Source organism: Chenopodium album, chromosome 8, assembly GCF_948465745.1.
Source record: "Chenopodium album chromosome 8, dcCheAlbu1.1, whole genome shotgun sequence".
Classification (NCBI taxonomy): domain Eukaryota; kingdom Viridiplantae; phylum Streptophyta; class Magnoliopsida; order Caryophyllales; family Amaranthaceae; genus Chenopodium; species Chenopodium album.
The window spans coordinates 75,886,491-76,018,359 of record NC_137841.1 but is presented as its reverse complement, the minus strand read 5'-3'; the positions used below and the strand labels follow the sequence as shown (position 1 = coordinate 76,018,359).

The following is a 131,869-nucleotide window of genomic DNA, read 5'->3' as shown; positions in this document are numbered from 1 at the left end:
CAAGTCGGGTCATTCTCGGATTCAAGTCGGGTTTGTTCAAGTCAATAATTTGCAGGTTACAATTAGGTCGGGTCATTTCCAAGTCAGGTCATATTCGAGTTCAACTAACTATAAATAGATAATTATCATTTTTATCAATCTAATTATTTCCTTTGACTATAATATATATGGCCATATACTAGGGAACTATAGTCTATAATTTAGGAAGATAATTATCTCCTTTGACCATAATACAAATATATAATATATTTAACTCTTAAATTTGAGGATGATGCTCCTTTCTTTTGCTGGCATGGACCGACTTGGCCTCCCTAAACAAAATGCTTTGATCAACAATAATAAGGTGGTCTAAATTGCATTTAAGGTGATTTAAGGTGGTCAGGAATAATTTGGGTTGAATTTAGGACAGGTCAATAACAAGCTAAGTCGTGTCGATTTCGAGTCGGGTTAGTAACAAATTGGGTAAGTAATACGTCTGGTAAAATTCGGGTCGGGTCAATAACAAGTTGGGTTTAATTTGGGTCAGGACAATAAAATGTCGGGTTGATTTCAAGTCGGGTTTGTAACAGGTTGGGTTAAATTCGGGTTGGATTTGGAACGGATCGAGTTGAATTCAGGTCAGGTTAGTTACAAGTTGGGTTAATTCGGGTTTTGACGGGTTAAAACGGGTTTGGGTTAATTTTGGTTCAAGTCGGGTTCAGTGCAAGTTAATTAAATTGGCCATTGTAAACCGGTAAATCGGTGCAAGTTGTAAACCGGTATATTGGTCGTTTAAAGGCAAATTTGATGGTTCCACCCACCCAATTGGACTAGAAGGGTATTAAGGACCAAGATAAACATTTTGGCGATTTTTATTCTGGGCGAAAATAAGTCAAAATTTTCAAAAATTGAAGGCTAATGTCCACGCTTTTTGAGAAATTTTGGAGATTTCGGGGACCGGTGTCGCAAAGTCTTGAGATTTTACGGAATACATCTGGGGGTCATAATATGTCGTTTAAAACCATATGTGATCCTTATATGTTATCATAGATGTTCGAGGTAGGCTTGAGTTAATGAAATCGGTGCAAGTTGTAAACCGGTAAATTGGTCTTTTAAAGGCAAATTGGATGGTTCCATTCATCCAATTGGACTCTCGGAGGGTGTTTGGGACCATGGTAAACATTTCAGCAATTTTTATTTCCAGGCGAAAAAAAAATTAAAAAAATTACAAAATTGAAGGCTAATATCCACGCTTTTGAGAAATTTTTTAGGTTTTGGGGCCCGGTGTCAAAAAAAACTTGAGATATTAGAGGATAAATCTTGGGGTCATATAATGCCGTTTGGAACCATATATGATCATTATATGTTGTCATAAATGTTCGTGGTAAGCTTGAGTTAATGTAATCGGTGCAAGATGTAAACCAGTAAATTGACCATTTAATGGCAACTTAGATGATTCCACTCACCCAATTGGATTCTCGGAGTTTATTAGGGACCATAGTAAACATTTCGGCAATTTTTATTTAAGGGCGAAAAAAAGTAAAAAAAAAAATCCAATATTGAAGGCTAATATCCATGTTTTTTGAAAAAGTTTGGAGGTTTCGGGGTCTGGTATCGAAAAGCCTTGATATTTTTGGGAAAATAGCTCAGTGTCCTATAATAACGTTTGAACAATATATGATCATTATATGTTGTCATAAATGGTTGTGGTAGGCTTGAGTTAATGAAATCGGTGCAAGTTGTAAACCGATAACTTTGCCATTTAAAGGCAAGTTGGATGGTTCCACCCAACCAATTGGAATCCTGAAGGGTATTAGGGACCATGATCAACATTTGGCAATTTTTATTTCCGGGTGAAAAAAGTCAAAAAAATTCTAAAATTGAAGACTAAATCACGCATTTTGCGAAATTTAGAAGGTTTAGGGCTCGGTGTCGAAAGTCTTGAAATTCTAAGAAATAAATCTCGAGGTCATATAATGCTGTTTGGAACCATATATGATAATTATATGTAGTCATAAATGATTGTGGTAGGCTTGATATATGAAATCGGTGCAAGTTCTAAATCGGTAAATTGGCCGTTTAAAGGCTAATTGGATGGATCCACTCAACCACTTGAACTGCAAGAGGGTATTAGGGGCCATAATAAACATTTTGACAATTTTTATTTCCGAGCGAAAAACAAAATCAAAAAATTCTAAAATTGAAGACTAATATACACGCATTTTACGAAATTTTGAAGGTTTCAGGGCACAGTGTCAAAAAGTCTAGAAATTCTAGGAAATACATCTCAGGGTCATATAATGCCATTTGGAACCATATATGATCATTTTATGTTGACATAAATGTTTGTGGTAGGCTTCAGTTAATGAAATCAGTGCAAGTTGTACATCGGTAAATTTGCCATTTAAAGGCAAATTGAATGGTTCCACCCACCCAATGAGACTCCCGGAGGATTTTAGGGACCATGGTCAACATTTCGACAATTTTTATTTTCAGGAGAAAAAAAAGTCAAAAAAATTCCAAAATTGAAGGCTAATATCCACACTTTTTGAGAAATTTTGAAGGTTTCGAGGCCCGTTGTTGAAAAGCCATGAGATTTTAGGGGATACATCTCAGGGTCATATAATACCGTTTGAAACCATAAATGATCATTATATATGTTGTCATAATCGTTTATGGTAGGCTTGAATTAATGAAATCGGTGAGAGTTGTAAATCGGTAAATTGGCCGTTTAAAGGCAAATTGAATGGTTCTACCGACCCAATGGGACTCCTAGAGTATATTAGGGACCATGGTCAACATTTCGGCAATTTTTATTTTCAGGCGAAAAGAAGTCAAAATATTCCAAAATTGAAGGCTAATATCCACACTTTTTGAGAAATTTTGAAGGTTTCGAGGCCCGTTGTTGAAAAGCCATGAGATTTTAGGGGATACATCTCAGGGTCATATAATACCGTTTGAAACCATAAATGATCATTATATATGTTGTCATAATCGTTTATGGTAGGCTTGAATTAATGAAATTGGTGAGAGTTGTAAATCGGTAAATTGGCCGTTTAAAGGCAAATTGAATGGTTCTACCGACCCAATGGGACTCCTGGAGTATATTAGGGACCATGGTCAACATTTCGGCAATTTTTATTTTCAGGCGAAAAGAAGTCAAAATATTCCAAAATTGAAGGCTAATATCCACACTTTTTGAGAAATTTTGAAGGTTTCGAGGCCTGTTGTTGAAAAGCCATGAGATTTTAGGGGATACATCTCAGGGTCATTTAATATTGTTTGGAACCATAAATGATCATTATATGTTGTTATAATTGTTCGTGGTAGGCTTGAATTAATGAAATTGGTGAGAGTTTTAAATCGGTGAATTGGCAGTTTAAAAGCAAATTTGATGGTTCCACCTACCCAATTGGACTCCTATAGGGTATTAGGGACCAGGGTAAACATTTCGACAATTTTTATTTCCACGCGAAAAAAAAATCAAAAAATTCAAAAATTAAAGGCTAATACCCACGCTTTTTAAGAAATTTTGGAGTGTTCGGGGCCCGGTGTGTAAAAGCCTTGAAATTCTAGGGAATACATCTCGGGGTCATATAATATTGTTTGGAACCATATATGATCATTTTTTGTTGTCATAAATGTTCGTGGTAGGCTTGAGTTAATGAAATCGGTGCAAGTTGTAAACCGGTAAATTGGTCGTTTAAAGGTTATTGGATGGTTCCACCCACCCAATTGTAATCCCGTGGGGTAATCGAGACCATGGTAAACATTTCGGCAATTTTTATTTCCATGCGAAAAAAGTCAAAAAATTCCAAAATTGAAGGCTTAATATCTATACTTTTTAAGAATTTTTGATTGTTCCGGGGCCCGGTTTCAAAAAGAAAGAGATGTTAGGGGATTCGTCTTGGGTTCATATAATTCCGTTTGGAACCATAAATGATTATTATATGTTGTCATAACTGTTCGTGGTAGGCTTGAATTAATAAAATCGGTGCAAGTTGTAAACTGCTAAATTCGTCATTTAAAGGCAAATTCGATGGTTCCACTAACCTAATTAGACTCCCGGAGGGTATTAGGGACCATGGTAAAAATTTTGGCAATTTTTATATTCGGGCGAAAAATGTCCAAAAATTTCAAAATTGAAGGCTAATATCCACGCTTTTTGAGAAATTTCGATTGATTCGGGGCCCGGTGTCAAAAAGCATTGAGATTTTAGGGTATACATCTAGGGTTCATATAATGCCGTTTGGAACCATATATGATCATTATATGTTGTCATAGATATTCGTGGTAGGCTTGAGTTAATTAAATCGGTGCAAGTAAGTTGTAAACTGGTAAATTGGTCGTTAAAAGGCAAATTGGATGGTTTCACTCACCCAATTGGACTCCCAGAGGGTACTAGGGACCATGGTAAACATTTCCACATTTTTTTTCTGGGCGAAAAAAAGTCAAAAAAATTCCAAAATTGAATGCTTATAAATCCACTCTTTTTAAGAAATTTTATGGGTTTCAAGGCCCAGTGTCGAAAAGACTTGAGATTTTAGGAGATGCATCTTAGGGTCATATAATTCCGTTTGGAATCATATTTTATCATTATTTGTTGTCATAAATGTTGTGGTAGGCTTGATGTAATGAAATCAGTGCAAGTATTAACCGGTAAATTGACCGTTTAAAAGCAAATTTGATGGTTACACCCATCCAATTAGGCTCCCGGAGGGTATTAGGGACTATGGTAAACATTTCAACAACTTTTATTTCCGGACGAATAAAAATAAAAAAAAAATCTAAAATTAAAGACTAAGATCCAAGTTTTTTCAGAAATTTTGGAGGCTTCGAGTCCCGATGTCGAAAAGCTTTGAAATATTAGGGGATACATCTCAAGGTCATATAATGCTCTTTGGAACCATATATGATCATTATATGTTGTCATAAATGTTCGTGGTAGGCTTGATTTAATGAAATCGGTGCAAGTTGTTAATCAGTAAATTGGTCGTTTAAAAGGAAATTGGATGGTTATATCCACCCAATTAGACTCCCAGAGGGTATTAGGGACCATGGTAAACATTCAGACAATTTTTATTTCCGGGCGAAATAAAAGTCTAAAAATTCCAAAATTAAAGGCTAATATCCACGCTTTTTGAGAAATTTTGGAGGTTTCAGGGCCCGGAGTCTAAAAGCCTTGAAATTTTAGGAAATACACCTCGGGGTCATATAATGCCGTTTTGAACCACATATGATCATTATATGTTGTCATAAATGTTCAAGGTAGACTTGATTTAATGAAATCACTGCAAGTTGTAAACCTGTAAATTGGCCTTTTAAAGGCAAATTGGATGGTTCCACCCACCCAATTGGACTCTCGGAGGGTATTAGAGACAATGATAAACATTTCGGCAATTTTTATTTCCAGGCGAAAAAAATAATCAAAATATTCCAAAATTAAAGGCTAGATTCATGCTATTTTAGAAATTTTGGAGATCTTGAGGTCCGGTGTCGAAAAGTCTTGAAAATTTAAGGGATTAATCTCAGGGTCATATAATGCCGTTTGGAATTTTATATAATCATTTTATGTTGTCATAAATGTTCGTGGTAGGCTTGAGTTAATGAAATCGGTGCAAGTTGTAAACCGGTAAATTGGTCGTTTAAAGGCAAATTGGATGGTTCCATCCACCCAATTGGACTCTCTGAGGGTGTTTGGGACCATGGTAAACATTTCAACCATTTTTATTTCCAGACGAAAAAAGCTAAAAAATTCCAAAATTAAAGGCTTTTTGAGAAATTTTGAGGTTTCGGGGCCCGGTGTCGAAAAGACTTGAGATATTAGAGGATAAATCTTGGGGTCATATAATGATGTTTGGAACCATATATGATCATTATATGTTGTCATAAATGTTCGTGGTAAGATTGAGTTAATGTAATCGGTGCAAGATGTAAACCGGTAAATTTGCCATTTAAAAGCAACTTAGATGTTTCCACCCAACCAATTGGACTCATGGAGGTTATTAGGAACCATAGTAAACATTTCGACAATTTTTATTTAAGGGCGAAAAAATTATAAAAAAAAAATAAATAAAAAAAAAAACCAAAATTGAAGGCTAATATCCACGTTTTTTGAAAAATTTTGGAGGTTTTGGGGCCCGGTTTCGAAAAGAAATGAGATGTTAGGGGATTAGTCTCGGGGTCATATAATTCCCTTTGGAACTATAAATGATCATTATATGTTGTTATATATGTTTGTGGTAGGCTTGAGTTAATAAAATTAGTGCAAGTTGTAAATCGCTAAATTCGCCATTTAAAGGCAAATTCGATGGTTCCACCCACCTAATTAGACTCTCAGAGGGTATTAGGGACCAAGGTAATAATTTCGGCAATTTTTATATTCGGGCAAAAAAAGTCAAAAAATTTCAAAATTGAAGGGTAATATCCACACTTTTGAGAAATTTCGATTGATTCGGGGCCCGGTGTCGAAAAGCATTGAAATTTTAGGGGATAAATCTCGGGGTCATATAATGTCGTTTGGAACCATATATGATCATTATATGTTGTCATAAATGTTCGTGGTAGGCTTGAGTTTATGAAATCAGTACAAGAATTGGTCGTTTAAAGGCAAATTGGATGGTTCCACCCAGCCAATTAGACTCCTAGAGGGTATTAGGGACCATGATAAATATTTCGGCAATTTTTTTTTTCCGGGTGAAAAAAAATCAAAAAAATTTAAAATTGAAGGCTAATAATATCCACGCTTTTTGAGAATTTTTGGAGGTTTCGGGTAGAGCTGTCAATTCGGGTAAACGGGTCGGGTTTAGGTCGGTACGAGAAGGTCGGGTCAATTCGGATTAATTCCATAACCTATGCAGGTCGGGTTTTTGTTGGGTCATGCTCTAGTCGGGTCACGTCGTGTCATACTTCTTATCGATTTTGGGTCAAGTTTAGGTCGGGTTAATAACAGGTCGGGTAACATTCGGGTTAGGTGAACAATAGGTCGGGTTTAATTCGGGTTTTGGCGGGTTAAAACGGGTTAGAGTAATTCTCAGGTTCGAGTCGGGGTCTGTTCAAGTCAATAATTTGGGGGTTAGAATCAAGTCGGGGTCATTCTCGGGTTTGGGTCGGGTTCGGTTCAAGTCAATAATTCGCAGGTTTTAATTTGCGGGTCATAAATAGATAATTATCATTTTTATCAAGCTAATTATTTCCTTTAACTATAATATATATGGCAATATACTAAGGAATTATAGTCTATAATTTAGGAAGATAATTATCTCCTTTGACCATACAACAAATATATACTATATTTAATTTTTAAATTTGAGGATGATGCTTCGTTCTTTTGCTGTCCTGGACTGACTTGGTCTCTCGAGACAAAATGCTTTGATCAACAATAATAAGGTGGTCTAAATTGCATTTAAGGTTATTTGAAATCGGGTCACGAACAATTTGGGTTGAATTTAGGTCGGGTCAATAACAAGTCATGTTGATTTCGATTCGGGTTAGTAACAGATTGGGTTGAATTTTTTGGTCAGTTTAGTAATAGTTCTGGTAAAATTGGGGTCGGGTCAATAACAAGCCGGGTTGAATTTGGATCAGGTTAATAACAAGTCAGGTTGATTTCGGGTCGGGTTTGTAACAGGTTGGGTTAAATTCGGGTCTAGTTAGGAACGGGTCAGGTTGAATTCAGGACAAGTTAGTAACAAGTCGGGTTAAATTCGGGTTTTGACAGATTAAAACGGGTTTGGGTCAATTTCGGTTCAATTCGAGTTCGGTTCAGGTCAATAATTTACGAGTTACATTCGAGTCGGGTTATCTCTAGTATCAAGTATCAAATGTAAAAGTTACTTGGACTCTAGAGATTAGATTTTGTGCGATTTAGGGTTGCTGGTGGTTTCACGGGCAAGGTTTCGGGGGTGCGGCTGGTGGTGGTTTCACGAGGGGGCTGTGGTGCGGCTGGTGGTGGTTTCAAGGGGGGCTATTGGTGGTTTCACGGGCAAGGGTTTCACGGGTACCTGCTGGTGGTGCGATTTAGGTTTTTTGGCTGATTTCGGGGGTGCGGCTGGTCATGGGAGTTGTTTCCGGCTTGGGTGGCTGGAGAAGGTGGTGTTTTAGGGTGGGGCGGCAGGAGGTGGAGGTGGTGGTTGGGCGGCAGGAGGTGGAGGTGGTGGTTTGGGTTGGCTGCCAGAATTTTTATTTTGGTTTTCTTTTTTTGTTTTGTTTTTTTTTTTAATTTTTTTGGAACCAGTCACACGCTGACACGTGTCAAATAACCTACAATAATAGGTTGTTGACTAATGTTGACCGGTTTGGGACTGCTAGAGGAAAACCGACCTAATAGTTAGGATTATTGTAGAATAATCATAAGTTGGGACTATTGTAGGTAAATCGCCCATAGTTGGGATTATTAAAGTGTATTTTTCCTTAAATATAAAGAGATTTTGTAAATTTACTTGGACACACACAGGTCCTGTATAGTTTTTTCGCGCAAAACCCCATGTCTTATGTTCAATCAATTTTTGTTACGACAATACAAAGCATGGTTTTGCAAAAACTGAAAGGTCATACGGAGTATGATGATATCATCACAACTCTTCATCCTTTCAGTATCATTATTGTAGGAATGAATCCCCCTCGCCCTTCCTATTATTACTGTGGTATTTATATACCAATATTACAGAGTATCAAGGAAGCTATACAAAGAACCTAGGGAATAAACCAAAGTCTAGGGACTAATACAATCATTGGGAATTATACAAGCCTAGTAAATGCATCATCATATTACAACGGCTAATACACCCCCGCAGTCGGAGCGGGAGGTAATCGGACGCAAAGGCTGGCTCGAAAGTCTTCAAAGAGGATTTGTGGCAGCCCCTTGGTGAAGATATCGGCAATTTGGTAACGAGATGGAATGTGGAGCACTCGGACTTGACCACGACTTACTTTTTCCCGAACAAAGTGGATATCCATTTCGATATGTTTAGTTCTTTGATGTTGAACGGGATTTCCAGCAAGATATACCGCACTAACGTTGTCACAATAGACAATTGTAGCCTTTTTAATGGGGCAACGAAGCTCTAGCAGGAGGTTCCTTAACCAACATGATTCGCCTACTACATTAGCCACACCGCGGTACTCCGCTTCGGCACTTGAACGAGACATAGTAGGCTGCCTTTTGGCAGACCAAGAGATGAGATTTTCACCCAAAAAGACGCAATATCCCGATGTTGAACGACGAGTATCCGGGCAGCCACCCCAATCGGCGTCGGTGTAGGATATTAGGCTCGAGAGAGAGGATGAGTGCAATTGGAGACCGAGCTTAAGAGTGCCTTGAATGTATCGGAGTATACGGCGAAGAGCTTGCATATGTTGTTGTCGTGGGTCATGCATAAACAAACATATTTGCTGAACCGCGTAGGAGATATCGGGCCTAGTAAATGTGAGATATTGTAATGCACCGGCAAGGCTTCGATAAAGAGTTGGGTCAGCAACTGGAGGGCCCGAATTTGCACTCAATTTCGATTTAGAATCCACCGGGGTAGCTGATGGTTTACACGCTGACATGTTGGCACGGGCAAGGATGTCTTCTGCGTATGATCTTTGGGAAAGGAAAAGGCCGTTGGCTTGGTGTGTGACAGAAATTCCGAGAAAGGAATTGAGAAGTCCGAGGTCTTTCATGGCGAACTCGGCTTGTAATTTGTCCATGATGGATTGTCGAAGAGCTTTGGTGGAGGCCGTGAGAATTATGTCGTCGACATATAGTAAAATATAGGCAACCTCTTTGCCATGGCAGTAGATAAAAAGGGAATGATCACACTTGCTATGAATAAATCCGATCGTGGAGACAAATTTGGCAAACCGATGATACCAAGCCCGGGGAGCTTGTTTGAGACCGTAGAGAGCCTTTTGAAGTCGACACACATGAGAAGGCTTTGTTTTATCACGAAGCCCGGGAGGTTGGTGCATATAGACGGTTTCATCAAGATCCCCATTTAAAAAAGCATTCTTAACATCCATTTGGTGAATGGACCAAGACTTGGAGAGAACAATGCTTAGAACGGTGCGGATGGTTGCGGGTTTGACCACCGGGCTAAATGTTTCATCACAATCGATGCCAACCTGTTGATTCCTGCCATTGACAACAAGACGGGCTTTGTGCCTCTCAAACACACCGTTAGCATTTTTCTTGTGGCGATAAAGCCACATACAAGGAATAATATTGACATTAGCGGGTCGTGGCACCAACTCCCACGTCTTATTTTTAATTAGAGCATTAAATTCGTCAAACATGGCATTCTTCCAATTCGGGTCTTTGAGGGCAGCAATGGGATTTCGAGGTAAAGGGGAAGGGGAAACCGAGGTGTGAAGATTAAATAATCTTTTCGGTTTAAAGATGCCATGTGAGCTACGGGTTGCCATTTGAGGGGAAAGAGTAGTAGCATTGGACTGATTTGTGGAGTTAGAAGTAGGATTGGGCTGAGCATGTGGTGGCGAGGATGGGCCACGAGAAGGAGAGTGCTGCTGGGCTGGAGAGAGAGGAGTAGTACTGGGCCCAGAAGATGGACCAGCAGAAGGAGGAGGGGAGGAGTGGGCCGTGGGTGAAGGTAGATGAGTTGGGGTTTGCTGCTGGGCCGAGGGCTGAGGAGTGGTGGGAATTGTGTGGGCCGTGGGCTGCTGAGGGGTGGGGGGAAGTGTTTGGGCCGTGGGCTGCTGAGTGTGAGTAGTGTTTAGGTGAGAGAGCAAAGCTGGAGATAGGCCATGGTCCAAGAATTCATACGTGAATGCAGTGGGGGTGTGAACCTTGGCAAAAGGAAATTGTGTCTCATCAAAAATAACATGCCTAGATATGAAAATCTTGTTAGTTGACATGTCATAGCACTTATATCCGCGGTGATTAGGAGGGTAACCTAGGAAGACACACGGGGTGGACCGGGCTTGGAGTTTATTGATGGAGGTGGATGAGAAGAGAGGGTAGCATAGGCAACCAAACACACGGAGATGAGAGTAAGAAGGATCTTTTTGGTATAGAATTTGAGTGGGAGAGTTGAGATTGATTATTTTGGATGGAAGAATGTTATGTAAGTAGGTTGCCATTTGTAAGGCATGATGCCAAAATGAGGGTGGCATGGATGAGTGAGCTAGAAGGGTGCGGATCATATTATTTATAGTGCGAATTTTTCTTTCCGCTTTGCCATTTTGAGAGGAGGTGTGGGGGCAAGAAAAGCGAAAAAGGATGCCATTTTGCTCACAAAATTGTTTAAAGGGGCCATTATCATATTCTTTCCCATTGTCACATTGAAAGCATTTTATTTCCCTTTCAAATTGAGTTTTGGCATAGCTACGAAATTGTAAGAAATAAGAGTGAACTTGAGATTTTTTGCATATGGGAAAAGTCCACAAGAAATTACTAAAATCATCCAAAAATAATACATAGTAAAGGTGACCCGCGGAGCTTAATTTTGGGGAGGTCCATACATCACTATGCACTATGTCAAATGGCAAGCAAGTATGAGAATTAGAGTCATAAAATGGCATTTTAACATGTTTACCAAGAGGACAAGAAGGACAAATAGAAGAGCTAACAAGTCTATTACAATTGACAAAATTATTTCTCCTAAGAGAAGCTAAGATAGTAGTGCCGGGGTGTCCAAGTCGGTCATGCCAAAGAGACGGAGAGAGGGCAGCGAAAGTGGAGTGAGGAGAGACAAGTTTGGTGGCGGTGGAGATGGGGTAGAGATCACCGGCACTATCACATCGCATAAGATGACTCCCCGTCGATAGGTCCTTCACAGAGAAACCAAACGGGTCAAATTCAATAGACACCCAATTATCACAAGTAAACTTTCTAACCGAAATCAGATTTTTAATAAGTTTGGGAGCATGTAGGACATCTGTTAGGGAAAAGGGAGGATGTGGGAAGGGAAGAGAGGTGCTACCAATACCACGAATCGGAATGCCATGTCCATTTCCAACAATAATATTTCTTTCATTGCTCAAATTAAAGTAAGACGAGAGAGTACCTGACTGAGATGTCATATGGGAGGTGGCGCCGGTGTCCATGTACCACCCGTCGTCCGGTGGATTGAGAGATAGAGTGTGCATTGCCGCATCGATTTCGGTTGGAGCATAGGCAGTTGATGGACCTTGAGCAGAGTAAGCTTGCTGTGTTTGAGGACGTGGGCCGAGTAAGCCTTGTTGGCGTGAAGGAGGAGGCCGGGCCCAAGAAGAGGTGGGATATGGGCAAGGGGGCATGGCCCATTGAGGTGGCCATTGAGCCCAAGGAGGGCAACTGGCCTGCTGCTGCCATGGACTCCACGACTGCCACGGCTGGTTGCCACGGTTGGAGTGTTGAGGCCGTTGGTGGTTGCGACCTCCGTTGTTCCGGCCCCTGCCACGGCCGCCGCCGCCACCGCGGTTCCGGCCACCGTGATTGCCGCGGTTATGTCCCCTGTTTTCGCGGTAATTTTAGCGAGCATGAGTGTCATTCGAGGAGTGATTATCGTCAGATTGGTTCCCGGAATTGTTTCCGGCAGCAAATAGAGCAGAACCGGCAGTGATGGCTTCGCTGGTGGCTTGAGACGCAAGGCGAGACTCTTCGAGGCTTAGCATTGACCTTGCCTTATAGAAGGAGGGTAGAGGATCGGATTGTTGAATGATGGCAGCCACACCATCATATGACTTGGGTAGGCCGCGAATGAGGGTAAGAACAAGGCGTTGATTGTTGACCGGAGCGTCGACATTGGCTAGTTGATCGGAGATCATTTTTACCTCTTGGCAGTAGGCATTAATATCCGGAAAATTTTTCATCTCAATGTTTGAAAATAATCCCTCCAATTGTACTGCTCTGGAGCTTTTGTTGTCTTGGAATATGTCTTGCAAACGTTCCCACGCTTGTTGGGCCGTAGAGTTAGGTTCGAGAATGGTGTTCATGAGATCATTAGAGATCGTGCTGTAGATCCATTGGAGGACAATGGCATCCAAACGAATCCAGAGAGCGGTGTCGGCTGTTTCATCTTTATCCTTGGGAGGGATGATGTGGTCGATAACATCATGAGCACGAGCATGAATTTTAAATAATTCTGCCCAAGAGGAGTATTGAACATTTTTTAATTCAAGGGTAATGGGAATTACGCTGCGAATATTATTCACAGTCATGGCAGGGTGAATTGAGGGAGATTTTGGAGGATTGTCACCCATGGTGGACGAAAAGAAGGAGAAGAAAGAGGCAGAGAGATTAAGAAGAGATAGATATGGAAGAAAACCTAACCTAGCCTGATACCATGTAGGAATGAATCCCCCTCGCCCTTCCTATTATTACTGTGGTATTTATATACCAATATTACAGAGTATCAAGGAAGCTATACAAAGAACCTAGGGAATAAACCAAAGTCTAGGGACTAATACAATCATTGGGAATTATACAAGCCTAGTAAATGCATCATCATATTACAACGGCTAATAATTATAAATAGTTACATTCGGTCATTCATCACCGCAAGAGATTACATATCACATTATAGACACAGAATAGGGATGATCTCAATCATTCTCTCGCCCATTTTTATTACACCTTTCATCAATATTGGTAAACTATGAATAACAGGATACAGAGGTATGTTACACAGTTCCACTTCCATATGTCTTCAAATTGGTGGAGCTCCACTGCACTGTAAAAGTGTTGTGTAATGGCTATAGAGGACCACCATACCATTTCCTCAGCTACCTGTTCAGGCAAGTATTTTATGATGATTCCACGGTATTACTTTACTTTTTCAATGAGCAGTCTTATGATGATGAATGTACAGAATCATTCTCGACTTTCCAGCACGCTCTTGCAGCTACGTGCTTTTGTTATTCCTGAAACCGACCAACAAAAAATTCAAAATCTACAAGAATATGAATGATAACATTTGTGTTTTATATGAAGACATTAACACTTGTTATACCAATTTATTGTATGTAGTTGCATTGTAATCCAACCATATTTAACCTGTTAAATAGATATGTCCGTTTCATTTCAAATGGAGGCAAGTATCAATTCTTAGGTTCACTGCGTTTCAAGGATCAAATTGGCAACAGGTTCTCAGTAATAGCAGGATTAAGGGCTTAAGGCAACATAGAAATAGCATCTCCAATCCCTGCAACAGGCAGAAGTGATAGGGGGTAATGTTTATGAACACTTCCATAGGGCAGGGCAGGGCAAGGAAGGTGCTTTAAACTTGAATTCTGCTCCTGATTAGAAGAGGGTAGGGGTTATCTTTATTGTTGAAGAGAGCCTTTGGTTGACTAAGGTTTATATAAATAATCAAGCATATATTCACGTGTGAAAAAAATTAGCTTGCGTAATTTTGCTTAATGCCTCATCCAGGAAGTTTTTACATATGCATCATCTTTCAAACTGATCATGCTAATATTGCTAGCTATTAGACAAGGAACCATTAGTCATAATTGGGTCTAATAAGGAAATCATCATTTCCTCAGTTTCATACTTGTATAAGTCCTAAAGCATGACCCTTTGACACTTTCTTCTGGACAGCATAATGCCAAGACTAGTCAAAAGAGCCGCGACCATGAACACCATCTCACATTGACGATTTTGTTTCAAAGTTCTCCTTTCTTATTTCCTTTTCCTTGTTCTGTTTTTTTTCTTTTCATGATGTTCTTTTGGGAGGGGTGGTGGAGAAAGAGATGAAAAGTGACTGACCAGTCTCATGTATAAAGCTCTATCAATCTAAGCACTAGCCAAAAAATCTGGTTATCTTGTTATATACTAAACCAAAGCTGTGGACTTAGCATTTGAACACAAAGTAACCAGCTCACAGACCTAGCACTTGCGCAGTTCAACTGTAACAAACAAGACAAACACATGTTGCCGAAGTTTCTGGACTCACAATTCAGCTATTGTACTTGAAAGAAATGACTCCAAAACAATCTATCTAGAGCAGATTAAAGTGAGAAAGATACCGTGCGTCTGGTTCATGTTCCACGAAGGGCACGCACACGTTCCTGAATAAGCTTCCTCTCCCAATCTGATATATCCTCAAAAGCATGCTCCGGAAGATTCTCGAATGGCTCCTTCCAAGGGTCATTTTTAGCAAGATCATAAGTAGCTCCGCGAATTGCTTTTTTGTTGGGTCCACAAGGTCGTTTTGAAGTAAGTCCATCATATGCCTCTTTAAGCTGCTCCACAAGACCACAACCATGCAACACCAACGTATAATTTAGTAAAAATCTTAGCTGGTTACTAAACTAAACAAGTCCCCCATCATCACTATCACAAACAGAAAAGTTTGAATTCTGATCTTGTTTTTCCTTTTGGGTCATGTTATAGTTCAAACATTAAACATTTTTACTAGCTAAGGCAACAAAGTTTGAAGTTGAGGACTTACATTCATGCCACAAAACCAGAACATATAGGTGATTGCAACAGCAGGAGCTCTGCCAAGTCCAGCAGTACAATGAACATATACCCTTCCTTTCCCCTCTGATATGGCCCACTCCAATGACGAAACAGCTCTGGGAAGCATGGTTCTCAGTGAATCTGGATCAAAATCTTTAGCCTAGTAATACATAAGAGAAAAGAGTCAAGAAGTCTAAAAGAGAGTATTTCGCCTCCCTTGCCAATTCACAAGATATACAGGAGAGGAGCTGAGAATAGGATATTCTTACAGGCTTTCTCATATGACAAATCCCAATCTGTTCACATTGTTTCAATATGGAATCAAAGTCAATCCCCCAATATTCAATGTCGTTGTCCTGTTGCAGGTTCAAAATGTATGCTACATTTTCATTTAGCTTCAGGTGCTCAATATCTTCTGGCTTTTGAGGCTGTGAGCCCACAATTAAGTTATCAAGTATCAGAGTGTAGTTCATTCCTAAATGACCAAACATAGATATGCAATTATGTTACCATCTCTTATAAAATTCAAGTAAACAACAGCTAGAACTTTTTTTTAGCAAGTGAAACAAGTCCATTACAAAAAATTATAGATGTACATCATAGGCCAAAGCACTAGACCAAACCATATTTATAGTCAAAAGTTATTGAATAACAAAATGCTCTTCCAAAAGCATAGATGTGGTATCATTCTCAATTTCTCATAGACAAGTCACCAAACTCAGTGGCATATTGATATCATGGTGATTATTTCTATCGAGAACAATACAGTTGGAAACAGAATTTTTTTAGCAATGTTGATGATACATGTTTCATTTTCTAATTGCTTCTAGACAAAGTCCTTCCAAGATATACCAACGAAATGACCGTGACATATGCATCAAGCATTTTACCTTAGCAGGGAAGAGATATAGTTCTTAGTCATTTTAATGATACAAAAATGCACTGATTTTCCACAAAGTTTCTCTCAGTTGGGGCGGTACTTCTAATAATTTATCTTGGGACGCGTTTTATTTGGCAGTTACTGGATGAATTCCATTGGATGGTTTACCTTTTATTTACATCGAAAGCACATCTCAATATCACATAACGGAACATAAAGTTTCACAACCTAATGAGTCTTCCACTTATTTGAGGAGATGTTATTAAATTATCTATGGTTAACCTCATATAGACAATTGCTTTTGAACCCCCCTTCCCTGTCTTTTCACCTTTAACTTGCTTTTTGTCGAAAGATTAATGAACCAATTAGTCCAATTAGTTCCATTACATCCTCAACGCTAAATGAATTTTTTATGCCAATATGATAAGCATGATCAATTAAACTAATATGATCATAAAGTAGCTTTCTTTGCCACAAAGCTCAAACATAATCAATTAAATGAAAGCATAAAAGGAAAAAGAAAGCCACGCTACATGTATCCTAACAAAATCAAATCAATGTCAATATTAACCCAGATGCCTTCAAAGAGATTGCCAACATTGATAGACGTTGGTTTCAACTGACCCTTAATCTTAAAGGCAACAAACATGCAATATGGAGTACTCCATGTCTCCATTCATTATACATACTTCGTAAAATTAGTACAAATTACACTATCAACGTGACTATTTTTACGGAGTAACTATTAAGTGCAAACAAATCCATTAATTATCTTCATAATGTCCAATGTAATTCAAAGCTACAAAGTAATTAACTTTGGTTCCATTAGAAAGTCACACCAATACATCATAAGGCAAAAGGTTCTAAGAGGTGGCAATGAGATATTATTCTAACCCCACTTAACAATATGATCATAAGACATTAATCTATTAAATCACCCCACTAATGAAGCTGAAGATAATGCTTATACTTTTCTAATCTATAATTAAAAATTCACAGTAAAATCCAATGAATCTGAATTTTCATCAACTCTTTATCAAATTTAACAAGCACCCAGATCAAATTTGGGCAAATCAAATCATATCAAACCCACAATTGATAATCTTAATAATAACATGATTATACAAAAATTAAATCAAGATATAAAATTAGAAACTGACCAAGTTCATGATGATATTCATATGGGTTCTTCATCATATTCTTCATGGCAATATTATATTCTTCCATCCTACTTTTCTTGGGAATTGTGATGGAATTACTCGAGGGTTTTTCTTCATTCTCATTACCAGATAATTTGCAGCAAATCCCAGATTTTACAGTAGCAGGAAAACTGAAATTGGTAATTAATTTTTTGCTTCTGATGCCATTTTCAAGTGAAAATTTTGTGGGTAATAAAGATAAGCAAGCTTTTCCAAGAACTTCCATTCCACTCTCACTCTTCTTTAGATCTTCTGGGCAGAAAAGTTTTCTTTTTTCTTGTTTTTTTGGTCACTTTTTCCAAACTTTACGTGATCCGAAATTGAAAACTGGACCTGGTCAATTTGTGGTTTGGTTCAGATTGGTGAATGTGGTTCAATAGATAGCCAGCCTTAGCCTTAGAAAGGAATTGGGCTTTGTTGTGCAATGTTTTCAATTGTGCCATTGTCACCCATTTGGGGGTATTTGGTAGTATTTACTTAGCAAGTTAGCATTATAGCTAGGGAGACATTGGGTACCCGGTATCGTGTCGAAAGTCCATTCTATTTTCATTATTACCTCGAAATTGATACCCAAAAAAATAAACCTATGCGGTTAGATAAGTTGGATCTAGAAGTAGTATTATTGAGACTGTTTAGACTCGAGATTCACAAGATACAACTCATACAAGTAGCAAATGGAATTGTAGTTTTAGAGTTGGGTATTTGTTCAAATCGATACAACTATTGAATAGTATTTTTTTTCAAGTACTAATCACATTGTTTTCTACTACTAAAGCGTACCTTTAACCTCATGTATATTTCCTTTCAAAAAATAAAAAATAAAAAACCTCGTATATATTTAATTCTTAAATAAGTAACCTACGAGACTACAATACTTAATTTGAGTGACAAAAACAAGATTGCTTATTCATAATCTACATAGTCACTTTACAATATAACAAAAAGTCAATAAGACAAAACTATCTAATTAAATTTTTTATTTTGGTTGAAAAGATATCTTTTTGAACCAATAAAAAGGTCTTTATTCTTCTTAAAGCTCACTTTCATTGTTTAACCACGTGACCGAAATGGGTGTGGGAAATTTGAATTTGTGATCTATCATACACAAATCCTTGGTCATAAACTCCTAGTCACTAGGCCAAGACTTCATCAATTTATTTGTTTATAGTTACTCAATACATGATGTGAGGAGTTCGAAAAAAAATTGGCATAAAAAAAAATACATTGATTTTTTGACCAACGATTAGGGAGATAATAAATTATTTTTAGTTAATGTTTAATGAAACCCAAATTTAAAAGGATGGAATTGACTAAAAGTAAGAAAAGTTTGTTTAGGTCTTGTGTTCTAGGTTTTTAGGCACCACGTGGTAGTTTAATTCATGTATATATAGAATTAAAAACAATTTTCAAAGAAGAGCATTCTTACCGGATTAATCCTAACATACCAAAAAGTGAGCTTCGTTCATGTCTATTGTCAAACATACCCTAGATTATCTTTCCATAAAGGAAGAATAGAAAATCAATCTTAGAGTAGTTAGTTCGATCGTACAAGAAGTTTTTCAGAGGACATTGACTTGCAATAATTATTATAAGATCGAGTGACTTTTCTATTTGAATAACTCCCCCAACCTATCACCATAAATTAGTGTTAAAAATGTCTTGATCCACCTAAAAATATCACAAATTAAAGTTGATAAATACCTTCCAAACAAATATAAAAAAAAAAAGAAAGCACAAAAGCATGTAGAAACAAAAGTTAAAAATCAAAGTTCCAACTAATAAATGAAGTACTTGAAATCCCAAAGCTAGCTAGATGCAAAAGTTATGTGAAGATAATAGTTGGACATAAAATGTGGGCACCAAGTCCAAGTAATCAATAATGTTGGGACAACAAGAATTGCAAAGAATATGTTCTCTCTTCCTCTCAAACTAAACGTGTCATCAAATTCTATTCTCTATAATTCAGATCAAGTTATATTACAAGTAGAATATAACTGTCCTTTTCTTTTCTTTTCATTTCCTTTATTTTTTTAATAAAAAAAATTTCTTTCTATTCGTTCTTCCTCATCTACATCAACAACAAAAGTATGAATCCAATGCAGTATACTCTAGCAAATAGATAGTAGATTTGTTGTACCTCTTTTTAAGTGATGACCATCTATCTAGCTGTCCCTTAATAGATAAAAGTTAGGCAATTTATTTATTTATATATGTATACATAACGACAATCATGTAATTTGAAGCTATAAGAAGGGGAATAAAATTCAATGTAAGAGAATAAAATTCAACGTAAGAGAATAGAGTTTGTGGCAACTGTGAGTCCTGTATATGTGACCATCAAATTTAATGAAAGTTCGATGTATACTACTATACCACTACATATATAACTTAAAAAATCATGTACATAAAGATAATTGATTTTGATAGTTATATATCATATCTATAAGATCGATATTTTAATTAATCAGTATGTGTTGTAAAACATGCATTAGTATTATCATTATCATGAACAGTGGCAGATCTTGGTCAAAACTATTAGAGGAGCTGAGATTTGAATCTTTTATCTTTCACTACAAAATAATCACTATATTATAATATTTTATATGTAAAATAAGGTTATTTATGTTTATTAGCTAATTTATTTCAACAATTTATCGGGGGCCGGGCCCCTAATAGCTCCGGTGGAAAGTCCCCCTCTGATATGATCATATGAATCTAACATTAAAAATCATTCATAAAAAAATCGTATTTGAAACGCATCTATCGATCTATACAAGTGGGAATCTGGCTAGGTACGGTTTTAGCTAGTGTTATAGTTATTCTTGCATAGTGGCAAGCAGCAAAGAATCTTCATGAAATACAACGTGTCACAGTTAAGGCTCTTCAATCAAAAGGATTATTCTTTTGATCAATAATACACTTGATTGATGATAGATTAACTAGATATTAATGAAACATAAATTAGTGTTTAGTACGATTAGCGAACTACCAAGATAGGCTACAAGTTATCCTTACGTTGTGTACCATTGTACCCAAATTCCCCAAGACAAATTAAATTAAGGGAATAATTGAAATTGAATATTTTGTGTAGGTCTTTGCATGCATATATAATTATATATGCATGGACGATTAGTTTTATTAATAATTATTTCTTTGTTTAGTTGCCATACATGTGGTTGATTTGTATAAGTTGTTTGATTATTTGAAAAATTTTAATGCTATTAGAGTATATTCCTATGCTATTTATTATTTCCTAGTCAATATATAGGTGCTTTGATTATGAAGAATTTAGGACAACAAGTTAGTGTTGTGATGTTTATTTCTTGCTTGATATTGCTTATTTTAATTTATTTTTTTGTAAAGAAAATTATAATAAGGGGAAATGATCTAAAAAAGTTGACAACTATGATATAAATTTTGCCTCAAAAAAAGTATGATATAAATTTATAATTGAGGCCGGATATTATTTTAATTATGAGTATTCAATCATGTTTTTATAGAAGCAGATTCGATAATTTAACAAGGCAAAAGCTAACGAACGTCCCGGGGGCGTTGGATAAGCTAGCTAAAAGTAGAAAGATTAAATTAAAATGAACATTAATTACACCGATCGAATCGTGATTTTGTCATGCTTTTTCAAATTAATACTATTTTAGGCAATATTTTAAATGTTTATCCAACGCCCGAGGGCGTTTGTTAGCAAGATCCATTTAACAATAGGTTTGATTTTTCAGAAGACTGTGCAAACGGATATCTGTTAGTCACTTTAACGTCAAAATGCATTTATTAATTATTATCTACAAAACATTAAATGACTTACTACAATCAATGGGAAGGAGTAAGATACTAATAAAAATCAAAGGATTTGATAGCTACCGATTAAGAGATCACAGATCGTAGCGTGGTCTTGGGCCTTAGCTTTCAAATTGAATGCGAAGGAGGGAACATTATTAGTTGTGGTAGGTGTGTAAGATTAGTTGAATTGCATAAATTGCAAGAAATTGAAGCAATAGAGGAGGTCCATTAATTAGTCCAGAAAGTTTGGATAGGATAAGAAACATGTGATTGCTGCATTATTATACTTACCACTTTTCATATCTTTATTTAATTTAATTATTAGATCATACCCAATCTACTAGCTATCGGTAATTTAAATTTCAAAACACGCATATATATTATACTGAGTATTATTTAGCTGAACGATATGAACTCATAATGTATACTCTGGATTTCATTTGAGTAAACTAATAAAATTACTTATACGGTGCGTTATCATCATCTATATTTAGGGTTTGTTCAATTCAACTTAATTTCAGTTCAGTTCAGTTTAGCTCAAATCAGTTCAATTTAGCTCAATTCAATTCAATCCAGCTCAGCTCCAAATTTTCTTCTCTCGTAAAATATTCATTTCATTTCAATTCAATTCAGCTCCAATCAGTTCAATTCAATTCAGCTCAATTCAGTAAATGTAAACAAGCCCTTAATTTGTCAAAAGCTCAAAAGTGAACTTAATTGGCTCTAGCTAACCTGATTAATATTGAAATTAACTTATGTTTACACCTAATTAATCACGATTAAAGGTTATCAATGACGATTAGTTCTAGTTAGTTATAAACTTATTTCTATAAGGCGAAGATAAATCATTAATTGTAAGCATATACTATATATATGAAGAATTTTCCTTGCCTTACAGTAAATCGAAGAAGATGAGGTCGCAAATAATTACCTTACCTTTATGCTTACTGCTTACACACGTACAACAGAAAGAAAAATAAATACATACGGCCCAAATGTGGGATTTTCCTGTCTCTCTCAATTTGTGATTGTCCATTTGAGGATTTTATGAAGAGAATGGACAAAACATTGCATGGTGCAGGTTTTTGTTTTCTACTTATTGTCAAGTACAATTATTTTGGAAGATTGTTGTATAATTGAAAGAGTCAATTGAGTCAATACTCTAATTTCATAAAAGTCAAACTAATTCATACTTTTAATTATAAAGAGATAGGAATTGAAAGAAAAATACAAATTGCAAATTATTATTCTCTAGCTTCTGATCAAGGTTGTGCATATGTTCAACGATTTGTATTACACATCCATATGCATTGTATAACCAATGAGCTTATTTTCAATTCAGTTCTTAATTTTCTTCTCTTACAAAATATTCAGTTCAATTCAGTAAATCAGAATAGACCCTTAATAATCAAACTTACATTTTTCGTTAAAGTGAGAAATTAAGTATGCATTGCATTTAAAAATGGGGAATTTGAATTTGTGACATCCTACCACAAATCCTCGGTTCATATTTTTTGTCACTAGGTGATATCCTCATTAAGACGAGACTAAATATTAATGATCTTACAATAATATTTACTCCGTATTACTTAGATGTAATTGAAGACGATGATTATGTTACTAATTGGATAGCTTTAGCTCTATAGATATCCATATATGTATTTTTATGAGACATAATTATTGTAGAGAGTAATTTGCCCCACATCTAATGATCTAAGCAATATAATTGAAATTTGAAAGCATTTAACACATCACATGTACGTTACTTATATGCGTATAAAGACCATACACTAATTAGCTTGAATGCCACCTTACCAAGTAAATGTAAGACATACATATTATTCCATTATTTTCAAGTGGGAAATTATCACAATGTAACAAGTGTAGTCGAGATATTTTTTTTTTAGAAGAACATCAACCACACTCCAAATTTGGGACACATTCAATATGGCATTTATGTCAACTTCTCTATCACAACTTCTTTAGGTTAATTAGATTTGATTTTGTGGATAATTATTACTCCGTAACAGAGTCAATATATATAACTTCAAATCACAAAATTATTAATTTTGCGAAAGGATTAATTTTTATATAAACGACGGGACATATATATTAGAGGTGACTAAACATATTACACGTTATAAAACATGTAGTGCACGACTTATTGATCGTAACCTCGTCCTTGAATTTTCCAAGCATCTAAGTACTACAAGTCTACAAGATAAGAGATAGACCCCAATTCTAACAATTGGACAAACATGTTGTCTAAGGACTGATGACTACATGAGTGTTAAGACTGCTAACAAATCAGAATTTTCTTTTCTTTTTTTTCATTTTTTGCAAAAATCAAAAATGAAATGGAATTTGTCAAATTAAAGCCTAAGAATTCCATGTATTGGTGTATAATTATTATTCCAAATATGAAGCTTTCTGAGCTTTTCCTCTTTTCCTTTCTCAAAGCAGGCCCCAACTTAAGTTGTATTTGAGACATAAATTCAGATGAGAAGAAACCTTATTCTCTTCTCTTGGAAATTCTCACTTTTTTTAGGCATCAAAAATTCAAAAGACCCTCAAAAGTACTCTCACTTGAGATGCTGTTTCCTTATCATTGTATGTATTTGAGCTTGATCATTCAAGCCCATATTCCTTTTTAATATATTAACTATTTTACGCAAACACAAAGTGATAATTCCCTTTAAGATATAAAAACACACGAGGTAATTGTAGTCGTTTGGTTAAATATAAGCTGACATCGATCTTTCACCAAGAAAAAAGAGAGTAGACCAACTTTAACACAATTATAGTACTTCTAATTTTAAGCCATATATATATAATTAGACTATTTAGTTTTTGTTGTATTTTGTCCTCTTCATTTTCTTCTGTGTTAAATATTGTCATAAACGGAAAAAACAAACATGTCTACATATTACACAATAGTCTGTTGAATCATAAAACACAATGGATAATTAAACACGCTAGAAAAGAGAATATACCGTCAAAAAGGTTTTGCACCTTATATTAGCTTTATAATAACTAAAAATATGTACATCTTTGAATCTAATTAAATCATAATCAATCCCCCTTAATTCCCCTATTCCTCCCCTTCAAAAACATTGATGTAGAAACCAACCTAATAAATGAAATAACCAAGATTAAAGGAGAAAAATTACAAAGAAAGAATTTAATTACATCCTAGGAAAAAAATTACTAGTACTATTCTAGTAAACAAGTACTACTATACTTCAAGCTCTTTAATACTCCCATCTACAATATTACCACTACCACCATGATTATTAACATTGTTATTAACACCATTAATTGCAACTCCATTTCCATTTTCACCACCATTTTTGCACTTTGGTCCCTCAATAATTCCAAATTTGCTTAGAAGCATCACACCCCAATCCCAAAGATGTAGCACAATATAAGTCCCAATTCCTCCAATTAAACCATATGCTATAGAATATGTAAAAGGGGTCAAAATCAATGTTACAAAAGCTGGAATTGCTTCCCTCATATCATCCCAATTTATATCAACCACTGATTTCATCATCAAAACACCCACCAAGATCAACGGCGGTCCGACCGCCCACGCGGGAATAGACGCTAATAACGGCGTTATAAACAGCGCTAGGAAGAAATAACTTCCCGCTGTTAACGCCGTTAAACCCGTCCTCCCGCCTTCACGTATCCCCGTAGACGACTCGATAAAAGTCGTCACGGGGGACGTACCTAGGAGTGACCCCACAACAATTGAAACAGCGTCACTCATGAACGCAAAATATTGTCCTTCAAATTCCCCGTTTTCGTCCACGAAACCTGCGAAACGTGCCATTGAGTATAGAGTTGCCGTGGTATCCAAAATATCGACGTATAAGAACGTAATTAGTGCTACCCAAAAGGGCCCTTTGGTAATTCCACTTAAACTAAGCGCACCCGCCGTATTTTTAATTGTGTGGATGTCAACTACCTTCTTAAAGTACTCGAACGCGGCGTCACCGGTTTCCGTGTGAGGAAACGCGGTGACGCTCGTGTTTCGAAACCACGAAACGGCAGTAACAAAAACAATACCGTAAATCATTGCCCCTTTAATTTTTTTTACCCAACAATATGCAATTATAACAAACCCAATTATTCCCAACCATAATGTGGGGCTCTCCATTCTATGATTCAGGCAGTAAATGTCGTCGGAGATGCTACCGCCGGGAAGTAAAACGGTGCCGTTTAACGAATTTATCACCGGAGCAACTGAAATTCGTGATGAACTTGGACAACCCCCTAGTGTTAACAGAGTTGACCCACTGTAACTGATCAATCCAATTCCTTGGCTGTTTTGTAGTCCAATGAAGGCTAAGAATAAACCGATACCGGCCGAAGACGAGATTCGGACCGGTTTCGGGACTAATTTAGCGAACCGCGCTCGTAAACCGACCGCGGATATCGCTAAAAATATTAATCCCTCTACAAAAACTGCCGTGAGGGCAGTTTTGTAAGGGATGTTCCCAGACCCGTGGAAGCCTACCACAGTGTAGGCAAAATACGCGTTGGTCCCCATCCCGGGGGCCAACGCGAGTGGTAAATTGGCAAAAATGCCCATTACAAAACACCCGATTAGGGACGATGCTACTGTGGCGACGATCAGGTCTTTCCTGATCCTCACCAAGCAAGCGTTGTACCCCGGGTTCACCGGGTCAAACTTACACGTGTCATCTGGTGTGATGACACGATTAGTAGGACCCGAACAATTAGAGACAGAGAGAGTAGGGTCGGAACATAGTGGTATACAATCAGAAACCGAGCACGTCCCGCCCGAGTCAGCTAAAATGGACGCGTTTACGGCTAAAATGTAAGCCATAGTAAGGAACGTGGCGATACCGGCACGAAGCTCGGTAGTGAAAGTGGTACGACGTTCGGTAAGCTTGAATCGCTTACCAACTCGGCTGCTCGCCACGAAGGCGTTCAGCCGAGTGATTTTTGAGGGTTTAGGGGAAGAGGAAAGGACTTGAGAGTCCATGATCATGAAAAGTGGAATGAGAAAAAAAATAAAAGGGGTGAAGAAGAAGTGAGGAGAAGAAGGCGGGTGGAGAGAGACTAATAAATGAGTAATGAGTGAGAAAGAGAATAGGGAGAAATATGGGATTCCGTTGTTTAATAAGGATCTTTTTTGATTAGGGAGAAAGTATCTCCAATTTTGTTTCATAATTTTATATCTCTTTGAAATAAAAAAAAATTAATTGATTTATTTAAAATATATATATATATATATATATATATATATATATATATATATATATATATATTGGGGGATGGGTTAATCGTTAATTAGCTAATTTAGCTTTGTGTCCTATATAAAACCACGTCTAGAATCTGTAGACTAGTTTAATTTACAAGTGGTTTAATCTCAAATGGGAATAAAAAATACTTCGTACAAGTCATTTTAATTGTGATATGAAGTAATAAACTAATAATTGTTGTTACTTAATTATGCCTACAATTATACTCCATCTTTGACTTGAAACATAAATGAAAATCACCTTGGATATTATATTGAAATATTTGTAAAATAAATTAGTACCGGTATTTGGGTTTTTTTTTTAAATGAATGATGTAAATTGACATTTTTAATAACGCATTAACGCATGCATTTGACTGACTTTTGTAATTTAGGTCAAAAGAATTTGCTTGGACAACTCTCTATTGGATTGTACCAAACGTAGTAAGCAACTATTTTCACACTAACATGGAGACATGGAGTGTATGTAAAATGACATTTAATACATCACTCAATTGACTTGTATTTAGGTCTAAAGAAATTTACTTGGACATAATATCTATCTTGGACTATATCAGGGCAGTAAGAAATTAGGTTCACACTAACGTATCACGTATGTGATTAAAGTAGGAAATACTCTATATAAATGCGAGATAAAAACACATTATAATTGTACAAAGTGTTCATTACCAAATTGATAATCATAATTCAAAACCACCTTCCCTCCTTATTTATACGTAACTGTAAAAGGTTTGGTCGCAACTCTATCTTTTATATTAGACCTATAGCCTTTTTGTATTTTTTTCCCCCTAAATTTTGCTCTTGTTTTTTTATGAAAGAATATATTTTTTTTTTTAGATTATATATATATATATATATATATATATATATATATTTCCATAACATGCATGGATTAACTTGAACACAGGCTATAATTTTGAAATCTTAACATATATGCAAGCTCCTAACAATTACATAAGATCACTACATAATTACAAAAGGTTACGAATGTATTTATATATACCCTATGATTTAATTTCTATCAATTACTTTGTATAACACTACTACTCTTTAATCCATTTAGCTAATAATAAACCGTTAAAAAGAAGAGCGCGAGATTCAGTCCTTAAAAAAAGGTAGACTAAAAATAGTAAACTAGTAAACGTTTGACTCGCTTTAAAAATAAACAGGTTTCTGAAGCTGCGAAAATAGCAAGAAAATACAGCTTTTTTCTTTTTCTTTTTTTTTTTCTTTTTTTTTTGAATGGAAGCAAGAAAATACAGTTTATAGTAAAATAAATGTGCAAGCTAGCAGTCAGCCAGTCAAGCTTGATGTGTAACTTCTTCAATATTTGAATCACGCCAAATTAAAGAAGCTTGCTAGACCTAAATTGTTAGTTAAAAATTAATAAAATTGAAGAATCATAAAAGATTTTACCTAACAATTTCAAAAAATAGACGTTATAACATGCATTTTCACTTTTGACAATAACTCAGTTGACCTTTCGGGCATTTTGCACCAAATCTTTATTCAATATTTATCTAATTTTGTAGCTTAGTGCAATATAAAAACTACTACTCCCTCCGTTTCAATTTGTTAGTCCCATAAACTATTTTGGGCGTTTCAAAAAGAACTACCCATATTGAATGTATTCCACTTTTACTTAATTTTTATTTCCTATTTTACATATAATAAATTCAGATTGGCTAGATTAATTGATTATGAATTAATGACATGACTCTAAATAAAGAAATTACTCCCTTAATTTATGCAATTATGACTAATAGTTTCCTTAAAAAATCAAAAAAATTAAATAAGACAAAACTATTTAAGAATTGTTTTTTACTTTAATGCTAGATTCCAAATATTCTTCTTTTCTTATTTTATGTGATTGATTCCATATGAGACTATCATATTGAAACGGATGGAGTACTGTATAAAATATGGTTTATTTTATCAAAGGATTGAATTTTGAAATGCAAAGCGATAGAAATAATATCGGATGGCTTACTCATCTAAGCTAGGTTACCTTATTATATATTTGTTTGTAGTTTGATTGGCATATATATTTGGAGTATTTATTTATAATGTTTCTATATAGAGACATATTTGTTTAGTAACTTATATTTTGATATATTTTATTGTCCGTCACTCTATATATTGATACATTGTGAATAGTAAACAACACATGTACGGTTTTTCAATTAGCTTTGATTTGTGGTTTATTTACTACGTTAGGAATAAATTTTTTCAAAGAAATATATATTTGAAACCAACTATGATTAAAAAACAAAACACTATTTGAACTATAAATTAAAGTATAATATATAATGAGTTAATGGCAATATCAAATTCATGTGAATTAGTTATAACAATTTGACAATTTGTACATAACAACCCGAGTTTTGATCAAAATTATTCGGTCATGCATTGTTTGTTCTTCAATATAAGACTAGTAAGTACAGATTATACTATATTAGAACATCTTAAGCTAAAAAAAATGATACTCCGTAATTATTAATTAACAAAATTTCATTGCGTGAAGAGATCCACTTCGTTAAATTAAGTACTACATAAATATAATGATGCATAAACAAAACAAACGCACATTTACAAAAGAGGAAGGGTCCACAAATATAAACAACGCCAACCTACAATATTTTGCTTTCACACTGATTATTAGCAGCCAAAGTGTATTCATGTCTAACAAAGACGTGCTCATACACAAGTAATAATGATGTGCATTACGTTGAATTAATATTTTGTAGTCAAATATAGAAGCTATATTTTATTATTTTTAGCATGCAACTTGGTATTGTCTAATTATATCTTAGCACAACCAAAATAAATGTTTTCTATAACTAAAAAATTAATTATTATGTATGTTTTAAAGGGTGCAAGTTGATTTATACTCTATTATCTTAGCTTTGAGCCTAAAGTGCTTCAAGTGCTTGTATCATCATAATGATTTATTGACACAAACTTTTGGTAAGATATGTTATTTTACATGATAAAGAGTAGTAATTATGATCTAATTTAGAAAGATTTACATGTCTCATGTTGCTTGGCATGTTAAATATAACAAAGTATGATTGTGTTAATATACAAAGAACCGGGATTTTGCCTTTAGTTTATTTGATAATATAAGTAGCTCAAAGAAAATTTGTTATTTTGCAATTTTTTGGGCCCTAGTGCGCCACTAATAAGCAAAATTAGTAAATTACTAATACATCACTAGATAATTGATTGGTTTTCAATTTCTTGTTGACCTTATTTTCACATATTTCAGAGAATAAGTTCATATTAAAATAAATTTATCCAAATAAAAGGCATATATATATAAGCCCAAAATGCATTTGAAATATGCTCTAATAAGGGTATGTTCACATTTACTGAACTGAGTTGAACTGAACTGGTTGGAACTAAACACCTGAGCTGAACTCAACTGAATTGAATAGAACTGAACTGAATTGAATAGAGCTGAAATAAATATTTTATGATGAGAAAAGAAAATTAGGAGCTGAACTGAACTATACTGATTGAAGCTAAACTGAAATGAAATTAAGCCGAAGTGAACAGACCCTAAGTTTAGATACATAAAATCAGGTAAAACAACCAGAGCTTTAGCAAGGGCAAAATAAGCGGGCAAGCATGCACAAACAAATTCATTGTACATGAGTTCAACAATGCATAAAAGCAAAGAAATTGTTATCATTCAAGTAGACAAATATGAAAAGGATTAAGAAAGGGGTGAATGATTAGTGGTAAGCGAATTAAGGTGAGTTTGAACTTTAAGGTCATATCCACTACCAATATAAACATAGATGATGCCTTTGTTCCATAATTCGATGTCTAAACTGGCCTAACACCTACCTAACCCCCCAAAAAGTTGACAACACCAATAACTACTACACATCCATCCCTATATATGCTATGAAGCATTATTATTCATTAATTCATGGTCCTTTCTTATGTCCCCGTACAATAATTACTTTTGTTGCATGATTCGATCCTCAATATTTGTTGTAACATAGTTGATATAACGCCTCATTTTTTAATGTTTCGGTGATTATCTTTATCACAATATTGCTCTTTTATAGGCCGTAACGGACCTACACTTTAACATAGATGTCCATTAATAAAAACGTAAATAAAAAAAAAAAGTCATTCCTTTTAATTTTCCTCTGCATTGAACCTCTTCATTTTGTGTTGTTATAATGACATAATGGATACAAATTTTAATTTGGGCTTAACTTGTCTATAATTGACTACTTTAGGGTAACTTTATAGTTTGATTCACAATAAGATTCATAACAATCCATCTATTGTATGAGCTCCTCTTCTATCTCCTTGGAATTGAATTTTGTTTCCTTGAACCTGAATATAATGAAATAGCTGTCAATTTAATTAACTTCTCACCAACTCACCTGCAAATTAAAACCCTAATTTAATGAAACAAACAAAAATAGAGGGTAGACTTGACTTTAGGACTTGGAGGCACATTGGCCAATTAGCCTATATTTAGGTGGTGGTGGTGGTGGTGCTCGAAAATACAATGTTAGGTGACTACTATGCCCCAATATTATTTCTCATGTCAAAATTGCATGTATTGTTTAATCTTATACAGTAAAACCTAATCACCTCACTATATCACATATATATGTACATATATACGGATGGAGTACTTAATGTAGACCTCAAGGTCTCAGGTTCAGTGTATAAGCTTTGTACCCAATCATACTTGACCATTTTCTACTTGTATGAGTTGACTTTTCACTAATTACATCATCACTTTTTTTTTTATTTTATTATTATTATTATTATTATTATTACACCCCTACTATTATAATGAATCATAATTCATAATGCAAATATAGCCAACCAATAATCGTGGGTAGCTATTCTAGATCCGATCCGAATCCGCAATTAATTAAAATTACATTAGTATATTTCCATTGTACTACTTGTGTAAGTGTGTGTTCCATAATAAGTGGGAAGCATCTTTACAAAATAAGTTTTGCATATTGATTTTGATAAACGATAATAAAAGTGCTATTAAGAGTACTAAAGTTGATAATTCTTATTTGTTATTGAGTAAAATAAGAAAAATCCCTCAAAAAAAAAAGTCCAAAAAGAAAAATGCAAAAAAAAAAAAAAAAAAAAAAAAAGGAAAAGAAAAAGGAACAAAATGATGAAAAATGTACAATTTAAATTAATGACAAAGACGTCATAATGCACGAGTTAACACAACAAAAAGGTAGTTAAAGTGAGCAAATATGAAAGAAATGACGAGATGATCATGCTTTTCTTATTTACACACTTTAGTTCGAGTCATTATATATAAATCCAATGATAGATATAGTATTGGAGACTTGTAATTATTGGTGCTATAAGCAATTCATCAATTTAGTGTTTTAAGTTTTAACCTAAGACTTAACAAAATATCTTTAACCATGATTAATTATTTGCTAGTTCATTAATTTTGAATCATTATTTAACCCAAAAAGATTTGTACTTGTAATTACTACTTACCAGTTACCACAATTGTGATGCGAATTGAAAAAAATCCCTAATTAATTGGTTAATATCTTGAGGGGTGGTGTATGACGTTATTACCTTTATAACATTCTTTCAGATAAAAAAGAAATATAACTCAAGTTGAATGAAACCGGACTAATAGAATTCAGCTAAATCCAAACTAACAACCATAATGTACCTCCATCAAAATTGATACCTCATCCCATGAAATAGACTAATTTATATACCCCCTCTAAGAAGATGAACCAAAAAAGGGGGTTCATGGTTCGTTGGAAAGCAAAGTGTTGGTATTATGCAACATGGCTCAAGCATCTAAAACTAGCTTTAATCTTGTCATCGTGTAGTCATATTAGAGGTGGGGATGAGTACATTAGATAATGGGTCCATTCCACCACTTGTAGTGTTGATGGATTGGTCTTAAACTATTTATGGTGGTGGTCAATTCAATTTAATTCATCCATTTTTTTTTTTTTTTATAATACAAAGTCCGATCAATTATACCAACAAAGCACAAAAGAATAAGAATGGGGTCACGATATTTGTGTTGTAATTTGTATACCCCTCCTTTCTATTTCATCCTTTTTCTCCTCAAACTCTTGCTCTTTTGCCCTTAGACTTTGGACTCTAGTTAAGAATTGGTGTTAACTAGCTACCATTATTGGAAAGTGATTGATAGCAATTTTTTGCAACTAATTTCTACTACTAAATTATAAGAATAGTACATGAAGCAAGACAACAAAAATAGTCTTATAATACCTTTTAAAAACTCATGAAAAACTCCCCCTTTTTTCCCTTAATATATATCAAGGGTCCCATGTTATTTCAAGGGAATGAAGAGACTAAAGATGGTCTATTTCATCAAGAAAAAGAAAGAGGCTCATGCCATGACATACAATTGAGATGAGAATTTGGAAGGACATAAACACTATGTTTCTGATCAATTAAAATGTAAGTATTGTGAAAAAAGTCTTAGAAATTGATCGATGTTGTTTGAAAAGGTCAAATTAAACACATGTTACAAATCGACCAAATTGAAATAATCATTGGTTTATATTTGTAATTTATCGTACGATATGATTGGATCAAAAGCAAGGAATTAAAAGGTAATTTATTGTAAGACTAATAAGTGAAGGGAGTAGGAAGGGTAGGGAAACATTGTACTGTTGTCTTTCTATATTTCTTGACTTCTTGGGTAATCCCAAATGAGGGCTATCACTTCTCTAGCCCTCTTTTAACCACAACTACTTCGTATTTGTTATTATATTATAATCAAAGATGTTAAATTACACAACTGATCACACAAATAATATAAGTAGTAAGATAAGATGAATTATACTTATGTAGCATTTGTATTCTCTAATGATAAGGGTGATACATCCCCACCCCTAAAATAAAAAAATATAATAATAAAAGGTAAAGTTTTGGGTGAGACGGACTCACCGTGAGTCCGCCACCAACACTCACAACACCATTCATTCACCAACTCTCACTAAAATCCAAATCCAACCATTATCACCTCGTTATCCACTTCCACCTTCTTCCTCCACCACCGTTGCTTTCCCCCGCAACAAGAAACTGCCGGCAAGCAATGATCTGATAATGAGATTCTCTCTCCTCCGCCATAACCATCACATTGTTCAACTTCCAAAGCTCTCATTCATGGCTACTCTAACCACACGCTACCGCCTTTAGGTTGTTTAAGTAAGTTGGGTGACAGATTGGCCGATTGTCACTGATTTGATTGGATTTCGTATCTGAAATTAATAAAAGCTGTAGGAAACTTAAGCTCTTCAAAAATTTCTTCCAACAAATCCCAACTCACAGTGTCGGGCTTGGGCCCATTAGAAGAAGTTGGGTCGGCCTAAATTGATAGTTGCTCCCATGGTTGATTGCTCTGAGCTTTCGTTTAGGATGCTTTGCCGCAAGTATGGAGCTCTGCTTATACTCCAATGTTTCAATCTAGAATCTTCTCTAAGACTGAGAAGTATTCTCGTTACCCACTTCCAATTTGGGGATGTAATGAGGAGAGAAAAATATTGTAGCCATGGAAGAAGGGGTCTGTAGGGAAGGAGAAAATAATGTCAGGTATTAAATGTTTATTGTTTGGTATTAAATGTTTATTGTCGGGTATTAGATTAGTATTGTCAGGATTAGATTAATATAAATATTGTTTATATTTGTCAGGAATTAGAAAATTTTAGTCAAGAATAAGATTATTTTAGTCCGGAATAAGATAATTTTAGTAAGGAATAAGATAATTTTTAACAGGAATAAGACCATTTTAGTCAGGAATTAGAATATTATTATCAGGTATAAGAATATTAGTGTCATGTATAAGAATATTATTGTCAGGTATTAGAATATTACTTTCATGTATTAGAATATTATTGTCAAATATTAAAATATTAGTGTCATGTATAAGAATATTATTGTCAGGTATTAGAATATTATTGTCATGTAATAGAATATTATTGTCAGGTATTAAAATATTAGTGTCATGTATAAGAATATTATTGTCAGGTATTAGACTATTACTGTCATGTCATGTAATTGGTGTTGCGGGCCTCGCGATAGGGTTTAGTTAGCCCACACTTTTTTGTTAGACTTTTGTTATTGAGCCCGGTCTCACGTGAGTCTGGTCTCACACAAAACCTTTTGATAATAAAAAATAAAAAATAAAAAAAATCCCTTTTTCACACTATTTTCTAGAGACAAGAGAGTGGATGGTAAACCTATACAACTAGTATATAAGTAGGGAGGACTTGAGAAGAGTTGCCTTTTATTGTGACATTATGATTGATAGCACAACAATGAAACCTTTTATTCCAATTGGTTAGTGAAACATGATTTGGATTGGAAGTACAAGTCTTACAAGTTTAGTGGTTCAAAAAATTCTTTGTTACTCTTTTAGTTAGATCAGGTGCTTCTTGCCAAAATTCTTAAAAGAAGTGATCTAGATGTTGCTCGTCAAATCACTTGACTTGCTTGCTTCTACAATTCTTAAACGCGTGCTCTAAAACATTAGTAATAATTACAAAGCAGTTTAGTAAGAATTGCTTATTTAATGATTGGGAAAGAGTATCATTTGGATTGTGTTCTTTTATGTTTAAAATTGATAAAGGGTATAATATCGGGATGTATGTATACACATATTGTAATTTAATGTAAAGAATTGCAATGATATTAGCTATGTACTCGCAAATCACTTGTAACTTAATGTGTCTAAGCTTATTATTCTTATGTGTAAGATTTAGATTTCATACGGAGTATATTTAAGAATTAAAATAGAGATCCTTTATAAAGATTAAAGGTTAAATCCAAAGAACATGGATATTACTCTGTATTTAATGAGCATATATTTTTTTATTATTATTATTATTTTCTTTTCTTTGGGTGCAAAGATTAATGATCATAATGTTAAATCACTTCACCCAAATTAATCTTGTGTTGCGGAGTATAAAAGTTTGTCTCATGTCTTTTAAAGAGTCATTCATATGTTGTATTGTGCAAGTCCATCCTTTTTTAGTTTTCTTTTTTTTTTTTTTTTTTTTTTTTTTGGTTGATTATGACCTAAATTGTATATTTTATAGATATTTTAAACTAACTATTCCTGGAAACCTTTATTGCTTAAATCAATAACTTTAAATCAATCAAATTTGTCCATTTGGCCCTCCTATTATTAGCCAAAAGAATAGTGAATTGGATAATTTGTAGAGAATAACCCAGTTCTCATCTTAAACAAATTAAAATAAAGTAGAAAAAGGTTGAAAAGTGATGTTTTACTATGCCTCAAACCCAAAGGAGGAATTAAACTTGTTTTGGAACTTAGGACAAGCACAAGTAATAGAGATATATGTAGAGCTTTTCACAAGGGAATAACTTTTAAACAATCTTGCTTTTTATCCTTCTTGCTATGCTTCTTCTACTTTTATTCAATCCATAATTCCCACCCAAAATAAAAGAAAAACTTTTCTATATTCCATTTCTCGTATCGTCTTTATCCAAATATGTCTTATTTTAGACCAAAGTGTATAACGTAGCGATGGTATTTCAAATCACATAAAATTTGTCTAATTATGTCTAGTATTAGGATATATTTTGTGAAATTCCGATCCTCAGATTGGAGTGTATTTCATTGATTCATATATATAGGGTTATAAAGGTGACTCCTAATAATAATCAACTTCGAAATCTCAAAAGATAATTATACAAAATTCATATAATATATCCTTCTATGACAGAATATCTATCCTATATTCTATCAACTTAAGAAAACTCGTCATTATGTCACTCGTTTTATAAAGAGTGTATTCTTAGTCACTAAAGTTATATAAAATTTAGATTTACCCCTTTATATATATGCGAGTAAATATATATAGTGTTTAAATTTGAACATATAATGTAATCCGGATTAATTGAAGCTTAATTTCACATTTTGATGTTAAAGTGTAGCTAAAACACGCTAACATCACAATCACACCAAACTCCACTTGTAACTCATGCCAACGTACCAAAACACTAAAGTTTCATAAATTCTTTATAATGTAGATGTTGAAATATCTTCCTTCCAAATAATGTATACTTTTCACGATTATTCCCCTACAAAATAATGATACAAAAAGAACAACTTTGACTATTATTTTAGCTCACATCAATTTCTATATTTCTAGTTTAATTAGCTGTCTAAGTGTCTATCTGATCGATTTGAAGATAAGATCCAATTTAATACTGTCATGCATTATACATATATTTCGTATATTGTAACTTATATAATCACATTTAAAACAATGAAAGATGCATTCTTAGTTCTTATTAACAGAGATATTCAATCATCAATGAAAGATTATATTACTATAAATTACTTGTTTTCTAAAATTAATGTAAAATTATTCTTTTTATCATTTTGATTTTAATTCATGGAGCTCTTTTCAGTTTGTCTAACGATTGCTTGTTTATAAGCCAGAATTAGAATAAAGGGAAATTTTATGATCCTCCTCAATTTTAGATAAGATTTTGAATTTTTATTAAAATAACTTTTATAGATAATAATGATATATATAGCCCTTATTGGAGATTGATATAAATAAGCATTTATAAGCTTTTCTAGATTGATATTTTATTAGTTTACGAATGCATGACAATACAAAACCATGTACTGATTATCGGTTTAATATTAATCTATTTATTAGTATTATTGTATGTATGTTAAAAAATCCCTTTAAAGATTATTGATGGGTAAATATGCTAACTACAAAAATAAGATAAGTTCACTAAAAACTCCATTTAGCAATTGTTGTTATATAGTATGTACGTCATGTACGTTTTGTCAAAAAAAAAAAAAATGTACGTCATGTACGTAATACGTAGTATATGTTATGCACTCTTCTTGCAATTAATTTGTAATTTGATCCACACGGGAGTTTTTTTTTTTTTTTTTTTATCTCTAAAAAGAATGACCTTATCATAAGATTCAAAACGTTCCTAGTTCGTTCCTACATATAATCAATTGTTTATGGGCTGAAAACTCCTTTAAACTTGTTGTGTGATCAAACCCTTATCCTTTCTCTATCTTTGATAGTTGTCGGCGATTATTTTAATTCTTTATTTAATTAAGTTTTTGGATTATGTTTGCAGATAACTAGTCAAAAAGAAAATGGCAAAAAAATAAAATATATAAATAAAAGAAATTAAAAGTAAAATTGGTTAATTTTGACCAATTTTGGTCAAATAATTAATACATGAGACTAAAGGGAGACAGAGACATAGGACATTGTCTAGTTCGCACATATATGTAACTAATGTAAGAAGCACAAGTTCTATTCCTCTAATGATGGTGATTATTTGGTACCACCAAAATTCAATCTACTTTTTAGGTTACTATTTACTCCGTACTAAACTAAATTAATTAGCCAAAAACATGTTAAATGTTAATTGATTATGCACTGTAAAACAATCGTAATTAATCGAAGACAGCTAGCTTATGCTTATCAGATTATCTTAGATTCAATAACTTTAGGTTAAAGATTTCCCATTAATCTTTAGTGATTGTAGGTCAATTAAGTACTTTAATTCATGTTATGGATGCCTCCTTATAATTTCCTTGTATCATTTTCTGAAGATTTTTTTGTGTTTAATTTATTCATTGTGCATAGCAGTTAACCGACCATAAATAGAAACTTATATTTTGTGTGGCCGACAATATGTCGATATTGTGAGTGGAAGGAGAAAAAAAATATACCATATGCCTTTTTATCATTTGAGAAATATAGTTAGTGTTTTTAAAAATTAATATTATAAGGATTACTTTAATTATATGTATCCAATTTATTAATCTATATTCAGATTATCTATTTTGAGACATGGACATAATAAGATTATAAGATAACTAAAAAAGGATTGTGCTCATTTACTCAATCACCTATTTCTCAAAAACCTCATAGGTGTGAAACCCAATGAGGAGAGGACATATGCCTTCGATGTTTTTTATCGAGTTAATGACTAATAGCTTAATCATCACCTTCAATACTAATGTTATGACTCCCTTGCCAATTAGGGCCTATTTTGATTTACTGAAGTAAATTGAACTAAATTGTTTATGAGAGAAGAAAATTTGAAACTAAACTGAACTGAAATTAAGCTGAAAATAACAGGTCCTTAGACTCCCTTATGAAAAGTTATAGCTTTTCCTATTAATGTTTTGATGTTGTTTAGATGCCTTGGTTAGAATTCTATTGCCATCTCAAATGAATATTTGGTCTATTAATTATGGACATATATATTGGACTAACCAATAAAAATAAGTAATGTATTTATTGTTCTATTCATATTTATGATAGAAATTTTCCAAACGTAAAGAAGTTTATGAAAGTGTGCTCTTAGTGGTATACAACCATATAAAGTAATAATATAACAACTAGCTATTGGGCCCGTACGACGTACGGGCTTATTATAAGGATATTATATTTTAGTTTTATATGTATTTGAATATTGAGCATAATATACCGTGTATTTGATAATGTTCCCTCTCAGCATACAATTGATATAGTAAAAAAGAGTGAATTTTTTTTTAGTAAGGTAGACCGGTATAGCGATATAGTAAATAAAAAGTACTTGTATGACTTATTTACAATAATCTCATACAATTGATAAAGTAAGAAAGAGTAATTTTTTTTTGCAATAAGGTAAATAATGAAATGAAATAATTAGAAAGTTAGCATCCATCATGTTGAAGTCATGATTTAGTTTTTTTTTTTAATTTTATTTCTTTTTACTTTTGTACTTGGGGCCTTCCATCTTTCAAACTGAGGCTTTTGCTTATTGAGAAACATTTGTGTCTTCATTTGGTTGGTTTTCTGCCACTGTCACACCGAACCTATATATATATATATATATATATATATATATATATATTAATAATAATAATAATATCCCAATTTAGTAATATGAATTTAAGTACTCCGTAATATACAGGTAGTATTTGCATAACTTTCATAATAAGTAGTACTTGTCAAAAAAAAAAAAAAAAAGAATAATTTTATAATAGCTAATAGTTGAATTCTTATCTAAAAAGTGATAAATTCTAAGTGGTTTGGCAAATAATCTATCAACTACCTCTAATGGGAATATTTCGGAGTACTAATATAATTATACTAAAGCATGTGATTTTTTTTTTGACGGGAAGCATGTGATTTTAGTTAGATACAGAGTATTTATTTAGATTAATTAGTAAATCAAAATTAGCAAGCCTAACATACATCCCTTTGAGATGCCAGATTCACAATATAAGATCAGTATAAGAGCTTTTTAGTTTTTACCTCTCGCAACTCGCAAGCACCATCCCATCGATCTCTCTGCAAAACACACAATAATTTCCCAAATTTAGTAATTGGGGGTTTCATATAATAACTAATTCGTCTATAAAAATTGAATAAAAATAAAAAATCACAAGGTGAGAGTTTCTCACTAAATCTGAATTTGCATGTGAATGATAATGAAGTAACTTTGTTATATAGTGTTAGAATTGCATAAATTATTTTGGAGATATACCATAATACCAATAAATTATTTTGGGGGAAAGTGTAACCGAAAACTTGAGTAAAGATATTAATTGGTAATTTAATTCGAAGTGAAGCTAGATGAAGGAGTAGGAAGGTTGAGCCGGATTAATGCTAAAATTAAAGAGAGAATTGGAGAAGTTGAAGCTATCATTACTAAAATTAAAGAGAGATATGGAAAGGCTGGAGTGAAAGATGAAGTGAGTCTGTTGGCTTTTTGTGGTTCTCTTTTATAAGAAGACACGTGGCTTTCTTGGGTTGAAATAGAAATGATGGGGAAATGTAGTAGGATGATGACACGTGGCTTCCTTGGATTTTTGTGGTTAGAGTTTTTAAATACTAAGTATAGATATTGCAACCACCTTGTTGATAACATAAAGATTTGCCAAAAGAAGAAAACGAAAAACAAAAGAGATTTTATGTTTATATTCTCATATTTGATGTTGCAGGTACATAGCACATTATTACAATGGCCCAATGATAGGTGTAAGCCTGTAATTCTGTAAAGGTTGCCAAATAATTTGCACGATTACAAACGATACATCTTATCACATGGGCCGCTATATAATCTGGCCCATTATGGGCCCAATCTCTGAAAAATATAATTTATGAGCAACGTTGTATAAATAAATTGGGTGTCCAACAAAATTATCACTAATTATTGCATAGTGGCAGCCTGGGCCGCCAGACAGCTCTAGATAAGGGCCAATTATATTGTAATTTTGTCCTTTCTTATATTATTGAAATTAAAGCATCTTTTCGTCCATAATCTTGCCATTTAGTATAGTCCATTTGATATTCAACCATTTTTTTTCATGTGAGATTTATATATATAAAGAGAATTACACAATTATCAATACTTGACATGAAAGTATCATTAATACTTTTCAAATTTGATGATTAAGTATTAAAGGAAAACTTCAACCAAAAGTTTAAACTTTTTTTTTTTTTTGAAACAATTTAAGCTGATGGATTGAAACCCATCATTAATTTATATATTTACTTTTAGGGTTATGTTAATAAAAATTACGCACATGTAGATAATGGGGCTTGAACTTGTGAAGGTTACAAGTGAGCTCCCCACCCCAATTCCACCAAGTGTGCTTGGTTAACTGATTTTATGTTATTGGAAAACAAATATATGATAAACAATACAATCGATATATGACTACAATTAGTATCACACGAGTTGAGATCCTCTAGAGTTTGAAAATTATAGAGTTGTAGAGTTGTGAGAGTGAGAGTTTTAAATTATTTTTTATTGAACTTTTATTTTTTATTTTGAAATGCATGCAAGATGAATATTAGCCATTGATCTATTGTGGAGGGTCTAAATTTATTGAACTCTATAGAGTTCAACTCTAGAGGATCCAAACCCGTATAACACCTAATAATTTTTAGTTTTGAAAATTTGTGGGTTGATGATCAATATTACTCCATTTTTTTTTTCCTAAAATCTGTTCCAAATTATTTTCTTTTCAATACATATCTCTTAGAAAGTAATCAATATGTGATACATGTTATCTGCGGCGCTACTTTTAAAATGCCAAAAATTTAAAAGTTTAAGAAAATCTATCTATATCCCAATATTTAATACTTGTATAAAGAGGGTATTTTTGTCATAAAATTGTTGTCATTTTAGAAAACGACAAATTACAAGATCATATTGATTATATTGAGTGCTTACAAGAGTATATTGATGACATAGGTAAAAACCATTAATAAAGTTCTCTTTCGTGTTCATCTTTGCTAGCACTACTTATTGGAAGAAGTAACCACGAAAGTTGTTAGATTAAAACGTTTGGACAAAAAAGAAGCCAACCTAGAAAACGTAGAATTGTAACTTGTAAGATTATGCACTGTATAACCAATTGTATACTTTACAACAGTAAGTTTCTAGCTGTTTTTTTTAACCAAGTTGCAAATATGAAACTCACTTAGGTAACTTTTGGTAGAGGAGTGTATGAATTTAGCTGCCAACTTTGCTAGAATAGTAAAGAGTAGTGAATACTGAGTACTCCGTATATCTTCCACGAGTCGAAACTGATTGTTACTGATCAAAACTTATTTCAATCATAGGTATTTTTCTTCTCGATAATCATGATTTCTTGTGATACTCCGTATTTTAAATTTCATAAATAAAAGAATTTGAAGTGTGAAATTTAAGAAACGTCTCCATCTACTTTTTTGTTTTTAAGGGTTGAAAGAACATCTTTTCAAATTGGTTTGATGTTAATCCATACTACAGAGTATTAAATTTAAGGGTTGAAAGAACATCTTTTCAAGTTGTCGCGCTACCGTAACTAGTTATGTCACTGGTTATCAACAAAACTAGTGATAGCAGCCCCAAAAAATTTTAAGTAAAGAATTATGTGACATCTATGAGAAATCCAAAACCTCTAAATTGACTTGTTCAGTCTGTATCTTAAAAATTTATACACCATAGATTGTATTCATTGTACTCTAATATCTTCTCTAGGTATTCTAGGTCAACAGTTAGATGTAAGCAAATTGTAATTTTGGTTGGTGGTACCACCAGTTACACCAATTAAATTTGGTCAATATTCACCATTCATATGAACAAGATTTACAATAAGATTTTTTGTGGACCAAACAATATTTAGATCAGTTACAACAGCCACACAATAGATTTACTTAACTTCATGCACATAATTAAGAATTAAAAGCAATAATATAGAAAAATTGTGTAAATTTTCCCATTAAACTAACCTAAACAATTGAGGATAGAAATCGGAACCTCGATTGTTTAACAATACTAAATAACAGACATCAGGACTGCTCAAATATGTAAGCAGAACACAGATCATCAACTAAGACTAATGCTAAATCAACTACTAAGATACATCAATATTGGGTTGCAGAGGATTGCAGTGAGCATGCATCGCTTGTCTTTGAAGTTACTGCTGGCTATCGCCTTGCCAAGCCCAAACAATGTCCTTCAAAGCAGGCTGCATGTCATCTTTCAGTTTCTGATAATCAATGGCATTACCGTTAGACCTCTTCATCTCAACCACGTGAAAGGATGGAGTTACCTCGAATATGTCCATGTCAATGCCTACTTCCTCTTTTCTACCTTTAGAGCCGACTAGCTTTAAGAATCCTCCGTCTTTCTTTGTTACTTTGAGTTTCATGTTGGCAGCAACTTCCTCGAGCTTGGACACTATAGCAGATGCAGGTTGCAGGGATGTAAAACGAACATCATCCCTGCGGTCATCCCCTACAAATAAACCAGACAGATCCAGTCCTGATGACAAGGAGATGATATCAAAAGCATTTAGATTAGATGGTCTTGAGAATTCGGAGAATGTCTTGACCTCCGGCTGCTTGGTTTCTTTGACTTCCAATTTTGGTAGTTTAGCAGGCCTAGTACCTAACCCCTTCTTAAACCAAGAATTCTCCATTATCTTACTAATGGTTATCCTTGTGTTAGGATTTGGGTCTAGAATCTTCAACAGAAGTCTCCGGACCTCAGGTGGGAACCAATTCGGACATCTGTAATCAGCCCGGGTTATCTTCTTGTACATCTCAATCAAGTTTGTATCTTGGAAGGGGAGATGACCAGCAAGCAGAACATACAAGATAACTCCACAAGACCAAATATCAGCTTTAGCACCATCATAACCTCTTCGATTAATCACCTCTGGAGCTACATAGGCAGGGGTGCCACACATCGTGTGCAGCAAACCATCTTGCTGTCTAGAATCAGCAAGAGCACTCAACCCGAAATCTGAAACCTTCAGACCCCCATCCTCGTCAATCAACAAGTTCTCAAGCTTCAGATCCCGGTGATAAACACCCCCGCGATGGCAGACATCCATTGCACTGATCAGCTGTTGAAATATCCACCTAGCAATGTCCTCTTTCAGCCTGCCTCTGGCTACCTTGTTAAAGAGCTCACCGCCTTTAGCGTATTCCAAAACAATGTAAATCTTGCTCTTTGTGGCCATGACCTCGTATAGCTGTAAGACATTTTGGTGCTTCACCAACTTCATAACCGAAATTTCTCTCTTAATCTGCTCATTCAGCCCGGCCTTCAAAGTTTTGTCCTTGTCAATAACCTTAATAGCCACATTCTGTCCGTTTTTGATGTCCCTAGCGTAGTAAACTTTGGCAAAGTTCCCTTGCCCTAATAATTTGCCCAACTCGTACCTCTCTAACAATATACTTCCCTTCTTTTCCATATCTACTTAATAAAATTGACCAAAATACTTGAAAAAAACTGTGCTACTTCAATGGTACAGGTATCTAAATCACCAAACAATATTCAACCGTCGTCCACAGTTTCGTGCTTTAGCATAGCAAATATTCTACTGCTTGTAGATTTGTAATGGATTTGAGGGGATAGCATGAACCTGCAAGCGGCATATTGAACCTCGTCAAGGGCCGACAATGGATGTCTTAAGGGGAAAACGATTGAAGAATCTTCACAGATTGAATTTCCGGCATGCACACACATCTTTCTGCATTCCCTAATATCGAAGATTTCACTCAAGGTTCAGCAAGAAAGGATCACAAAATCCCTGAAAAATGATAAACCAAACTTCATCAGAACCAATTCAGAACAATACATAAGATTAATCTAATCTCTAAACAAATACACCAAATCAATCATACATAAAAACACACAAATAGAATTCATACCATCACAATCAATTACAGGTCTGAATGACAAAAATAGCATCACAGTATAAAATCATATAATACAAAAACATGAATGTGACAATAAGATGCACATAAGGTCCAAATTCATGTAATGAGCAACAATTAAAGGTCACAATATATATAATGCAAACAAGATAGCAAAGTCACACCACATGCCCCCGGTCTTTGCTCCCACCGTCCCCGGCAACCCCGCCACGGCCCCCGGTTCCACGAAGCCACCCCGAAACCCTCTTAATAAACCAACAATAATATAATAACAAATTGACGACTGCAGGAAATTACAATTATTTTTTCATCTAAGATTGATTAGAGACTTGTTTTATACCAATTTAAGCCATTTTTATATTATGCAAACCAAACCCAATATATTAATTACTATAATAAAGTAGATCTTAACCTTCTTGAGGTAGCTAAATCAAGATCTTGGTCATAAATGGTCAATAACAATATATAGATTATAGACCAACAAGGAAAAGCCAAAATATTTATAGTTAAAAACTAATTAAGAACTTAATTATGTTTTGATTTCAGTTTTTTTTAACATACAAAACACAATTAACATCAAAGTTTCTACTCAGTCAAATTCCAATTCAATATGAATGTTCATTATACAACATATAGAAAACTAAAAAAAATTAATAAAAAAACCTACTCGCATAAATAAAATTCTAAACTTGCTAAACAAAGCCTAATCAAATATTGAAATACAAAAAAAAAAAAAAAAAAAAAAAAATCTTAGTATTAAAAATTTGTTGCAAATTTTGAGTGACCTTTATTTATGCTTCCACTTTCATCATTACTAATATTCAATTTCAATTATTAATGATGTTCATAAGACTATGCAATAACAATGATTTTAAAGTTAATCATACATACCTATTGTAATTTGTTAATTTGTAAATCTGAAAAAAAAAAATATAAAAAATAAAACTTGTTTCTGGTTACAAAAAATTATTGATTTTAATTAATTTTTAAAAACATTTTTTTGGAAATTTTATAATTTAAAACTACCTAAAACAAGCCCTAATAAATTCTTTATATATATACACACAGTATAAAATAAAAAAGATACAATTTTTTTCAGTAGAACACATAAAAATTAAATCTTTGTAGCATATAAGAAATTAAACAGCATAAAACATATAAAAAATGTGCATACTGTGATAAAATTAACACACCCAGAAAATAAAACCAATCAAACCATAAGAAAAGAAAACATGAAGTTACCTCAGCAAGAAGAATATGAATCTCTTTGAACCTTGAAGTGAAACCTTTGTGGTAGAGAGAGAATATAAAAATCCGAGGAGAGAGAGAAAAAAGAGTAATGAAAAAGAGAGGTATTCAAGAATTTTTTCAAGAAAAGTAACGCAACGAGGTATGCTATTTATGAGGGTGAGGGATATATGAATTGAAAGGGAATATCCTATTTCTTTAATTAGTTATATTTCGGCCAAATAAATACAATGATGTAGACGAAATTAAATCCCGAGTCTTAAGTATGGTTGGAAATAATAACCAACCAAGGAGGAATATCCTATGAATGGACCAAATTAAAAGATCCCTCAAAAGCCAATTAACGGGGTGTAACGTTTTCTTATGAGGTATGAGGTGTGGTCCGCCAAACAAAGACAAATATAAAGAGTTGGCCAAGCTTTATTACTCACCATCCAAAATTCAATTATTTTATTTGTTTAATTATTTATAAATATATATCATTATCATTTGTAATAGGAAAATAATATTTTGTTTGTATTTTTTTGGTATGTGGGTTCAATGGGTTGGTCTCCTTTGCCTTTGGCACAAAGAATAGGCCAATCAACTTTTCCTTGAATTTGAAGACTAATACTACTTTAACACTAAACATATTTTGTTGTTCATCTATAATTGGGGTTTAGTACCTAAACATAATCATCTTTCAATATGTGGCTAAAAAGTTTGTATTTTATAAATAAATTATGTGATATTGTTTGATTTTATGAGTTTTGGTTGATATTCCATTTTGATATGTGTCACATGGTGTTAGGAGTTTGCAATTTTGCATGCAATAATCCAATAATTTATTATTTTTATGTGTTTTTTGTTGGAACATTTGCTTATTTTTCACAAGAGCTTCAAAATTTTAATTAGAACTTGATTAAGGCATCAAAATTGTTCTGTTTTAGAAATTACTTTATATAATTAATGGAAAATCTTAAAGATTGGAAATTGTATACTCAATAAAGAGATTTTGATTTTCTTATAATTTTTATACATAGGAATTATTGTCACACCACAAAAGTTGTAAATAGCATGATAAGTGACAACCCACTTACCTTATAAATCTAAGCAATAATGTATAATCTCTCCAAATAATGGGATTAATTTATTCCTATAATTGCACCAATGAAATACATAAAATTTATATCTAAGGTTTAGGTCAAACTTGGCCAAATGTACCATGCATGGTTCCTGTTTTTGTTCATTATTTTCATTATTTTTGGTTCTTTCACATTTTACACAATATATTTTTACTTTCCAACAGTATTACTGTATTTAATTTTGGTGGGTAAAAGTTATTATATTGTTATGTAGAGCTGTAAATTCGGGTAAACGAGTTGGGTTTTGGTCGAGTAAGAGTGGGTCGGGTCAACTCGGGTCGGGTCAATTCGGATTAATTCCATAACCTATGCAGGTTAGGTTTGGGTTGGGTCATGCTTGAGTCGGGTCATACTTCTTATCGGGTTTGGGTCAAGTTTAGGTCGGGTTACATTCGGATCGGGTGAACAATAGGTCGGGTTTAATTCGGGTTTTCACGGGTTAAAACGGGTTAGGGTAATTCTCAGGTTCGAGTCGGGTTCGATTCAAGTCAATAATTTGCAGGTTAGAATCAGGTCGGATCATTCTCAGGTTTGAGTTGTATTCGGTTCAAGTCAATAATTTGCAGGTTATAATCAGGTCGGATCATTTTCAAGTCGGGTCATTCTCGGGTTCAAGTCGGGTCCAGTTCAAGTCAGTAAATTGCGGGTTATAATCAGGTTAGGTCATTTCCAAGTCAGGTCATTCTCGAATTCAAGTCGGGTTATGTTCAAGTCAATCATTTGCAGGTTACAATCAGGTCGAGTCATTTCCAAGTCAGGTCATATTCAAGTTCAACTAACTATAAATAGATAATTATCATTTTTATCAAGATATTCCTTTGACTATAAAGTCTATAATATATATGGCAATATACTAGGGAACTATAGTCTATAATTTAGGAAGATAATTATCTTCTTTGACTATACAACAAATATATACTATATTTAACTCTTAAATTTGAGGATGGTGCTCCTTTCTTTTGCTGGCCTGGACCGACTTGGTCTCCCTAGACAAAATGCTTTGATCAACAATAATAAGGTGGTCTAAATTGCATTTAAGGTGATTTGAAAACGGGTCAAGAATAATTTGGGTTGAATTTAGGTCGGGTCAATAACAAGTCGTGTTAATTTCGAGTCGAGTTAGTAACAGATCTGGTTGAATTTTTGGGTCGGGTAGTAATAGGTCTGGTAAAATTCGGCTCAAGTCAATAATAAGTCGGGTTTAATTTGACTCAGGTCAATAACAAGTCGGGTTGATTTCAGGCCGGGTTTGTAACAGGTTGGGTTAAATTCGGGTCAGGTTAGGAACAGGTCGGGTTGAATTCAGGTCAGGTTAGTAACAATTCGGGTTAAATTCGGGTTTTGACGGGTTAAAACGGGTTTGGGTCAATTTCGGTTCAAGTCAGTTTCGGTGCAAGTTAATTAAATTGGTCGTTGTAAACCGGTAAATTGGTGCAAGTTGTAAGCCGGTAAAATGGTCATTTAAAGGCAAATTGGATGGTTCCACCCACACAATTGAACTCTTGGAGGGTATTAGGGACCATGACAAACATTTCGGCAATTCTTATTCCGGGCGAAAAAAAGTAAAAAAATTCCTAAATTGAAAGCTAATATCCACGCTTTTTGAGAAATTTTGGAGGTTTCAGGGCCCGGTGCCGGAAAGTCTTGAGATTATAGGGAATAATACATCTGGGGGTCATAAAATGCCGATTGGAACCATATATGATCATTATATGTTGTCATAGATGTTCGTGGTAGGCTTGAGTTAATGAAATCAATGAAAGTATAAATCGGTAAATTGGTCGTTTAAAGGCAAATTGGATGGTTCCACCTACGTAATTAGACTCCCGGAGGTTATTAGGGACTATGGTAAAAATTTCGGCAATTTTTATTTTCGGGCGAAAAAAATTCCAAAATTGAAGTCTAATATCCACGTTTTTTGAGAAATTTTAAAGGTTTCGGGACCCGGTGTTGAAAAGTCTTGAAATTTTAGGGAATGCATATCGGGGTCATATAATGTCATTTGGAACAATATATGATCATTATTTGTTGTCATAAGTGTTCGTGGTAGGCTTGAGTTAATTAAATCGGTGCAAATTGTTAACCGATAAATTGGCCGTTTAAAGGCAAATTGGATGGTTCCACCCACCAATTGGACTACCGAAGGAAATTAGATACCATGGTAAACATTTCGTCAATTTTTTTCTGGGTTGTTTAAAGGCAAGTTGTACATCAATAAATTGGTTGTTTAAAGGCAAATTGGATGGTTAAAACCACCCAATTGGACTCCCGGAGGATATTAAGGACAATGGTAAACATTTAGGCAATTTTAATTTATGGGCGAAATAAAAGTCAAAAAAATCCAAAATTAAAGGCTAATATCCACGCTTTTTGAGAAATTTTGGAGGTTTCAGGACCCGGTGTCTAAAAGCCTTGAAATTTTAAGAGATACATCTCGGGGTCATATAATTCCGTTCGGAACCATATATAATCATTATATGCTGTCATAAATGTTCGTGGTAGGCTTGATTTAATGAAATCAGTGCAAGTTGTAAACCAGTAAATTGTCCGTTTAAAGACAAATTGGATGGTTCCACCCACCCAATTGGACTCCCAGGGGGTATTTGGGACCATGGCAAACATTTCTACAATTTTTATTTCCGGGCGACAAAAAGTTAAAAAATTCCAAAATTGAAGTCTAATATCCACGTTTTTTGAGAAATTTTGAAGGTTTCGGGGCCCGGTGTCGAAAAAATTTTAAATTTAAGGGAATAAATTTCGGGGTCATATAATGTTGTTTGGAACCATATATGGTCATTATTTGTTGTCATAAATGTTCGTTGTAGGCTTGAGTTAATGAAATCGATGCAAATTGTAAACCAGTAACTCGGTTGTTTAAAGACAAATTGGATGGTTTCACCTAGCCAAGTGAACTCCCGGAGGGTATTAGGGACCATTGTAAACATTACGGCAATTTTTATTTCTGGGCAAAAAAAAAGTCAGAAAATTCAAAAATAGAAATGCGAAATTTTGGAGGTTTAGGGGTTCGGTGTCGAAAAGTCTTGAAATTCTTGGGGATAAATCTCAGGGTCATATAATGCCGTTTGGAACCATATATGATCATTATATGTTGTCATAAATGTTCGTGGTAGGCTTGAGTTAATGAAATCAGTGCAAGTTGTAAATCGTTAAATTGGCCGTTTATTGGCAAATTGGATGGTTCCACCTACCTAATTAGACTCCGGAGGGTATTACGGACCATAGTAAACTTTTCAGCAATTTTTATTTTCGGGCGAAAAAAAGTTCAAAAATACCAAAATTAAAGTCTAATATCCACACTTTTTGAGAAATTTTAGAGGTTTCAGGGCCCGGTGTTGAAAAGTTTTGAAATTTTAGGGAATACATTTCAGGGTCATATAATGTCATTTCGAACCATATATGATCATTATTTGTTGTCATAAGTGTTCGTGGTAGACTTGAGTTAATGAAATCGGTACAAGTTGTAAACCGGTAATTTGGCTGTTTAAAGGCAAATTGGATGCTTTCACCAACCCAATTGGGCTCCCGAAGGACATTAGAGAATAGAGACTATGGTAAACATTTCGGCAGTTTTTATATCTAGTCGAAAAAAAGTCAAAAAATTAAAAAATTGAAGGGTTATATCCAATTTTTTTGAGAAATTTTGGAGGTTTCGGGGCCCGGTGTCGAAAAGTCTTGAGATTTTAGATAATACATCTTGGGGTCAGATAATGCCGTTTGGAACCATATATGATCATTATATGTTGTCATAAATGTTCGTAGTAGGCTTGAGTTAATTAAATCAGTGCAAGTTGTAAATCGGTAAATTGGTCGTCTAAAGGAGAATTGGATGGTTCTACCCACCCAATTGGACTCTCGGAGGGTATTAGAGATCACAGTAAATATTTCGTTAATTATTATTTCATGGCGAAAAAAGTAAAAAAATTCCAAAATTAAAGGCTAATATCATTGATTTTTGATAAATTTTGAAGATTTCGAGGCCCGGCGACGAAAAGGATTGAGATTTTAGGGGATACATCTTGGTGTATCCCCTAAAAGTTTAGTAATGTAAAATGAACCTTTTGTCAATAACTTTATGCTTTAATCAATTAGTGAATAATAGTTTCAATTGAGTTTAATTAGTAAATATAAAGTGTTGATTACTAACTTTGATTTACAAATTAACCAATTCTAATAAAAAAACATTTAGTAAGTATAAATCAGTTACTTTACTTAGCATCATGTAAATTGGTTTATAATCGATAAAAGTACGTTGTAAAAATAATCTCACTTCAATAGATCCAGTTGTAAATCGTGTATGTATCTTTACATAAATAAAATGTTAAAGGAGAAATAAATTTTTCATAATAAATCCAAATACTACGGATTAGGTGATAAAAAGAGAATAATCTTACATCTTCATCATGAATGTGATACCTAAATCAAAAGAATTAGATCACCTAACACTGTTAATGGTGTATTCTAGTAAATTAAATTAGTATTCGTAGTAACTTGTACAGTATTCCTAGAACTCTCATTGAGTATAAAATAGAAATTAGCTAACACTTGGCACATTATGAGGCTGCAATGAGTTCTTGGAGTAATATACTAATTAAGTACGTCATATTGATTAATTGAGTATATTATACATACTATCTTCATTTAAAAATGGTATGTAACATTACTTTATCGTGCAATTATAAAAAGTTAATACATACATGCCGATCAAGACACTTGATTTGAACAAAATCATACAAAGTACTCCGTAGTTGACTATGTTTACTCATATACTAAAAATGTCACTAATACGATAATACCAGTATGAATTTATAAACAATACGTGTTTTAAAAGTTTGATCATTTAAAAGAAAAATAGCATCATTATTTCATACTCCAATCCGTATTATATAACGGAGGTAGTAGTAAATTTATAAACCCGTCTCGCCTTTAAATACTAAAATGGATGGATAGATAGATAGATAAAAATACAAAAATTGAATCTGGATCATAAAATTGTTTGATAGTTGTGGATAGACAGAAATGTGAGTTAGTAGGAGTTAAGAGCAGCCCATGTTATAGTGATTGCATCAGAAAGATAAAACTGATAAAGTAAAGAGGATAATACATATTTGTACCAAGTAACATGAATAAAAGGTTAGAATCAAAGTATAAGTATTTTTTTCCCTGAGCCTTGGGATTTTGTAGAATCCTGGAGATAAGGAACCATGTGGCTTATTTCCTACTGCAAAAACCAACTTTATTTTTATTCTATTTTTTTTTTTTTTTTATAATTTTTATTCTGTTTTATTCATTTTATCTATTAATTAATTCATTTTTAAAAATTTTAATGTGGGGTGTTTAGTTGCGAATGATTAGACCGTCTACTTTACTACTCTCTAGATCAACACATCTTTACTAATCTTGTATAGTGGAGTTTTAGAGAGTCCATCACAATCAATACTTGTCTCTTGCAACAGAAATAAAAATACGATTTATAAAACAGTAAACAATTTTTTAAACGGCGGAGGATTTATTGAAATTTATATGGAATATTATTGAATTATTATTATTATTATTATTATTATTATTATTATTATTATTATTATTATTATTTATATTATTGAAAATGTTCATTATGTTCTCATACGGTCATGCCTACTCATGCGACTCTTTATGATTCCTTTGTTGCCACTCTTAAGGGTCTGTTCACATTTACTGAACTGAGCTGATCTGAACTAAACTAAACTAAACTAAACTAAATTAAAGTGAATTGAACCAATTGGAGCTGAATTGAACTGAACTAAATATTTTATGAAAGAAGAAAATTAGGATCGAACTGAACTGACCTAAACTAAACTGAATTGAACTGAAATTAAGCTGAAGTGAACAAACCCTTAATTCTCAACACTGATCCAAAGTCGAGCTGAACTTTAAAAATCAAGTTTGAATCGGAATAATTTTTTTTTTTATATAATTTTTGGGTCTATAAATAAATAAATAATCTTCCGATTTAAGATTAGTTTTTAAATAAGACGATATAGAATAAGGTCACATATTTGTGAAGATTCACGAAAGTGGTGATTATAAGACGGTATTACACAAATATTATTACCAATTTAATTGTTTCAAAATTTTAAGCTTGTGCACAACACTGTTGGTAAGTTGTGACGCATCAGTCAAGTGTTAGTGTTAGTTTTTGCTAGAAGTAGGCTTTTTCTACCGAAAAAAAAAAAGAAAAAGAAATTAAGGCAAGAAAAAAAGAAAATATTAGGATTCTTTGATCAGAAGGGGTTGAGTTGGCTAGGCCTAATTTGCAACACATAAAATTAGTTACTTATACGGAATTGTAATTTTAAAGTCCGTTGCATATTTTTTCTTCCTTACTTTGTCGACCACAATTAAAAACATATGATCGCAAATTATATATAATATAATATATAAACATATTTTATTGATTAATTTGCGGAGTTGACTTTTATATAAATGAAAACGACTAAGTATTTACCCAATTCTATACTCGTATATGTATACATCCGATGTATACAAGAGTATTATGTTTGGGTTGTTAGAGAGCGATGGGGCAAATGATTACATGATTAGACAATCTACTTAATTAATTAACATGATTAATTAAGTGATTTAGGCAGCATCATCATATTGGGGGGAGACATCAATTGGAGTAGAGTAGAGTGGCGCCTTCACAGTCGTTGAAATATGCCCATGCTGGTCAATAATAATATAATTATACGAACATGAACGAACAAAACTACATGACGCTTTATTTATAAAATTCATTTTAGTTTAAGGCTTGTTTTTATAAGATGCATTATCACCATTAATTATGTACTTTCAAAGTCAAGATTGTGATGATATTAGGACAATTAGGTGCTTACTGTCTCCAATGTTATTGATATAGGACAGCTTGCCTTTTGTTTTTATTTTTTTTCGGGACACCTTGCCTTATTTTTAAATAAAATATTAAGCCGGATTGTCATTTAAAACCAAGATTCAAAAAGGCGATAATATTTTGAGGTAATAGTTCATATAAAACAATTCCGTGATTAACCTTAGTATTCTAACTTGTCCGAGATGGACTATTGTATTACCTACTTGTTTAATGTAAACAACACGTGGCATGCCTAATTTGAATCGAAAAAATGGTATGACAGAGAAAAAAGAATAGGGTGAGAGAAAGAGTGAAAGACAATGGAAAGAAAGAAGAAGAAAGAATTGAGATGCCTTGAATCTTCCTCACTATTTCGAAATCATTAAATGTTGCATATAAGTCTTTATCTCATTCCTTTTTTAGTGGGTGATTTGATAAAATATCTCCCTATACTAATAATACATTAATACTACATAAGTCATGGAACAAGTCGGCCAACATCATATGCTACTAAGAATATTATTTAGAAATTAATTTAATATCATAATAAGTTAAAACAAGTCGGCCAATAGTTTTTGGGAAATTGGCAAAAAATAACTTTATTTTTACCCATGTGTGTAAAATAATCCCAACTATTTCATAAAATTACAAAAAGTAGTCTATTCATATTTCATAATATGTACTGGATCAATTTCTTGGTAATGATATTACTTTGTGACGATCGAAGGGTCCACTTAAGCTACTCATGATAATATCTTCTTGATTAGTTTAGGGGTTTAGCTAAGTCTGTTTTAAATTTATTTTATTTTTTAGGATGTCCATTGACTACATCCGGATCCGATCCGAGTTGCACACCTGGTTTAAGGTGGGTGAATCTTTCCGACAAGAGTTTCTGCATACGATAAGGCTCGAATCCGAGGTGTTTAGCTAAGCAGCATCAAGTTGATTTTGATATTCACTTGTTTTTTGGGTTGGAAAAATAAGATCAGCCCTGCTTGGAGATGAATTTACTCACTATCGATCATTCGATCTCCTGTGCCTTGGATGTACATCTTCATTAGCGAAAAGGATCCTAGGGAGCGAAAGTTGTCCACAGCACCATGCCCTATCTGAAGCTCATATGACAGCTTCAAGCTCGGCTTGATGGCTTCTATGCTGGTTGCCGCCTCTTTGAACAAGGGTCAGCCTGCGCAAGTCGTTCTTCTGCATGATCTAAACATAATTTGCACTAGGGTGCTTGAGACTGTCAACTTCAAAATGAAGCTGTTGAGTAAAAGATATCGGGCTTATTGCATCAGGAACATGTTCGTGGCTTGGGCTTGGCCTAATGATTAAGTTAGTGAATGCTTAGGAAAAATGAATAATGGTGAAAGAATAATGAAAGCCCAAATGATAAATCAGACAATCAATTACAAGATTTCATAGAACTATGACAGTCAAAAAATCTACAAATTTCTGTAGTGATGCGAAAAAATGCACTACTCAGAAAGTGATATACTTGCTCGATGAAGAAGAAACAATACTCGGAGTACCTAGATATTAGTATCTAATGTTTTTGGCAACCTCAAAGAAATGAGCGACATTCTCTTCCGGTGTACCTACAACAATCCCATGACCAAGATTTAAAATGTGCTTTCTGTTCCCGGCTTTTTTCACTGTATCCATTATCCGACTTGTTATAAATTCTTTTGAGCCAAAAAGCACACCGGGATCCACATTGCCTTGCACTGCAATATCAGATCCCAACCGCCTCCTACCTTCTGCCATGTCGACTGTCCAATCCAAGCTCACAACATCAACGCCCGTTAGGGGAAGCCGCTCTAGCAACCCACCAGAGCCACTAGCATAAAGTATGATAGGCAGATTTGGATGGGTCAGTTTCACGGAATCAACTATCTGCTTCAAGTATGGTAAACTGAACTCTTCAAAGTCTACTGGGCTGAGTTCAGTTGCCCAAGAATCAAAGATCTGAACAGCTTGTGCACCATGATCAGCTTGATACTTGACATACTTTGCCATAGATGTTGCAAACTTTTGAAGGAGAGCATGCAAAACCTATAGCAGCAACATTTAATGGTCAGGCAAAACAGAGATTTTATGCCTCCTGCACACTTACATAAACAGCAAGCTAATTCGGAAAGCATATTACCTTAGGCTGAGAAAAAGCCAGTCTCTTAATTTTGCTGAAGTGTTTTGATGAACCACCTTCAACACAATATGATGCCAGAGTAAAAGGAGCCCCAACAAAGCCGAGAACGGCAGCCTCGTTGCCCACCTGAGGAAGAGCACTTACAAATAAATATGCTGAAAATGGTAGATACATATTGATGGCGTGTAATTAGAATGCAAAGTTACGTCACATTTCAAAACAAAACATTCGTTCAACAAGTCTGCCAATACTTAAAAAGAAAATCACAAGTCAGAAATTAATTGTGACTTCAATTTAGCTTCCTGAATCTCTTGCCTATTTGCCCACTGCTAACTATTCCCTTCATTCAATGGGCTAGAAAATGCAGCTTGCTCAATGAGGTCAATAGTCAATACATGTCAGTTGTTTCATTTTGCTTGATTCACAATTTCACAACTACATCCAAGCCATAATGGTTTCTGAATTTTAGCAGCCAGGTGGGTGGGGGTGATCAGAGATGTGAACTGTGAAGAGACCAAGAGGGGTACATTGTCCATAAAGGTTACTACTAAGTACTACTCTGTCCGGATATTGATAGTTCAAATTTAGGTATCATAGTGAGTGAATTCCAAACAGAAAGCAATGATGATGAGTATAGATGGGACAGAGTATGGCACTATAGTATCACATCGTTGACAGCCAAAGGTGCACTGCCACTCACAAACAAAGGAGATAGATGCCAGGAGTCTGAGTGTTTGACACTAGCATACAATTTGCACTTACAAGTTTAATGAATGATAGTTAAAACTGCCAAAGGGAAAATGGGACATCTTAGAGAGGAGCAGAGGACAATAACTACAACATACCTTTGTATGACTAAAGGCAGCTAAAGCCCCTTCCCTAATGCTCAAAGAAAATACAAAAAAGTACGTATGCCACTCATTTCACAGCAGTTCCATCCGCAAAATTACAGACAATATTCTAAATATTTTGGTTTCCTTGTGTCTACAAAAAGGTTATACGAAGGGTTTACTAGACTACAATGCTTATGGTTAGAGCGTAAATGATATGCGATTAACTATATAATGAACATAGGAGCAGTGAGGAACATGCAATACCTCCTTCCGCAAGATGGTTAAGGCTTCCCCAACATATGGAACTGACTCCTCAGGAACAAACTCTCTAACTACATCAACATCTTGCTGAGTGCTAAGAGGATCGAATATGACTGGACCCTTTCCTTTCACAATGTCAAAAGGTATATTCATTCCTTCTAGTGGGGTCAAAATGTCTGAAAACAATATAACCTGCCAACACAGAGCATTGGTCATCAGTAATTCAGTATACAAGCAAAAGCACATCAGGTATATACTGTCAAGACAAAGGTCTTAGAAAGTGGCAGAGATGTCTGTCTGTAGAAGTTGGACACTAATATTAGCAGGAACTTACTCCATCAGGCTTGAAAACTTTCCATGGTTGCAAGGATATTTCTACAACTAGATCAACATTTTCTGATCTTTCACGAAATGAAGGATGCTTCTCACATATAGCTTGGTAGCTCTGAAAACACAAAATAAGAAAACTGGTCATATAAAAGTATACATCAGATTATTCAGCAAACAGTCCACATCACATAGCATGAGGAGCTTAGGATCAAATAATTCAATCCTAGTAAAAAGATTTCTCCTCTGATGATAGTTCTTTTTAGGCCATACAACCTTTAAATTACCTAGTATACAATTTTACATAACAAGATATTACTTTCCAGAAGAGCCTAAAACCACTTATGAGGAACACAGCCTAGAACTTTTTGTTCAGTAAAAAAAGGGTGAAGAGAACAGCCAAAATTGAAGAGTTGGAAGAAAAAACCTAGTTTTTAATGACATGGTTGACACATGACAGTGATATACAAAGTACTACATAACCCAAAGCAATCACAATGTCAGTATATTTGCCTGAAATCCATATTTTATTTACGGAGATTTTACAGCAGTAAGACATTTTTCCAATTGAGGATTATATAGAAAACAATGATCTGAAGCCACCAAATTTTTTACAGTTTCCTACTCCTAACTGAAGGCTCAGCTGCCATTGACCTTCCTAAGAGGTGGATCTTCTCATGCTTGAGATCACTAAAAAGATATCAAAATTAGTGGCTTCTCCTACCTATCTGTTACACCTAACCAATTTTACATCGCTGACAAAGATTGTCATCACTAACTTAAATCAATATCTATTCCTCTTAACTTTCACACCATGTTGTTTATAGATGAATGACATGTTAGCATTATGTAGTGTACATGTTACCTACAAGTATTACAAACTTAAGACAGCATTAGACTATTAGAGGTTTGCATCATCTGCTCAAGTAGGATGTCAAATTTATAATACACTCAGATGTCGAAATTATATGATTGTGATGCTAGGAATCATGATTGTGATGCTCATAACTTTTTTCGAATGCATATGCACAACTATATAAACACATTTTCAGGCATTAAACTCTGATGTAGCTACATTCCCGCGATCCAAACAATTGGATACCTAACTAATAAGAAATTCGACAGCACAAGAAAGATGACAATCCAGATTCAATAAAACAAAAAGACATCCAACAAAACAAAGGCATGGTAATAAACCTGCCTTCATGTATCTCCCAGCTTGCCTCATCAGCCAAACTGGGGGTCTTTCAACATCCAACCCTTTCACAGCATTCAGCAACAAGGGTTCAGCTGTAATTGCCCCCTTTGATTCTGCTACTAAACCTAAACAGCACAACAACAACAATAATGTCAAAGCCTAGTTCTCAATACGATGGTCCGCTGCACGAACCAAGAATCTATTTCTAGAGTTCATCAACAAAGGTCCACTAAACCTAAATATATACAATATCACTAAACAATGATCAACCAAATCATGCCAAAATTCAGAAAATTACCCACTGTAAACTAGAAGCATAATTCAGCAAATATAAATACACAAAACTTTCATTTTCAAAATTCTACATTAGAAAAAAAACTGATCTTTTACTGAAATTAGGAAAGCATAATTAACCCAAATGAGAAATCAACAATTACCCAAAATCCCCAAAAGTCAAAATGTCCGATTTAACAACCAAAAATTAATACCCATTTAAAAATTTGCCTGAATTATATCAAATGTAATCAATTGAAGCAAGATATTTAAGGAAATTACCTCCAGCAGAGCATTGAATCGAAGAGGCTTTGGAAATTGATGAAGATTGAAGTCTTGATTGGGAGATTGAATGAGCAGAGAAGGAAGATATAGAACAGCTGCCACCATAAAGGCACGACATTTTAGAATTCTGGGATGAATGAATTAGCAATAAAATTCCAGAATTTTCTGGGTTTGAAGCTTCAGTTCATCACAGTTATGTTGGGAAAGTCTCCCTCTTGTTGGTTTGAAGGGAGAATCAATCCGGAAAGATAAGGTAAAACAAATAGCTGGATTGTTACCATATCGGTATAGATAATGAATAGTTACATCAAGCTTTTTGGCTTGAATCCATGAGTGAAAGATCCAGACCCGTTAAGAAATATGGGTCGGGTTTAACTACGAAATCTAACACATGTGGGTAACATTTACGAACACGAAGTTTTTCAGCATTTGGACCCTTATTAATTGAGTATCAACATTGATACTTGGTTATGTCTTAAATAATTGGATGTTAAAATTATCGAGATTACAATCTCATAAAGAGTACTCCGTAGTATTTTTTATGTGCACAAATCTCATACTTTAACTACGTCTTAAATAATTGGATGTTAAAATTGAAATTATCGTGATTAAGTTATTGTATTTCTCCTACAAAGCATAAAAGTTAATGTAACAAATTGGTGCAAGTTATTGTATTTCTCTCACAATGAGCATCAAAGTTGTTGTAACTTAGATTTTGAGTTAAATCTGGTGTTAATGTGTTATCATAACTATAAATTCAGTTCAATGCCACAAAAGCAATAGAACTTGGATCTGCCAATGTTAGTACTATCATGATGTTATGATTCTTAACAGCATATCTCATCTTATCCAATTACAAGGTTTTTCATTGGATGTCACAATTACTCTTTATCAAACTACCCTACACCCCATCACAGTATCACACAAACAACACATATCAGTAACCCCACTCTAAGTCTATTAACTAATTCTAGATGTTCACAAATTGACAAAATAAAATTTCAACCTTCACTGAAAAATTAAAACTTGAAAACTTTGTCCCTAAATGGATCAGCTAGTAGGTTATGGTAATTCAATTTTAAGATCGAATCAATTTCGTGTTAATCTTCGTCATAAAAAATTTAGCTAGTTAATCAGAGTTTTAGGCCAAAAAATCGTGTTAAAAATCCTTAATTTTTTATCTTGTCAAGTCTGCTTGAAGTGATTTCCACAATCCTCATTTAAAACCAGATCTCAAGCGAGAAAATGCTAAATTCTTGTATCAAATTTTGAAGCTGGCCGAGAACAGAACAATAGATTATGGAACATCGCATTTAAACGAGACTACATTGCTAAAACTTGTAATGTACATTGAACAACAAAGTATATACATGCATTTACAACATACAAGACTTGAATGAGAGAAGGATGGGAAGAGACTATGCTTCTTAAAAGACTACAGAAGATTTAACAGAATGAGACAGGTGACTTCTCAAAAAATGGTATCAGTAGTAAGCTTCCTTTTTGGAGGACTTTTCTCTATAATCTGTTTCTGTAAATCCATGAAATCAGAACCCTTGTGTGCAAATAATCTCCGCAGATTTATGACCGAGAGCTCACTGAAGTTGGCTACTGCAAGATCAGCCTGCACCAAGTCATACCTGCAAACACCAATGTTAGTCACTGAATTCATTCTCCAAGCAAGTACATCTAACTCCAACTCTCCAATAAACCTTCCCATGCCTGTGTTGGACACGTATTTACCACTTTAAGGGATATGGTAACTCAGATACTCATAGTCTGATTTATGTGAGGAGTCCAAGTAACATAGTAGTCCATAACGGCATGGCCTCCAAATCAATAATTTATGACTAATACATAGTGGAGATTTATGCAAAATGCTGAGAAGTGTCAATTATTTATGTTCATTTGAAGACTAGACACCCACAGCTGAATAATCATAGAACTACTACTCTGACCAAATTTAGTGTATACATTCTATAGAATCTTTCATGATACTTACGCAGGGTGAGCACCAATAAGAGCTACAGCCATCATCGTACAGTTATGAGCAGCTGTCACACCTCTTGGGTCATCCTCAAAGACGACACATTTCGAAGGTTTCCTATCCAACTGCAAGAAAAATTATTAGCAGGATGAATCAACAGACACTGAATATATAGCAATTGCAGAAAAAGAAATTTCATTGTGCAATTGGCTAAACTAATCATAAACTTGTATCTTGTCATAAAATTACTTATGAAAGGAAGTGCTAGTAAAAGTTGAAAAATCTCAAAAGATAAAATAATTCATTCAATGAGAGCAAATAAGTTGTATTCAGTCCTGTAGACTGGGTATCTATGAGCTAGAAGTAGAGAAAAACCAGGTAATTGTATGGTAACCTCACCACAATAAAGGTCAAGATTTCAATTGCAGTCATCAACAAGATTTGAAAAAGTAAAGCAGACAGAAGTTCAACAGAGTTCCTCTGTACAGAGAGTTCCTACCTTTACAGCCGCAGAGAGAAATCTATGGGCCATTGCCTCCATGCCATCTTCTTCACTCACTATGGCCTGCAATGTGAAAATAGATCAGTTGGAAGACAACTTCCATAAGCAAGCGCAACGGCAGAAGGTCCAGAATATTATATGAGAGAAATACAACTCATCACTGGGACAAGTTCAATAAGCACTCCCAAAATTTCAACTTTATCCCAGCAGGCCTCACTTGGAAGGATGAGAAACACTACTACCTTCATCTTTCTCGTTCTTCTTGCCCTGTGCCCCCCTCTCGTTGAAGAAAATACAGTAAGAAGACTAAGAACCATCACCACTCACCACACTGTTGCTTTTCATTATTACAGTACAATAATCACTGGCACAAACAAAATCAACCAGGTACCTGAAAGTATTTCTTGATTCCCATCCTATCTAGAGCTTCAACCATGATTCTTCTGTCAAGATTTGAAACAATTGCACAAGGTATACGAGCTGTTGACACTGCCTCCAGCCATTCTTCAACACCTTCCAAAGGTCTATCAAGCTGAGAAGATGGTAAAAAAAAAAAAAATGAATATCTAGACTAGAGAAAAATTCCTCCTCACCACCCCCCCTTCCCCCCCAAAAAAAAACCCTCACCTTGAGAAGATTCTCATAATACAAATGTGAAAGTCGCATCTTTAGCAAATCTACATCAGTTTCTGATTTCTCCCACTGTAAAACCTGAAAGGTTTGAGAAGGTTAGTGTTTTATGCATCAGTTGGACTCTGAGCATTCTCCAAAAAAAACATAGAAATAACTTGTATCTTCTCCTCCTAACTCAGGTAAGTAAACAAATGGCACGAGTGTGGTTTGAACATTGACAAGACAGCACGATAGTATCTTTATACAAAATAAAGTTTCCTTTAGTCTAAGCTTGTCTTTAAAGAGTGTTGCAAAATAAGCATTTAATATGTCATACACAACAAAAAAACAATCAAGCAGTACTAAATAAAGGCCAAAGAACTGAAAGGAGTACATAAACAAAACACCACAGGAGACTGAAACGTGCATGTGTGTATGAGGAAGACTCGTGTTTCAAAATGTTGTGACAACCTCAGTTTTGAGATGTTTCAAATAATGGAACTTTTAAATTTTCAGGGAGGTATTTTTTTCCAATTCCCAAAAATCAGAACATGGAAATGCCTGTCTATACATATCAATTAATCAATGACAAAACCAGTAGGATCCTCCAAGGTCAACTAGAAGATTGACATGCTGTCTGCAAAAAGTCAAAAGACAGAACTAGTCACCCACTCACTCATAAACAAGTTAATTAGCTTTATTTTGAAATTAATTGTCAGGCAAGTTTTCTGGCCATATCCTATCTCCTTTCAAAGGGAAAAAAATGTTCCACAAAAATAAGCATAACTTTGTCACTGGCTTTTCTTATTCAGTAATTAACTTGAAATTAATAATCTTTGGACATTTGATAATTGATAAACAATATCATGCTCCATATAAGTGCATAATAATCACCATTTATATAGAAATTTTCAACTGTAAACCTCAGAGACTCAGACCTTATTAAGCACATGATCAGGACCTGAGTAAAGCATCAGCTTTTGAGTACCAGCATCCTCGGGAATTACTTTTCCTGCAAAGAAGAAAAACACAGAAAAAGAGACCAATAAGAATAGCACCAAATAAATGTAAGATTAGTGATAGAATCTATTTTCTTTCTCTACTTAAAGAATCTATTTTCTTTCTCTACTTAAACTCCACAATAACTAATTGAATAAAAAATAACATTATGATATTTTTAATTCCTATGGAATCAATCTCCACATAGGTGAAGCATAGATATACATTGTATTAAAACAAATCAGGCATTTTTTTTTTAACCATGTATAGTATTCAGCCCTCAAAAATTCTAGATTAACATCAAGCATACAAGTAAGGATTAGTCACATGAGATAAATACATACCCTCTTCAGAGGCAAGCTGTTTCCAAGCATTCAACTTCAATGCTCGAGTATCTGCCTGTAACATAATGAATACACTTTAGTTTGGCAAAAAAATTGAATCAAGTTAGAATGTGATATGAAATTGTATCAACCACAATGTTATGAAATCGCAGAAAGGGGCAAATCAAGTGGGAAGAAGAAAGGAGATAAGATTTTACGGAGTAGATAATACAAGCATTTGAGAGGCTTGTTCTCTCCCAAAGTGTAAGACAAAATTAACAGAAACACTCAACCAAATTCTTCCTGATTTTTCTCTAACTGATCTCCTCTTTATATGGAATTTCTCTGCACTAGATAATACAAGCATTTGAGAGGGTAGTTCTCTGCCAAAGTGTAAACAAAATTAACAGAAACACTCAATAAAATTCTTCCTGAATTTTCTCTCACTGATCCCTTTATATATAATTTCTCCGTGTAATTAATTGACTTCCTTTCTCTTGAAGCTAATGCTAACACTTGCAGGGCCGGTGATGAGGCTGTGCAACCAGCCCCACCGCACAGGGCCCCCAAACTTAAAGGGCCCCAAAAATCCAATTTACTCTATATCAAATTGGCTGCATCAAAGCATCACAAAATCTAGTGTAGCGTAGTGGAAGAGCGGCATACTTTACGATGGGTATCACTATCACCCACCCCACCTAGAGAACCAAGGTTCGAATCTCTTGGGAATCATTTTTTAAGTCCAAGGTCCTTTTTTGTGTTTAGTTCTAACTTTTAAGTCTTTAGTAACTTTTTATGTTTTACGTGCTTAGCACCTCACTAAAGCGTAATGTCTTAGTTCCAATTAATTATCTGAAGTGTGAATGTCTATTTATTTATTTTTTCAAAAACTGATTCAAGTCTTGATACGTAGTATTTTATAAATTAACTACATCTCCCATCAAATTAAAATTCATCCTCCTTTCACTTGTTGCTATGTGTATAAAAATTCACCATTATCCTTAATGGAAAAACATTTCACAGTTTATATCACATACGGTATAATTATTTATATTAGCTTCCTCCTTCAAAATTAAAACTTGATATATTATTTTATACTTATCCGTATTTTGTTAGCTTCTTATTTAGTTTCCCACAAGTGAAAATTGTACTTTACCTTACAAGGAGAAAAAAAATATATTGGGGCCTATTTTTTAAAATTGGCACAGGGCCCCCAAAATATATGGGACGGCCCTGGCTAACAGTATACTTCATATTATGCATTGGTGCATTGCCTTCATTGCTCTTCCCCAGTACGGCAGTCTATTACGCATAACTTCATCCCAAGATGAATAGCCATATAGGTAGTGCTACACTTGAAATTAAATTTATCAGATATCTATTTGAAACTGAAAGTCTAAGAGCAACTAGGTCACTACACGTTTCAAGAAAGTTTTTCCTAAATTGGAACATATAGAAGGCAACAGGATGTTTCAGAGGCAATAGATTATCTCGGAAGTACAAAAGTAGACAACAATGAGATCCTTTTTCAAAAAAATATAGCTTATAGGGTGGGATGAGCATGAAATAAATAAATAAATAAAATAAAGTAGAATTTCTATTAAAAAAAAAAAAAAACTTCATACGAAACAATAAGAGAGAATGGAGCTATATTACACTGCATTAATTGTCAAGGCAAGCTTTCTAGCCATATCTTATCTCCTTTCACAGGGAAATAAAATGTTCCACAAGAATAAGCAAATATCAATCACATTTTTCGTTCCTAAACTAAATTCTGCCTTTTTGTTGGATAAAGGAAGATTTGCAAGCATAACTTGTGAACAAAAGTGATTAACACAAAAAAAAAACTAATGAAAAGGGAATATACCACAACATTGTCCCAAGAAAAAATAAGTCCAAAAGCTTCATCGGGTTTCATGGCATATCGTATTCTTTGAAGAAATCCCTCTTGCAACTTGTCATTCAAAAAATCCTAACAACAATGGAAATAACATGAACAATACATGATGCCATAGAAAAGAAAATTCGACAAAATCGAGTTTCACCGACGAACAAAAAAACTTAGTATTACACTCCTATTACACATATTAAAGAAGAAATTGTGTTTTCTTACTACATCAACTTTTAAGGGTCCATCAGGCCTGAATGTCTCAAAACCCTCTCCATATTCAGCTCCAATAGCCTGAATATCAAAAATTATTGCTTCAATTTTACACAAATTACATAATTCATACGAAGTATATGCACACATACTTACAAATCACGGGAATATAAAACAATTTAAAAATAATTAAGGTAACCCAATCAAATAGCAAAAAATACATTAAATTTCATAAACCCAGAAACCCCTTCTGAGATTTTTTACACTAAAGACTCAATAAACGTCAAATTTTCCAAATTCAATCAAAACCCACTTATAATTATAAACTAATTTCTCAAATTTAACTGAAAATTTAACATTCAACCAATATATTAACATCAAACCAAAAAAAAAAAAAAACGCATACCTCTTCCTTAAAATATTTTCCTGGGAGAAAAGGGAGCTCATTAGGATCAAAATTACAAGCGTTTCTAATCAACAGACGCTGCTTATTTGGGTTCTGACGCCTTAATCTCTGTTTTTCAAAAACAATAATGAAATTAAGCAATTTAAAGAAGATTAAATCATAGAAAAAAAAAAAAGCAATAATTAAAAAAAAAATAAAAAAATTAATAGTTATAATATTACCGGTAATTTGAAGTGGGTGAGAAATTGGGAGTCAGAAAGAGCAGAAGAAGAGGGTCTCTGGGGAAGTAAAGCAGAACCTCTGATAATATTGGAGCACTCCATTTTTTTTAGCTACTCTATCAATTTCTGGAGTTTAAAGTTGTTTGTTCTTTTTTTATTTTTATTCTTGTAACAAATTTTCGACCTTTCCAGGATTTTAATTTTATTTTACTATAAAGATTTTATTTAATGGAGGTGAGGACTAACGAGTCATTAAAGAACTTGGGCTATCTTGGACCTAATGTAATAATTATTGGACCTATTTACATTTTTTTTGTATGGTCTTGTGGAGTATTGGCTAACCTAGCAACTAGCCAACTACTATGTTGACGGTGTTGCAAGTCATATGATCTCGAGTACTTTGTATTATGCTCTCGACAATATGATTTATAATAGCGTGTGAATGTTTTATGTGTACTGACTTTGCCGGTTGACTTAATGTGTAATTGATATCATCTTATGTGTTATTATCACGTGTTAATACTCTATTAGTAGAAAAATGTTTATTTATGAGACATGATGTGTTATAAATTGCTAATTAATTAACTTATATAATGGACATCAACATTCACATGCCTCATTTTAGTGTGATTGGTGCTCTTTGTGCTCTCGTAGTAATGATATAATTTGTGTGATGTAACTACTTCACTTCAGGCCCTCTTTTTGTTTAAATCTTTTTCATTCCCTTTGGTGGGAGATGCCATAAAAATGTTAGGTCACAAAGTAATGCAATTTGGGACCAAGTGATTAAAATAGAGTAGTCTATAGAATATAGACTCCAGACACCAAAATGACTTTAAAAGACCTTTCTAAGGAAACACCTTATGAAAATAAAACTCCGTATTATGTTTGAGCTAGAGGTGTTGATCCGGATGTCTAGGTTGGATCAGGTCTAATTTCAAACTTGAGTGATACTAAATCTTTGTGTTCATGTGAGTAAAAATCTAAATAGAAAATTTTTCAAATCGATTTCGGATCAAATTTTAACCTTAAGTTCAAGCCACTAAATGAGTCTAAAAAAAAAGTTTTTCTATTTATCCTAAACTACAATAAAATTTTGGCAACCATTTGTACTAACAAGAAAAGGCTGGCCAATGTATATGCACAAATGCACAATGTTTGTTTTCAGCGAATGTCAAGTGTCAATTAATTTGGTAAAGTCTTGGGATTGGAGTGCGAAATTTGAGATCAAATCTTATCTACATCATTACCCTCCGTGGCTTATTCTACTCTCAAAAAATTAAAATGCATGCTTTTATAATCGAAGTTGAGAAATAAATGACAAGGCAGTGTTGCTAATCAATAAACACCAACACACAACTAATAAAAATTTAAAGTACTCTCTTGTACAAAATGGAGTACTTAGCAAAACTTTACAGTGCTTGTAGCAAAATCCACCCACAAAATGGCCCAATTACTACTACTAATTACTAATTAGTACTCGTACTAAAGCATAGATGAAAAGCCAGGGAAACATATTAACAGCAAACCCTGTACATAACTTCCTAGAATATACAATAGCCAAATAAGACTTGCCTTGGTGAAAGCAGGCTAGCCACCCCATAACAAAGAGCACAAGCTTCTCTTCTTTTCGAATAAGCCGATCCTACATTGATCTAGAAATATATATTGTCGAAGCAGAAACAACTTAGTGCATTAGGGCACCTTTTGCAACTCCACACGTTAAAAGGTTCTTCTGAGCAATAATCGTCGTAGTTGACATAGCCACCATTCTGCTAATGTCAAAGGGAACAAATTAAGTAAGAACAGAAACGAATGTACTTCAAAAATATGTGATTTAAATGGATAAAAAGGAATACCTTATTGCATTTTGCTGAATCTGCTTCATCATCACCTTCCTGCATAAATCATTATGTTTTTAATCAGAAAGTTATATAGTAAGATTAGTACTCAGTCTGCAGACTAGTTCCTGTCCTGGGATGTAAGGATGAATCATGAATGGCAGCAATCTTAAGTCGTACTAAAACTCTCTTTAAGTTGTTAGACTCAATGCTTTCATGTTTCTGTTACAAACATTCGACGATTTCAGAAGGTTACAGAAGCCAGAATGTCAGGCTCAGACAACTTGAAGATTACAAGAATCAGATTTTGTACATCATTTTAGTCTGTCTTCATATATTCACCTCAATAAACGGGTAATTCCAAGTTTCTCTTCTTGAGAAACAAGGAGTGTTTCTCATAGGGATAAACTTGTCTTTTCAGCTAGTAAATCAGGGATAAAAATGTAATTCTCTAATTTTTTTTTCTCCTTTTCCACAATTACTGACATTTTAGATGTACCATTGAAGCAACTTCTCTCCTCCATTGAAGCACCTTTCTCTCCACCATTGAAGCAGCTTTTGAGGTGAAAAAAACACTTACCCTCTAGGGTTAACAATGTCCTTTCTTTCTCCACTTTTCTTAGGGTTTTCGTAGAACTCCGGAAGAAACTGCCGGAAATGGCTGTCGAGATGGTGGGTTGGGGTTGGTCTATGCTGTGGTGGTGGGTTTCTGTCTAATCTGGGTAACAATTCCACCATTGTTACGTTGATAAGTTCAAAAGAAGGAAGCAGGAGAGAGAAGGGAATGAGGGACATGAGTGAATCAGCAACCAAAAAGTAATAAAATATTATTAAAGTTGCTATTATTTACAATTCTTGCCATTTTGAAAAATAACATTGATTGAGACCAAAGATCTATGCTAAATTCTTATAAGTTTACACGAACAAGAACGAGTTTTGAGTGAGACCATCTCACACTTATTTATTACAAAGTATGTAACATTAAAAAAATATCGCCTGAAAAAGTAACCAGTCACTCTTAAAATTAAATTAATCACCATTAGAACGTATCATACAAGATTTTATCGACTAGTGAAACCAATTGCCTACATCTTTACCTCAGATGCAGAGGTTCACTTTTCATCACTGGCAAAAAGCTCTTCTTTCAGCCAAATTGTGGTTCAAATTACACACAGCATATTATCTAGCTTAAAGAATATACTCTAGTATCTTCATTTTCCATACATTGCATTACAACAATTCATACAAAAATAGGTCCTACAAAATTGTTACTCTTTAGTCCAAGAATCATTCCCACCCTCTTTATCTATCAAGGCTATCATGTTGTAAATGCTCTTCACAAACCTCAAACCCACAATCCGCTCTCACTCGCCGCCTAATTAGGCCTCATGTTCTTCTACTTAATACACAAATCAATAGCTTAGAAAACTTACTTGAGACAGTTGAATTTCTTCTTGATGTATGACATTCAAATAAGCATTTTCCACTTTTCGAGACTCGCAAACGTATGGACATTGCTCCTATACAATCAAATTAGGAAACATCTTAATTAACAGCCTAATATTTCACAATACAATTACTAACTAAAAACACTAAATCATCTCATAATCACATTTTCATTTTTTTGGAATTCACATTATCAATTAATTCTATAAGCATAAAATGGTCTTATACCTTAGTTGACATCTTCTTCCATTTCTCAAAAGCTTCTCGGTTAATCTCAATTAAGGGTCGACCCTTGCAAGATTTTGCATAACTTTCCCTGAAAAAACCCAAACTTAAAATATAAGTCTGCTCCAATTGTCCGAAATTAATAGTCGCGTTTGTAACATAACTTAAATTAGTAACGTGACAACTAAATTGGGACGAATAGAATTAGTAATTACATGAAGAAAACAAAAGGTGATCCGGGTTGCTGAGAAACGTTGTTCGTTTTGGGAATTATTAAAGGCTTGGGATTTTCTTTCAATTTCTTTTTCACATTCTTCTTTACATTGCACTCATGCATGTCCATCAATGCTACTGGCACCGAACCTCCACAATCATCACTACAAAAAATAAAAATTTAAAAATAAAAAATTATAAACACAAAAAATGACTTTAAAAAATAAAAATTATTTTTTAAAAAAAAAAAAAAGTATTTCGGGGAACATAATTACCATTTCATGAAGGCGCTACCGTCGGCGGCGCGGCGAGGAGGGCGAACCCTTTTGCGAGATCTAGGAGGGTTTGGCATTGGAGCTGTAAAACAGAGAAGTTATGGAGTTGAGATTTGAGAATTGTTTGTATTTATTTTATTTATTCAATGAAAATTGAAATGGTTAATTTTGTTTTTAAAAGAGTTAAAATATGTCAAGACTGAAGAGTGGCAAATAAAATTTAGGTGAAAATTTTAAAATTTCCCGGCAAAAGGGGTTTTAAAGATGCGCCAAAAGGGTAATAAAAAATAAAATATGCTTATTTCATGGAAAATCGTGAAATAAAAATGGAAATTGAAAGCATGTAGGTTTTATGCGCACACGTGTGGTCAGGTAAGTGGGGTAAATGACTAAAGTATATATTGGGTATTTGGGTTTTAAATTTAGCTTTAGGTTTGGGCCGTTTTGATTTAATAGTTGGACTATTTTGGACTGAAATTATTATGGAGCAATTTATTAACTTCTCATTTCTTTACATACAAAATGAACATATAACTATCTATAATGAGCATTTTTTGAACGATTCACTCATAATACCTTTTCAAAGATCAGTTATCACTACTTCAATTAAGTGACATAAGAAGAATAATAACGATTGAGCTATTAAAATAAGTATTTAAGTTTTCTTTGGGTTATAAAATCATGTCATATCTTTAATCATGAGATATTGGAACGCGACACAGCTAATTCTTGACAAAATAAACAGCTGACATTTGACTCGTGCAAAGGTTATACATGCATAAATAACACAAGGCTGATATCAATTTTCACTCCAGATACAAGTACAAATCAGATATAGCAACCCCTTTACATACATAAGCATATAAGTAGGATGAACAAACACCACACAACCAATAAGGAACACAGTACAAACACAAGCTGATAAAGAATATGTCATTCAGAACAAGAAATACAACAACAATAATGTTGATCTATTCATCATCCCCTCGCCAAAAATTCAAACTCTGAATCTTATTTTTACTCTGCTTTGACATTGGAAGTGAAATATGCACAAACCCAAGAGCCTTTCTCTTGGAGAAGAAATTATTATTCTTCCCTTCATTACCATCTTTCTCTCTTCTCTTAGGAGGCGGTGTTGATTCACCTCTATGTCGTCGCAACATTTGATTCAATGACACCCTTTGCCTCCCTCCCCTGCCCCCTCCCCTGCCCTCACCAACACTTTCTTCCTGCCTGCCAACCTCTAAATCATCCCTCAGAACAAGTTTCCTGCTCAAAATGTCTCCTATTGAAGTCGTAGCAGGCCTAGCAGCCTGCTTACATTGATCATTTTTACTTCTGGAATACTCGTAATCATTTGAATTGAGTAGCCTAGAATCCCTTCGAGGGCGTGCAGGCAAAGAGTTTCTGAATCCCATCTTACTTAGTCTCTCCTCAGATGCTTCTTCAATCCTTCTGAAGGCATCTATCTGTTCCCTTCTTTTAAACAGGTTTTCAGCTTTTTGAGCCTTGTCAGTTAATGCAGAATACTCTTCAACTGACAGACTAATTCTCTCCGGTTTTTGCTGATTATTGTAACTATCAAATGATATGCTTTCATTGCTCGATAAAGCCCTGATCTCAGCTAAAGCAAGAGATTCAGCCGCCTTAGCAGCATCCTCGAGTTTCTTGGCTACAACCCACCTCATTTCTATCACTTTAAGGCTTGTTTTCGTCTGCTCTACATCTGACATTGCCTTCAGAACTTCTGATCTTGCTGCTTCAGCTGTCTTCATAAACTGCTCGGCCTCATAATTCAACTCTCGTAGCTCTCTTGATATTGCTAACGGATTAAATGATCCACCCACATTTTCCACCTCATTCTTGACCTTCATTTCCTGTCTTGCTTCATTGACAGTACGCGAATTTTGTAATACCACTGAGGCCTTTTCTTTCTCCATTTTCTTACTGAGAGCCTCAACAGAAGCGCGAAGTTCAGCAAGATCATTGGTGTTCTGATAAAGATTGTTTTTTGCTTGCTTTAATTCCATCATAATTAGTCCAGCAGCAGTTGATGGAAACAAGTTCAATTGCTCTTCATTCTTGACTGTTGGCTGTTCAGTGAAATCAACAGGATACTTGTTCACATACTCATGATTCGGGGTGGATACTTGCCTTTCAAAACCCGAGCATGAGTTTGATGTGCATTGATCATGAGCTTCATCTTTTGGCACTTTCAACTTTAGCTCTTCTACAAGTCTTTTGGTTAACTCAAGTTCTTTCAAGATTTCATGTGTTTCTTGTTCTTTTCTTTGAAGATCTTTCAACATTGTTGCTGCTCTTTCATCAAGTTTATGCTGTCAATCAGAATATACTAATCAGAATTGATTACAAGAAACTGAAAAAACATGCTCCTTATGACATGAAAATTTAGGTAGTCATGAATATACTTAAGGATAGCTTAATTATGTCCTAAATATATGTGATAACATTTTTGTTGTTATTAATTAAGAGTTTCATACAAATGTCACGGTGCAAGATAAATGACTAACTAAAATGTTAAAACCCCTTAAATTGGATGATTTTGCCAAATACTGTAACTTCTAAAGCCAAATAATTTGTGGAGTAGAAGATGATCCTAATCTCCCCTTTATATCTAACCTTTATAAAATAAAAATTATTTGTCATCACGAGTTTCAAAAAAGAAAAGTTAAAAAAAAAATAATAAATAAAAAAGGAAAAACATTGTTGAAATCTTCTAGTGAGAAATTGAGAATCTATGTTGGAAAAGTTACAAAAAAAAATGTCTCAATTATCAAATAACCAAATATTGCTTTATGTTATGTCTTCATTTTTTTTTTCTTAAAGTTTCATAATAGTCTTACCAACCTCAAATTTGTGTTTGTTTCTTTTGTTTTTGGTCCATTTAAGCTTTATTACAAAAATACAGTGTATTCCACTATAAGGATAACACGGATTCATTCTCTTTTGTTTTTAGTCTTTTCATAAAATTGAATTTCTTCTTCCTCATCATTACCAGCCAAGTTGACTTTAGCCTCAAAACTCTGTTTCACTTCTTCTTCATAAATTTATTTACTCCACTATTTATACTATACGGATTTATTATTATTACACTGACAATATTAAGATATAATTTGAATTAATAACATGACAATTTAACTCGGATATGGACTTTATTCCGAAAAAATTAAAGACAATGGCTAGTGGTGTTATGTGATCCTTACATAGTGATAGTCCTCACTATGCAAGTATGCGTTATCCCTTGAAATACTTACTAAACTCTAACTAATTAGGTAATTCTTACATAGTGTGTCAAAAATAATAGTTGTCCACATTGACACATTGTTATTAACTTATTATCCCTTAATTTAAAGTTTACTAAATAATTAAAATACTATTGAACAAATCATTTTCAATCAGAGTGTTTTTTTTTTTTTTTTTTTGGGCATGCTCATCCTAGCAAGGTTTTATATCATCTATATAATGCATCTAGGTACATTTATATGTACATACACCTTTCTCACGTTATATATTTTCCTACTCACATACTCTACTATAAGCTTTAGATCTTTTTCATGCGAAAAGGAGCACCTTATTCCTAGATAAATACACAAATTCTTATCAAGGTCATCACGAATGTGTCGTAAATTACCGAAAAAAGTCTTGGGATTTAAAAAAAAAACGGAACAATACAACTAGATTGGTCCTTTATATTTGTCTTGACATCATAATATTGCCTTAGCAAAATCTTCACCCAACAACTAATCAAAATGTATAAAAATACAGTAAAAAATATCAACTTAAATGCAATTTAACTATAGAGTGTTTTCTTGCTTCCAAAAACTATAGAGATGTAATAGTAGAAACTGTCAAGATTTTAGAATATACTCCGTACCAAACTAGGATAAGGACAAAAGATAATATCCCCAGTCCAAAATATCTGTCCACATTGACTTTCAACAACATAAATTATTAGAGATTTAGAGCTTAGATCTTACTTCTAACTACTATTTAAATTTCTCTTGATTTCATCACAAACATTATAATTAACTAATTAAGGGGTGTAATTAGCAAGTAAAAATAATAAATCAACTTAATTAGATAAGAAAAAAAAATTAGAGGACAAAAAAAAGAACATAAACAAATAGTTAAGTAGCGCAGCTAGCTATTAGTAATGTGGTACGTATGGTAAAAATTCAGTAAAATTTTAGATCGAGTAAGAAACATAAAAATAAAATAATAGTCACGTTAAAAGCGTAACTTGATCTAATCATAAGAAGCTAACTTACAGAATTGTCATCAGTTGTTGTAGCATTAGCAGCATCAACAGCAAGTAAAGGTTGGGGGATCCAAAACCCACGACCCCCAAACCGAATTACGGCTTCTTCAACGGACATGAAAGGCGGGGATGTATCCACCACAACCCGTGGACTAGACCCTCCTAGCTCATGCAGCGTGTACGACTCTTGGTCGGATTCGTAATCCGACGTTTGTGTTGCTGAGTCTACTGCATTTACCACCATTTTAACCTCCAAAACAAAAATATTTTCCTAGAGTAAATTTGAGAGAATGATTTAGCAAAAAAGATGTAAAAAATGGTGGGAATTTAAAGAGAGTTTATACGTAGTAAAGTTTAGTAGTACTAGAGATGATCAAATGAATGAAGAGAGAGTGATTGTAGGGGAAATAAAAGGGGAATTATGAATTATGATGTGTGTGTGGTCATCATGATTGTTAGCGAAAGGTGATTTTTTGCGTTAAATGGGTCGGGTCCCCACTGACCCACTTTCAACCTCCTTTGTGTTTAAACAAAGAAATTTGTTATGTTATGGAACTATCAAAGTGAGTATTTTGGGAGCATGGACTCCTATTTTGGTCGCGTACACATTTAATGCCTACAATCACACCGCTAATTAATCTAATTTGATACGGAGTACCATTTGTGTTACATTTGGGTGTATAACTTTACGTTTATTGGTCTAACCATCCAAGGGGAGAGGGGGGGATTATGTGCAAATCTTCTGCATTTAATTAATTAAGTTGACTGGGTCAATTAATAAGTAGCTCTATCTCTCCTTAATCCTTATTAGCTATAAATAATTACTTCCTACTTTGTATTAGGAGTACTCATTATGTTCAACAGATAATTAATCAAAGGTGCAGTCTTACTCAAATTGAAAAATTTAAGATCAGAGCAAGGTAATAGATTAATAGTACTAAAACTAAAGTAGATTAACATTATGCTTGAAGAGATTAACATTATATTGCCCTAAAAAAAAAAAAAACATTATATCAAGATATACTGAATTTCAATCATATATTTGTCTTGTATAGATGATTGATATTAAAATTATGATCCACGAAAAAGTACTTTACTTTTTAAGTATTATATTTAATAATTGCTAATACGTACTCATAGTTTGAACAATTAGGGAGAATCAAAATGTACGTAGGTGGAGATAGAAATACCTTTAATTATATGCTACATTTTATGCCAAAATAAAAGACAGTCAAAAAGAATGCAAGTTGAACTTCCCCAAAAGAAAGATAAAATGGTGTGTGACTTAAAGTTTTTAATTTTAAAGCTCATTCTAGGAAAAAAAATAAAAAAATCATTCTAATTTTGTTTTTGGGTAATGCATGCGGCCCTTAAGCATTTAATATCCTTCCCTTTTTTAGTATTAAGTTGAAAATTTATCGACAATTTACAAGTAAATCGGTGTAATAAATGTTTATTTATTGTCTATTCTTTTCACTTTTAGCTTTTTATATACAGCCCTAATCTTGTACGCGAACATACCTAGGGGGTGTACTCAAGAGATACGAGTATCTTATTTACACTGGTTTACTAGAACTCATAAGTAGCATCCGGATGGAGGTTCTCCTCCTCTTGTTGAACCATAAATCACCTTGAAGCATCTCCAATTGAAGACAAGCTAAAGAATACACATTTTTTGCAAAGGCAATATTTTTCCTTTAGTTTTAGAAAGGGTAATAAAGGACTAAAGGTTAGTTGCGTAACATTATCTTTATTGAGTTTAAATGATGGGGGCCGGAGCAAAAGCACAGTAAATAGGGGACCTCTAAAAGCGCGAGATAACCCTCTAATACATGCGTGATTTGTGGAACAAAGATTTTTTTTTTTTTTTTTTTTTTTCTCCATATTCTTCACTTGCATTTAAAGTTTGTATTCAAACAAATGGAAAAAAATAAAAATAAAAGGTTGTGCTTTTATAACATGCATGCCAATAAGGCAATCAGCCTTGCCACCCACCCTTTGGTAAAGTAATGTTTTAGCCGTAACTTGGTGCAATATCATCTTATCTCGATCTATAGACTATATGTATAGTGAATTAGTGAGTCAACCTATGTCTATAGATATACTAGAACTTTAGAAGATAATGAAGTATACTGTAATTGTAATTGAAATAACACGGAATACTCATTTCATCCTTAAAATATTATCCCATTGTATTTTATGGGTCAAAACTTTAAAAGTTTTGATCTTGAATCTTCTCTTGTTAATTATAATAAGTCATTATATAATCATGTGGACCTTAGCTTATTAAATTCATTTCAGTGCCTATTTTTAGAATTTCAAACTTTTAAATACATATGGCCAGGAGTTAGAGAGTTTTGTCTTGTAAAACATTTCTTAGAGGCTGTAAAAAGTCAAATAAAACAATCTTTAAGGGACGAATGGAGTACTTCGTAATTTATAAATTCGACATCTTTAAGGACCTTGACTCGATGGTGATCATATTATTAGGTGGAACAGAGACATGGAGTAAAACAAATACCATTGCAATCAACATAATAGCATACATACATACGCAGTGGCGGATCCACGTTGACGCCCGGGGGGGCACGTGCTACCCCCACGAAGAAAAAAAAAAAAACTGGAAAAGCGTCCCTTATATCTGTATATATATATTATAATTTGTAATAATGTTAAATGACTTTAGCATTGCTTCAGTGGTCAGGGTTCGAGACCCCATAGCATCAATTTTTTTTGCTTTGAACTAACCCAATTGAATTTTCATTTATAATTTTTTTTTTTTCATTTTCACACTTTTTATAAACAGTCCTTGTTAATATGAAATACTCTCTCTGTTATATTCTTCTCATTTTCATTACATAATATTTATTGCATTTATTTGGCCATTATTAAATGTTATTTATAATCGTATGAAAATTTACACTGAAATAAATATAAAAAATCATACTCCAACTATGTTTAAATAAATGAAACTTTTTGACTTTTTGTACAATTTATCTAATTCAGTTTAGCTAATATTTTGTGATTTATACATAACAATAAATAAATTCATGTGGGTACTTGTTGGAATCGTCAAATTTATTACTTTAATATTCAATTATTATAAGATTAATTATTAAAGATATTTTCATTCAAAGTTTTACGTTAGCATATGTGCACAAGGAAAAATTTATACCAAAGTTTTCGTTATAAATTCATATGTAACTTTGACAAAATAAAAAATAAACAGGTAGAAAGTTTATAATATTATAATCGATATCCACAATATAATTGAACTTTTTTTTTTTTGACGAGACACAATATAATTGAACTTGTCAATATAAATGTCTAAATTTGATTGTCAATTATTATACGACTACATAACGCATTATATCCATGTTTGGCTGATTATTTATTATGATACGTTACAGCAATGGTATACTTTTTTTTTAATTATTATTATTATTATTATTATTATTATTATTATTATTATTATTATTATTATTATTATTATTATTATTGTCTAGTGCTACCCCTATTTCAGATTCCTGGATCCGCCACTGTACATACGTCCATGATGCACCGGTACCCCATAACTATCGAGTCCTGATACATTACTCTAAATTAAACCAATAAACCAGCCAATAAACTGTAAAAGCACCAAACATTGCACCGTACCATTTCAATTAAAAGGATTAGTGATTGTGAAATTTACCCTTCTTCGTGGAACCTAGTGAAAAATGAATAATAATGATAGCAATGCATGAAATGATGATAATGGTGGTTGAAAATGAAAAGATATGAAATCATGTGAATTTTTAGTTATGCGGCAACATCAGCAATTATGCTTCTTAGACATTGGAAATGAGTGCATGTAATGTCATTTAGGTGTATTTTCCTCACTTAACTTTATTTTTATGGTAAGACATTCGATCCAACTAATTACTACTTTGTACCTCCGTCTCTAGTTATTTGTCCCATATTATAGACATTTTTATTGAGTGCAATTAATGAGGGAGAAAAGTGATGAAACTAATAAATTTTGTAAGGGTAAAGTTTTTACCTGTATAGACATTTTTGGTATGTGACAATCTTTGGAGAACGCCCTTAAAAAAAGGCAAACAAATAGAGATAGCGGGAATAATTACTAGAATCTCCTATTCGATTTTTCGGGATTAGAGGGAATATTAAAATCCCTAAGTTATAAATTGGCAATCATAGAGAATCTATGTATGAAGTAAAGAAAGAAAAAAAAAATTGGAGGTAATTTGTACATTAGCAGAGATTAGCTCATGTACATTTGTAGAGCTATCAATTTGGGTAAAACGGATCGGGTTTGGGTCGGGTCAGTTCAATTTGGATGAATTCCATAACCTATGCGGGTTGGGTTTGGGTTGGGTCATACTTAAGTCGGGTTATGTCGGGTCATACTTCTTATCGGGTTTGGGTCGGGTTTAGGTCAGGTTAATAACAGATCGGGTTACATTCGGGTTGGGTGAACAATAGGTCGAGTTTAATTCGGGTTTTCACTGGTTAAAACGGGTTAGGGTAATTCTCGAGTTCAAGTCGGGTTCGGTTCAAATCAATAATTTGTTGGTTAGAATCAGGTCGGGTCATTCTCGGGTTTGGTTCGGGTTCGGTTCAAGTCAATAATTTTCGGGTTATAATCAGGTCAGGTCATTCTCGGGTTCAAGTCGAGTTCGGTTCAAGTCAATAATTTGCGGGTTATAATCAAGTTGGGTCATTTCCAAGTCAGGTCATTCTCGAATTCAAGTCGGGTTATGTTCAAGTCAATAATTTACAGGTTACAATCAGGTCAGGTCATTTCCAGGCCAAGTCAGGTCATATTCGGGTTCAACTAACTATAAATAGATAATTATCATTTTTATCAAGCTAATTATTTCCTTTGACTTTAATATATATGACAGTATACTAGGGAGCTATAGTCTATAATTCAGGAAGATAATTATCTCCTTTGACCATACAACAAATATATATTATATTTAACTCTTAAATTTGAGGATGATGCTTCTTTCTTTTGCTGGCGTGGACCGACTTGGTCTCCCTAGACAAAATGCTTTGATCAACAATAATAAGGTGGTCTAAATTGCATTTAAGGTGATTTGAAATCGGGTCAGGAACTATTTGGGTTGAATTTAGGTCGGGTCAATAACAATTCGTGTTAATTTCGAGTCAAGTTAGTAACAGATCGGGTTGAAATTTTGGGTCGGGTAAGTAATAAGTCTAATAAAATTTGGATTGGGTCAATAACAAGTCGGGTTTAATTTGGGTTAGGTCAATAACAAGTCGGGTTGATTTCGGGTTGGGTTTGTAACAGGTTAGGTTAAATTCGGGTCGGGTTAGGAACGGGTCGGGTTGAATTCAGGTCAAGTTAGTAATAAGTTGGGTTTTGACGGGTTAAAACGGGTTTGGGTCAATTTCAGATCAAGTCGGGTTTAGTGCAAGTTAATTAAATTGGCCATTGTAAACCAGTAAATCGGTGCAAGTTGTAAACCGGCAAATTGGTCGTTTAAAAGCAAATTGGATGATTCCACCAACCCAATTTGACACCCGGAGGGTATTAGGGACCATGATTAACATTCTGACAACTTTTATTCCGAGCGAAAAGAAGTCAAAAAATTCCAAAATTGAAGACTAATGTCCACGCTTTTTGGGAAATTTTGAGGTTTTAGGGCCCGGTGTCGCAAAGTCTTGAGATTTTAGGGAATACATCTGGGGGGGTGATATAATGCCGTTTGGAACCATATTTGATAATTATATGTTGTCATAAATGTTCGTGGTAGGCTTGAGTTAATGAAATCGGTGCAAGTTAGTTGTAAACTGGTAAATTGGTCGTTTAAAGGCAAATTGGATGGTTCCACCCACCTAATTAGAATCTCATAAGGTATTAGGAAGCATGGTAAACATTTCAGATTTTTTTTTTTACAGACGAAAAAAAGTCAAAAAATGCCAAAATTTAAGAGTAATATCAACTCTTTTTGAGAAATTTTGGAGATTTCGAGGTCTGGTGTCGAAAATCTATCCTTTAAATTTTAGGGAATACATCTCGGGGTCATATAATGTCGTTTTGAAGCATATATGACCAATATATGTTGTCATAAATGTTCGTGGTAGGCTTAAATTAATGAAATCGGTGCATGTTGTAAACCGGTAAACTGGTCGTTTAAAGGCAAATTGGATGGTTCCACCCAGCGAATTGAAATCCAAAAGGCTATTAGGGACCATGGTAAACATTTCAGTAATTTTTATTTACGGGCGAAAAAAAGTCAAAAAATTCAAAATTTGAAGGCTAATATCCACGCTTTTTGAGAAATTTTGGAGGTTTCGAGCCCCGGTGTCGAAAAGTCTTGAAATTCTAGTGGATATATCTTGGGGACATATAATGCCGTTTGGGACCATACATGATCATTATTTGTAATCATAAATGTTCGTGGTAGGCTTGAGTTAATGAAATCGGTGCAAATTATAAACCGTTAAATTGGTCGTTTAAAGGCAAATTGGATGGTTCCACCCACCAAATTGGACTTCCGGAGAGTATTTGAAACCATGGTAAAAATTTCGACAATTTTTATGAGCAGGCGAAAAAAAGTAAAAAAATTCAAAAAATGAAGTATCCACGTTTTTTGAGAAATTTTGGAGTTTTCGTGGTCCGTTGTCGAAATGTCTTGAAATTCTAGGGAATACATTTCAGGGTCATATAATTTTGTTTGGAACCATATATGAATAATATGATCATTATTTGTCGTCATAAATGTTCGTGGTAGGCTTGATTTAATGAAATCGGTGCAAGTTGTAAACCGGTAAATTGGTCGTTTGATGGCAAATTGGATGGTTCCACCTACCCAATTGGACTCCCGTGGGTTATTAGGGACCATGGTAAACATTTCGGCAATTTTTATTCCCGTGCGAAAAAAAAGGCAAAAAATTCCAAAATTGAAGGCTAATATCCATGCTTTTTAAAAAAATTCGAAAGTTTCGGGGCCCGAGATCGGAAAGTAATGAGATTTTAGGGGATACGTCTCAGGGTCATATAATGCCATTTGGAACCATAAATGATCATTATATGTTTTCATAAATGTTCGTGGTAGACTTAAATTAATGAAATCGGTGTAGTTGTAAACTGGTAAATTCGCCATTTAAAGGAAAATTGGATGGTTTCAACCACCTAATCAGAATCTTGGAGGGTATTAGGGACCATGGGAAACATTTCGGCAATTTTTATTTACAAACAAAGAAAGGTAAAAAAATGCAAAAATTTAAGGGTAATATCATCTCTTTTTGAGAAATTTTTGAGGTTTCGAGGTCCGGTGTCGAAAATTGATATTTGAAATTTTAGGGAATACATCTCAGAGATCATATAATGGTGTTTGGAACCATACATCACCATTATATGTTGTCATAAATGTTCGTGGTAGACTGGTAGTCTTGAGTTAATGAAATCGGTGCAAGTTGTAAACCGCTAAATTGGTTGTTTAAAAGCAAATTGGATGGTTCCATCCAGCCAATTGAACTCCCGTAGGGTATTAGGGACCATGGTAAACATTTCAGCAATTTTTATTTACGGGCGAAAAAAAAGTTAAAAAAAAATCCAAAATTGAAGGCTAATATCCACGCTTTTTGAGAAATTTTGGAGGTTTCAAGGCCCGGTGTCAAAAAATTTTGAAATTCAAAGAGATATATCTCGGGGTCATATAATGTCGTTTGGGACCGTACATGATCATTTATTTGTTGCCATAAATGTTCGTGGTAGGCTTGAGTAAATGAAATTAGTGCAAGATGTAAACCGGTAAATTGGTCGTTTAAAGGCAAATTGGATGGTTCTACCCCCCCCCCCCCAATTGGACTTACGGAGGGTATTAAGAAACATGGTAAACATTTCGACAATTTTTATTTTCAGGCGAAAAAAGTCAAAAAATTCAAAAATTGAAGGCTAATATCCACGCTTTTTGAGAAATTTTGGAGTCTTCGTGGTCCGGTGTCTAAAAGTCTTGAAATTCTAGGGAATACTTCTCAGGGTCATATAATGTCGTTTGGAACCATATATGATCATTATTTGTAGTCATAAATGTTCGTGGTAGGCTTGATTTAATGTAATCGATGTAGGTTGTAAACCGGTAAATTGGTCGTTTAATGGCAAATTGAATGGTTCCACCCACCCAATTGGACTCCCGTGGGGTGTTAGGGACCATGGTAAACATTTCGACAATTTTTATTTCCGTGCGAAAAAAAGTAAAAAAATTCCGAAATTTGAAGGCTAATATCCATGTTTTTTAAGAAATTTCGAAAGTTTTGTGGCCCGGGATCGGAAAGAAATGAGATTTTAGGGGATACGTCTCGGGGTCATATGATGGCGTTTGGAACCATAAATGTTCATTATATGTTGTCATAATTGTTTGTAGTAGGCTTGAGTTAATTAAGTCGATGCAAGTTGTAAATCGGTAAATTGGTCGTTTAAAGTCAATTAGGATGGTTCCACCCAACTGATTGCCTGTGGCCCGTGGGGTATTAGGGACCATGGTAAAAATTTCGGCAATTTTTATTTCCGGGCGAAAAAAAGTAAAAAAATTTCAAAATTTAAGGCTTAATATCCACGCTTTTTGATAAATTTTTGAGGTTTCGGAGCCCGGTGCTGAAAAACATTTAGATTTTAAGGGATACATCTCGGGTTCTCATAATGCCGTTTGGAACCATATATGATCATTATATGTTGTCATAAATGTTTTTGGTAGGCTTGAGTTAATGAAATTGGCGGAAGTTGTAAACCGGTAAATTGGCCGTTTAAAGACAAATTGGATGGTTACACCCACCCAATTGGACTCCCAGAGGGTATTAGAGACCATGGTATATAAACATTTCGGCAATTTTTATTTACGGACGGAAAAAGGTTATAAATTCAAAAATTAAAGGCTATATCCTTGCTTTTTGAGAATTTTTGGAGTCTTCCGGACCCGGTGTCAAAAATTTTGAAATTCTAGGGAATACATCTTGGGGCCCAATAATTCTCTCTTAAAAACCTGTGAATAACCTGAACAATTCCAAGAGAATTACTGGCGTGCTACCGCCACGTGTTCAAACGCTAAGGCTTTTTCATAAAATAGCAGCGGAAAAACTAAAACAAATATATATAAGTTTCAAAACCAATAACCAAAACCAAATTAAATCATACAACTTGGAACATTAAGGCCCTTATTCAAAACCCCACGAAAGTAGTAAATAAATAAAACCAGAGTTTAAATAAATTCAAACTTATGAAAAGAAATAAACTGCGAACAATAACCAACTCTCCACTCAAAATTCCACAACCCTGATGCGAATGCTGCATGTGTAAGAACCTGTGGTTAATCTTGAGTAAACGAATTGGTATGCCACTTTACTATCTAGAAATCACCTTCAATAAATCCTCTCCTTTTTGTGTGGGAAATTTTTTGGGATTCATGGGGTATTTATAGGAGAGAATTGTAGGGTAAATAGGAAGATTGGGCCTCATAAAAATAATGGGTCGATTAAGTAAACAAATGGGTTAGGCTTGTGTGATTGGACATAAATTGTAGAATAAAGGCGCATAAAATAATTTTTTCAAATAATTTTCGACTCAGATTAATAATTTGAAACTTTTGAAATTAAATTATGAAAAATAACAAATAAATATTATAAATAAAATAAATTTTCATTTATAAAATATTTTAAAATACGGGGGATTACAGTCATATAATGTCGTTTGGAACCATATATGATCATTATTTGTTGTCATAAATGTTTGTGGTAGGCTTGAATTAATGAAATCGATGCAAGTTGTAAACCGGTAAATTGGTCGTTTAAACGCAATTTGGATGGTTCCACCCACCCAATTGGACTTCCGGAGGATATTAGGGACCATGGTAAACATTTCGGCAATTTTTATATTCGGGCGAAAATAAGTAAAAAAATTCCAAAATTGAACGCTAATATCCACTTTTTTTGAGAAATTGGCCAAGTGTCGAAAAACATTAAGATTTTAGGGGATACATCTCAGGGTCATATAATGCCGTTTGGAACCATATATGATCATTATATGTTGTCATAAATGTTCGTGGTAGGCTTGAGTTAATGAAATCAGTGCAAGTTTTAAATTGGTCGTTTAAAGGCAAATGTGAATGTTCTACCCAGCCAATTGGACTCCCAAAGGGTATTAGAGACCATGGTAAACATTTTGACAATTTTTATTTTCGGGTGAAAAAAAAAATCAAAAAATTCCAAAATTGAAGGCTAATATCCACGAGTTTTGAGAAATTTTAGAGGTTTCAGCCACATTTGTACAAATGTACAATTTACTTAACCGGGCCACATTATAGGGCCAACAACAATGGAAATATGATTTGGAAATGCACAATAATGATAAGAGTCCAATTCAATGTATATTGGGGCCTTAAATAGCACAGCTCGATTTCTTACATTCGATAAGAGTCCAATTCAATGTGTTTTGGGCCTCAAATAGCACAACTCGATTGCCTAACCTCCTTAATAATAAAAATAAAATAAAATAAAATTAGAAATGGTGATTAGTGTCGTTAGTATTTTTTTTGAAAAAAATTCCTATTTTTTTTTTTTTAAAAAATAAATAAAGAATAAAGATAGTGATTGGGGAGGAAGTGAAGAGGATAGAAGAGCTCAACAAAAAAGCATGTGATTGGTCTTTGACTACATTAAAAAGCATAAAACCAATCAACAATTAGAGAAAATTATGTACTTTTAGAGCCAAATTATATACGGAGTAGAATGTGTTCAAATACCAAGAATCTATTATTCTTCATTTAGTATACTGCCCTAAGTTGGTAAACCACTGTTTTTTAGTACATTATATATTCATGCTTCAACTGATTTTAATTAATCATAATAGTACATATTTTTATATGAGAGTTTGTGTGTGGAGGTGGAGCGTAAGACAGTAATAATATTATAATGTAAAAGTAAATATTTGACAAATCTTAGTATAATAATACGGAATATAAAAGTAGAACAGTGGCATATGAAATCTACTGTTTCGTATATGTTATAGTATAAAGACTGTAAACTAGCTTAGGCCTTGTGCCATGCACGGTAATAAAAGTGTAGTTTTTTTATAAAAAAATAATTATATTTAACAAATAAAAGTGATTCTTTAAGGCAGTGTTTGGAAACAATAATTTAATTTCAAGTTCTATATTTCAATTCTGGAAATTTAAATCCTTGCTTTCAATTCCAAATTACTTGTTTGGGAAAACAATAATTTTAAATCCAGAATTTCAAAGTATCCATTGTGTTTGGCAATACTTTAGAATTTTAATAACAAATTAATTAATTTTACTAATAACTAGTGTATAAAAATCCTCAATTTTTCAATAATCAAAACAATAACCTTCATCATCATCAATTCCGAAGATCTTCTACTCACTTCTTATCCAAAAAAATGGTTAATCATATCCAGACTTGAGATTTTGTAGCCCCAAACCCATTGCTATACATAGGATCTGACGATTTCATTAACCCGTCGTCGAAGCCGCCGTCATTAAAGGCGAAGATGGTGGAGGAAAGATAGAGACTGCTCAATGGAGGAGAGAGAAAGAAAGTTGATGATAGTGCGATAAATGTTTGACGAGCTTTTGACGAACATAAATATTTTCATCATCATGAAGGAAAGGATTTGATGAAAGGGATGAACTAGGATTAAGTATATACGATAGGTGTTTGAGTATTGGGGCTGGGTTAGGTTGGGAATTCCAAATGACATGTTTTGACTCATTATTTCAAATTGTTAGTTTTATGAAGTTTTCTTAAATATTTCAGAATTTGGGCTAAATTCAGATTTCAAATTCCAACTCATCCAAACACAATAATTAACCCAATTCCTGAAATTCAGGTATCCAAACAGAGCATAAAGTAATTTCCTTGTATCCATAACAAGAATCATTTTTATTATGGGGTATTACTTTTTTTGACAAAATCTAATATTAATCCGCTTATCGGATAATTAAAAAGGAGTTGTAATAATATTTAAGGTAAATATGTATAGATGAATTATGAACCACAAATGAAAAGGAATATTTTTGTCATAAAGATAATATTAAATATTTGAAACGATATTATTATAATTGTACTCCCAAATATTTACAAAATAAAATTGGTTAAAAAGGCCAGGAAAGGGGAGTTTTGGAGGGAAAAAACAACTAACATCAGGATGTGACACGTGTCATTCTCGATGTCTGTTTTGGTATTAAGTTATTGATGGGAAAAATTGATCCACGAAGGGGGAAGAAAAATAATAATCGAAATTTCCTTATATGAAACGGCTGAAAGACAAGTGATGTAGTTATTTAAACAAGATGAGATATCCTTTCATAATTATGTCATTATGTTGAGTATTGCACCAAACTTTTTCCTTTCTTTATGTCATTGTGTTACATTACTTTTAAAAAAAAAAAAAAAAAGTGTTATTACAAAAAGGATAGGAAATGAAGGGGAAAAAGAAGGACTGAAGGAGAGAGTATTTGTACAATCTTTCAAAAGTACGAAAAAATTGATTAGGAGGAAAAGAAGGGCTGATCTGCTGAAGTAAAGAAGACAAGAAGCTGATTACGAGCATAGAAGAGCTCAACATGAAGAAGCATGTGATCCATGTACACTTGTTCCTTAATATTCGCATTATCATACGGTGGATTAGATTAAGATTACTTAAAGTGTCATCAATTGAAATTTGAAACCAAACCATGCCATCAGATTAATTAATTAATGGTTACTACTCTTACTAGATAGTCTATTGAAATCCTTGACAAATTTTAGTTTAGTTTAGTTAATTACAACTATGTTTAGTTATTTTGGATCCGCTACGCTCTTCCTTTTGTTGGTTACCGTTTCTTAAATCATTTCATAGTATATTTCAAAATTATAGACTTTTTTTAATGATAAAAGTTGATTCATTAATAAAAAAAATTAAATTATATCACATCTACGAAAACGATTTTCTACCCTCCTGGTTGATTTACTTTTTACAGGTTTCGATTCAACAAATAAAATTATACGGTGTAGTAATTTTAAATGAGTGTAGTTTTGTTATTTACACGTCTTTATAGTTAAAAGTTGTTTGCTATTAGTAGTCTATCATTCCCATATCGTGATATTTGTTGTTAATAAAGAACTATATATGAAATCACAACTACATTCAGAGAAGATTGATCTTCGAAAATGTCGTGTATTCCTACAATATGTGTTACTAATTTCCTACAATAATGCTCTCATCTATTCATGTATACATAGTACGGAGTAGTTTTGATTATTGTGTAACTAATTAGATTTAATTGCTACTCATTAGTTGGATTCAAATTTCTTTCGTATATGCTACATGACGTTTTATCAATTAATAATTGAATTGCAATATATACATACAAATGTACGAGGCCAATTATATGCGGTTATACATTATATAATCAACGTGTAACAAAAAAATAATTCTTTCCAAAACTAATGCAAGGAATTATTTGGCCAAGATGACTTAATTAATGTAGTTTTGTAGGTGAAATTTGCCAATTGTTAACATCAATCCCCGAGAGTGAGGGATAGCTCAAGTTGTTAGAGCTCCCTTCCCGATTTCAGGAGATCCTGGGATCGATTCTCACCCCGCCCTTGTGGCTCTTTAAACACACAAAAAAAAAAAAAAAAAAAAAAAAACATCAATCCCCGTGCAATTTAGTAGGTAAAATTTGCTAATTGCACATTTCATTCCCTATTGATCCGCACACTCGCACAACCTTCCACGTATTGAAGTTCGTGAGTTATAGTGGTGGCATATGTAGTAGCTTCGTACAATTATTGTTTTGACTAATGTACTAACCTAGCAATCATATTGCTACTTGGTACGACTATATGATTGAAGAAGAAACTATGCGTGTAGCTCTTTGGAGGGCTCAAATTTCCTTCTTGTTAATGGTATCATGCATTGATGCATATTGATGATGATGTACCGTTTTACTAATTTATGGTGGTTTAAACGATAATGATATGATGTTCGTAGGATAAGAGTGATGTGTAAACATTTAAATAGTACGTGCTACAACATTGAAGGATATAATATGGCTTTTTATAATTTCTCTTTTATCTGCCGGTTGTAGAAAAATATATATATTTTTTTTCAAATATGTTCTTCAGCAAAATGTTCGAAATGTTTGTAAAAGTAAATACGTGTAATTCATAAATACTAAATTGAAATTTAAACGAAAAAATCTAATCATCCAAATACCGTAAACTAAAATGAAATTTAAACGAAAAAATCTAATCATCCAAATACCATAAACTAAAATGAAATTTGAACAAATTTAATCATCCAAATACCATACAAATTTCAACATGAAAGTGCTTGAAGCAATTGAAATTGTGGCTTCCATTATTTTCTACATGTATCAATTGGTACTAGACTACTAGTTATGAATAATGCACTGAAAGTTATGATGATTATTGAATAGAGATTTATAATTGGTATTTGAGGACAGATTGCGTGTTTTTGGTGGAAATAAAGAAAATTAATGCAAAATGAGATATTCAGAGTCAATAAATTATGGATTAGAATAAAAGATCGAGGAAAAGAAAAGAAATTGTTTCATTAGTGATTTTTTAGATTCGATCTTAGTTTGCAATAAAGAGTCTTTGTTGATTGTTCATAACCACTTCAACGTCCAACACAATAAAATTTACTCATGAAATATTTATTTGTTGAAAATAACATCATGGTCCTGTAGTGACTAATGAGGACAAATGTTTAATGCTACCGACTATATATAATTAGTTTTTAAGTATATAGCACTAGCACTTTATATGTATTATCTACTAAATGAAATTATCCAAGAAAATATATTGGATACATTAATTGTGATAATAACTTAGGGCTTGTTCTCTTCAGCTTAATTTCATTTCAGTTTCTAATTTCCTTTATTTTCTCATAAACAATTCATGTCAGCTCTATTCAGTTCAGTTCAGTTTTCAATTTCATTCTCTCATAAACAATTCATTTCAGCTCTATTCAGTTCAGTTTAATTCAGTCAGCTCCAATCAATTCAGCTTAGTTCAGTAAATTAGAAAAGTCCCTTATACGTCACTTTTAATTATTTTGAAATATATATAAAGGACATAAATATGTGCTAGGTAGTATGTTGCTAAATTTTCTTTTATTTTAATGATCCCCAGAATTACACAAAGGATATTATTTTGTACAATTGACAATTGATGTCCCAGGAGTGAAGAATATGAAGATATATAACTATATTTATATGATTGTAAATTGTTAGGTTTCAATGCCACATTTAATAATCTAAATATATAGCTTAATTAAGTCTAAACCGGCCACTCTTTATAAATTTGGTCATTGGTCCATTTTATCTTGTATCAGTATTGTCTAATCTAATTTGGATGCATATTTTTTTAAAAAAAATACTCGCTACTCAACCCATAGCATAATCAAATTTGTTTCCACCTTTGTGACTTGTTCAAAAAAGACATAACTAAAATTCTTATTCCAAAACACTAAGCAATCTATATCTATACTTAGTCTATACTTAGAAAACCAAAAAGACATATGTCATCATTCTATTACACTTCCCTATCATCTTCTTCAACTCAATGTGTCACATGTCGTTTTATATTTTTTATTTTTAATTATACAATTCTTCTTAACTCTTTCATTAAACACTTTATCTTCATCTTCCCTCTTTAATTCAACCTTTTTATTTTCTCTCTTTGATTTTAGTCCCTCCATCTTCTTTCTATTAAGTCTCATTTTAAATTAAAGTCCCAAAATTTTTATTTCTTTAATTATGTTTTCAGTTACATATTACACTCATAATTATTTATTGGTATTTCCTCACTCATCTCTCAATGCAATTTTCTATGAACAAGCCGTGCATTGCACGGGCCAGAAGGCTAGTTACATTAAAGTATTCACCATATTATTCTAATAAACTATCTCATCCTTCCAAAAACAAACACTGCTATTTGACATACACTAGGTTCTAACCATACAAAAAAAAAGTTAGTTGACATACAATATGGTCTAACCATATAATAAATTAATGAATTGGAATTAGTTTTTTTAAAAGGGAAAACGTTACACCATCTTTTTCAAAAACTTATTATTATGCCCTAAAAATCTAAAATAAATTACATGTACGTACAAATATGGTAAACAGTGGCTATCAATAGGATTAATATTTGTAGGGCCAGAAACTTCAACTGAGGTCCATAATCCATTGAGATTGGTGAGGTTGTTGGACATTATTATTATTGATAGCCTCATGAACTGCATGCAAATTTTATTTTGGTAAGTTTAATTAAATAAACCTAATTTTTTGTCACAATTATTTTATTTTATTTTATTTTGGTTTTTTAAAATTTTTGTTGCTGTTGTTGTTTATTGACGCCTGCAATAGTACGTACTTGAAATTTAAATGCATAGGTGCCGTGAGAGCGTTTTTCCTTAAGGAACACATTCATGATTCAAGACAAGAGACTTTGAAAATGGCAGTTTATTTGCTATTAATTGAGCTTAAGAATGACTCTTCTAAGCATCTTATCAGTGAGGAAAGTCCAGAAATTTTGTTATTCTATTGCAATCATTCATATGAACTGCCTAAGTTGCGTTAGTTAAGCTAGGAACTACTCGTATTGTATAGGGGTGACGCGTCACGCTTTCAGCCAATGGTTAATGCACACAACCGATATAAGATTATTGAACTTTCACATATTGATACAAATGTGATAAACTAAATACTCAACAATGCGTGTATCAAGTTACTGATGAGAAATTAGACTAAGGGTTTGTTCTGATTGACAGAACTAAGTTGAACTGAACTAAATTAAACTGAACTGAACATATTACAGCTGAACTGAACTGAACTAAACTAAATTGAATATTTTATAAGAGAAGGAAATTAAAATAAAAACTGAACTGAACTGAACTGAATTGAAAATAAGCTGAAGAGAACAAGCCCTAACTGGACATTTGAATTAAAAAACAAATTAGGCTTTGTTTGGTTCAACTTATTTTGTATGAAATTACATTATCTGAATTATTTAAACTTTTATTATCATCTATATATATTAATATAAGACCGTTTTGTTTTATTTTGGTTTGATAATATGCATGCACAATAAGCCCATGTCATTAGGTCTAACATAAGAAACAAGAAATATCAAATCGGACACAAACTCGCATCACGAATACATCACAAAATTACAACCGAAAATGCAAGAATTTAATAGCAGTGAATTTCAGGTTAAACTATGATCATAAAAACCAAAGGATAGATCCATAAGAAAAGGAAAACGGATGAGAATAGTTGCCGAAATCTGCAAAAAACTGCATACACGCATGTGCATGTGGGAATTATACAACTGCAGACCGTTTATAGATTAGTTTATGCATCATCAAATGCTTTTATGCCTAGCTACTTTAGTACTTGTATAATTACTTCCTCCGTATTTTATTACGTGCATCACTTTCGATAAAAAGATTATCACTTTCTCTTCTACTCTATCTGTCCTTAATTGTTTGCTCCACTTTTCTTTGTAAGGTGTCCCCAAAAGATTGCCCCATACTACTTTTAACATGTTTTTTCACTTGCACTCTCTTTATCTCTCTCCTCATTGATAATTGTGTCAACCCATGTGCACCATTTTTTGCCCAAAGCCTTAATAAAGTAGATTTATAGTCTAGAGCAAACAATTGGGGACAGAGGGAGTAGTTCATAAATTCTCTCCATCTCTTTAATATCACATGAGCCCTGTTGAAACCCATTGTAGCCCACTTGTGAGTGTCCCACATCAGAGAAAGAGGAAAGGTGGTTCCACTTTATAAGGTAGAGGAGTTACTCCTATTATTGTCAATTGGTTTTAGTGTGGAAGATCCAAAGCCTAGTTTGTGGACCAATTTCTCCTCCTCCTAGTTCGGGTTGCCCAGACCCATTTCATATTCTTTCGAAATTTAACAAGCCCTCTTTATTTTGTTTCTCTTATCTCTCTCTACTTCAAAAATGGACTAGTCCGTAATTTTAAAAATGATGCATCTAATGGAGGAAATATTTTGTGATCCAACAATTTTTATATATTTATATTTTTGTCATTTATTGTAACCACAATACCAACAACCATTAACCGCTTAGCCCCATCTTCTCACCATAACACCTTCATCAATTTAGTTCAGATAACCCCCGCGTCATCTGTTTCGGTACCTTCGTTACGTTCAACATAACTAATCTTGTGCTAGACGTGCTACCTTCCTATGTTGTCACTATGGCCGTGCATTGTAAGTCGAGTTAAATTTAACAAGTTTTAAGTGAGACCGAGTTAAGATATCGTTTTCTAACTTTGTGAATGTAACATGAAACGTAAAATAGTATTGTCATGTTAACTATGGCAAGTTAGAAATTTAGAGTTGTGATGGACTTATACAAATGGTGATACGTACTCCGTAATGCATGATACTTGAATCACAAATTCTATAGTACTAATTTGGTAAAATGTATTTGTATATTATTGTTTGTTCCTTAAACTATACAAATTCTTATTTACATATACCTATAACATTTTTTGGAGCCACGTGCTCAGTACAATACTACGTACTCAAAATTCGCGATACACACACATTAGTACATTATTCCTAGTTTAATTGTTTAACCATGTACGAACAACTGAAAATATGATTTATAATAAGCGATAATAAAACCTAATAACTTATTATAATTAGCAACTAAAATTTTTAAAATTGTTCAAAAATTATTTTCTATAATACGTCCAAAACTTTAAAAAAAAAAATAAAATTCACAACAAGAATTATTTTTATAGTGATAGAGATCTCACTACATATCTAAAATTAAATTTGGACCAAAATAATATATACACATATCTAAAATTAAAGGATTTAAATAAATGCATAAATGGACCAGTGCCTATTTATTCCGAGCCAAATAATTAATGCAATAAACCCTCACATACATTTATTAATATATATATTTTTTTTATATATATAAACCTACTTCCATGTGTTAGGCCCTTGAAGGTAGGCTCCAATCTTCTATTTAAAACCCTTCAAAAATAAACTCCACTAATTCATTCAAATCCAAGATTCAGATCTAGAGAGAGAAAGAGAGTAGAGAGAGAAAGCTCAAGAAATTCCTACTAAAAATGGAGCCATTTCCAATGGCAAGGGTATTTTCGTCCAAAGAAAATAAGCAAAGTTTAGAAACAACAGGTGAAACTTCTTTTAGGGTATATTATGGTGCAACAGGTGCAACTATACCTTTTATGTGGGAATCACAACCAGGTACTCCTAAACATCCTATTTTTAGAAAAAATGACAATATTGTCCCTCCCCTAACACCCCCGCCTTCGTACTCGTTAAGAGGGTCGTCTTGTAATAAAAAAAGCACGAAATATAACAAAATATTTCGTGCTTTTATTTCCTCGTTTAGTCGTAGTAGTAGTAGGAGTCGCTCCTCTCATGTTACTCCTACATCATCGTTGTCATTATCATCCTGTAACTCTTACTCGAGCCCCTTATCGTGGTCTACCTCGTCTACGAGCTCATCGTCCCCACGGTCATCGCCTCGAGGGAAGTGTTACAACAAGTCTCATAGGAGAAGCTTCTCATTTGGCAACCCTAGAGAAAAGTCTCCGTTTTTTGGTGAAGAAGAAGAGGAACGAAATGTGGGAATTATGTGCTTTGGGTTTAAGAAGCAACAAGCTAATAAGGGTGCTACTTTATGCGATAAATTTATGGTTTAATTAAGGGGTTTGTTTGGGAGATGAAATATAATATTTGTACATCATCATAATATTGAGTGTTTTTAATTAATTACTCCCAATTTAGCTTTGATTAATAGCTTAGCTTGTTTTTTGGCTGAGTTTTTAATTTAGTAAAGGGTTTGTTTGGGTAGTTTTCTTGCTACCATATACCCTAATTTACTTGAGATTATGGAATGTATTACTCTTTATGGTGCTCATTAAACCTTACAAGTAATGTGTTAATGAATGCTCCCATAGATCATACTCCTTTAATTTCCTTTTTTCCCTTCTAATATAATCGTGCTATTTAAATAGTCAAAATTTTAAAATTGTAATTGTAATTTGTATCTTGTACACATTGTGTGAAAAAAATATATATCATGTGTGATTTTATGAAGTTATTCCAAAGTAATATATATTTTATAAATATTTTCACTAGATATATATTAATGGTCAAAGACATGAAATGGATCATTAAAGCATTTCTTTTTATTTCTTACCCCTAGTCTCGAGGTATGCTAAATTGCTAATTAAAGTCTAATATCTAGTCCGTAAGACTATAATCATCAACTTAAGAAACTTCCGATGTATTGGATCTAGATATTTGCATAGTAATACTGAATCTAAATACTTAAAGAATAAGACAACTTCTTGTCAAGTTGTCATGAAAGTCATATTTTACTGTTTATTAAATGTTTTGAAAGAATATATTTCAAAAAAAAAAAAGAAAAGAAAAAAAAAAGTTTTTTTTAAAGAATATTTTAGGCTCGTTAAGTCAAGTGTTCATATATGCTTTAGTTCAACAGAATGTAGAATAGTTGCTCTGTTTCTTTACTCTCACCACAATCTCATGACATATAATTTGAGAAAGAGATTAGATAAATATATTATGTAAATAGATGAAATAATCAACATAATAATTTATACATACTTACAATTTGATAAAGTTCTTATCTGCCTTTTATAACCATCTCTTATAATACGTAACAGAGGAAGTAATTTATATTGTTGAATCATTTATGAATTGTTAAGTACATAGGTACATACTGCTAAAGATTGGTGTAATTGGTTCAAATCTCACTTCATAACATTGATGTTGTGAGGTCAAATTATCTTGACTAAAGGTTCTTAAGGTTGATGATTCCTTAACTATTATCGTCACTTTTAAATGCACGGTCCACAAAATTTGACTCAAAGAGCATAAGAGTTGAGTTTTCATTTAGAATCATGCTGGTCTCCTCCATATTATTATTATTATTATTATTATTATTATTATTAAACTTCATATGAGCTATAGAAACTAACGTTTCATTTGTTGGATGGGCGCTATTTCCTTAATAACTGCAAAGCATAAACGTAAAAATTTTAGGAATATAAATAGATATTCTATATTCAATTAACACCTCAATATAGAAAAATAAGGCAACTTAAATTTGAACATGAATGAAGTGCCGTGCAAGGTTGTTTGAGTAAATTAATTGGTACTGAACTTCAAAGCATATTAATATGTATGGTTGGACCATTATAAAAAATTATGAAAGTTATTGATTATTATTGAGAAATTACTTCTTGTGCCTAGGGTGCTAGTACAAAAACAGATTCCGAGTTGGTGTCCGCATAAATTGCATATCTTTTTTTATCGATCTTCTTCAACTACTCATTGGCTAAGGTGTTGTGCATTGAAGAATATGAAGATAGGGTTGGTTTCTTCACTAAACTATATACCGTTACAACAAGAAAAAAAAAATGTGTATGATGAATTGATACATGTATACAAGTACAAAGTAGAATATCAATTTAAAGTGTTAGTATATGTTGGATCATATCAATATCATTCAATCGTATAATCGTATAATTAAGAACCTAGCTAGCTAACCACCACCTTTTATTTTCATCTAGACAGATTCATAAGATCCTATAAAACTAAAATCATACTGTATTTAAAACCACACCTATAAAAATGATTATACGGAGTGCTTCATAAAGTTTTCTTCTTCTAATTAAACATTTACACATAACCATTAAACTCATTGAACAAAGAACTTTGAACATCAATATAATTAAATACCTAACCAATGATAAAATTGCTATTTTCAACTTATTCAATAAACTAGCTTGAATTATACTACGTATATGAATGAGGTAAGGTCATTAGATAAGTATAATATATAGTCTCGTATATTATATACCCGAGTATACATAAAATTAAGCCAATGCAGCAAAATCGAAAAAAAAAAAACTTAAATACAGCCCAATTATTAGTGATACATGCATTGACTGGTGTAATTAGCCAGTTATTAGGTGAGAGAATTGGGCATGACTGCTTGAGCCTCCAAGACCGTTCAACCTCTTAAAGCCCAATTTATACCGACTGGGCTTTATCACAAAATGTCGGAAGATGGATTGTTAATGGATTGGCCCAAAAATAGGCCTAGGTCATGAGCCCAACTATTGGCCTATATTTAAGCTTACGCATGGTTCAAAGCCCAATCTGAATCCATCATGCAAATTGCAAATTTCATATACTAGTAGCAGGGTTTGAAATACTTGTCTACTTAAAATTGAATTTAACACAGAAGTTAGCTAACAATTGGCAACATTTTATTGATTGAACAACAATATAACTAATCAACAGTAAATACAATAATTATGAAGTAAGTAAAACGTGTAACAAGATGAGGTGACTAATACATAAGACAATATATTATAATCAATACTTAAGGACCGGAATGAAGAGGCTTAGTCTTTTGTAAAGCAATCCCAAATTTGTCATCCATGTCCAAATCTTTTGGATCCATACCTTCTTCAAGCTTCCAATTGAAAAATTGAAGTAGAGTCGCTAACATTAAAGTTAACATTCTAATAGCCAGATTCATTCCGGGGCATATCCTCCTTCCAGCTCCAAAAGGTATCAGACCGAAATCTCTTCTTTTAACATCAATCTCAGAACCCATAAACCTCTCTGGTGAAAATAAGTCAGGGTTCTCTCATACTTGAGGATCTCTTCCGATAGCCCATAAATTAACAAGTATTTGTGCATCCTTTGGCACAACATATCCAAATAGTTCAACATCACAATTAGCTTTACAAGGCAAGAGAAATACAGTTGGTGGGTGTAGTCGCAATGTTTCTTTGATAATTGCCTGTAAGTAAGGTAACTTAATAATGTCTGATTCTTGAATTTGTCTATCCTTGCCCAAGACTTGCTCTATTTCTTTTTGAGCTTTGTCCATCATTTTAGAATTCCGAATTAACTCTGCCATTGCCCATTCAAAAGTACTTGATGTAGTGTCAGTTCCGGCATCAAATATGTCCTGAAATTCATAAATTATACTTATTTTAATGAAACAAGTTGGCAATTAATTTAACAGCTTTATAACTTATTTTACCAATTATTATAGAATACAATATAACCTAATCAATGGATTTTCTTTAATTAAATTTTTGTAGATATTTGTAGGGTCTAATCATTTGCACCCTTGACCTATTGTAGAAAATGTGAGGTCTAACACTCTCCCAATCACAGACATCGCTTTTGTAAGTTATTATATTTGTATTTGCCACTTTTAGCTAGAATGTATTTTTCTATTTTGTACTATCTATTAAACAATGTATACTTTCTTTATCTTATAAAATAATGTTCTTATTAATCAATCTATCATTTGTGATAGAGAATATCCATAGAATATTCTCATCCTAGGTTTAGGATATATTTTGTATAAGATTATCTTTGATATCTATACATATCTTATAGTTACCTAATATGATTAGGTTACTCATTGTAACCCTATAAATATTGATCATTGTAACCCTATAAATATTGATCAATGGAAATCACTCTAATCAAGGAGTTTATATTATCTGACATGGTATCACAGCTTAGGTTAGATCTTGGGATTGTTTATATCTAAAATTTTCTCTTCCCCTGCCGGTGGGTTAGAAAATTAAACCCACCGGCGGGATTCACAAACAATTACATAAAACACACTTTTTTTTTGCTTCCGCGTTTTAATTATGGAGTACGATGGTTGACCATCACCGGCAACCCCTCTTGTGCTCCAACTAATTCCCAACACACATAGGAGCTTTGTGCACCACCTCTACCTCTTGGTTCTCCACCTAATACGTCACCTAGCTCACTCATAGTCTTCCTTCTTTAGCCTAATCTGTGAGTGAAATGCAATCTTGCATAGCGTATCCGATGATTGATAATAGTCTTGGATGAGCCAGACCCACGAGACGAACCACCCTTTTGTTTGTCTTTTTTTTTTTCTCAATGTCGTTGTTGGCCTCCACCACCTTAGTTGCATTGTAGTCTTGCTCCTGACCCATTCTACTTGGCAGGAGCCTTGTTCAACTACACTACAATAACTTAAAGGGAGTGTTGGATTTTTGGCACTAACAACACTTATATTTTTTACCTTTTCAATTTATTGTTAATTTTAATTATCACAAGTACATGCGGTGGAATATGTTATTCTCTAAGTCCAACCGCTACTTAGCTTGTTTTAATTTGGTGGAATTTATCTTGTTGTGTAGGTCAATTTTTTTTTAGAGGTAAACACTTACTAGTGGTTAAGTGGTGTGGGATTTATGCTATCTTATTTGTTTTTTCTTCAACTGTGATTTCCCGTAGTAGTGTAGTGTCTTCTTCCCGATGATGGTTTGATCCCTTAGCTTCTTCTTCTCTGGATCTGCAACTTAGCCCAAGTCTGTGTGCGGCTCTTCTCCTTCTCCTCCGGCCTAGCAGTGCTTATCTCTACTCTACGTAGGTCGTGGCTGTTGCTTCTAATCGTCATCACCGGCATATGTCTACTACTTCTCTTTTGATCATGGGTTACCATACTATCCTTACCGCTCGATGCGTGATTCAGATCTAGTCTGAGCATCCGATTTTCTCCCGCTCCGACTACGGGGGTGTGATAGAGAATATCCATAGAATATTCTCATCCTAGGTTTAGGATATATTTTGTATAAGATTATCTTTGATATCTATACATATCTTATAGTTACCTAATATGATTAGGTTACTCATTGTAACCCTATAAATATTGATCATTGTAACCCTATAAATATTGATCAATGAAAATCACTCTAATCAAGGAGTTTATATTATCTGACAATTTGATTGTTCTTAACGGAATTTTCTTGTTTTATTGTGCATGCACCGATTGCGCTCTAATCTCTCTTACTATTTCGCTTTTTTCATTCAAATACATCAAAATATTACTCTTTCAATTGTATAATATATATATATATATATTTTTTTATTATTTATTTACTATTTCCTATATTTGTTGCAAATCATTGCTAGTATAGTAAGAGTGTAAGACAATTAGATGGAAAGAGTTATAACAACTAACAAGTATACTTTAATTAAAAACTGATTGGGCATCAACCATCAGTTTAAGCTTTTCGTTGAGTTGGTCCTTTAACATGGTATCGGAGCCAACGTGACACAAAGGTCACAGGTTCGAATCTCACCCGCCCCTCCTTCAAAGTGGAATTAATTCGCACCAGGTATGGGTGGGCGGCCTGTGTTGCATCCACATTTCAAGCCCAAAGGGTCTTTCATGTGAGGGGGAGTGATAGAGTATAAAACATATTCTTGGGCATCAACCATCAGTTTAAGCTTTTGGTTGAGTTGGTCCTTTAACATATTGTCGTGAATTTGTGATTGTGACAGATGAGAGTTTAATGAGGTCCAAATAAATGTGGTTTATGTATTTGTCACATATCCCATCAATGAATCGTTATAATGTAAATTGTGTTTCTTGAAAAATCACGTCATGTCATTGCATGCACAAGCTCATTATTGCTAGAGTAAAAAACATTACGAATTAGTTAATGCTAGCTTGATAATTAGCTTATTTTTTTAAAATCTTTGGTGTGAATCTAAGAACTAATATGATATTCTATCTACATAAATAAAAAAATAAAAAAAATTCATATTGCACCGTAATTGATGGACAAATAAAATGAACTTACGACTAGAAGATGGTTAATCTCGCCCATGCTAAGCTCCTTCTGTTTGTAGAGGTTGAGAAGAACGTCAAGCACATCATTTGTCTTTGTTGTTGTACTACCAAGCCTTTGAGTGATTATACTTTGAAAAACAGCAATTAGCTTGTCAAAACTAGACGCTAATCGCCGTCGAATACCCGAAGGATCGACACATCCTAAGATTGGAAAGTAATCAGCATAGTTAGGCTTGCCAATATCTTCCATAATATTCCATATAAGTTCTTTGAATTGTTGAGATGTATGGGATTTATGGTGGGCTAATTCGACCGAAAAGAATAGTTTTGATAACAAATTGAGGGATGTAGTAAATGCAGCCTTGCCAATATCAACGGCTTGCCCTTTTTGTGCACATTCTTGTACATATTGAAAAAGTTGTTGTACCTTGGCATGCCTAAGGCTTTGGCAACTATCAAGTCTTTGAGGAGAAAGTAAATGAACGGCCGTGATCTTTCTAAAATTCCTCCACTTTGGGGAGACAGGCAACCACGACATGGTGAGTTTGTGGTGGTCACCAGCAGTGACAGAATTAGGAACAGTACGGTTAGAAAGAGGGTAGTCTTTTTTTAAGAACATTTCTTTGGCTACTTTCGGCTGATGATACAACAATAGTTGTGACACTGCCTAAACGTAGGGATATTAGAGGGCCGTGAATCCTGGCGAGGTTAGCAAATGACTGGTGAGGTTTGTCACCAACTTCAAGAATGTTGCCAATAATTGGAAGTGGTTTAGGGCCTGGAGGAAGAAGTTTGGAAGTTTGGCTAGTAAATAATATTTTAATGAAATGAAAAGCAATGAACCAAATTGCAAGTATCATTGCTAGGCTTGTGTTATCCATGATTTGTTCTCCTCCAAAAGAAGTATTAAAAAAAATATCGTAATAGAAGTCGGTTAGTTGTTTATACTTACGTAAATGTCTAGCATCTTCTATTTATAATGATTATTTTTCAGATTTTTAACAAGGTGATTAAGCCTTCTCTCCCCCCCCCCCCCTCTTTTGTTACTAAGTATTATTGTAAATTCGGTAATATTGCCTATTTAATTAGTGTCTGGGTTTTTGATTAAATGCTTAGACCGAATTGGAATCTGGCAAATCCAATAAATCACTCTAGGTTAAAATGTCACAGTTTTGAACACTAAAAACAATAAAATTCAATAATCTTAAAAAAAAAAAACTAAAGATTTAACCCGGCGTAAATAAAGACAATGAACTCAATTAAATTGCACAACTAATTAATAATGATTTAACATATAGCTGTAAGAAATAGCATAGATATTCATAAATCATTTTTTTATTTTTTTATTTTTAGACAAAGATATTCATAAATCTAAACCATTCGTTTATGCATTAGAGTTTTTTTTTTTTTTCTTACTTTGTACTACTTACTTCGAAATATTTTTCCACCAATGTCAAATTTCAGAAGTTGGAATTTAAAATTAGGAATGTCATATGGTGGGTTCGATACATGTTCACGCGATTTTGATTTATAGTTCATATGAACTTTTCTAATTAATTTAGTACACCGTACATAGATCTTATTTTTCCGTAGAAATTATTTTTTCTATTTTTTTTTTGACACATTTATTTATTTATTTTTTATTATTATTATTATTATTATTATTATTATTATTATTATTATTATTATTATTATTATTATTATTATTATTATTATTATTATTATTATTATTATTATTATTATTATTATTTTATTTTAGCTTATTAACTCTAATCTTATTTCTCCCTTCCCCCCACCCCTCCTAAAAGTGAAGATAATGTGTACATTAGGCTATGTCATAGTTCATGTATGTACTGTACATACATGAACTATGACAAAGCCTTATAATTCAGAGACTTTATATGCACTTTATTTGGAAAATAAATTTACTATTAAATCCCATTTTAATCCAGACAAACACGAGTACATTCAATCTAAATCGTCTACAAGCTAGTTTTTTGAACTGAAATGTAGAATTTTCTCAATCCATGCATATATACAATGTATCTATTCTTTCCCTAATTAAAAAAAAAAAAAATATTCATTGAAAATCAATTTAACATTTTCAGACTGATGTTCATCGAGGTATTCATGCAAACTCACGCGGGAGATTAGTCCACTTGCCAAAGGCGGTGGGAACTCCTCGTAGTAGTACCAAAACAAATAATATATGTAATCATTCTTTATTAATAGTTAGTAAAGTTAAGTAATAACTTTAAAATAGAAAATAAAGAAGAAAATCAGTGAATTGTAAAAATAACTTTTGATCAGTAAATATTAATTTTATAAATCATAAATTATTTTTATTGTAAAATAATATGCACATGCAAATGGGGTATTAAAACTAAAAATCGAATCTTTAAACATAGATCCGTTTTTGTGTAATTGTGTGTCATTGTTATGTTAGGGCAAAGGAGGGCATGTCCCAACCTAACATTTGGGCCTAATATATAATTTTAACTTATGATAACCCTAGAAAGGAATAGATTAATATAGATGAAACTATACGAAAGTGATGAAGTTATGAAACCCAATTGGCAATTATACTATTTTTTGGTGTATCACCCGGTTCACTCCTTGGGTTAATTCGGATTATTTAAGGATCAATTATGGGTGGTTAGTTTCTAATCCGCTTCAAATTGCTGTTGTACGGGATCGAACACACTACCAAGTGTAGTCTCAATCACCGCTGCACCAACAACCAATTGATATTGGCAAATATATTTTACTTTACTTTCTTTTTTTCTATATTTTTATTTGTTGAAAAAGCTTTGGCATTAACTCTCTAGTAAGACAATTACGTAGTATTTATTACCCAATGGGATACACAGTCCATCATGTTTCTTTTTGGATGGGCCTATATTGCCTCACTTTTTTGGCCCGTCAATTGATGAAGATGAAAATGTGATTAATAAAAAAGAAACGGTTAAATTAAATAAACAAAAATAAGTAATTACTCCGTACGATAAAAGCAATATGTAATATTATTAAGGGAGGAAATATTCTTAGCTTAATTCGATATAAGCATGGTAAGAAAAATTCAGAAAGGAAGAGCCGAAGTACTCAGTATATAATAAAATAAATTAAAAAAAAAAAAAAGAATTTCAATATCAGACACCAAAAACATGAAATAAAAAAACGTGTAAAAGAATGGAGGAAAAGTGAAAAGTGTATCAAACTCCTGAAAGTATATCATCGATTTAACTTAGGTTTTGTTTGGTTCACATTATTTTTACTGGTCTAATCTAATCTAGTATGGTGTAATATGATCTGGTCTACTTGGATCTGATTTGATCTGATCTGATTGTCTGATTTGACCAAATTTTGACCTTAAGTGTACGATAATCTCTAAGGAAAAAAAATATATCAATTGAGATCTTGTTAGATTCATAATAATGTGTAGTCTATTAAAATGTAATTTTCACAATTTTTTTTCAATACGAAATTAAAGATATTTAGCGATAAAAAACAGCACATAAAATAATGTTCTGATCTGAATTCATTTTTTCTAATCTGATCCGAACTTTTTTTTTTTTTTTGAAATAAGTAAAAATAAGGTGAACTAAACAAGGCCTTAAAGCCTCATGTATTCCATTTCACATAAAGTACCATGTTAAACTCAAAATAAATTTATGGAGAATTTAGAGTATTGAACATTAGTCCTATATAGTGTTTAATTTACATATTTATTAAGGGAAAAAATTAAACCAAATTAAGGGAATTTTAGCGTGATAAGTTGGGTAGCCCGTGAAAAGTTGATAGTGATAATGATACATAATTTGTTTTTATTTGTGAAAGCTCAAGCTACCCAACTTAATTGGTTACGAAACATTAATTTTGCCGTGTGGGATCGACAAAAGCCCCTGATTATTTTGCACAAAAGATTAGGTTTTTTTTTTTGAAAAATAAATTAATTGGCTATTCAATAGAGAATTATACTCTATCTTTCAAAAAAGAAAATTATACTCTATATACAACATTTGCGGTTAAATCTAATTAAAGTTGGTGTTTTGTTTTAGTGTTAAAAAAATTTTTAGGGTAGTTTTGTTAAGACTTGTTCCTTTTAAGACTATCAAGTAAATTTCTCCTCAAAAAAAAAAAGACTATCAAGTAAATTTACGTGTTGTTTTGTGAATTGAATACAAGATATTATTTAATTACTTAATTTATTGGCATATAGTAGGATAAACAAAGCATAAAATCTTAGAGCTCATGGGTTAAAAGTTTAAAACATCTTTTTATTTTATGTTATTTGAGGATTATTACTTAGTTAGTTAGTTTAATTATTATGAGTAGTTAGTCAAATTACCAACATATTACAAATTAACAAGTCTTATTATTCTGTCAAAAAAAAAAAAAAGAGTATTACTCCGTATTATACTTTTATTGTTCATTCTTATCTATACTAATATATTAAAAGGCGTTTCTAACAACGTCTACGTGTCACGTAAGCTCCCCTCACTATGCCACGTCATTCATTCAAGTACTCATAACGCCACGTGGCTCTCTCTTCCATTGATTTTCATTACATGTCATGCACTCGTAATAATTATAAAAAAAAAGTTCTCCACAAGTTTTGAACTCACAACATCTAATTCAAGAATTAAATGTCTTACCACCAAGCTATGTGATTCTTTATGTAACTTTTTGAATACAAAATATTAATAACTAGCAAATGGCAATATGAATAACAAATTTTATTACAAGAAAATTAAATCATAAATTACATGGTATATTAATGATCAATTAGTTTCATGTAATAACCCGAGGCATCGCGCGGGCCTAAAAACTAGTGGTTTATTAAATTAAGAATCATCTATAACATTCTTCTATCCTAGTTAAATTAAACTTGTATTTATTACAATAGCGCACTTATGTGGTGCTTTCAATAGGTTCATAATTCATACAAATTAAAGTATAATATTACGATATTCATTATTTTATTCCATGAATTTTGATATCCTAATATTTGACAATTTTTAATATGAGTACGAACAATCTTATCTACGTAATATATTATTAGAAGAAGACAATCAATCATGGTGTAATTCAACAGTAATCGATCTCGCGCTGAGGGGTACCTATGCAGCCAGTTAAATTTTAATTAGTTTGCCACGTTAAAAATAAAAATAAATAAAAATGATTGTACTGTGAAATTTTCCACCAACCATGTTTAGACATACGATCACTTCAAAATGATTAATATTAAGTATTAACAACATGATTGAAAAGTTTTGCCAAAATTAAACAAGATCAAAAGTACCAAAAGTAAAGACAAATACACAATTTACATTATCAAATCATCATCCAACTTGTAACGTAGAGACACACACTTTATAGCTATAGTGACTACATACACACCCTCTACTTCATACTTAACGACATGTCGACATACAAGTATATGCCAAATTTACTCTTAACATATTTCACATTCTCTTGCTCTTTACTTGTCAATCAATAGATCTGTATAATTGGACCATGAGCAACTAGCTACATACAATGGACCGAAAAAAAAAAAAAAAAAAGATTTACTGCCTTCGTTCATAAATACTTAAAACGTTTAATTTTTTTCATTATTCATATATATACTAAGTTTAGTCATTGTTTCAAAAAAACATAAGTTATATTTATCATCATTTTTTTTAGTGACGTATAAAAATTAATTTTTATCGTAAAATATTTTATTAAATATGTATTAATATAAATATATGGTAATATAAATTTAGCGTTGACATGGGTGTCAAATTTGACCGTGTTAATTATTTAGAAACGGATGAAGTATAAGATTTAAATTAAAGGAGTAGTTGCTAGCTACCACATCGACACTAAAGGGAAGACAAGCAACTAGTAGAAGAAAACCATCTTTCATCTCTAATTAAAATACATGGTCCGAAATTGAACACGAAGAGAAAGAAGATAATGTAACACTATGAAAATAAATGGAAATGTTGTTTTTTTTTTTCTAAAAGAGATTCGAAATGTCGATTTGGAATTAAAGAAGACAATATCTTAATGTGATTTTGTGTTTGCTAATCATTATGATGGTGAGAGCGAGAGTGATTTTTTTTTTATTTTTTTAATTTTTGGTACAATTGTGAGTTTGTTGTCAAAGGCAAAGTCTTTTGGGAGACCTATCAATATTTAATTTTCCGTAAATGTGTATATGATACGATGAAAACGATATAAAATCAACAATGCATGGCTTTGCCTATTTACAATTGTAGAAAATACGTTATTTATTAAACATTTGAATTGAACAACAATGAAATGAATATTTATTAGGTGAAGTTCTATATGTTAATAAGAAGTTTTCGGTTTTAAGGAGATCGATCTGAAAGCTAATGGAGTAATCGTATTCAATTCTTCCAAAACCATTCAAAATAATGTCTCATGCATTTGTATAGGTGCACTCTAATTTTAACAGATACTAAGTACATCATAGTAAAAAAAAAACCTTATATATCGAACCTAAATCCACAAAGACCACAATGTACAAGGACCTTATTGCATGAGTAGGTTATAGTCCATAGTGAATATTAATTATCGCTCAAATTATATTGTGTAGAGTACCACTTGATCTCTTAGCATACATAGTCATGCATGTCACTCTCTCAACCATGAATATCACACATCGGCGTTACGATGATAAATCATACATGCATGTGTGGATTGTAGAAGGTTGAAACACGAAATCTTGTGCCTAGCACCAAGAATTGAATGCGATACATATGTTTGTCTTTTTTTAAAATTTTCTTTTTAAAATTTTCAACTAACAGTATAAGTGTCGTATTTTGCGTAACATGTACATCCGTGTGGACTAGCTTATCATTTGTAGAAAGGAAAGAGCCCCCCCTCCCCCAAACTTTGGACCCAAAAATTTATTACACTGTCAATCATTTGGAAAATTAAATATCCATGAAGAGGTTTTCAATGAACTTCCGATTGGTACTTATCCACGTCTTTTAAATTTAAACCATTGACAATTGTCACTAATCAGGACATGACAACTACTAACGTTAATTGGATGTTGAGACCTTGAGTAGTTTCGAATGAAAAGTCTAATACTACAATCCAATTATGGTTAAAGTCGATGAAAATTCATAATATACCATACTGTTTGTGCCTTATGTCTCACTGTGGCTTTTGATTATCGTTTCTATTTGGCCACATTCATTCATTATCGTTTCTGTTTTTGTAAGTTACGTGTCACGTGTCAGCTATTATTTGGTCAATTATTTTTTTAATCATTTAAAAAAAATTAAAAGAAAAAAAAAAAAAACAGAAAATCCCCCATCCCCACCGTACCTAACCACCCAATTCCACTGCCACCACTACCACCTTAGGGTGGTCGAATTTTGAAGGGGAGGGGATCAGGGTGGTCGGATTTTGAAGGGGAGGGGGTTAGGGTGGTCGGTTTTCATGGGAGAGGGGCTTGGGGTGGTCAGTTTTCATGGGGGAGGGGTTAGGGTGGCTCGAATTTGGGGGGGGGGGGTTAGGGTGTGGGTTCTAAGTGGTCGTGGTTGGGTGGTTTTGGGTCGGTGACCGGAAAATAGGGAGGGGAAGGAAAGAGAAAGGAAGGATGAAGGAGGAAGGAGAAAGAAAAAAAAAAGGAAAAAAAAAATTTAACTTGTTTAACAGGTTCAAGGTCAAATGGACCTGTCAAAGAAGGTGGGGGGCAAAGGTTGGATTTTTGTGAGATTAATAGAAGGTTGGATTTTTATTGTCAGACCGGCCAAAGGTTGGATTTTTAGATTCCATTTTTCTTTGCAATTATTTAGGTAACTTTTATCAATAAAGCATAAGTACTTCATGACTTTTATTTATATCAGAGTACTTTAACTTTTATTCATATTAGGGTAAATTTTACTCATTTTAGACGCAACTTTATAACGAATATACAAATTTATTTTACATCCGATTTATTGAAAAGTTTGTCAAAAAAGTAATCATATAAAAAAAATAAAAAAATAAAAAAATAAAAATGTCCAAAGTTAACAAAAAGAAAGATTAAAAGGATATATAAAAATAAATACCAAGAATTTAACATGTGACTTGCGGTCTTGCGGTGATTAGCGGTTGTATGTAACTTACCGCTGCGCTAGAGTAGATTTCATGGACACTTACTATATTTATCACTGCGCAAAACTACAAATGCTAGAGTAACGTTTTTATTTCATGAACATTTACTATATTCTATTAACTTAACTTCTTAAGGAGGCCAACATTGATAATAAAAGAGTTTACGGTTGGGCTACGGGGGATAGTCTTCCACCAGAACCCCTATGGCTTCGCCCCTGCCTAACAATGTTTGTGGAAGTATAAACTTTTCAAACAATACATGTAAGTGTCCTGCATTATTGAATAAAGAAAGAAAGTTATACATTTTATAAGGCTAGGATTATTCCTTCTATTGGCATATGACTTTGAATGGAACCTCATTTGGACTGACGAAATGAACTCTCTTAATTGTGAGTGCGTCCTGACTCATATTTGACAAGGTCATCATCAAAGCTAGACCCACAATCTTTGATTAATGAGCACATTAGGTCTATGTGATGAGGAGGAGACGAGGAGTAAAAAATAGGCTCTAACCCCATGCAACATCACAAATTCACATGAGAAGAAATTTAAGGGACCTTACATGTGAGGAAAAGTGTTAAAATAATAAAATTTCTAAATAACATATGTAAGTGCGTTTCTAAAAGGCTAAGAAGAACTTCAAATATATTTTACTAATATTCTATTATGCATGATGAGGAATTGATGATGATGTTATAATTTGATATTGAATATTTTCATGAGCGTGGAATATAATATTTATTTTGTGTATTACTAACACGTAAGGACTCTAGTTGTTTTGTACATACACTATCTGTAAAGAAATAGAATGATAGGAACTCGTTAGACTAAAAACTTTTACACAAATTAACATGATTTTTTTTTTTTATGATCGAAAGAATTAAATAACAGTTTGTGACTTTAATAACCACTCCAAATCCAAAACTTATGGCTTAACCTATTATTTAATTTGTTGAATTGATTTACAAATTAGGTTACCTCAGGACATAAGTGCCATGCTCATAATGACGTGCCGCCTGATCTAGCTATAACAGTTGTGGATTCAAATCTTACTACAATATATGCAACGAACTCATTGTACGTACAAGTACTAGATTAAAGAATAAGGATTAACCAATTCTAGCGTTTCCCAGCTAATTAATAGGAGGTTTTTATAGGTTGGTGTCTTAATCTTAGAGTAGGTAAATAGAGTTTTAGTTTGATTAAGTTTGTTAATGAGGTTGCATCTTCCAGCACTTTTCTTAACATGCTGTTATTACGTTGTATGTCTTTGTCGCCTTGTTGAGCAGCGTATACAAGAAGAACTCGATAATTTTAGCTACTTGACTACATCTATATTATTTTTTACTTATGGGCAAAGTACTTACTCCTAAAAGAATAGTTATTATTATTATAATACTTTTGTCACGAGTAACGTGCGCTTCCTCTTTTTGCTATGTGCCCTATTGTATATTACCTAATAAATTGAGGTTAAGGTGATAGAGTAGTTGCATTAATTACTCTCAATCTAATATCTCTAAAGTCTAAGAATTAAATTTCATGGGACTCATCATATCAGAGAAATGACATCTACAAATAATAACCATTTTCTACAACCAAGTAATTTACGGAGTATTCTCTAAATTATAATATAATTTAGAACACTTTAATAATGAAAACACTAGAACACTTTAATAATCTAACCACACAAATTTACTTTAATTAGTTTATCTGTCGATCGTTGGATTTGTTTGGTTGGCCACACTTAATTATGCTACACATATAAAAATCGGGTCGGGCCGGGCCTTATCATAATTTCTCGTGTCCAAACACGTAAAAAGTAGCGAGTTTGTCGAGTTAAAATGAGCATTTCGGGTTTTTTCGAGCCAAGTTCGGACTTTTTTTTAACTAAACTTGCGTTTTTAGGCTTGCCCAAACTATCCCTATTTTTGGGTTGGGATAGCGGGTCGGGCTGATGTTGATCACCTTTAATTTATATATATGTAGGCCGCCTAAATACTTACAAAAATACTACAAAATTAATTAAGTCCAACAATTAAATATGTGGTTCGGTTCTCAACAACTCTGCAGGTGCGGAAATCATTATAGAGAGACAGCACTGAGACAGTTATTGGAGCGTGCAATTTCAATCTCGGCAACACCAAGGTTTTCATAGAAGAAGCTACTTCTCTTCACAAATGCATTCTTCTAGCTCTGGAGAAAGGGATAAAAAATATTCACATGGAAATTGGAAAGTGATAATTTGCTACTAATCAACTCATTTATTGATACCTGGTCACTCCATTGGAGATCGAGCATATCATTACATACATACGCTACCTTCTTAGCAAATTCGACAAGTGGAACATTCGACATATTTATCGACAGGCAAACAGAGTGGCAAACTGGGCTGCTGATGTGGGTCATTTAGTTATTGGTAGTATGTGCATTAGTCTTCATACAACTCTTCTTTAATTCCTATCCTCTCGTCAGACGCATTAGGAATTCCCCTCGTGTAAAAGTTTCCTAATGTTTCCTCTTTTTTCTTACCTTAAAAAAATGAAGAATAACTTTTGTATACATCCGGTGTACAATAATAACTGTACATCCGGGGTTACTTTTTATCAAATTTAGGGTCACTTTTACAATTTTTTGGGTAACTTTTATCGATAAAGCATAAATATTTCGTAACTTTTATTTATATCAGGGTAACTTTTATTCATTTTAGGAAAACTTTTACTCATTTTAGGAGTAACTTTATAACGGATGTACAATATTTATTGTACATCCAATTTACTTAAAAGTTTAGGAAAAATGAAATGCGTGGTACAATACGAAACCACAATTACTGTTATAATAGTCGCGAAACCACAATTGTTTCAATATCATAATAACCCTACTAAATTTTGTTCAATAACTCCTTAAAAAAATGAAAATGGGTGGAGAAGATAAGAATATAATCAATGAAACCTTCTTCATAACCCATGGAAACCCAATTTTGACAGTAGAAGACACACATCCCTTAAGGCCATTCTTTGAAACTTGGAAAGAAAAAGTATTTTCGAAGAAGCCGAAGGCGATACTTGTGATCTCCGGTCACTGGGAAACTGATCATCCTGCTGTTAATGATGTTCATCTCAATGATACTATCTACGATTTTGATGATTATCCTGAAGCCATGTACAAGGTAAATAATATTTTTCCTATTTTTGGACCGTGCCTTATTTCTTACGGATTACTTATGTTTTATGATGTTTACGATAATTTATTTTTCGTAAATGTATCTATACTTTTCTTTATATTTCAATCATATGTACTGTGTTTGTGATACAATGATGTTAAATAATAATGTCACATGTCAATTTAGCTAATAGGCGTGACATTTTTTATTTTCTAAATGAGTTTAGCATTATTAATGTTATAAAGTTATGTAACACGTAGTATGAAATATTATTATACACTTGATAACGTGAGTATGTGACTCAAGTAACAAATAAATATTTTTTTTTTTGGTTTGGTTAATTATGGATCAGTTGAAGTATCCAGCTCCAGGGTCACCAGACTTGGCTAGCCGAGTAGAAGAAATTCTGAAAAAGTCAGGGTTCGACACGGTGCACATTGACAAAAAACGTGGGCTTGATCATGGTGCATGGGTGCCTCTTATGTACATGTATCCGGAGGCTGACATTCCGGTATGTCAGCTCTCCGTTCAGCCGAAAATGGACGGAACGTACCACTACAACTTGGGGCGGGCGTTGGCGCCACTGAAAGACGAAGGTGTACTCATTATTGGTTCCGGAAGTGCGACACACCCTTTGGACGAAACCCCTCATCATCATGGTGGTGTTGCTCCTTGGGCTGCTGACTTTGACTCGTGGCTTGACGTTGCTCTCACTAAAGGAAGGTAATTAAGACATTTTTAGCCTTTTAATGAGAACTACAAAATTTAGGGATGACAATGGGTCAGATTTTATCCACGGCCAATTCGGGATGGATCTGGATCCACTTTCTAAATTTGGCTTCAAATTATTCGAATTCTAATATGTTGATCCAAGAATCTTAAATCCGTAGATGTAAAATCTATATGCAACCTTGTTCTCTTATTTTAAAAAAATAGGAAAAACTTTCATAAATAATACGATCTTTAGATGGTTGAATTTAAATAAGTCAATCAGCCATTTCATTATTTCTTGATACTATGACAACCTTTAGGGGTCTCAAAATTAAGCGCTAGCAAATCAAAAAAACTTGTAACCTACTTAAAAGACTACACATGACACATGTTATCGTATAATTGGTCTACACAATTAAAATTTGATTTTTTTTTTCTAAATTTTGATTAAAAAAATCACTAGCCTCCCCCCTCCCACTTCCACGCCAACCACGCACCTCCTCCCCCGCCAGCACCGGTTGTCAGCCTACCCCCTTACCTGATCCTACCTGCTCGCCCACCACAATCACTGACCAACCCGGATCTTGCTTTCCCCCACCACTGACAACCAAACCTGTGATCCCCGAGGCCACCACGACCCCGACCTATTTTGAGGGGTTTTGATAATGGTGGATGGTGGGGTAGGGTTTTGGGCTCGTGGAGGGGTAGGGGAATTGAAGCTTGAATTGTGATGGTTGGGGTGGGTAGGCATGGGAGGGGACGGTTTTCAAGGTGGGTCGGGGTTGTTGAAGGATTGGGTGGGCAGGTGGAGGTGGTGCATTTTCCGATGGTTGGATATGGAAAGCAGGGTTGTTGGAGGTGGAAAAATGGTAGTGTTAGAGGGGAGGAGAGAGAAATGAAAAAAATTGTTAGCCAATCATAGAGCAACACATAGCATATTTAACCTGTTAAACAAGTAGCAATCGATTTCGGCCTGTTTAAAATTGAGACCCCAAATGTTGTAATATTAAGAAATAACCAAAACGTTGTCAACTTGTCATATTTAAATTTCAAAAGCTCAAAAGTTGTACTGTATTATTCATGACATTTTTTTTCTAAAAAAAAAAAATAAACGTTGTCAACTTGTCATATATATATAATGCTTTAAGTTCATATATGTGGCTTTCCCCTCAAAAAAAAAAAAATACATATATGTGGCTTAAATAATTATCTAATAAATTTATACATTATTCATTGGTTAATTTTTGTAATTTTTTATCCTAAAATACCAAATAAATAAATAAATAAATAAAATGATTAATTGATCTCAAAACATAATCCAAATAAATCCATACTCGATTCTTCAATTTGAGAAAATTGAACTAGGGCCGACCTTGATCTAGGGATGGTAACGGACTAGCAAGCTAAGTCGTATTTGACTGAATCCAAATCCAAACTTGAATTCGTATATGTGGATTTGAATTTCCAAATCTAGATTTCGTAGATCTATAGGTTCAATAGATCCGAATCCAAATATAACTGTTTTCACTTTTAAAATATTACTTCTTTTTTTTTTTTTTTTTTTTTTTTTTAATATTTCAAAATAAATAAATCCAACTAAATTTATTTTAAGTTTATTTTTTTAAATTTGAAGTATTATAATACCATCGATCCTTTTTTCAAAGTAACAAAAGCTAAAGTTTGATACAGAGAATCAAAAAAAAAAAAAAAAACCTGGCTTTGATTTTTTATTTTTTACAACTTTAAAATATTTTTATACTCATTTCACTAATATGGAGTATTATATACGAAGTATATAACTACGTATGATTTTTGTGGTGGTATTCAGGTTTGAAGAAGTGAATACATATGAAACCAAAGCACAAAACTGGGAATTGGCACATCCATTGTCGGAGCATTTTTATCCATTGCACGTCGTCGTCGGGGCGGCTGGTGAAAAGTGGAAGGCTGAGCTTATTCATACTAGTTGGGACCATGGTACCTTATGTCATGCCTCCTACAAGTTTACTTCCACCTAAAGTATTTCATATCGTAATTTAACATACACAAGTATTATTGTTGTGGTTGTCGTATTGTGTAATTCTTGCTTTTAATTCATGTATGTCTTATTATTATTTTCATTAACTTTGATGATTGCTTTGGTTAAATTAAAAAGTTCAGCAAATAAAGAACTATGTAAAGTCAGTGCATAATAAGTGTTGGAAATCATTGTTATCATGTTGCACTATCTTAATTTTGCATATCAATACAACTTTAATTTGCTCTACAAAATATTATGAAAAACATAAACTATTAGGTGTGTCCACCCGCACCAAACAGTTTGTGCGGCACAACCCTTCTTCTCTTCCTTTCTCTTTTTCTCTCCTCTGTTCCTTTTTACTTGGTACTTCTTCCTCTCTTCTCTTGTCTTTCTCTCTCCTATGCTCCGTATTGCTAGGTAATTTTCATCGAATGAAATTGGTGCAATTTACGGTGAATCATAAAGGAGGTGTGGGTGGTATATATTAAATATAGTATCATTCTCAAATTTAAGAATTAAATATAGTATTTTTTTTTTGACACAAAATATCGTATATATTTGTTGTATGGTAAAAGGAAATATTTATCTTTCTAAATTATAGACTATAGTTTCCTAGTATATTGCCATATATATTAAAGTGAAAGGAAATAATTAGCTTGATAAAAATGATAAATATCTATTTATAGTTAGTTGAACCCGAATATGATCTGACTTGGAAATGACCCGACCTGATTGTAACCTGCAAATTATAGACTTGAACATAACCCGACTTGAATCCGAGTATGACCAGACTTGGAAATGACCCAACCTGATTATAACCCGCAAATTATTGACTTGAACCGAACCCGACTTGACCCGAGAATGACCCGGTTTGCCTTTAAATGGCCAATTTACCGGTTTACTACTTGCACCGATTTCATTAACTCAAGCCTACCACGAACATTTATGACAACATATAATGATCATATATGGTTCCAAGCGGCATTATATGACCCAAATATGTATCTCCTAAAATTTCATGGCTTCTAGTGACTGGGCCATGAAACCTCCAAAATTTCTCAAAAAACGTGGATAATTAGACTTCAATTTTGGAATTTTTTAACATTTTTTTGCTCGGAAATAAAAATTGCCGAAATGTTTACCATGGTCCCTAATATCCTCCGGGAGTCCAATTGGGTGGGTGTAACCATCCAATTTGACTTTAAACGACCAATTTACCGATTTACAACTTGCACCGATTTCATTGACTCAAGCCTACTACGAACATTTATGACATCATATAATGATTATATATGATTCCAAACGGCATTATATGACACTAAGATAAATACCTTAAATTCTAAAGGCTTTTCGACACCAGGCCTCGAAACTTCCAAAAAAATTTCAAAAAGCGTAGATATACCTTTAATTTTTTAATCTTTTGATTTTTTTCGCCCAAATATAAAAATTGTCAAAATGTTTATCATGGTCCCTAATACCCTCCGGGAGTCCAATTTGGTGGGTGAAACCATCCAATTTGCCATTTAACGACCAATTTACCGATTTACTACTTGCACTGATTTTTTTAACTCAAGTCTACCACGAACATTTATGACAACAAATACTGATTACGTATGGTTCCAAACGACATTATATGACTTCGAGATGTATTCCCTTGAATTTCAAGACTTTTAACACCGGGCCCCGAACACTCTAAATTTCTCAAATTGGTGGATATTAGCCTTCAATTTTTGAAATTTTTTGACTTTTTTCGCCCGGAATAAAAATTGTAGAAATGTTTATCATGGTCCCTAATACTCCCCGGGAGTCCAATTTGGTGGGTAGAACCATCCAATTTGTCTTTCACTACAAGAAATAAGCTATTTTGCGACAGCCAAAATTTGTCGCAAAAATAGCCAAAACCGTCGCAGAATAGAGTTACGATAGTCAGCTGTTGTAATTTATCTGTCACAATCAGAGTTGTCGCAAAATTTCATTTTTACGACGGTTTGACTGTCCTAAAAATTATATTATTATGACGGTTTTACTAATTTCAGCGAAAGTTTTGTATTTTGTCGTAGAAATGATTCTACGACAGCAAAGAAATTGTCGTAAAATTTAACTTTAGCGACGGCTAAAAGCCGTCTCAAAAATTAAAAAAAATAAGAAATAAGAAATTCCCAACCCAACAACAGCAGCCATACTTCAAAGAGTTCAAACCCTTCACCCAAAGTAGCCCAACTGCATGCATCAACACCACCCACCAACTTCACTAACTCCCGCCATCACAAACCGCCAACCCACCGCCTTCTCAATCCCCATCCACCGCCACCGTAAACCACTAAATTAAACCCAGAAAACACAAAATAGCAAAAAAAAAAAAAAAAACCAAGATCTGAAATTAAACCCAAAAAATAAAAAATCTAGAAATAAAAGATACATTATCTGAATATTCATCAAATTGTGAAAATTAAATGAAAACAAACACAAACAATAACAATGTTAAACCCAAAAACAATATTTAAGTTAATTCAAACGAAATAAACCCAAAAATATTGAAATTAACTTCAAATAAACGACAATCAACCAAGGAAATCGAAATTAAACGACAAAATAACAAAATCAGCCATTAAAACCGTATACAACAAAAATAAATCGACATAATTAGAAAAATGCACCAAAGAAACAAAAATAAAGATAAATCACAACTACAAAAACAAATATTACACAAAAATCAACATACCTATACCAAATTTCATCTTCTATGGGGTTTCATGGTCAAATTCGACCATAAAAACTCCAGATCTGGAATTATCATGGTCGAATTTGACCTAAAAGCCCTTATCGTGGTCGATTATATGGTGTAGCTCGTAACTTATCAAACAAATTAAAGATAGTAAAAAAAATGAAATAGCTTAAACATCTTATTAAAGAAAGCAGAAAGAAAAAGAGAAAGAGATTGAAGCAAAGAGAGAGATGAGAGAAGGAGATTAAAGCACAGAGAGATGAAAGGAAGAGATTGAAGCAGATAGAGAAGGAGAGAGGGTACGAGATCAACAAAGAGAGAGAAGGGAGATAGATAGAGGATGATGAGCGGCTATCAACAGTCTTAGGGTTAGATTGTGAGATTGGGAAGGGTTTATATACTAACGGCGATATTGTAAACCGTCGTATTGTAACATTTTTGCGACAATTTTAAGCTGTCGTAGATATTTTAATTTTTTTACCTTTATTTTAGATACCCAGCGACAATTTAAATAGTCTAAAACCGTCGTAATTCTGTGATGGGGTATAAAACTTTTTACGACAGCTACTAAAAACTGTCGTAAATTTCAAATTTTGCGACAATTTTATTGGCCGTCGTAATTAAACTGTCGCAATATGTCCGGATTCTAGTAGTGTTTAAACATCCAATTTACCGGTTTACAACTTGCATCGATTTCATTAACTTAATCCTACCAAGAACATTTATGCCAACGTATAATTAATGATTATATATGATTCTAAACGCCATTATATGACCCTGAGATAAATCACTTAAATATTCAAGGCTTTTCGAAAACGGTCCCCGAAACCTCCAAAATTTCTCAAAAAGCGTGGATATTAGCCTTCAATTTTGGAATATTTTGATTTTTTTCGCCCGGAAATAAAATTTGCCGAAATATTTACTATGGTCTCTAATACTCTTCGGGAGTCCAATTGGGTGAGTGGAACCATCCAATTTCCCTTTAAAAGGCAAATTTACCGGTTTAAAACTTTCACCGATTTCATTAAATTAAGCTTACCACGAACATTTATGAAAACATATAATGATCATATATGGTTCCAAACGGAATTTTATGACCCAGATATGTATCTCCTAAAATTTCATGGCTTTTAGTGACTGGGCCATGACACCTCCAAAATTTCTCAAAAAGCGTGGATAATAGCCTTTAATTTTGGAATTTTTTTGACTTTTTTCACCCGGAAATAAAAATTGCCTAAATGTTCACCATGGACCCTAATACCCTCCAGGAGTCTAATAGGGTGGTTGTAACCATTTAATTTCCCTTTAAACGGCCAATTTACAGATATAGAACTTGCACCGATTTCATTAACTAAAGCCTACCACGAACATTTATGACAAAAAATAATTATCATATATGGTTCCAAACGACATTATATGACCCCCAGATGTATTCCCTAAAATCTCAAGGATTTCCGACATCGGGTCTCAAAACCTCTAAAATTTCTCAAAAAGCGTGGATATTAGCCTTAAATTTTGGAATTTTTTGACTTTTTTTCGCTTGTAAATTAAAATTGCCGAAATATTTACCATGGTCCCTTATACCCTCCTGAAGTCTAATTAGGTTGGTGGAACCATCCAATTTGCCTTTAAATGGCGAATTTACGGGTTTACCACTTGCACTAATTACATTAACTCAAGCCTACCACGAACAGTTATAAAACCATATAATGATCATTTATGGTTTAAAACAATATTATATGACCCCGAGATGTATCCCCTAAAATCTCAAAGATTTTTGACATCAGGCCTTGAAACCTCAAAAATTTCTCATAAAACATGGATATTAGCCTTTAGTTTTGGATTTTTTTTTTACTTTTTTCGCCCGAATATAAAAATTGTCGAAATGTTTACCATGGTCCCTAATACCCTCCGGTAGTCCAATTGGGTGGGTGTAACCATTCAATTTTCCTTTAAACGACCAATTTACTAGTTTACAACTTGCACTGTTTCATTAACTCAAGCCTACAACGAACATTTATGATAACATATAATGGTCATATATGGTTTACAACGACGTTATATGACCCCGAAATATATTCCTTAAAATCACAAGTCTTTTCGACACTAGGTCCCGAAAACTTCAAAATTTCTTAAAAAACGTGGATATTAGCCTTCAATTTTGGAATTTTTTCGTCCAGAAATAAAAATTGGCAAAATGTTACCATGGTACTTAATAGCCTCTTGGAGTCCAATTACTAGGTTGGAACCATCCAATTTTTTCTTTAAAAGACCAATTTACCAGTTTACAACTTGAACTGATTTCATTAACTCAAGCCTACCACGAACATTGATGACAACATATATAGGTCATTTATGGTTTCAAACAGCATTATATGACCCCGAGATGTTGTATCCACTGAAATCTCATTTCCTTTCGACACCGGGCCCCGAAACCTTAGAAATTATCTAAAGGCGGTGATATTAGTCTTCTATTTTGGATTTTTTTGACTTTTTTCGCCCGGAAATAAAATTGCCAAAATGTTTATCATGGTCCCTAATATCCTCTGGGAGTCCAATTGGGTGGGTGGAACCATCCAATTTGCCTTTAAATGACCAATTAACCGGTTGAAAACTGGCACCGAATTCATTAACTCTAGCCTACCACGAGCATTTATGACAAAAATAATGATCACATATGTTTCCAAATGACATTATATGACCCTGAGATGTATTCTCTAGAATTTCAAGACTTTTAGACACCAGGCCCCGAAGACTCCAAAATTTGTCAAAAAGGTGGATATTAGCGTTCAATTTTTGACTTTTTTGACTTTTTTTTCGTGCGGAAATAAAAATTGCCGAAATGTTTATCATGGTCTCTAATATCCTCCGGGAGTCCAATTGGGTGGGTAGAACCATCTAATTTGTCTTTAAAAGGTCAATTTACCTGTTTACAACTTGCACCGATTTCATTAACTCAAACCTACCAAGAACATTTACGATAACAAATGATTATCATATATGGTTCCAAACGACGTTCTATGACCCCAAAATGTATTCCCTAAAATCTCAAGTCTTTTCGACATCGGGTCGCGAAACTTCAAAATTTCTTACAAAACGTGGATATTAGCCTTCAATTTTGGAATTTTTAATGTTTTTTCGCCCAGAAATAAAAATTGGCAAATTGTTTACCATGGTCCTTAATACCCTCCGGGAGTCCAATTGGTAGGGTTGAACCGTCTAATTTTTTCTTTAAACGACCAATTTACCAGTTTACAACTTGCAGTGACTTCATTAACTAAGCCTACCACGAACATTTATGACAACATATAATGGTCATTTATGGTTTCAAACGGCATTATATGACCCTGAGATGTATCCCCTAAAATCTTATTTCTTTTCGACACCGGTCCTCGAAACCTTCTAAATTTCTCAAAAATCGTGGATATTAGTCTTCAATTTTGGAAATTTTTGACTTTTTTTTGCCCGAAAATAAAAATTGCCGAAATGTTTACCATGGTCCCTAATATCTTCTGGGAGTCTAATTGGGTGGTTGTAACAATCCAATTTCCCTTTAAACGGTCAATTTACCGGTTTACAACTTGCACTGATTTTATTAAATCAAGCCTACCACGAACATTTATGACAACATATAATGATCATATATGGTTCCAAATGGCATTATATGACCTCGAGATGTATCCCCTAAAATTTCAAGGCTTTTCGACACCGGGCCTTGAAACCTCCAAAATTTGTTAAAAAGCATGTATCGTAGCCTTAAATTTTGGAATTTCTTTGACTTTTATTCGTCCGGAAATAAAAATTGCCGAAACGTTTAACATGGCCCCTAATACCCTCCAGGAGTCAAATTGGGTGGGTGTAACCATCTAATTTGCCATTAAACAACTAATTTACTTGTTAATACTTGCACCGATTTCATTAAATCAAGCCTACCACAAAAATGTATGACAACATACAATGATCATATATTGTTCCAAACGGAATTATATGACCCCGAGATGTATCCTCTATCATCTCAAGTCTTTTCGACACCGGGCCTTGAAACCTACAAAAAAAAAAAAACTAAAAAAAGCGTGGATATTAGTTGGCGTCCCCCAAAGCCAGGCTTTCTGAAATTAAACACAGATGGTGCTTGGGTTTCTACAGAATTAGGAGGTAGGTGGAGGTGTTGCTTTTAGGAATGCAAAAGGAGAGTTGCATTTTGGCTATTCTAGCAAATATAATGCTCCTAATGCTCTAAGAGCAGAACTCTATGCATTAAGGGAAGGACTTAATTATGCTAGAGCCATGCCTCTTAAGTTCCTAGAGGTTGAAGCCACCCTAATAGTTTTGCTAAGATTTTATCATAAATATGACGTAGTAATAATTGAGTTAAGATTGACTACAAAATATGCCAAATGAGGTCAAATTACTTGATGGGGCTTTTTCTTGTTGTATTGGACCTCTGTTGAAGTTTAATTCCTCTCAGTAACATTGAGTCAAGTCACAATCATGTTGTGGTGTCGAGAGATTGAAGTCTCCATCTAAAATTCTTTACAATTTCCTTTGAACTAGTAAAAAAAAAAAAGGAGCTTAGAATTGAAGTTTCACACTAGCTTGCTATGAAGACCTGGCCTAAATAGCATACATGTATTATGAACAGTAAAAAACTGCTGATGAAATCACCAAAAATATCCATCTAACAATTGACAAACTTTTATTAACAATTTATATGTAAACATAGATTACAATAAATAGCATATGAGCTAACGTACATAAACTTGATCTTTAGTACCACCTTAAAATTGCATTGAATGGAAGATTCAAACAAACATGAACATTTGGAGAAAACTTAAACAATCAGAAAGTGAATGAATTTACTAACAAAAACATATAAATATGTAAACATTTGACAATGATCAATACCTAAGAACCGGAATGATCCGAAGAGGTTTAGTCTTTTGTAAGGCAATTCCAAATTTTTCATCCATGTCTAGATCTTCTGGGTTCATACCTTCTTCAAGCTTCCAATTGAAGAATTGAAGAAGCGTAGCTAACATCAAAGTTAACATTCTAATAGCCAAATTCATCCCTGGGCATATTCTCCTTCCAGCTCCAAAAGGTAAGAGTCCAAAATCTCTCCCCTTTACATCAATTTCGGATCCCAAAAACCTCTCAGGTAAAAACACATCAGAGTTCACCCATGCTTGAGGATCTCTACCGATAGCCCATAAATTAACAAGTATTTGTGCATCTTTTGGCACAACATAACCAAATAAATCAACATCACAATTAGCTTTACGAGGCAAGAGAAATACAGTTGGTGGGTGTAGTCGCAATGTTTCTTTGATGATGGCATGCAAGTAAGGTAACTTAATAATGTCTGATTCTTGAATTTGTCTATCCTTGCCCAAGACTTGCTCAATTTCTTTTTGAGCTTTGTCCATCATTTTAGGATTTCGAATTAACTCTGCCATTGCCCATTCAAAAGTACTTGATGTAGTGTCAGTCCCGGCATCAAATATATCCTGACATGCATATATTATACTTAATTTAAACAAATAAACCGAAACAAGTTGGCAGCGCAATTAATTTAATAGCTTTATTACTTATTCTACCAATTATTACAAGAATACAATATAACCTAATCAATGAATTTTCTTTAATTAATTTCTTTGTAGATATTTGTGGGGTCTAATCATTTGCACCCTTGCACTTTTTGTAGAAAATGTGAGGTCTAACACTCTCTTATAATCACAAACATCCCTCTTTTTGTGTTTGCCACTTTTAGCTAGAATGTATCTATTATTCTATTAAACAATGTATACTTTCTTTATCTTATAAAATAATGTTCTTACCAATCATTTAATTGTTCTTAATGGAATTTTCTTGTTTTATTATTGTGAATGCACGGGTTGCGTTCTATCTTCTCATACTATTTTGCCTTTTTCATTATATACATCAAAATCTTACTCGTTCATCAATTTTTATCAACAAATATACTATTTTACTTGTTTTTGTTGCAAAGCATAGTATAGTAAAACAATTATTTGAGATGAAAAAGTAACAAGTATACTTTAAATTCTGATCCAATGTGACAGGTCAGAGTTTAACAAGGTCCAAATAAATGTGGTTTATATATTTGTCACATATATATCCAACCAATGAATAGTAATTCGTTATAAATTTTATAATGTAAAGTTGTGTTTCTTGAAAATTCATTTTATGCCATGCACAAGCTCACTATTGGTAAAGCAAAAGTAGATGCATTTTACATTTAATTTATTTTTTATTCGTAAATTTGATTAAAAATAATTTTTAATCATTTTAAATATATATTTTAATCTTTCAGAAATTATTTTTATGTTTTCAAAATTATGGAAATAAAACAAATATATAAAATAATTAAAATGATTTTTTTTAATTAAAATTACTAATTAAAAATAAATCTAAAAGCAAATAATATCAGTCGTCCATTATAAAAAAAATTGTGATAGTCAAAAGATATATATATATATATATATATATATATATATATATATATATATATATATATATATATATATATATATATATATATACGGACAAAAAAATTGAACTTACGACTAGAAGATGGTTAATCTCGGCCATGCTAAGCTCCTTCTGTTTGTAGAGGTTGAGAAGAACGTCAAGCACATCATCAGTCTTTGTTGTTGTACTCGATGCTTCACTACCAATCCTTTGAGTGATTATACTTTGAAAAACAGCAATTAGCTTGTCAAAACTAGACGCTAATCGCCGTCGAATACCCGAAGGATCGACACATCCTAAGATTGGAAAGTAATCAGCATAGTTAGGCTTGCCAATATCTTCCATAATATTCCATATAAGTTCTTTGAATTGTTGAGATGTATGGGATTTATGGTGGGCTAATTCGACCGAAAAGAATAGTTTTGATAACAAATTGAGGGATGTAGTAAATGCAGCCTTGCCAATATCAACGGCTTGCCCTTTTTGTGCACATTCTTGTACATATTGAAAAAGTTGTTGTACCTTGGCATGCCTAAGGCTTTGGCAACTATCAAGTCTTTGAGGAGAAAGTAAATGAACGGCCGTGATCTTTCTAAAATTCCTCCACTTTGGGGAGACAGGCAACCACGACATGGTGAGTTTGTGGTGGTCACCAGCAGTGACAGAATTAGGAACAGTACGGTTAGAAAGAGGGTAGTCTTTTTTTAAGAACATTTCTTTGGCTACTTCAGCTGATGATACAACAATAGTTGTGACACTGCCTAGACGTAGAGATATTTGAGGGCCGTGAATCTTGGCGAGGTTAGCAAATGACTGGTGAGGTTTGTCACCAACTTCAAGAATGTTGCCGATTATTGGAAGTGGTTTAGGGCCTGGAGGAAGAAGTTTGGAAGTTTGGCTAGTAAATAATATTTTAATGAAATGAAAAGCAATGAACCAAATTGCAAGTATCATTGCTAGGCTTGTATTATCCATGATTTGTTCTCCTCCAAAAGAAGTATTAAAAAAATATTGTAATAGAAGTTGGTTGGTTTTTGCTATGTTGTGCATACTTACGTAAATGTCTAGCATCTTCTATTTATAATGGTTGTATCAGTATATCCGAGAAGAAAGGAATCACATACTATGAAAAGAATAAACAAAATATCAGAGTTTTTACTAGGTAATTAACATTTTTTTTTGCCGGTTATTTGAACAAAAATATTATATATAAATTTGAAAATTTTACTTATTTCATTAGTGTTTGGGTTTTTTATTAATTGGAATAGGACTTTGGCAAATCCAACAAATCTCTCTAGTTTGATATATCATGATTTGAACGCTTGAAACAATGAAATTAAACTCAACAAGTTATCAATATTTCAAAAGATAAATCAATGTAGGTTTTTTGATAAATTAATGTAGGTTAGAAAAACTATGTCGGGTACATGTAACTTAAGTCAAAAACTAGACTAAAGATTTTACCTTTCAACCCTAATATAAACAATGAACTCAACTAAATTATACGACTTATTAACACTGGTAATTAATAATTTAACATATAGCTGTAAGAAATAGCATAGACACTCTTAAATCTGAATCATTCGTTTAAGCATTAGAGTATTACGGAGTATTATTTTCTATACGTTGTGCTATTTATTATTTTTCCACCAATGTCAAATTTCATAAGTTGGAATTTAAAATTAGGAAAGTCATATGGTGGGTTCTATACATGTTTATGTGATTTTGATTTATAGTTCATATGAGCTTATTTAATTTAGTACGTACTTTGTAGAATTTATTTTTTCTAATTTATTTAACCTAAACTTACTAACTCTTATTTGATTTTTTTTTTTTTATTCCCCTAAATTAAGTGAAGATAATTTGTACATACATGGCCAAGCCTTTCAGAGACTTTATATACACTTAAAAACATGAGTTTTTCCAATCTACAAATAAATTCTTTAATTTGGACTGAAATTTAGACTTTTCCCCAATCCATATATACCATGTATGTATTCTATCCCTTAAGAAATAATATTCATTTAAAATCAATTTTAGTTAGTAAAATTTTTTACACTTTGGTAAATTAACTTGATGGAATGTGATGATGTAGTTTTAGTTTATACGGAGTAATTATTTTCTTTTGTAAAGATATCTATTTCGATAAATCGGGAAGTTTAATTTCATAAAAAAAATAAAATATAAAAAAAAAAGGAAAAATTGATAAAAATAATACAACCTTTGGCCCATTCTTTTTTAATAATACAACCTTTGGATTATTTTGTAATAATACAACCTTTAGGGAGTGTTCATTTTAAACAAGATAAAATTCAAATTTCAGTGGACTTACTTTGAGATTAAGAAAGGGGAAGGATGAGTTTTTGGTGGTGGGGATGAGGAAGGGTGTAATATCCCCTTCCCTTCTCCCACCTCAAAACTCATCGAAAATTCGATTTAATCTTGTTTTAAAATGAACACCCCCTAAAGGTTGTATTAGTATAAAATAATTAAAAGATTGTATTATTAGAAAAGAATGGGACAAAGGTTGTATTATTATCAGCAATTTTTCCTAAAAAAAAGGAAGTTTGATTTTTTTTATTTTTATTTTTAATTTTTTGTTAAAACAGATCATTAACTTAAAGTGGGAGAAAAGTAGTTAGAAGAGTGAACATTGAACAGGTTATTATTTTTACATTTGATAGAAAAAGAAAATCGGAGAACATAAAGCAAAAACGTGACATCATAATATGCAAGCTTCATTTAATAATTAGTAAAATTAATTAATAATTTTTAAAAAAAATTAAAGAAGGGAATAAGTGTAGTGTATAAATAATTTCTGTCGTAAAATAGTTTGTCGTTGAATTCATGATATTTTAATAATGTGCACATGCAATGGGGTATGAAACTGTTAGAAATATTTTAATTTGTCAGAAACTTAAAAACGAATCTTTAAAAATAGAGGACATACGCATTTGTGTGTCGTTGTTACTTGTTAGGGCAGAAGAGGGCATGTCCCAACTTAACATTTGGACCTAAAATATAATTACAACGTACGATAGATCCTAGAAAGGGATAGATGGATGGAACTATCCGAAAGTGATGAAGTTATGAAACCCATTTGGCAATTATACTGTTACTTTCTTTCTTTCTTTCTTTTATTTTTTATTTTTATTTACATCTTTCTTGGAAAAACTTTGGCATTGACTCTAATAAAACAATTATTTATTAACCCACTTACAATAGGTGGGTAGCAATTTCAAAAAAAAAAAAAACAATTATTTATTACCCAATGGGATACTTGGTCCAACATGATTATTTATGGATGGGTCTATTCTATACACCCGGATGTATTTAGTAAATTCTACAAATTGATGAAGATGGAAGTATAGGCGTTGTAGGTAAAATTCAGGCAGGAGGAGGTCAGAGTAAAAATAAAAAAAAGCAATGCAAATAGCAAAAATGTTTAGTGGGATAGTTTGGATTGTTACAACCTCTAGCAGATGGTGTGATTTTATTTTATTTTATTTTGTATTTTAGAAACAAGCAGGTGGTGTGAATTTGTTTCTAAAAGATCCTAAAGTTAGAGAAAAAAACGGTAACATTTCAAAAAAAAAAAAAAAAATGCAGACGAAAAGTGAAAACGTCACTAAGGGCCTGTTCTCATGACTGAACTCAACTGAACTGAACTGAACTTAGTTGAACTGAACTGAGTTGAACTGAACTGAACTGAACCAAACTAAACTAAACTGAACTGAATATTTTATAAGAGAAGGAAATTAGGAGTTGAAATGGATTGAATTAGACTAACCTGAACTGATCTGAGCTGGACTAAACTGAACTGAACTGAATTTCAACGTATGAGAACGGGCCCTAACTCAAGGTATATTATCACCATTCTCCCTAAAAATTGTTAAAGCCTTATGTATTCCACAATATGAGTTGGCTCACATTGGATAAACTGAGATACTGTTGAGCCCATGAGAAAATTCAAATGTGAGTGAAAATGTTGTACCATGTTATAAGTTAGAAGGATTAGTTTTACAATAACCAATTGATATCATTGCTAGTATGCAAATCATTTGCTTGATTGTGAATCTATCAAAATCTCATGACATTAGGTGATTTCTTATACTCCATTCTAATTTTTCCGATCCGAAATCAAATTAAATTGAAGGGAATTTTAGCTTTGAATATTAGAACGATTTCCATAAAAATTGTTGAATTGTAAATTAATTCCCTATTTGCGTCGGTTTAAAAACTTATTCCCACAATATTGTCCACGTAGGATTGGAAAAAGGTTTGTTTTTTTTTTTAAAAAAAAAAAAAAACCGCTAACGGTGATAGCGGTTCTATACTTGTTATAAAACCGCTAATGTCGTTAGCGGTTCTTATATTAAGTTTTAACTTGTGAAGTTTTCTTATACAAGAACCTAATACAAAACCGCTAACGACATTAGCGGTTTTATAAGTATAGAACCGCTATCACCGTTAGCAGTTCTTTGAAAAAAAAAAACTACCAAACCTACGTGGACAATATTGTGGGAATAAGTTTTTAAACCAACACAAATAGGGAATTAATTTACAATTCAACAATTTTTAGGGGAATCTAACTGGTTTTTAGAATTTAGTTTTTGTAATTATTTTTCTCTGAAATTGAGCTAAATTTAAGACAGTTTTAGAATTGACTATTATTCGTTATTTTATTAGAATTTAGTTTACGTATTTAATTTAAGTTTTATATATTACCAACTAAGAGACAAAATCAAATTAAATGGGTAAATTAAAAGAAATCATCATTTGTCAAAAGAGGCTAAAATTAATTTGGCACATTAAAGTTGACAAAAAATCAACAAAAGATGGAGTTGCATTGCTGGCTCGTATCAGAGAGTTTAGAGCCCGTGACAAGTTGATAGAGATAATGATATATAATTTGTTTTTATTAAAGAAAGCTCATGCTGCCCAACTTAATTTGTTACGAAACATTATTTTTGCCTTGTTGGATCGATAGAAGCCCCCAAGTTATTAACGCAAAAGATTATGAAAATTCTAATGTAGTCTTATCACTTTTGACTACTACAATTTTTTTAAAATGAACGGTTAAGATTATTTGTTTATTTATTTATTTATTTATCTTTAATTAGTAATTTTAATTAAAAATAAATTCTTTAATTATTATATGTATATATTTTTGTCCAGGACTCTCCTCCTTTTTTCTCCTTTCTCTCTCCAAAACCCTAGCCTCCATTGTTGAATTTTGAAGGGGCTTTCATCGATTTTAATCGGTGGAAAGCCCCAATCCTTGTTTCTTTATTGTTTTTTTAGGTTTATAATAATATTTCCTCCTTTTGGGAGGAACTTTTCTCCCTCGAAAGAAAGGGTTTCCGATCTCCTTCGAAAGACAAGGTTTATTTCCTCTTTTCGAGGGAGAAATTTCTTTGTTTTAAATCCATGGTAGCAGATCTAATGGATTGTCGTGAAATTATTTCGTCGGTGAAAAAGTTATCAAGTTTTCGAATACGAACAGATGGATAAGAAGGAAAACATCCTCACGGCTACAAAGGATCGTTAGATTGTCTCTCCAACAAGGCTGTAATTTTCAGCGATATAAGCGGGAGATGCTCCGCAGTACAAGATCTACTCAACGATCGTAGTTTTTATGAAGGAAAATTCTATTTGATTCAATATCTTATGTATTTGTAAACGTCGAATCTCTATTGTAGATGTCGTATGACTTTTAATTAATGAAATATTTTGCTATTAAAAAAAAATATATGTATATATTTTTTCTTTTCAGAATTCCGAAAATTTGAAGATAAAAATGTATTAAGAAACCAATCGATTGACATTAAAGATAAAAAATTGAAACATCAAGTAGGATAAATTATACAAGTAAGTTTTATAGTTGATTTTTTTTTTTAATCTCATTTAATTGTTTTATTTTTAAAAAAAGTTTAATTTATTTTAAAGTCAACTAAATGGATGATTATGATGAATTTTTTTTTTTTTTTTTGAAGAATGATTATGATGAATTTAATTAAATGGAGGGTTGAGATTTATTCAGTTACAATGGCCACCATTTTATTGTAGCCATTTGAAAATTGTTCATCTTCTTAAACAATACTATAACAAAATTAAAAGATCTTTTAACCCATGTCCACTAAGATTATTGTTTTACCTACTAAATGCAATAAATTAAGTAACTAAATAATATCTTGTATTCAATTGACGAAACAACATGTAAATTTCCTTTACTTGATATTCTTAGAAGTTGCTTTTGTCAAAAAAAAAAAAAAAAAAAAAAAAAAAAAAAAAAAAAAGATATTCTTAGAAGAATAGGTCTAACAAACCCTAACATTTTTTTTGAATATATAACTAGAACAAAACCTTAACTTTAATCAGATTATGTACTGTATGCAAATGTTATATAACTTTCTATTGAATAATTAATTAATTTCTTGAAAAGTGAAAATTAAAGACAAATCTCAGAAGAATTTATCTTCTTCATTAATTTTATTCATCCTGTCTCTGGTTCTCTTTAAGCATCTAATTAAGGATTGGAGGGATTATATAAATCGTGAAAACAGTCCAACGTATCATAGTAAAATCATACGTGATACCATATGAGCAACATCTTATACTTTGATGTATTAATGTATTATTGTATTAGAAGACAATCAATTATGGCGTAAATTCAACAGTAATCGCTGGAGGCCAGGGGGTACCCATCCAGCAAGTGAACTTCAGTTTGCCACGTTTTTTTAATTTTTTTTTTTTTTTTTTTGCATAGTGAAATTTCCACCAACCATGTAAGACAATCACTTGAAAATGATTAATATTAACAACAGATAGACAAGTTTTGCCAAAAATAAACAAGATCGAAAGTACCAAATGTAAAGACAAATGCACAATTTTACATCATCAAATCATCACCCAACTTGTAAGTTGTAACTTAGAGCTAGACACACACTTTATACCTATAGCGACTACATACACACCCGGCCCTTTACTACACAATTACGTAGTATTTTGTTTGCCCCCTTCATTGAGCATTAATGTATGTTATGTATCTAACTATATACCTCAGATTAAGGTATTTGGTACCAAGCAAAACTTGATACAAATGAATGGGGATTCACCTTGTAACAATTAAAATTAAATGGCCAAATCGATGCTTGGGGTGAAGTTTTCTTTTCCATCCCTCACTTCAAGTGTCTATCTCACAAATACTTCACCAAAATCCGTGAAGTTTGAAGTTTGATTAGGGTCATTCTCCTTACTTTTAAAAAACAAAATCGAGGTATTTTTTTTTGTCTAATAGTTATTTTACATTGTTGCTAATTATACCAATATAATAAATGGATGTCAACTACTATTACTCGCTCTATTACTAAAATTTCCTCTATTATTATTATTATTATTTGACAAATTAGGGAGAAGAGAGAATGAATAGCTTCTGTATTGCCTGATTATTATTCATCAACAGGTTGAGTATTTATACAAAACCTATGCTAATAAGATAGGAAACAATCTTCCCAAAAGATATACCATATATCCTAATAATGATATATTCACTAAATAATATCTTAACATAAAATAAACCTAAATATATTATTCTCTTAAATGATATCTACGGAAAATATATCATATATATATTTTCCGATTTTTCATATCTCTAACACCCTCCCGCAATCGTAACGGCAGTAACACGAACGTTGCGATTGGAAATTCTTCAATTTGTTGAAGTCGAGATGCACACTCTTGTGATGTCGCCTTCAATTTTTTTTGTTTCTTCTTTTTCAACTATGAGAACGTTCATCTTTTCGAACTCATTAGTCATCAATCAAATAGGAACGTCATTCTTTTCGAACCTGCAAATAACAATTTTTGGTTTTTCCAGAGCAAAATCGAGCTCCAATCAAATATTAGCTTTTCAGAGTAAACCACACTCAAATCTTTTATTGGTCTTTCACAGTAAACCACACTCAAATCTTTTATTGGTCTTTCAGAGTAAACCACACTCAAATCTCTTGGTCTTTCAGAGTAAACCACACTCAAATATTTGATTTTTCAGAGTAAACCACACTCATATCCAAAGGAGCAAAATCATGCTCGAATCAACTACT

At 33.1% G+C, this 131,869-nt stretch overlaps 9 protein-coding genes and 1 pseudogene across 10 annotated transcripts; 1 reads left to right on the top strand and 9 right to left on the bottom strand.

Moving 5' to 3' along the window:
• Positions 1 to 13,250: 13,250 nt before the first annotated feature.
• Positions 13,251 to 17,730, bottom strand: LOC145642458 (phosphoglucan phosphatase LSF2, chloroplastic-like). The gene is made up of 5 exons (XM_081693645.1): positions 17,408 to 17,730; positions 15,637 to 15,842; positions 15,357 to 15,527; positions 14,932 to 15,147; positions 13,251 to 13,824 (listed from the first exon to the last, which is right to left on the bottom strand). The coding sequence occupies exons 1-4, from the start codon at positions 17,670 to 17,672 to the stop codon at positions 14,944 to 14,946; spliced, it is 846 nt and encodes a 281-aa protein (XP_081549771.1). The 5' UTR covers positions 17,673 to 17,730; the 3' UTR covers positions 13,251 to 13,824; positions 14,932 to 14,943.
• Positions 17,731 to 24,237: 6,507 nt separating this feature from the next.
• Positions 24,238 to 26,357, bottom strand: LOC145556769 (adenine/guanine permease AZG1-like). Its single transcript, XM_081618418.1, has one exon. The coding sequence runs from the start codon at positions 26,259 to 26,261 to the stop codon at positions 24,477 to 24,479; it is 1,785 nt and encodes a 594-aa protein (XP_081474544.1). The 5' UTR covers positions 26,262 to 26,357; the 3' UTR covers positions 24,238 to 24,476.
• Positions 26,358 to 42,800: 16,443 nt separating this feature from the next.
• LOC145642455 (CBL-interacting protein kinase 2-like) lies at positions 42,801 to 46,173 on the bottom strand. The gene is made up of 2 exons (XM_081693640.1): positions 46,016 to 46,173; positions 42,801 to 44,646 (listed from the first exon to the last, which is right to left on the bottom strand). The coding sequence occupies exon 2, from the start codon at positions 44,305 to 44,307 to the stop codon at positions 43,024 to 43,026; it is 1,284 nt and encodes a 427-aa protein (XP_081549766.1). The 5' UTR covers positions 44,308 to 44,646; positions 46,016 to 46,173; the 3' UTR covers positions 42,801 to 43,023.
• A 9,222-nt stretch (positions 46,174 to 55,395) lies between these two features.
• On the bottom strand, positions 55,396 to 59,618 carry LOC145642454 (uroporphyrinogen decarboxylase). Its single transcript, XM_081693639.1, has 6 exons — positions 59,352 to 59,618; positions 58,800 to 58,921; positions 57,606 to 57,716; positions 57,275 to 57,463; positions 56,178 to 56,303; positions 55,396 to 56,083 (listed from the first exon to the last, which is right to left on the bottom strand). The coding sequence occupies exons 1-6, from the start codon at positions 59,470 to 59,472 to the stop codon at positions 55,568 to 55,570; spliced, it is 1,185 nt and encodes a 394-aa protein (XP_081549765.1). The 5' UTR covers positions 59,473 to 59,618; the 3' UTR covers positions 55,396 to 55,567.
• A 1,031-nt stretch (positions 59,619 to 60,649) lies between these two features.
• Positions 60,650 to 66,683, bottom strand: LOC145556768 (5-amino-6-(5-phospho-D-ribitylamino)uracil phosphatase, chloroplastic-like). The gene is made up of 11 exons (XM_081618417.1): positions 66,506 to 66,683; positions 66,285 to 66,392; positions 65,891 to 65,959; positions 65,645 to 65,749; positions 63,799 to 63,853; positions 63,394 to 63,467; positions 62,471 to 62,554; positions 62,235 to 62,375; positions 61,841 to 61,906; positions 61,357 to 61,466; positions 60,650 to 60,994 (listed from the first exon to the last, which is right to left on the bottom strand). Exons 1-11 carry the CDS (start codon positions 66,605 to 66,607, stop codon positions 60,826 to 60,828), a joined length of 1,083 nt encoding a protein of 360 aa, XP_081474543.1. The 5' UTR covers positions 66,608 to 66,683; the 3' UTR covers positions 60,650 to 60,825.
• A 1,107-nt stretch (positions 66,684 to 67,790) lies between these two features.
• On the bottom strand, positions 67,791 to 70,638 carry LOC145556767 (high mobility group B protein 7-like). 2 transcript variants are annotated; one of them, XM_081618415.1, is made up of 6 exons: positions 70,506 to 70,638; positions 70,233 to 70,394; positions 70,021 to 70,108; positions 69,780 to 69,866; positions 68,365 to 68,403; positions 67,791 to 68,280 (listed from the first exon to the last, which is right to left on the bottom strand). In XM_081618415.1, the coding sequence occupies exons 1-6, from the start codon at positions 70,580 to 70,582 to the stop codon at positions 68,161 to 68,163; spliced, it is 573 nt and encodes a 190-aa protein (XP_081474541.1). In that variant the 5' UTR covers positions 70,583 to 70,638; the 3' UTR covers positions 67,791 to 68,160. The 2 variants fall into 2 exon arrangements, with proteins under 2 accessions (XP_081474541.1, XP_081474542.1); XM_081618416.1 differs by having other exon boundaries at positions 67,791 to 68,277.
• A 595-nt stretch (positions 70,639 to 71,233) lies between these two features.
• LOC145556766 (WEB family protein At3g51720-like) lies at positions 71,234 to 75,142 on the bottom strand. Its single transcript, XM_081618414.1, has 2 exons — positions 74,795 to 75,142; positions 71,234 to 72,841 (listed from the first exon to the last, which is right to left on the bottom strand). Exons 1-2 carry the CDS (start codon positions 75,026 to 75,028, stop codon positions 71,477 to 71,479), a joined length of 1,599 nt encoding a protein of 532 aa, XP_081474540.1. The 5' UTR covers positions 75,029 to 75,142; the 3' UTR covers positions 71,234 to 71,476.
• A 22,138-nt stretch (positions 75,143 to 97,280) lies between these two features.
• LOC145556765 (cytochrome P450 76AD1-like) lies at positions 97,281 to 101,478 on the bottom strand (annotated as a pseudogene).
• A 10,089-nt stretch (positions 101,479 to 111,567) lies between these two features.
• Positions 111,568 to 114,572, top strand: LOC145556764 (4,5-DOPA dioxygenase extradiol 1-like). Its single transcript, XM_081618412.1, has 3 exons — positions 111,568 to 111,825; positions 112,172 to 112,542; positions 114,359 to 114,572. The coding sequence occupies exons 1-3, from the start codon at positions 111,568 to 111,570 to the stop codon at positions 114,546 to 114,548; spliced, it is 819 nt and encodes a 272-aa protein (XP_081474538.1). The 3' UTR covers positions 114,549 to 114,572.
• A 7,601-nt stretch (positions 114,573 to 122,173) lies between these two features.
• On the bottom strand, positions 122,174 to 124,780 carry LOC145556763 (cytochrome P450 76AD1-like). The gene is made up of 2 exons (XM_081618411.1): positions 123,858 to 124,780; positions 122,174 to 122,782 (listed from the first exon to the last, which is right to left on the bottom strand). The coding sequence occupies exons 1-2, from the start codon at positions 124,737 to 124,739 to the stop codon at positions 122,174 to 122,176; spliced, it is 1,491 nt and encodes a 496-aa protein (XP_081474537.1). The 5' UTR covers positions 124,740 to 124,780.
• Between the last annotated feature and the right edge of the window lie 7,089 nt (positions 124,781 to 131,869).

Coding starts and splice junctions, on each gene's coding strand:
- LOC145642458 (XM_081693645.1), bottom strand. CDS start 17,672: ATGGAAGTTCTTGGAAAAGCTTGCTTATCTTTATTACCCACAAAATTT. Junction 15,843..17,407: donor TGAATATCATCATGAACTTG/GTCAGTTTCTAA, acceptor TTGGTCATTTAG/GAATGAACTACACTCTGATA. Junction 15,148..15,356: donor TCTGGTTTTGTGGCATGAAT/GTAAGTCCTCAA, acceptor CTTGTGGAGCAG/CTTAAAGAGGCATATGATGG.
- LOC145556767 (XM_081618415.1), bottom strand. CDS start 70,582: ATGCCAAACCCTCCTAGATCTCGCAAAAGGGTTCGCCCTCCTCGCCGC. Junction 70,395..70,505: donor GGTAGCGCCTTCATGAAATG/GTAATTATGTTC, acceptor TATTTTTTGTAG/TGATGATTGTGGAGGTTCGG. Junction 68,404..69,779: donor AAGAAATTCAACTGTCTCAA/GTAAGTTTTCTA, acceptor TGATTTATGCAG/GAAGGTGATGATGAAGCAGA.
- LOC145556769 (XM_081618418.1), bottom strand. CDS start 26,261: ATGATCATGGACTCTCAAGTCCTTTCCTCTTCCCCTAAACCCTCAAAA.
- LOC145642455 (XM_081693640.1), bottom strand. CDS start 44,307: ATGGAAAAGAAGGGAAGTATATTGTTAGAGAGGTACGAGTTGGGCAAA.
- LOC145556768 (XM_081618417.1), bottom strand. CDS start 66,607: ATGGAGTGCTCCAATATTATCAGAGGTTCTGCTTTACTTCCCCAGAGA. Junction 62,376..62,470: donor ATTATGAGAATCTTCTCAAG/GTGAGGGTTTTT, acceptor CCATCTTCTCAG/CTTGATAGACCTTTGGAAGG. Junction 60,995..61,356: donor CTTATTGGTGCTCACCCTGC/GTAAGTATCATG, acceptor TGGTGTTTGCAG/GTATGACTTGGTGCAGGCTG.
- LOC145556764 (XM_081618412.1), top strand. CDS start 111,568: ATGAAAATGGGTGGAGAAGATAAGAATATAATCAATGAAACCTTCTTC. Junction 111,826..112,171: donor ATCCTGAAGCCATGTACAAG/GTAAATAATATT, acceptor ATTATGGATCAG/TTGAAGTATCCAGCTCCAGG. Junction 112,543..114,358: donor GTTGCTCTCACTAAAGGAAG/GTAATTAAGACA, acceptor GGTGGTATTCAG/GTTTGAAGAAGTGAATACAT.
- LOC145556766 (XM_081618414.1), bottom strand. CDS start 75,028: ATGGTGGTAAATGCAGTAGACTCAGCAACACAAACGTCGGATTACGAA. Junction 72,842..74,794: donor CAACAACTGATGACAATTCT/GTAAGTTAGCTT, acceptor TCTGATTGACAG/CATAAACTTGATGAAAGAGC.
- LOC145642454 (XM_081693639.1), bottom strand. CDS start 59,472: ATGTCGTGCCTTTATGGTGGCAGCTGTTCTATATCTTCCTTCTCTGCT. Junction 56,304..57,274: donor TAACCATCTTGCGGAAGGAG/GTATTGCATGTT, acceptor GCTCTTCCTCAG/GTGGGCAACGAGGCTGCCGT. Junction 56,084..56,177: donor TGGCTTTTTCTCAGCCTAAG/GTAATATGCTTT, acceptor TTGCTGCTATAG/GTTTTGCATGCTCTCCTTCA.
- LOC145556763 (XM_081618411.1), bottom strand. CDS start 124,739: ATGGATAATACAAGCCTAGCAATGATACTTGCAATTTGGTTCATTGCT. Junction 122,783..123,857: donor AGATTAACCATCTTCTAGTC/GTAAGTTCAATT, acceptor TATGCATGTCAG/GATATATTTGATGCCGGGAC.